The following is a 111,096-nucleotide window of genomic DNA, read 5'->3' on the forward strand; positions in this document are numbered from 1 at the left end:
TTATCGCTTTTCAATTTTTTGCTTTCAGGATTATAAGAAAAGGATAACGGTTATCACATTTGGCGACTTATCGCCAACACAAAGTTACAACCTGGCGCGAATGTGCGCCATTTATTTGATTCTCCTTTGTGATCAATAAAGGGCAGGGTCGTAAGAAGTTATCGCCCGAAAAAGCACAGCAAAGAAAGTGGGAATGAACGCGAAACAGCGAAGGCAGATATATATATATATATGCAATGATTTTTTAATATCTAATTTAATTCAAATTAATTTCCTAAATTTTTTGCCTAATTCGACCCATGTCGGGGTGATTCTAAAGTGTTCTCTTGTTCCCTGATACCATTTCACGTATGAAGCTGTGTAAAAATTACTGCGCAATCAGCTCTACGTATCGAGTGAAAGTTATACTTCCGTTGCCCTTCTCAAAGGTCAACACATGTATTATGTATTCAGTCCACACATGGCCGGAAATTTCATGTTATATAAAACTAGTGATCAATTGTTTCGTCCCTTCTTTACTTCTGCTTTTGAGCCGCACTGCGCCTTATATATATATATATATATATATATATATATATATGTGTGTGTGTGTGTGTGTGTGTGTGTGGGAAAAGGCAACGACCAGCATTAATATTTGAAATATATTTATTAAGATTAAAGTACAAAGGACAAAACATTACTACATAGAACATAAAAGATACATGAGCGTGAGCTACACGTCTTGCAGTCTCACTGCCCAACTCTCGTCTGCCAATAATGGCGGGAAAGCATCATGTGATTAATGACGTGACGCAACATGGCCAGCATGGCGCCATACAGGATACGGGATCTGTCAGCGCTTCCCACATCGGCCATCATGACAGGATAGGCGACCTCGCCTTATGGTATACAGTACAATGAAGTAAATATATAAAACAAACAGCAAATACAGGGAAATAATTTGTAAAATTGAAATATTCACAAGATAAAACAAATAAAATAGTCATACCATCCGTGACAGCATAAGTATATAGCAATACAATAGCGTGCACTGGAAATATCGAATAACTAACTAAAAATAAAAATAATATTAGTGTTCAGCATATAGAAATACAATAACACAAAATAAATAGAATAAAAATCAAAGTCTATATCGTCCAAATATACACACACAAAAAGAAGGAAGATAGTTCTCTTTTTCTTTAAGTAATGTTCAGTGTTTTCTTTTGAAACATAATTCAAGTGATATGTTCTATATTGCTGGACCATGGTTTCATATATTCTGCACAAGTTGAAGTTTTTGATGGTCCATCGAAGAAATCGCTCTTTTCAACATCGTATGTGTCGTTTGCTTTAATTTTGATCACTTTATATGGTCCGAGAAATTTTTGTTTCAATTTCAGACCAGGGCCAAATTGAGTGCGCTTGATTGCGACGAGATCATTCAATTGAAATTTTTGAGCATGTTTCCTACGCAGATTGTAGATACGGCGATTTTCTTCTTATATTTTGAGGATTTGTTGTTTTGCATCTTTATGGAGCTCATCAAGCTGTTGGAGAAATGCAGACTGGATCTCTTCGTTGACGATTTCGAGGATTTTTCTATCATGCTCAGATTTCATTTTAGTTCCAAACAGAATTTCGAATGGAGTAGAATTGATACTTCGTTGAAATGTAGAATTAATAATTTGCTGAACGGAAGCAACATGGCTATACCATTTCTCAGGGTTTTCTATGGATAGCTTGGAGAGTACAGATATGATAGTAGAATTAAGTCTTTCTACCTGACCGTTTGATCTAGGAAGTCCAACTGTAATAGCAATGTGGGTGATATGCTGATGTTCACAATATTCTTTGAATGACGTAGATGTGAAAGCGGTACCTCTGTCCGTAATAATCCTTGAAGGATTACCGAAAACTGATCTTTGGCATTCGAGCTTATTGAGAACTTCAGCGGTGTCGGTGGACTTGGTCGGGTAAAGCCACACAAACTTCGTAAAGGAATCGATGATTGCCAGAATATGCTTATATTTCTTAGAAGTGCTGGGAAGAGAACCCAAATGATCAATATGGTATGTATGAAAGGGAGTATCGTCTTTGTCAAGTGGATGCAAAGTGCCATCTAATTTGCCACGTTTTCTGTTATTTAGAATGCATGTTACACAGTTGCGTATGCATTGTTCAATTTTCTCTTTCAAGTTCGGAATAAAGAATTCTTTGTTTAACATTTCCTGCGTGCGTTTTACTGCAAAATGGCCTCGTTCATGACAGGATTTAATAATGTTGGCCTGCATATCATCTGGTACGACAAATAAATCGATTCCGTCTAAGTTCTTATATAAAATGTTGTTCTTGACTATGTAGTTCTCGTAAGGTGCATTTTGAAGTAATGCTTTTATAGCTGTAATATGCTCATCTGTCTGTTGAGCTTTGAAAATTTGAAGATTGACACAGTCTTGAATGATCATGCAGCATGGGCTTCGGCTAAGAGCGTCGACATGAGTCATCTTTGAACCGGTTCGATGCTCTATTTCGTAGTCAAAATCCTGAAGGTATAATGCCCATCGCGAAATGCGGGAATTCATTTCTTTTTTATTTAACGTTTTGACGAATGCATTACAGTCAGTGATAATTTTAAAGTGTGATCCGAGGATGTAAATTCGGAATTTTTTAAGAGCTTCTACAATGGCGAGTACCTCCAGTTCATAGCTGGTGTATTTTCTTTCGCTGTCAGACGTTTTCTTGGACATATAATACACTGGATGGAATTTGTTATCATCTTTGGATTTTTGTAGTAGGACTGCCCCCAAGCCATCAATTGACGCGTCTGTATGAATTTCAATGGGACTGCCTTGATTAAAAATAGTTAAAACGGGTTTATCAGAAAGTAACTGTTTTAAGAGTAAAAACGCAATTTTTTGCTGAGCTTGAAATAGAAAGGGGCTGTCCTTACGAAGAAGATCACTAAGTGGTTTTGCTATAGTAGAGTATGAGGGAATAAATTTTCTAAAGTATCCCGTAAGACCTAGAAAACGTTGTACGTCTTTTGCATTTTTTAACTCAGGATAATTAAGAACGGCTTTAGTTTTGGAGGGTGAAGGGAGCAATTTGCCGTGTTCTACTACGTGACCCAAAAATTCAATCTGACTATACAAAAATTGACATTTTTTAAAGTTTATATCTAGTCCATAATCGCGAGCTACTTTTACAACAGTGTTAAGGCGTTCGAGAGCCTCAGATTCATTATTTGCGGGAATGACGATGTCATCCATATACGGGAGGACAATGCCTTTTGCAATAAGATCACGAAAAACGGCATTTATGTATCGCATAAAGACAGGAGGACATGAACTTAAACCGAATGGCATATAACGGAATTGAAATTGACCTGTATTTGTGACGAAACTGGTGTAACAACGACTTTTTTCTTTTACCGGCACATGAAAAAATCCGTTATGCAAATCGAGAGAACTAAAAATTTTAGCATTTTGAAGACGATCTAAAATGTCATCAATTAATGGTAGTGGATAATGGTCTTTAAGTAATTTACGATTTAATTTTCTATAATCTATACAGACTCTATGTTTTCCATCTTTCTTACGAACTACGACAACTTGACTAGCATAGGGTGAAGAACATGGTTCTATAATTCCATTTTTTAACCACTCGTCTATCTGCGCATTTACTATATCACGTTCGGCAAAGGGTAAACGTCGAGGAGAGTGGAAAATTGGCTCATCGTCAGTAAGCGTTATATCAAGTGCGATGTTCGTGGTTTTGGTTTTGTTAGGTTTATAGGCTAACAAAATCTGTTCAACCTCATTGCGAGTTTGTTTAGAAATATTCGGACCTATATCAAACGTGGGAGTTTCGGCAGAAATAGCCATTATAAAACTGTCAGTTTCAACAGGATCATCAGATTTAGAAATTTTGGAAAATACAACACCGTCAGGTTTAATTGTCAAATTTGCCTGATTTATTACGTCGCAACCTATTATTAGGTCATAAGTAGTACAATTATTAGGTACCACAGAAATAAAAACAGGAAAACTTTGTTTGTCAATAATAATTTCAGATTCAAAGGAACCTATTATTTTAGTTTGGGAAAAACCGAATCCAGTTAGTGTCATCTTGTTATTCGTCAACGGCGGCGATCCTAGTTTAATCCATGCAGAATGTTTGAGAAGTGTCGAAAAACTACCAGTATCGACTAATCCGGAAAGTGTATTATTAAGAATAACAACCTCTTTATGCATATTCGACGGAGAATGCAATAAATGTAAAGTGTTGACATTATCCCGTGGGGTAGAACTGTCATTCCGAGTAGTACGATGACAATCGGAAGATTTATGTCCGAAAAAATTACAAGAAAGACATTTAGGACCACGATTACGATTAGGGCAAGACTTTGCGATATGTCCAAAATCGTTACAGTTAAAACAACGCGTCTTACTGTTAGTCGGATTACTAAGATTCAATTTTGATTCTCTTTGTTGGACAGGGATTTTATGTATTGTATCACGTCTTTGGCCGTCATTAGCATATCTAGAATACGACATCTTTGAATTATTTGCGTTCATTGCACTTACGATAGTTTCGAAAATTCGTAATTTTTCTTTAAACTCAGAATAACATTTTGCACCATAAAGAATAATTTTATCAGAAGGGGAACCCTGTATCCCATTTATTGTGTATTGAATAACAGAACATTCATCAATAAGGGTTTCAGACTGATTCGCAATTTCACGCATGGCAATAAAATATTGCATAAAAGTTTCATTCGAGTGCATTTTACGTCTTTCTAGTTGTTTATGTATTTCAATCGAAGTTACTTTATCGGAAAATTCATTAATGAATGCACTTTTAAAAGCATGATAGGAATTTAGATTTCTTTGAGAGAATAAAAAAGATTTAGCTGCGCCGGAAACTAATCTCTTTACAAAGATTAATTTTTGTTGTTCGCTTAAAGAAGGAAAAAGAGAAAAATTCTCTTCAACATCATAAAAAAAACTTTTAATCGAATAGGAATCATTTCCTGTGAAGTTTCTGCTACTACCACAGAGATCGCGTAATAAAAAACAAAACTGAAGGTTTATTTCATTCATCGTTTGTTTATTCGAGGGATCATTTTCGAGTGATTCCCTTTTGGCGCCAGTAATTAATGCCTGACTGTTATTTATTAATGTTTCATCTAAAGTTACGGGGATGGGGAAGGAAGAATTATTACCCGTATTACTCATAGAGCTGTTATTAATAGATGAAGTTTCGGTTTGAGAAACCTTTTGAGGAGACAAAGGTTTTTCTTCTGTTTCCGATAAAAAACTAATATCTAGCGAGTTCTGAAATTCATTTAAATTTGTTAGGGCTTTAAAAATATTTTCACACATAGCATCTTTGTCGGTCTCAGTTACTTCTAAGTGTAATAAATTAGAAACGGAGATAAAATCAGATAAAGAAAAAATCTTCAGCAATTCTTGTTTACGTTTTTCTACATCTAAATTTTCAAATCTTTCAAAATTTCTCATTCTTTTTCGAGAAGAATGGTCAAAATTACTGTAACCTAACACAGAGTTAAGCAATTTTACGGAATTAGTTTTTGCATATTTAAGGGAGTTAGCGATTAATTCAATATTGCCTAGTTTTAAAGACATTGTAATGAATTAAAACAGAACTAATGCACATTCACTCGGGATTAAAATTTAAAGGCAGAATGGAATAAAGTAACGTACTATACTATAAATTACAAACTTGGGAAAAAATTGCGCCTACCTGGTTGGGAGCAGTCGAATTATTCACTCTTAAAAGTTCCTTTTTTTTAAAGCAGCCAGTATATGTCAGCACAGTTGCACAAGAACACGAAGTAATTGAACCTTTAACGTTTCCACTTGAATCATATCCATCCAAAACGTGCACTAACGTCCATTAAAATATCCACGGCAAAAATCCACTCTTATCAAAATTCTTAGCATCAATTTAACGTCTTAAATTGTACTAACGTCCACAGCTTTTCAACAATTTGGCGGGATTTGCTAGGGGTATTCACGAGAAAGGCCGAGCCCCCAAAAATGTGGGAAAAGGCAACGACCAGCATTAATATTTGAAATATATTTATTAAGATTAAAGTACAAAGGACAAAACATTACTACATAGAACATAAAAGATACATGAGCGTGAGCTACACGTCTTGCAGTCTCACTGCCCAACTCTCGTCTGCCAATAATGGCGGGAAAGCATCATGTGATTAATGACGTGACGCAACATGGCCAGCATGGCGCCATACAGGATACGGGATCTGTCAGCGCTTCCCACACACACACACATATATATATATATATATATATATATATATATATATATAACAGTTTAAACCAAATTTTCACTTAAAAAAATCTGGTGTTGAGATAAAGTTTTGGAGGGGAACAAGGGGTTAATGTGTTATTTATAAATATTCTAAGAATAACTATTTTAATCATTTTTTTACAAAAACAGCTTTATTCAAAGTCTATCAAGAATTTAGGAGCATCTGAAATTATATACTTTTTGCCGATAATAGTAATTGAAAGAAAAGTATATATAAATGATACGTTCTCCGATTACATAGTCATAATATTGAATGCAGTCTTAAGCATTTAAGTAGTAATTTATTTTTTTTAAAAATTAGTGCATACTTGGATAAACTCTTTTAGTGTAGCTAAAAAGATACCATACCAAAAACATTTTTTTGTCGTCAACTGCAATCGGTAATATTTCTTTAGTGTAATAATTGTAGCCTGATAAATTAGATTGCAAAAGAAAACAGATATTTTACTGTTAAATAATTTAATTTACAATCATACAATTTACTTACTCCAATGATTTATAAGGAATTCACATAATTTGGTTACAGCAAAATAACTCTTCATAGCATGCATACTCACAAGAGTGTAAAAAAAAAGTGTTTTTTTTTTTTAATTCTAATTTAGTTTAACCATTAACTAGATTTTAGTCAGGCAATTCTCATAGTGAAATGAATAAAATAAATTTATCAATTCATAACCGAGGAAATAATTATATGTATAAGATGATGATTAATTTTAGAACTTAGATTTGAATTATGAATTATGGAAAACAACTCTATCGTCCTATTCATGAATAATATAAAAGCTTCAATTTTTCTAATAATTCCACTGGTAGGTAATCGAAGTGTCCGATGAAAACAATTTTTTTTTTTTTTCATAATCTATGATAAAATCTTAGCCGAAGGATAAAGATTAGTCGGAAAATATGTGACGTCGTATTCATTTGCCAGATTATTGAATATTCTGCTAAACATAGTATCAATTATATGCTGAATGAACATTATGACATCTAAATAAAATGACTGAGAATTTGGACTCCTCGACATCCCTTCGCATTGAATTCTTAGTCATGCGATCAAAATTTTTTTGACAAATGCCATGTTTTATACACATGTCGTCTTGTCGGTTATATTGCCAAAAGTAGTGCAAACTAAAAGCTTGATGAACGATATTTGAATCAAACGTCTGAAAATCTGTGGATATATTCTTCGACCTTCATCGTATTTAGTTCATAGTCGGCCGCCCAAAAGCTATCGGCAGAATGCGGTATCTTATTCACTTGTCGGATATATTGCCAAATCTAATGCATAATAAGCTAAATGAACGACATTTAAATCAAATGTCTGAAAATCTGCAGATTTAACATCTTCGGCACTCAATATCTTATTCACTTGTTACCTTGTCGGTTATATTGCCAAAAGTAGTACAAATTATAGCTTAATGAAAGACATTTGAATCAGATGTCTGAAAATCTGCGAACTTAAAATCTTCGACATCCATTACATTCAGTTCTTAGTTTGGTCTATCAAAAATTGTCCGCAAAATACGGCATATTATTGACCTACCACTCTATAGATTATTGACCTACTCCCAATCGATTTTACCAAATATAGCCAAAGCACTTTAACCATTACTTGGGTATTTCGATTGTTTACAATACATTAACTTTAAGGTGGATTTTAAATAATCATATTCGATAATGCTCAACTCTCTACAATAATTAGGAAATGGTGAACACTTTTGCCGACGAAACTCTGAATTTCTCGCCGACGGGGGGGGGGCAAGAGGCTGCCGACAGGGGGGCAATTGCCCCCCTTGCCCCCCTGCTACCGCCGCCTCTGCTTAAAAGTATTATCATCCATTAAGAATTTTCAACAAACTCACGATTTTAAACATATGCTATACGATCACGTATGCTATAAAATATGCTTCTGATCAACTTCGTTTATTGCATTTAATCCTGTATACCTTTTAGTTTCTTTTCTTAAACTGGTCGTATAAAAAATTTGATAAAGTAAAGTTTAGGTATCATAATTAATCTAATCAGCTTCTAATAGAGCTGGAATTTTGAAATTTGACTCAAATATGCAGTGTACTTATTCATTGTAAATATCATTTACACACACCACCAGAATACCCCGACATCAATGCCACTGAATATCTGTGGGCCACACTCGAAGTAATGGTTTAAAAACACAAAATTAGAAACAAAACCCATTTCAAACAAGTTTGCAAGAAGAATTTTGTAAAATATCTTCATATACCACCAAAAATGGGTCGAATCTGTACCAGGACGCTTAAAGGCCATTATAAAAGTCAAAAGACATGCAATTAAATATTGACCTTTTTTTCTTTGCGAGATATTACAAAAATTTCACTGGTGTATTCTCAACTTTTTGAGGCAAAAATCTGCGTATGTTTATTTAAAATGCTTCTGAAAATTTTCAGTTTAGAGGTTTTTTTGTTGATTTTTCTTTATTTTTACTTTAAATTAAAGCATTTGTGATGTGTAAAAATAAAAACATGGTTGAGTTTCTCGATAATGTGTAATTTATATTGAAAGTCAGGTTTATCAAGTAAAAGTAAGGTATTCTCTCAATTGTTTGAGCCACTGTACAAGTATGAGTAGTAAGCTTGCATTAAATTTCATCCATGTAGCAATTTTCTTTATTTATTACTAGCCGCCTTTGGCGACCAGCCGGTTCGCTAATCTTAATGCTCGTTAAAGTTTTAATAATTAAATATTTTATATAATTCCTACTTTAATAGCTTCTTCATTAAAATATTTTAAAACCTCAAATTTCAATTCATTCATAATATAATATATAGCCACTGTACAAGTCTGAGTAGTAAGCCTACACAAAATTTCATACATCTAGCATTTTTCTTTATTTATTACTACCCGCCTTCACGCCTAATTTCAATTCACTCATAATATTATACAGGCCTTCAGTCATGATGTAATCTGTATCTCTCTAATTTTCTGTTAGCTCCTGTAGAATTTATGCTTTAAATTAAAGTGGAAATGATTAATCTGCAATAAATATAATAATATTTTTTACTGAAACAAAACATTTTTTTTTTTTTGTAATATGATTACTGAAAACAGAGTCACTGAGCATTTAGACCTTATGGGCACTAAAGAATATCTTTCTTAATTTATGTAATATCTCAAGAATCTGCCAACAAAATTTTTTCAGATTCATCATGAGCAGGTCTATTAATTAACAATGTTTAATTTTAAATGCATCAAACACTAAGAAAATAAACAGAATCATTTAAAATAATCGGTTGAAAACAGGTAAGAAAAATCACTTAAAAAACGATGAACTAACATAAATTCAATTTAATTACAAAAGCATTCAACTAACCTAAAAATAATTTAAATCAAATCCGCTTCCGTTGAAAATAGATATAAACAATCAGAACACAATGCGCATGCGTGAATTTTCAACGCCAGTTATGGCAACGCAAATGCGTGAATTTTTCTACGCCAGTGTGGGTAACGCTATGCAGATTAGTAATTTTTATTCTCTTTTATTCTGCTTTATTTTAATTCAAAAGTACTTCAGAAGGAATCTGAAAGATCGATTAATTAACAACGCTTAATTTTAAATGCATCAAACATTAAGAAAATAAACAGAATCGCTTGAAATAATCGTCCGAAAAATGTTAAGCCTAAGCCTCATTAGCGTGGGGGGAAAAAATGCCGAAGCCTTATTCATTTGGCGGTGGGGAAACGAAAAGATTTTTTGGCGGGAAAGTTTGTTTTTAATTAATAATTAAAATTCTAATTAAAAATTAAAAAATGGACCCCAGGTGCACATTCCCGATCTCCAAGGTATATGCATGTGTCAAATTTGGTAGCTGTAGGTCAAATGATCTGGCCTGTAGAGCGCCAACTCACACACACACATTGAGCTTTATATAAGTATAGATAGATAAGAGTTCTTTTGGGGCGCAGTTTTCAGTAAAGAAAATTAAGTATATCTCAATAACTACCTCAAATTTCGAAACGAAATTTGAAACACATACATAAAAAGGTCTGCCCGGTCTAATTATTAAAAAATCCTGATTTCCGTAATGGAAAAATTTCGAGATAGTAGTAAATTAAGTATGTCAATTATATTAGTTGCTTAACCATGTTAATTAACTCGGTTAATAAGTTTTGTCATCTTAATAAACTGAGATTTATTTATTTATGCCATTTCCATCGACACCAATTTTGCGAAGATATAATAAATAAGAAAGTTACGTAGGTGGGTTTTTTTTATTGTTGTTGTTGTTATTGATGGCTGTATTATAGGACTGTTCTATGAGTTGAATATTTCAAACAGTTTAAAAGAATTGCTCAATGTCTTTTTTTCTTGGTTCCAGATGTATTAATATTTGTTTCCATCTATTCCAAATTTATTTAGTAATGCCGGAGAAATAAACATTCGTATCCTCTTCTTATTATTTTTTTCTTTTTTGCATTTAAAGTAGATGATAAAATAGAAAACAAAATAGCCCTTAGATTTTCTTGGTACTTGCTATTTTGATAAATTTTTTACTTAATTTGAAGCGAGATTTTCTTATAATATGCCACTACATTTTCAGCTGCAATCTTTTCAAAGGGCGATTTCGAATTTGTTGTATCAGCATTTAGTATCAACAAAATATAAATAAAACTTCTCTGATTACCAAAATGCTGGAAAATTCGATTCTTTTAATCTGTATGATTGATTATATAGACAAGTTTACTTGTGTGACAAAATAACACTCACAGTTGTAAGAAATTTTTTTTAATTAAATTAATATTTACAAACAAAAAAAAAGAGTTCTCAAAGAATTTGCTTAAATGATCGTTTGCATTTTTTTTTCCACAAGAAATTGTTAAGCTGAGAGGTTGAAATTAAATCATTTACGCGACTGACTTCGTGACATTCATTCGTGACATCTTCGTGACTGACATTTTTGTGGAGAATTTCCCTTTTCATTCCAAGAAATATTGAATATCCTGAATTCGAAACCAATATAATTCTTTTTGGTTCAGTTTTACTGTAATTCTGAATTTTTTTTCAGCGATTCTTTTTTAGTTTTTCTCAGTGGTTTGAAAAATAAACTTTTGAAAGCTTGAAAGACGGAGAAACTGCTTATCAACAATAGCATTTTTTTCCCTTCCTCTAGCTGAGAGGTCATCAATAGATCTCTTAAAATTCAGCAGTAAAAATGGAATGAATGGGATAAATTCGATAAGAGAAGGATTGTCATAATAAAATGTTTAACTATCATAATGAGGCGTTTTAATATAAGCTGATACTAAAAGAGAATTTTAGCAATTGCAAAATTTAGATTATTAGCTAGCAAATAATTTTCGCAGAGTAAAATACCAACGCGCATATAAATAAACACATATTTTAAAATATTTATTATTTATTTATTATTACATAGAAATATATTCAGTAAATTTAAGGTAAGAGAGTAAAAAAAAAAAAAAAAAATGTTAAGGTAATTGAGCGCATTAAAATTTTAAAATCATTAAAATAAGAAACAAATTTTAGATCGCACCTTTAAAATAACAGCAATAACTTTAAAAGCCAGCTTTTTAAAACTCATACCAAAAGCTGCACCTAACAAATTCAACACAAACTGAACTAAAAAAAAAAAAAAGCTTTGCAACTAAAGAAAAATGTAAATAACCGAAGAAAAGGATCATCTACATTGTCAAAAGCGCGCGAGTGATAAATGTAATTAAAAAGAAAATAAGTTTAATAATTCAACGGAAAAAAGACATTGTTATAAAATGGGATTAACGGAAAAGGATATTTTTGTAGTATGTAATTAAATTAATTTTAAAAAATTGATTAAAATAAGAGAAAAAGGTATTTAGAAATGAAATTTATGCCATTAAGAATCTCTCTCTCTCTCTCTCTTTTTTTAATTTTAAGATGGTGTAAAACTTTTTTATGCAATAGTTTATTTAACAGTTACGGAAGAAAAACGCAAAATCTTTTTATTCCTAATTCACCTCTTTTTAAAGGTGGTAGAAACTTTTTAAAGGCGCAGTAAATCCTTCTAGGTGCTAAGAAGGATTTACTACCCCCATTTGTTCACCCATTTTAGTCGGTTGTTTGTGTACCAAATTTCGTTTGAATACGTAAAGGAGTGTAGAATTGTATAAAGTTCAAAAATAAAAGCAAACAAACAGGTTTTCTATTACACATATTTTAAAATATAAACAATTTTTATAATAATTTTTTCTCTTATTTTAATAAATATTTAAGAACATTTTTCAATGCTTTAATTATTATATTTACTCTCACATTTTGCAACGATATTAAACATATTTTTCTCGTGCACGATATCGCTGCTGTAAATATTATTATATTTACTTTTAACAAGAGAAAATTTTAAAAATAAAATACAGATAGATTAATCACATCTAAAACATTATGATGTTACGATGTTTCAACTAAAGATTTCAATCTTTAATTTTTTTTTTTCAATATTCCATCAAAATTTCTCTTTATCAAAAAAAAAAAAATCATTAAAAAAAGCTGTGACACATTAGAACCGCTGACAATAAAAATTTAGACACAACTAAAGTTTATTTATATGGGATTTCATTATTTTATGGGATTCAAAATATATATTTTATGGATATCAAAATATATTATGGGATTTCATTTATTTTATTAGTTTTATTTTGATATTTTGGTATAATTTCAATTAATAATAAGGGAGAAAGTACGTGTATTTTGGCGTTCCACAGGCTAGATTATTTGACCTAAAGTTATCAAATTTAGTACATTTATACTTTGGAAGAAAAAAACGTGTACTTCGGAAAAAATTTTGAGTTTCCAATTAAAATTTTAATTAATTAAAAATTTGATATTTTTCAATAATAATTTCAGAAAATACTACAGCACATTAATGCATTTTACAGGATCGTAAAATTCAAAAAATTATTTTTTCAGCGATAACAATTTTTATCTTATAATTTGTTTCGATTAAAAAACAATATTCCAAGCATATTTTACAACAATCTATTTCGTTGATGTATTCTCAAATCGTTCAATAGTTCCAATTAATATTTCATCCTGGCTTTAGTCTATATTGATGATGATCAAGATATGAAAATCTGGCTTATTTTTTTACGTTGAGTAAGATTTTAATGTAAGACATGTTTTTAATAAATTTTTTAAAATTTAGATTTTCTTATAATTAGAATTTTATTTAGGAAACAAACAATTGTGATTAAAAAAAAGTGCTTCTATTAGTAAATATTGCTATTCTTTACAGTAATGTAATTCGATGTATAAAGATATAGACAGAAAATAGAGAAATATATAGCCCAATGACATAAAGTTTCTAATATAGAATAAGTTACATGCATATCAATGTCTGAAGTTTAAAAATATTTTGTTGAGAAAGGCAATATTTAATAGAAATTTTTAACAGTCATTCATTCCACGAATAATTGATGGCCAAAGGCGGCTTGTGAATAACATTAACTTACATTTCTATTATTCATAGGATTCATCTTATTCTTTTTCATTTTAATTTTCACTTTTCCACATACGAAACAAAAAGAAAGTATTGCAATCGAATTCGTACTCAAGATTTTGGCAAATCCCTATGTTTCAGATCATCCAGAGTCCGAAAAACATATTTTTGGCATAATGTCTATCTGTGAGCACGATAATGCAGAGATGCTTTATGCTGAATGAATGAAATTTGTTATATAGAGTTGCGACCAAATGAGCATATATCTATCAATTGTTGAACGAAATCCATTAACAGGAAGTCTGAGTACAAATGAATTCAATAAATACAAAACTCAAAGAGCTAGGTAAAGAAAATTTAGCACACAGGTTTAGTATCTATAGATACTTTTAATTTCGGTATGTGATCTTGCGAATACAATTGTTGTTCCTATATGATCTTGCGAATACAATTGTTGTTCCTATGCGATCTTGCGAATACAATTGTTATAATTTTCATTATAATCAATCGGAAAACAAGACCTTCAAAGTACATATTCGTACGATAGATTTAATAAAAATGTTGGATCTACACCATAGATCTATATTTCATGACTGTTTTTTCAAATGCCATGCAAGACTGGTGGCTTTCTTTATTCAAGATTCACAATTTTCTGCGCAGGGGGGGGGGGTTGAAGGGGAAGGAAAGAGACCTCGAATGGAGAGTATGTGTGAAAACTTCAGGGAGACCACTCTCGTTGGTATCTCATAAAATAACAAAAAAAAAAAAAAAAAAAAAAAAAAAAGAATGAAGGGGGGGGAATCCTAGCACAGCCCACCTCTTGGCGTCTTTTTGAATTCTCGCCAAACGAGTGGCGATAGCGTCGCCAATGTTACAACCTAGACGGATTTTTTATTTATTTTTATTTCTGGCCTTCAAGTAACGTTTTTTAATTGAAAAATAATAACAACAAATATTCAATTAATAGTCAACTTGGCGAGATTTCAAATAAGTCGCCAAGAGGTGGGCCCATCTAGGATTTTACCAAAATGAATATAGATTTATTATTCCTTGCATCAGCAAACCTCGTTTTCTCCCGTCTTCAGCATTTTGAACGAAAGGTACGTTTCTAAGTAGGCGAAAAGAATGAAAACCTTTCTCCCGTCTCTTTGTAGGTCACTTATATAAGTGAAAATGAAAACATCTCTCTTAGTAGATGTGTCCCATGTGGTCTAGTGGTTAGGATTCCTGGCTTTCACCCAGGCGGCCCGGGTTCGATTCCCGGCATGGGAAGGGAGGTTCCATGGTGTAATGGTTAGCACTCTGGACTTTGAATCCAGCGATCCGAGTTCAAATCTCGGTGGAACCTTTTCCTTTTACTTTTTATCTTGTGGAGAGATGGGGAGGGTAGGTTATGATTTCATACACATTTTCTTTATAGACAATACTTTATTAATGGTATCAAATCGAACAAACAAAGATAAAACTTAAGTTTATTTATTATGTTTATATAAAACAGGTAAATAATGCGACAAAAAAAAAAAATCAAATTTTATGTTATTCAAGTATGATGTGTATTATGTTGCTAGGTGCATATACCTTACTATAAAACAACTAATTTTGCACGAAATAATTATAAAGATTAGCAAGCTTTTATTATTGAAAAAAAAATGGCAATTCTGAATTTACGTTTAAATATAAATATTTTTCTTTCCATCTCCGTTCATAAAATTTCAATATCAAAATTTCCTGTGATAAAAACATATAATTTTCAATGCCAGTTAAATAAAGATTTTTCCAATTGCTTGCATATTAGCTAGTTAATATAGACTCCTTTAGTTGAACCTCCTAATGTATTACAACAAATTATTTAATTTCTGGCATATAAAGAGAAAGTATTGTAATAGTCAAAAAATCCACACTCGAGATTTTGACGAATTTTCATATTTTCGATCTCCCCAAAATCTGAAAAAAGAAATTTCTGGAATTGGGTCAGTGAACAAAATAATTCAAAATCGCCTTGAACTAGATGGATGGAATTTGGTGTATAGAATTCGCATATCTGCATCAAATTTTGAACGATATCGACTCAGAGAAAACCTGTCTTTCTAGTTGTCGGAACGCACATGAACATGATAACAACAAAAGATAAAGCGCTAGGTGAATGAAATTTAGTACAAAAATTTAATATCAAAAGTATAATATATATTAAATTTGCAACTAAATCCGTCAAAGGATTCTCTGTCGAGCGGTACTTTCGCATGCATGGAAAAAGCAATATCTTAATGACTAAGATAAATGAAATTTGGACTATGGTCTTGTGATTACAATTATAGTTCATGCAAATTTTTGCATCAATCGGTTCGAAATACTAATTCACTTTTCGAGTATTGGCAACCGCATACCAGGGATTCATCGCCGATCACACTGTAAATTAAGTAAAAAAAGATAAATATTTCATAAATATCGTTCGGCAATACCATGCAAGGCAATCGCGGCCTTACTTAAAAGTCCACAATTTTATGCGGGAGAATGGAAATAATTTTTTAATTAGAAAGTATGCGAGAAAGTTTTGGGGAGACCATTTACAATTGTTTGATTACATAAATTTTCCGTTTCGAAGTCATACATTTAATCTGGCATGAAGTTCTTGAGTTTTAGCAGCGCCCAGTTAACATCCATCTGTCGGATCTACCATATTGGACCAATGGGAGAACGCATCAACATAAATCACGTCGCAACATATATCGCCAGAACTTGGTCTTGTTATTTTCCTCAGTCTTAAAACCGCAGACCTATCAAATTTTGCGAAAATTATGACGTAATGATCTATGGAATAAATTTTTCGGTAATTTAAAATAAACAAGAATATTTGATGTTCCATTCTGGAAGGATAAATGAAAATTATTTTGAATAAGATGATATAAGCTATTTTCTTCAATTCAAGTCATATTAAATGATATAAGCTATTTTCTTCAATTCAAGTCATATTAATCCCTGCAGAATGTCCGTAATTTTCCAAACAATGTATTGTTTTTGTACTTTATTTTAATTTATATCCATATAAACATCTTAATAAATAAATTTTGCGATAAATTGAATAACAAATTTTTATTACCTTCTAGACAATATGTTTCGATTTTCGGCGAGTAAGCACTGTATTTAATGAAGTTAAGATATATATAAGATCCATATCGTAGCTATACTAGGTCTATTTTGAGAAAAGGGCGACTAGATGGACCAGAAATTTGAGCAGGCATTCCGTTGTCAAACTTCCATTCCACCCTACAACAGCGGGAGGTCATTTAGCCTACGGAATTAGCATGCATCAGTCGATTTCTCGGCGGAATTGGATTTCGAGTCTTGAACCCGCCGAAACCTTACTACCAGGCTACTTCGGCCCTTCATTTGACTAAGGAAATTTAAAAGTAGTTTTAAATAAACAGTTAAAAAAACCGAACTATATATTAAACTCGTTTTACGCTATCTCAATACAATGTTTGCTAGAATTGTTGAATTGAGAATCACAAAAATGGCTGCAGAAAAATCTGTACTAATTTGCATAAGGAAAAAAAAAAAAAAAAAAAAAAAAAAGAATACTACGAAATTTAAATAATATTTTATATAAACCTGAATAAAATCGAGTACACGACATTTTAAATCAAATGGAAGCGTATTACCATGAAAACAATGAAAAAGAGCAAAAACTTAATCTTCCAGACAGTTATAAGGAGGTTATTTTTTAATACATGAAAAATTTATTATTAGAATTATTTTTTTCCTTAATGACTTTGGAACACCAAAGTCATTCTTATAGATTTAAAATTAAAAAAAAAAAAAAAAAAAAAAAAAAAAATTAGCTTTTCAATTACACAAATTTTATTGCCATGCCATTTTTTTAAATTTAATATTTTTTTTTTTAATTATCAAGTAACAGTTGATGCAATAGATTTTTGCTGCTCGTTCGTTATAAAAAAGTTCAGTAAGTTTGTGAAATCAGATTTCGCAATGCAATCGTCAATTCAAAAAAATTAGTAAATTACTTTTCAAAAATAATTAATTTTCAAGATTCACTTGCATATTTTGTTTCAAATATAATGGTAAATGCTATGGTTTGTATTATTTTGATATACTTTATGAAAAAGTAAGCATGATTTAAAAACAGAGGTAAAATAGAATTCAATAAATACAGATAATATCAAGCAACAATGTTTTGGCCTACAGGTTCTGTTTTTGCAGGCAATTTTACTATATACAAATGCCAGGCACTCTATACTATTTATATTTTAAAAAATGATGACAATACCTTAAATGTTTTGCATGCTTCAAAAAATGGCTGTATTCTAATATGAAGATTAATTACTTGTTTAAAAATCTCTTTAAGCTTCAATATATATATACTGAAATTTGTACCATTTTTTTTTTTTTTTTTTTTTTTTGTATCATCATATGTCAATAACAAATCTAAAGAGCCATTTTTTCACATTCTGTATTTCTGCATTTCGAGAAATTTATTTGGGCATAATTGGTTGAAGACTTCCAAATTAATTCAAGGTTTTTTTTTTTCCTTTCACTTTCTATTAACTACACAATTTTTACTATTATTATTAATTCAATTACTTATTTTTAAATTAAAATACTAAACGAACCCAATAAGACAAGAAATTAAAAAATCAAATGAAACAAAACTCTTTCTTAGTATTCCTGACATGTACTCCAATGCATCAAATTTCTTATTTCTTGTACATTTTTGTAAATCCCAGCAATAATAAACCAAAATGTAATGGTACATATTAAAGGACTATTAGGAAGTACATATCTTTCATTGGATATTTTAATAAGGGCAATTAAATTAATTTTTGAAAGTAAGCAGAAAAGCAGTAAGGAAAAGGGTTATGACAATTTCAGAATCACAGTTATAATGCTATTTTCTACAAACTATTCAGAAAAGTGAAAGTAGATTAATATCTAATTTTGACTGTAATCAGAAAACTAAAACATTACTGTCAGCACTCAACTTTTTGGATTCTCATATTAGATGTAAAAATGTATGAATTAAATTGAAGCGTTGAGCTGAGTAATAGCTCATAAACCTTGTGCAAATTAATATTTTTAAATAATTCTTCAAGCTATTTGATAAGAAACCAATTTAATAACTTTTTGGGGATGGTGGAAGGAGGGCATTTTTGTTGAAAGGAGAAAAAACTCCATCAGTGCGCAGTTTTGTCTTTCTCCATACAAAGCACAAATCTTATATAAGAAATTATAACAATGTTAAATCCTCAATTAAATTTTTAAAAAAATGCCAAAAATTTTCAGTTTTGACCACTTGATATTCGACTTTAATAATCTGAAAATAAACACAAATTAATAATTTTAAATAATCAAATGAATCATTAAATTCTCTTTAAATAATGCTATAAAATAAAATTTTGGCAATTTCTGCAAACACATTTACATTTAAAAAGAAAAAAAAAAAGTTTATGACTTATTACTCAACCTATCATTTAGAATAAGAATCATTTAGCTCATGAAGAACATGCTTTGAATTACAAATAATCAGACCTAAATTTTGGTTTTTAACATAAAACAATCAAAATATGAATGAATCAAACATGTCTCCTAACTAGAAAAATGTATAACCTATTTAAAATATATATTTCATTTGATTTTACACTTTTGAATTCCAGGAAAACACACTTAATCAACTGAAAACCATACTTGAAATAAACACAGTTATAAACTTTTATTTCTATAAAATTCATTGGATAATAAAAAACAACATATTTACAGTTATTATATTTTCATAATATTTTACAAATTTCTATACATGAGGATCAAAATATTTTGTATGGCACTTAAAAGATAATTTCTGTACAATCATCACAGTAGAAAAGGGAAATTTATTGACTTCATTCTAAGCCCTTGTGCCATGTACTCTGAATCTGTACAAGCAGGTGTATTCCAGATTTCCATGGTTGCTGTGAATCTTCAGCTCAACAAGAGAAATTGGAACAGATGTTAAATTCTGCAAAAAAAAAGATAATTAATTTAATGAGGGAAAAAAAAAAAGATTCAAACCTCCAGTTCCAAATACCATAGTGTTATAATATTTTAGACTTGATTTGTCTTCATTTCATTTTTAAAATTTGTTCTTATTTGTATCAGTAGTTAACTGCACACAAGAAATGTATTTAATGTCACTGTGACGCAGAATATAAATCTAATATCTAAAACAATGAAAAGTATTCTAAATTTTGAATAAATAAATAAAATTAAAGGAAAATAGGAAATTACTAATACTGATTTTATTTTTCTATACTTTTTTGAATTTCGCAGTAAAATTCAAAAGACAATACTGGGGTACTTCGAAAGACAATACTGGGGAAAAAATTATTTTCAAAAGCCCTTATTAGAGGCACACACTAGTCTAGAAGTATTTATGGCTAAATTTAGTAAATCTAGGTTTGATGATCTGACTTGCAGATCATTTTTTTTTTTATCATGCAAGTCAAAATTTACACAAAATATGCCAATCACAAATATGTTGAAAATAACTCCCATTCAAACCACTTAACCTATAATTTACAAGTCCTTTTAAATATATGATTCTGTTTTAATATATTTCCAACAAAGAAATTGTTAAAACAATACTTTCTTTTTGTGAAAAACATTTCATTGTTGTTTAAGTATATTTACACAATACTTAAATTGCACTTAACATGACCACACAACTGAAAATATACAATTAAAAATTAAAATTCAATGGAGCAAGATTCTTTTTTTCAGTGCACTCAATTTCAGCATTCCTTAAATTCAATATCTTGCTCTTATGCCAAATGCTATTTGAAGACAGACCATTCAAGTCTGGATTGTAATCGATTAAAAAGTAAATATTGAAGTTAGGGTACTTGCACATAAACTTCCATACCACAGCAAGCAATATCATACTTTTATACTTGATTAACAAAATTGTTCTCTATGGTAATTGCCTCAATTTTTTTTTTCTATTTAAATACCTATCATAAAAACTTTTGAAGTGAAATATTGAATAAAAGTAAATTCAATAATATTAAAAAGTGCTATTAAATTTAGATCATGTCTTTTTTTTTTAATTGATATTATTTGTTTCTTCTGTATAGGCTAAATGACAGATTGATGCCCCACTAACACTCTTCAATAACTCAATATTTTTATACCTTAATTTAGTTTGAATTCTATGTGTCTTTATTAGATTTATTTAAGTCGATACTGTTTTTATATATTTTAAAGAAAAATCACATTTGGAGTTTGATTTTTTTTTTGCCTCCCTCATTTAAAGTATATATATATATATATATATATATATATATTTTTTTGCAATTAAATCATTTGCACTATCCAAGCACCCTATAGATACACATGATTAATATATCAATTATATGAAGTAATTTGAATCACTTGATTTTTAACATATGCCAGGCTAAGAAACATAAAGAGATCTTGGATAAAATTATGAATAAAGCAAGTTTTTGAGATCAGGTCAAATGATGAAATAACAAAGACACATAATTTAGGAAGAAACATTTAGATTGCTTAATGAAGATGAAATAAACAAATATTTTCAGATAAGGCTTTCTATCAAAAAATGTATAAGAATTGAATACAGGTAATTTTTAGATTACTGATTTCATCAAATTCTCAGACGAGGAGAGGAGAGGAGCACTGATGTTAAGCTAATTAATAGCAATAATGTAAATACACTATTTAATTAACAAGTAAAAATGAAACAAAATAAAAAAAAATCAGCAATAAATCAATATAACCTTCAATATGCTTCATCAATCTTTATTTTGCTTTACATATACTTACAAATATCTATAAACTAAAAAAAAAAAAAAAAACTAATGAACTAATCAGCTAGTCCCAAATATTGGTACAATTTCAAAATTTTTTTATTTCACCTGACCTGCAAGTAAGTTATCAATGATCACCTGCCCTTCTCCACCCACCATTTTTGAGAGAAATTGAAAAAATGATGCTTCATTGTACACTATCATGAGGAAATCTACTAACACAGTTCATAGCCTCAAATACAGATCTGAGTTTGAAAATTTTTGTTTCATAAAGATGTTTATGAATTCCCAATACATTATTATTAACGATTGCTTATTTCCTTCCTCAGCATTTCAATCGATGCCGCAAAATAAAATTTTGGCATGGTCTACAGTCTCAACACTTGGACTGATTTGGCCAATTTAACGATTTTGCCACTTTAAAGCACAACTAATAAATCAAATATTCCATCATTATTTAGCTTTTTAAGATGATTCGGTTAATTTCACTAACACTGTCCTTTCATGATCATTATTATACAACTCCTTCAAGGACCATATGTTAATTGCACTAATATAATCATGTTGACTAATTTTGATCAAATAAGTTTTATCAAAATAAATGCAACTGTATTTAAAATTATAAATGCATAATAATGGTAGAACATTTTGAGTGTTTAGCTAAGCTTTCAAAGTGGTAAAATCAAGTGACAATGAAAACTAGCGAAAGTTGTCCAATTGTTGAGATTATCCAAATTTTATTTTCACTAACTCTTGAACATGGAAACAAAGAGGGCAGATAATACTTCACGATGTATCTATGAGTTTAAATGAAAAAAAAAAGGGCAAAATCTGTTTCAGTGATGGGTAACTGGTTCCCCAATTTTGCTATATACTTTAAATATATAAATAGATGCAGGATGAATATCTGTTTACCAAAGGCAGTTAATTATTTTAAAGAATGCACAATATTTCATATTCATATATTTAAATTTCAGCTATTCCCAAAATGATATTTGGATCTGTATTGAAGGATTTCATTTTTCAAGTCATTTCAAAGGAAATTATTTAAATATGTAAATGAGAATCAAATGTAAAATAAGAGAAGTATGCAAATAATTTATTTACCTGTATTTCAAAATATTGCAATGGGTCACCATCTATTTCAAATGTGTATGTTCCCAACAGAGTTCCTTCAAAATCATTTTCTGATGCCAAGCCCTAATGAAATTATGAAGATTTTTAGTTTGCACAGAGCAGACAATCTTGAGGAATAGATCAAAGTATAAAACAGACTACATATTTTTTAAATTTCCAAAAAATTCTAAAATTTTCAATCGCATCAAATCAGTCACAAGATATATTGATTCATAGATTAAAAAAAAAATGAAAGTAAGAAAATTACTAGGCACCAATATAAAATGGCATGAAAACTTTTTAAGACCGATATTATTCATATTTAAAAAAAAACAAAAAACAATAACATTTGAAATCAGATAAAAACTGTTTTAATATAATTTCCCTTAAATTAACTATTCTGGAATTAGTTATTCTCTATTAGGTTTTATTTCTGCATCCGATACTTTGAGATTTAATTAACTTATTGATGTAGTAAGGTTTTACAGCTATTAATAAGACATATGCAGTGGGTAAAACACTATACCATAGAAGAAAGCCTTCTAACTCTTTAAGTTGAAATTGCAAACATTTCTGCTCACATATTATAAACACACACATTAAATCAAGAGTACGGAACAATAACATTTTTTAACCATATGTATAAACAGAAAATATTATTAATATGGTGATTATATATAATAACTAGCAATTATGGTGATTATAAATGATTGCCAGTTATTATATATACCAACAATACTGATGAATTCTTGAATATTTATGAAATTAACTGGTGAGTTTATATCATTCGCAACTCATTACAGTGAATGTGATAAAAGACTGTTACTGTTTACCACTGGCAGTTTTTTGGTGATGTTGGATGCACTCCCCCCCTCTAATGCAGTTCCTTTTGTGAGTAAAATGTGCAATTCTAAAAGTTATAATAGTCTAAATACGAAAACTTAAAAAATTTGTAGCAGTAATAGTATGTAGTGTAGTAGTAAAATTCGTCTCTTATGCCAGTTTAGATAGGTTGAACTTTCTAATATATATCTGAAGAATACCTTTACTTTTTTCATCTATTTTTTATATAAAAAAAAGGTCAACAGCCAGAAGAATTGATACTTGTCTTTTCATGGAGTTTTTATTTTTGGTAGCATTGAAAGTATTAATTCTGAATCTGACATTTTGTATAACATGTAAAAATTTATGTTTGAAAATGAAGGCATGCTTATACATCCAGTAAAAAAAAAAAAAAAAAAAAAAAAATAAGGATAAAGTTAAATTGATAAACTAAATAAATATTAAAAAACAAACATTTGAAGGTCTGATATGCAATGTAAAAGACCAAAGCCATACAATCAATACTTACCCACACCGAAAAATCTTTTGGTGCACTATCAATAGAACCAGATGGCGAGAGAGAAACAGGTATATGTTCCAAAGTAAATCCAGTAGGGTAAATAGTATAAGACAATTGAATCACCAAATAGCCCTGACTTCCTTTAAATGCCCAGCATTTTCCAGGCTGAACATCAGGCTACAGGTTAGAAAGAACGAGGTAAATTGATTGCCAACAATATTATTATTACAATAATATTAGTATTGCTGGTAGAAATGAATGCATGTAAAAAAAAAAAAAAAAAAAAAAAAAAAGATAGTTTCATAATTCATACTGTGACTGATATATTTCTTCTCTGTCTATACATTTTAAACTAAATAGATTGCCAAAACTAATTAACCAAATTTTGAAAAAATTAAAAAAGTAGAGTTTATTTAATCCAATCTGAGCTTTCCTGGGAGGGGAAGACTTTTTTTAAAAAAAAGTTCCTGCTCAATATCAATTGCTTTAACTGAATTATTTTTTTTTTTAAGTAATGCTCAACTCTTGATAATTAAAGTTTATTTCAAAAGAAAATAACTTATTTCAATCTGAAACATATTTTTTGTTAGTCAGAAATTAAATATCAATTGTTTAATAACTTTCTCAACTTTTTTTTTCTTTATTAAAAGTTCTGCATTTTATTTCTTTATGGAAGATAAAATTTTAAAAATTAACTATATTCTTCATACCATTAAATCATTTATGTAATGTAATTATACATTAAAAAAACAATTTTATTTAAAAAATTTATAAAAGAAACATCAAATGGCTAGTATAATGTATCTACCCCCCAATAGAAATTAATAATTTAAAATAATGAACAAACAAAAAATTAAATAAGCTATGAAATAAAGCTATAATAATTATCATTCATTTTGAAGCACAGCAATTTTCACTATACACTGGGCATATGATAAAATACAAAACAAAAACGGAAAATATGTATCTACCTGAATAGCTGTACGAGGTGAATTTTCTTCAGACCATAAGGGTACTCCCAAAAGCATGAACTTTCCATTTTTTTCAACATAACTTTCGGAACACCTTGTGCTTAAAACACTACCTCCTATAAAGCAATAAAATAAAAGTAAATTTAATTTCAAGCTACTTAAGAAAAATTTCTAAAATTAACATGATACAGTACTTACCACCAGATTCTAAAGCATAATCTACTTTTCCAGTTTTATCAGCATCGTACAACATTAAAGCTTCTTTAACAATTCTTTTCATATCTTGATGGGTCAGAGAATTATCATAGGTAATTTTAGCACTGCTAACTGGTGTCAGGTTTGCTTTCAAAGTTTCTACATAATGCTGCACAACACTTTTTACAACATTCATACTGTTTTGAACAAGTTTTATATCAGACGACTGCTGCATTTTCATTTTTTCAAAAGCAGCATGTATTTCAGCAGATAATTTATTTGGATCAATGAACTTAGAATTCAGCCATTGGTGGAAAAAGTAATAAGGTGAATCCGTGTTCTTTTCTCCAGCCATTACCTATAAGATATAAAATATACTAAATAAACCTTTTTATCATTAATGTATTGTACATAAAACATCTTATTAAAATAATTATTTAAAGACAATTTAAAAAATAATGATTCTCCAGCAACTAATTTGAGAAGTTGTCTACACTACCTCCCATCTCCATCAACACCTTTAATAATAAGACTTCAATAACAGGACAATTTACTTTTAGACTTACGATAGATTCTATGCTTCCAAATACATCATAAGTTTCATTTTAATGCATTTAAAACTGATATTTTTGATTAATATCTTTACTGAATTAAAGAAAACATTTTCCATCAAATTATGTAATGCAAATTCCTAAGATTAACATCCTATGTTGAAGCTATAATAATATTACAAAAGCCATTTTAACAAGGACTTTTGAATCATCTCCATAATCCAAAGTTACAAGACTTAAAATTATATTCAAAATTTCCAAACCACACTGATGTTAATTTTATCCGCCCCAACCTAAATTAATCAGCAAAAAAAAAAACAATATCAACAGATTATTTTTGATTAGGTTTCAAAATTGCCTTTATTTGAAAATCAAGATTGCAAGAAGTTTAATTAGGAAACAAAAAGATGCAATGTTTACATGTTTAAATTACATTTATGATAAAAAAAAATTCTGAAAGTCAAGGTTAATTTTCTAAATTTTAAAACATTTAAAATATATAAATTATTTTCATTACTCTATAACTATTTTACTCTAACACTGTTCATAAATTTACCAAAAAAAAAAAAAAAAACATGAACCCAAATATAATTATATGAAGTAAAATTGTTTGATAATTAATAACAAAATCATATAATCTTAATAAATTATAAAAAAATACATTTCAATTTTGCATTGCAGAAATTTAATGCAATCAATAGGCAATGAAAAAGACAAATTTTCTAAAGTGACTATTTCAAATTATTAAAATAAAAAATCTTTTTAATTTCACTTTAGAGCAGAAACAAAAATAAATATTCATAAAGAAATAATTTTGATTAAATGCTAGAAAAAAAATATTAACTTACATTTCTGAATGCAGTTACAAGATGCTTTTCAATAGATGTTGTAAAATCAGCTACAGTCCATTTTTCATCACAACACTTTTTTAAACCACTGAGAGCTGAAAGTTTTTCTTCAAAATCTTTCATTTTAGTATTTAAAGAGTCAAAAACCACAACTCGTCCCCTGAAAGATTTACAATTACATAGCTTGAGAAAGACATACAATATGATTAATTTAAATGTATAAATAAATGGTTTACATCTATTTAATGTGTCCATTTATATTGCCAATGTCAAAAAGGCCAGCAATACTAAGGCAAACAAAGTAATGAAGCAATCAGTGAAGGATTGGAGGCATAATTTTATTTGAATGCTTGAATTATCATATTAATTATAAGCTGAACTGTATATTAAAATAAATTTCAGCCATACAAGTTCATATTGATTAAGCATTAAATCCTTATCAGTGCACAAATTTGTTTCATAGTATTCATAATAAGCATTTTGGAAAATGTTCATTAATTTAAGAATTGGTTAATATCTTAAAATAATTATAATAAATCACTAGGTTATTTGACATACAAATACTATTTATAAAATACATTAAACAAACAGTTTCTTTTTTTCTTTCTTGCACAATTAAAAAATTAAAATAGTTTTAATCAATATATACAATTTAAAAGCTATTATTATGAAGTAATATTTAAGCTTAAATAAATGCATTATTTTCAAATGTGACAATATTATAGATAATCTTACTTGTCTGTATTTTGAATATTTTTTTCTAACAGCTGGATTGAACTGGATAGAGACTATAAAAATATATAAAATAACAATTATGATTTTTTTATTTAAAAAAATAAAACAAAGAAAATTTTTAAGCATACTTACTTTAAACTGCAAATGAAGATCTGCGATTTCCTTTTGTAAAGCATTCATAGCTTCAGTCTATATAAAAAAATATATCAATAAAATAAATTACACAATAAAAGTCGCACAGATTCAAATTATAATTTTATTTAAAAGGAAACTGTACACAGTATCATTACATTTATATCCAACTTTAAAATTTACATAACAAACTCTCATCCTAAACAATGCCATCAAGTTTCTAATGAATATATTTATTTCAAATTTTATATAAGCCACTTAAAATGATAGATTATTTAATGACCAGATTTAAAAGCCTGAGAAATATACAAGCTACAAATATTCTGTTTTTTTTTTTTTTTTTTTTACAGCCATTTAAAATTTAAAGCATCTAAATACATTAATTCAATTTTTTTGCACATTGCCATTAAAATTTTTTAATTATATATACTCTTCAATCTTTTTAATTATATCTATCTGTAGTCATTAACAAAGCAATAAAATTTCACTTAATATGCATAATTCATTCTTGAATCTTATTCATAATGAGAAACACTCGCTAAGTAAAAATGTTTTCCACAGGAATACATGTCCTTCCCTAATAATGTAATTTATTACTTATAATGCATACAAGAAAATTGACAAAAACATTTGCTTTAGCTTCAAAATTTAGTGAAAATGAGGCAAAGTATTATCATTAATAGAATTTGTAGCGTACATAGCTATTATCTCATTAAGGTTGATGCTTCTCAATGTAGAAGCAATAAAATATCATGCTTTCAGCCTTTCCCTTATTTCACTTGGAATTTGTAGCTCTGTTGTGTCTTATTTCTGCCTAATCAAATCTCTTCTACAGTTTTGCATGCGATACAGAATGCAGATCTATAAGTTCTTCAGTACTTTTGGCTATGTTTTTCCACTAGTTCATCAATGTTGTTACTATCAACCTCCAGCCCATAACTGGTCAGACACAATCTTGCCAATTAAAGATTCACAGAAACTTATTGAAACTCCTTGGAGTTATATTTGCTATCTAGCCAAAACTTCTACCATGTAGAAATAAACTTACAAACACAAACCTATTGGCTAATCCAACATGTGGCATTCCAATGTTTCTAAGCCATTCATTCTCCGAAACATTGCTTGTTAAGCATGTCACTTTCTTAACATTTTGTTTTGCTCATTATGCAAGGGCTGATTGTATTAAAAAATGCAGTTTTACATAATGTCTTAAATTTATGTTAATGCATTACATTCAAAAAATGTTACACAGTAATAGAAATCAAGAAGTTTTATTATTTGCATTTATAGGGTAGTTGGCATAAAATAATGAATGGCGAAATTATGCACTTGCTACAACATGGCTGATATTGCAAGATTTAGTCCTATTCCATTCATATGATTTCAGCACACACATGGCTTCAGTTTTTAATTTTAATTAAACCTAAGATGATTCAATGATTTTCTTTTCTAATTAAAAAAAAACTACCATGTATACTTATATAACCTATTATATTTATGTTTAACAAAGAAAGATTTATGCAAGTGAATATATGCAATAAGTATATAAGCAATATGAATCTTACCTTCAAATCTTGTGGTGTTTGTATTTTTTTAGCCAGCTCACTAAATCTTGCATCCAGAGTTTTAATGGTTAATAATTCAATATCTTGCTTTGTAAGTGAGGTATCAGATTTAATTTTTGAATCAACAGAATGAGAAGTTGTTTGACTCGTAAAAGATGTAGTTTTCTCAGGTATAAAAATATTTGAAAAGAAGCTTGGTATTCCCCATAATGATGACAAAACAGAATCATCATTTGGACAAAATGACGATTCTGCACCTTTGGCCGTTTCCTCCTGAAAAGTCTATAAAAAGAGCTGATTAGATTTAAAATTCGAAAGCAAGCATTTGCAATTGTATAGATATACAATATAAAGTTTGATGATTAAAAATTTGAAACACTTTACAATTAATCATTTTTAAATAAAAGAATAATTTTGCTCAGAAAATATAAACAAGTTGTTGTTTTAATATGAAATACTACATGTATCTTTAACTAATAGGTGGAAAATATATGTAGTATGCAATACTTAAATTTTAAATTGATAAAAATCTACTGTTTTTATTCTAAGCACTTCAATTACAAGCTCAAATTTACAAAACAATGAAATTTTTTCTTCTAATCCATAGTAAACACCTTGATGAATGTAAGAATAGACAAAGGCATAAAACAACTTTTTCTTTATTATAGAATTTTTTTATTATATATAACCCCCCCCCCCCAATAAATATAGATTTCATATTTATGAGGTGACAAAAGCAAAAAACTCAGTAGTCAAAAAGCAGTAGTTACACAAATTGTTGCTGTAGGCAGACAGAACCTTAAGATAAATTCTGTATTGCCTTTTTATAATTTTTTTTAACATGGTATCTAAAATTTCTATAACAAATTGAGCACACTTTGACTGCTAATATTTGAAATGCTGTATTTAATTGGACAATTTTTAATATTTAGTTATAATAAACAAATGAAAAATAAATAAAAGCTATATAAAAATCATAATTCATTTTCAGATGTACATTTACAATAACTTAGAGAGTTTACATTCTCTTACTTACAAATTGTTTAAATGGGAAAATAAGTAGTGAATAAAGAGATGATGCAAAAGCTGAAGCAGATGAACTTATAACATCTAAAGACCTAGACGACAGTTCACTGCTACTTCCTAATAAACCTAATGGGGAAAAAAAGAAAAGAAAAAGAGAAAACTTAAAAACACATTTTTATCCAAAATTTAGAGATTAAATAAAAAGCAACTATTGCATACAATAGGATATTTTTTTCCCCAATGTAATATTCATTTTTATTTTCATATATATATATATATCATTACACACACACACACACTTTTCTAAAATGTTTACTTACTTCCTGAACCAAATTTCAGGTTTAATTTAAGTATTTCTAACATGAATTCTTTTCTAATTAAAAAATTGCCGACTGTGTTGTTTACCATATTGCGAGTGGAGAGATAATAATCATTAACACCAACGTATCCTTCTCCAAGATTCCTGGCTTAAACCTAAAGAAATCCTTATCAATCTCGTAAAAAACCCAATAAAGGATAAAATTCTGCTTGTCATCCAGTGTGAATGAACAGATCATGCCTTTGTTTTCGCAGAAAATTTTTTTGCTTCCTGTGTTAAAAAAACTGAAGTTCATTCAACAAGTCTGTTCCTTTCAGCAAAGTAACTGCCAAAATTATGCTGCAACACACACACACACACACACACACGATGTTGAGAGCATGGTTATGTTCAAAGTCGCATAATTGATTCGATTTTTTTGCTGATTCTTTAAAAGTGACATTAAATAGGAAGTCATGGGTGGATTAATTAATGACAGTTTATCCTACATATAGAAATGAAAAAGGCAAAACAAACTTGCTAATTTCTCCTTCTTAACACTTTAACAATTAAATGATTAATTTAAAAACTAAAATCAACTCTGATAATGTTTTGTAACATATTTTTCAATCTCACTTATGAAAAATATTCAAATACTTGCAAGACAAATAATTTTAAAAAAACAACAATCAAACTAGAGTCTTCTAATTTGATTGATCTTCTAGCATGATCAGGGAAAACTCGAGCACTAAACTGATGACATTAAAAATCAAGATAAATTCATGTTAAACTGGTGAAATTAAACTTAATTTCTTAAATTATGAAAATGCTTTATGTTGAAGTGATTACTATAGAGCCTCTAATATTTGGATTTCAATTAATATATATTAATATTATATTTGCAATTATACTTACTATACAAAAGATACAGCAACAATGGTAATAATAAGACTATGATAACCCTCCGTCTTCTACACAGCCTACAAAAGAAATTTTAAAAAGATATGAAATGATACATTAAAAAAATTAAATTGAAAAAGAAATCAATGTCAGTAAATTTTTAAACTATAGAAAATATTAAACATGATAGTTAAACAGAAACAATAGTTTCACAATAAGACAATTATTTAAAAAAAAGTCTGAGTAATTTCCTTAATCAGAAATTGCAATGCAATAAAAAGTAAATCAAATTTAATGCAATAAATGCTACATATAATTTTTTACAAAGTCATAATAAGTTATCATAATAAAGGAATTAAATAGATGAACAAAAAAAAGTTGAAATATTCACATTGAATTTAATGTAATTATGGTTTTAACTACATACTAGGGTTTTCCTTAAAAAATAATACTTTTTTAAGGACCAGACTACAGTCTACTCAGTTAACAAGTACAGCAAAACATTTTAAAAAAATTACTTGTCTAATGAGTAATGTCTCACAAAAGAAGTAATAAGAAGATAGGATTGACCTGTATCTCAGATACCAGCAATATTGAGTTGAACACTTGTTTTAAGAAAACTCATATCTACATGGAAGAAACATTGGGCAGATATTGATGCCAATGGAGCACTAATTGACTAGATTGTGTTTCTAGTCATAATTATAGAATTAAAAGTGTATAAAAATAACATCCATAAGCTAGTAGAACAGCCAGATCTACTGGAGAATTGCTGCCACATTGTATGTCACAGTTAAAAGTTGCAGAGGAGAAATTAAATAAGGAAAGGAGGAAATAATAGTTTATATAGAAAAACAATCTTCCAGTGAAATAAGATGACAAAAGCATGGAAAATTGACATACATACATTGGGAAGAATCACTTTAATCAGGCAGTAGCTATGCATGTTACAAATTTATCTAGATACTGTGTCTCATTTTCACCAAATGTTTTTAAAAACAAAACCAAATATAGACAACGTTTTTGTAAAATAAGGCAAGCATTATAAATAATAAATTATATCATAAATCTTGTAGTATGCATTACAAAATGGAATGAATTGTCCTATTGTACAGGGAATCTAAAAAATGTTTTGCTTAACAAGAAAGATTTGAGAATGAATTATGCTTGTTAAATATAACTGTTCCACTGTATATAATTATACATACACTGTAAAATGGAACATTCACTGCAATGAATGGTACATATAGTTTAAGAAAGAAAGTTTCCAAAAAAATCGTTATTTAAGCAATTACAGTCAGATGCACAATTAAAATTTTTTTTTTTAAAACAAATGTAATACCTTGACAACAGCCACACATCGAAATTCACAATTGTTATTATCTTCAGATAAATATACCTCCATAACAACCATCTGAGAGTGGATAATATAGAAGAATCTAGTAAAAAAAAAAAAAAAAAAAAAAAAACGATTTAAAAACCTTTAAGTAATACATAATCATAGCACAATTTTAATGCATTAAAAACTACAAATAAAAAGGGATATCAAATTTGGAAACTATTCAGTCTATAAATTAGTATTTATTGATTATCCAGCTTAGATATTTTGTTATTATAAAAAACAATACATCATATTTTCATTCTGAAATGTATATAAAAGTGTATGTCTGAATTATATCAAATTAAAAAAAAGTCTAAGGCTTACAATTTTGCAAAGTAAAGGAATAAAACAAAAGTTCCACTTACATATTTTAGCAAAATTTCTCTTTCTATAAATCAAGTCCAAAGTTTCAATACTTTTTTAAATTGCTTTCATAAAATATTCTCTCACTTCACTGATATTCAAAGTGTTACATTAAATAATGTTTTTAAACTAACATTTAAATATAGAATTATTAAAGTCCATTCTAATATTTGAATGCAATCTTTGGAAATTATTATAAACATCCACAAACGTTTTGTATCACTAATAAGCAATACAGTACTTTGATAGGCAGCAAAATTAAAATTCTGATACATATTCAATTAATTTACCACGATATTTTCTAACACTAAAATATTTTGGGAATTAAAAGATGATTTTCTTCAAATAATTTTACAATTGGATTATTTTTTCATACAAATAAAACGAACAATTTTTTAAAATGTATCAAAAATATAAAAAATAATAAATACCAATTACTTTGAACAGCAGATATATTCGCTTGTGATGAACTCGCAGAATTTCTTTGGTATAGGTCACAGAAACCTAAATATTTTTTGAAACTCTGATTAGACAATGATAAATAAAATATCATTAAAATAAAACTGATGCAGAATTCTTCCCATATAAATAATTAACAAAAATTATTCCCAATTTTTATTTAGCGAGGAAATGAAACAAATAATTTGCTATTACAATTTCAAGTTCAAATTAAAATATGCATCATAGAGAATATTTAGTCACAGAAAGCATAAAATATGGAATACTGTCTAATGTTTGGATTTTCAGATTTCTGAAAGAGATTGCTTGCAAATGCTTTATATTATTTGCAAAAGAATTTATATTTTTAAAAAATAGCATATTTTGATTTAAAAAAAATTTAATATATTTTAAGATAAATAAAATTTGTCTTTTGTATTTGAGAAGCTTATTAAAACCATCACATATACTTGTGAGAATTCATCTGTACATGAAGAATGTGCAATGCCTCAAAGCACTGCCTACTGTTCATATTTATACAAAAAGAGCTGATGTACCAACATCAAATATTTCTAATAATGCAACATTAAAAATTTTAAATAAATTTGCCAACACTCTTGAATTATACATAATCCAATAAGGTAAAAATTGTATTTGTTGATTTCCCTAATTGAAAAATTTGATTTTGAAATTGGAACATTATCCTTCATATATGAAAAAGTATATATATATCTTAATATATATAAATTACGTGTCACGTTGTTTGTCCGCGATGGACTCCTAAACCGATTTTAATCAAATTTGCACACCTTGCTTGATCTAACTTAAAAGATAGGATAGCCCTTTTTTTGAATTTTTAATTAGAATTTTAATTATTAATTAAAAATTAACTTTCCCGCCAAAAAAATCTTCATTTCCCCCACCGCCAAATGAGTACGGCTTAAGTTTTTTCCCCCCCCCAACAGTCATGAGGCTAGGCTTAAGATTTTTCGGCTGATTATTTGAAACGATTCTATTTATTTTCTTAATGTTTGATGTATTTAAAATTAAACATTGTTAATTAATCGATCTTTCAGATTCATTCTTAAGTACTTTTGAATTAAAATAACACCGAATAAAGGAAATTAAAAATTTCTAATCTGCATAGCGTTACCCCAACTGGCGTAGAAAAACTCATGCATTTGCGTTACCGTAACTGGCGTTGAAAATTCACGCATGTGCATTGTGTTCTGATTGTTGACATGACAACCATTATCAACGGATGATTTAAATTATTTTTAGGTTAGTTGCACATTTTTGTAATTAAATTGTATTTATGTTAGTTATATATTTCTTGTATACGCTTATAGTTTTAAGTACATCGTTTTTTAAGTAGTTTTTTTAACCTGTTTTCAACCGATTATTTTAAACGATTCGTTTTATTTTCTTAGTGTTTGATGCATTTAAAATTAAACATTGTTAATTAATCGTTCTGGTCATGATGAATCTGAGAATATTTTGTTCACAAATTCTTGAAATATTACATAAATTAGGAAAGATATTCTTTAGTGCCCATAAAGTTTAAATGCTCAGTGACTGTTTTCAGTAATCATATTACAAAAAAATACTTTGTTTTAGTGAAAAATATTATTATATTAACTGCAGATTAATCCTTTCCACTTTAATTTATAGTATAAATTCTACGGGAACTAACAGAAAATTAGAGAGATACATATTACGTTATGACTGAAGACGTTTATAATATTATGAGTGAATTATATGACTATCAAAATTTGAAGTTTTAAAATATTTTGATGAAGAATCTATTAAAGTAGGAATTGCATAAAATATTTAATTATTAAAATTTTAACGAACATTAAGACGAAAGAACCGTCGGGTCGCTAAAGGCGGCTAGTATACATATATAAACTTAATGAAAACTGAATTAATAACATAAATTTGGGGTTGAGAAAGACTTTCTTGAAAACCTAATTGATAAAACTCATTTTAGAGTATTAAAACACACATATATTTACATGTGTAAAGAAAAGAGCATACCAGTTGGTGTGCTGGTGTGCAAGTAGTTAGCACCAGTAACTTTGGAACTGGATGAACTGGAAGCTAAGACACTCCTTGCTACATTATTGTGATTAGATGAAATGTAAACATCTGAATGTGACTCAGATGAAATTTTTTCTCCTGAGGAGTTTAAATGGGTGAGAACATCTGATGCTTTATTTCTTTTTAATTTGACTCTATCTATAATAAAAAAATAAACAATATTAATTATGCTCAACTAACAATGAAAGATGGCACATCTAAAATAAAATTTAACAACCATAATGTTATCTACAAGTAATTTTTCACTAGTAAAAAAAAATGAATTATATATATATATATATATATATATATATATATATATATATATATATATATATATATATATATATATATACATACATACATACATACATACATACATACATAATTCATTAGCAGTATACCTATTTTACAAAATAAATGGTCACAGAAATGGCAATTTAAAAATAAAATAATAATAATAATACATATCTTTAGAAACAAAAGCTACAGTCTTAATAATTTAGCATCTGGTATTAAAAAAAATCATAATGTTTTGTTTAATCATAAGTTATAAGAAATTTAGTACAAAAAAAAATCAATTTGTAATCATACACATAAGCAATTAAAAATGAGCAATTGTCTTTAGTAGCCCCATTCATTATGTTAAAAATAAATATCAATATATAAAAACCAACAGGTTTATGAAATCTGGAATATAATTTAATTTTTTTTACAGTTACGAACATTGTTACTTACAATATGTGCCCATATGTATTCACGAAAAAGAAAAATCAAAGAAAAAGGCAAATGCCATTGATGTATTAATTTCCAAATTAAGCACAATTATATACTGAAAATGAAGGCAATAAATAAAAATAAAAAATAAAATATAGCAAAAAGAAATCAAAATAATCATATTATAAAATAAATATTTTTGTGTACTGAATTACTACTTTGCTATGAATTTTGAAATAACATTTTATTTATTAATATTTGGAAAATAACATTTTAATTAATATATTTTATCTACAAATCACAGTATTCTTAGGAAATTAAAAAAACCCTTAAATTTTCAAAATTTCTTTAGAAATAAATTTAAGCATATAATTTTTTGAATTATGCAATACCATGGATTGTAATAAGCAATTTCACTTGAGTAAAACTTACTTGAAGAAAACGAAGCATCATCTTCAGTATCTGATCCTGAAAGAGCTCTTAAGGAATTTCTATTTAATCTCCGTGTTCTGGACATGTTTGTTGTATTATAGCTGGAAACATACAAAGTGGAATAGCCTTATTAGCATATACAGTATTAAAGGAAACAAAAGTAGTAAAATAGCAAATATGAAGAATAAAGGCAATAAATAAGAGAAACTACATTCTTAAAAAAAGACTATCATTTTATACATTGGTGAAAGAAAAAATAAATTATTAGTTGTATATTCTCTTGGTTACATAAATGATACCGAAGTAAAGTTACCCCAACCAACATAAAAAAAAAAAAAATTAAAAAATACATTTTCACTATTTTTATCTATGTCCATTTACATTAATGCATTTTAACTTAATGAGAAATATTAGAAACCTATTTCAATACTTTTACTGACATATGTTTAAAAAGCCTTCTCATGTTCCTGAAACTTATTTAAAATATCAGAACAGCTATTGAAAATATCAGAATTTTCAATATATATCTACTTCATTATTATTTGTTTGCAAGATATTTTATAAATGAAAAGTGCAATAAAATATGAAAACAAAAAATACTTAACAAAAAAGAGAAATGACTAAAAATTTAAAAGAAAAAATTATCAGAAAGAAATTTATTAACATAATTACACACACATACATACAAAAAAAAAATCAATTATTTTAAAGAATGTCAAACTTACTTCAAGTCTCTTTCTATACTCTGTATTTCATCAGAAAGTTTTGTGCTTTCATACTGAGTATTTAAGTACAATGGAGTACTGGGTGAAGAAGTTTCAGAGAAATTAAGCTTCTTGAAGCATCCAAAATCTCCCTGGTCAAGACGAGTAAACTCACATTTTTGGTTTTCTGAAAACTAAATTCCAAAAGTTTGAATATTAATTTATTATATCCAAGACAAATATAACTAATCTTTATATTACAAATCCTAATTGTATTAAACTATAAAACTTTTTAACTGAGAGGAAAAAAATAAAATATGATTAAAAACAAATCTTTCCATTATATTAATAAAACATATAATTAAGGTCATCTTCATCTGAAGGCTTGGGAAAAAAAAAGCTGAACTGTAAAGAACAATTGTGTTAAATATAAGTATTGTTAAGTAAAATAAGTATGACCAAGTGAACAGGAAAATTAATAGATTTATACAAAATGCTTGAGATATTAACAATAATGTAGAATTGTAACAAAGAAAAGAAAAATTATCCCAAGAAAAAAATTTTATTTTTAAAATTTATATTTTTACAAAATGCATTACATCTGGATTAAACAATAATACATAACAATTGGCCAACAGAAAAATAACTGATAATTAATTTTTCATTCTCATATTTATTTTCCTTTAAATAATTGATTTTTTAAAAAGAAAAAGCTAACAAAAATGGGTAATATTGTATAAAATTACTAATTTTTCCTATAGAAAGAGATAAACCTTATGTTTATGTGAATTTTCTATAGAAATGTAAACATATAATTAAAAAAATGTAAATAGATTATCATCTTAATAAATTAATATGTGGAGATATTTAAAATCTGTTTTTATTCAATATTTTTTATTTTAAATTATAAACTAGATACTGAAAAAAATATAAGATTCATACATAAAAGTAAAAACTAAAATCAAAAAATATAACAGACTTTAAAGCTGAGCCTAAGAAAAGTTTCTAAAAAATATACACATACTTTTATTCAAATTCAATAAATTATTTTGCAAATAGAGCATTATCATTACAATAACGTAAGACATGAATGCACATGGCTAATATGTCATTTAAATTCAGGGTGATTCTGTCAGATAAAAAAAAACATTTGAACAAAAAAATCCGAAAACTGAGCCTTTTCTTTTTAGAAGACAGGGTACATTTAGAAACGTAAAATACTTTATGTGAATATGAAAACTTTGCCTGTATGATACACTAGGTAGTGTTAATGTTTGCTTTCCTTCAGCATATAAAGAAAGATAGAAAAATAACAGCTCGAAGTTTAAAAGATGATCATCTGGACAGTTTCATCCTTGCCTACCATGGCCAGGAAATTGGGTAGAAACTTAAAATTAATTAGTATTAATTGTTAAATATATATGTATTGGAAACCAAGTTTATTTACAATATAATATTTGTTATATATTTGATCCTCAGCAAGAATATCTGCCATTACAGCAATTAAAAATATTTTAATGCAACAACTTTTGATATACAGTCATTTTCGCCAAAAAATAGTTTATTGCCAAATTTTAGCGAATGTAGCGCGAATGTCAGCAGAAGCGTCACCAAAAAATTGCCAACCTCACAAGGTGCCAAATGACAGTATATCAAAGCTTAGCCATTTCAGATAAGTATTCCAAAAGATGTTCTAGTTACAGGATTAAAGTGAATTCTGCATTATCTATCTGGTTAAATTAGGATTAGTACTCTAATTAAGCAAGCAGGCAGTAAATTGATAAAATAAGTTTAAGCTCTGAGAAGTAAATTTTTAAAGTGAATTAATCCATTCTTTTCATATGCAATTGAGTTTTTAAATTTTTAAGATTTTACTCATAAAGTCTAAATACAATACATAAGATTTTTTTTTTTTCCCAATATGAAAAACAAAAGAAGGTGTCTTGGCTGCCCAATGAGTTAAATAAAGTGCAGTTCAAAAATTTTTTTAGATTTAAAAACAATAGTTTTGTAAAAAACTGATTTTCTTAAAAGGCATAAAAAATTTAAATAATTATTGAAACTAAAATAAAAAGAGGTAATCACTAAATACAGAAAATTATTGCTATCTTTGAAAATATATAAAAACACAGGGCATCTTTAAATTCATTGGAATGAAAGGACAAATATGCACTTTAATATATTATGTGCAGTCAGATAAAAGTATATCTTTTTTTGGGATTGGGGGGAGGGGGAGTAAATGGAAGGCATGAAAAAAAAATTTGTACATAGGAAGTCGGATCCTAAATACTAAATGGATAAAAACCACAACATTAATAACAATGAGAAATATTAAAACTGACAACATACATGCAGTTGATTATAAAGATGTTCTTTCAAAATTGAAAATGTCTTGGTAGATTTAAGAGAAAGTTGTTCCAAGGATGATTCCAATGACGACACAAGCTTTGATGACTGCTTACAAGAAATTGTATTCAAATTATCACTGCCTGAAACTTTCACAGATTTTAAACTTTTGCTATTTGAGACTTTCACAGATTCTGTATCTTCACAGCTTGAAACTTGCAAAGATTTTCTAAAACATAATAAGTAAATAGAAAAATGGAGATATATATACTTTTAAATATAACATTCACTAATATCTTCAATTTAATTTTTACTTACTTAAATTCATTCACTTTGAAAGCAAGAAGGAAGAAAAATATCATTTAAATCATAAGTTATATTAAAACAGATCAATCTATATACATTGATAAAAATATAATTGATTTTTAAATAATTTATATAGCATCCTTAAAAATATGCAATTTAGTTACATTAGAATTATATCATTTACATAAGAACTATTTCAGGGTAGATAATTAATTTTGGGCAGTGATCAGATAATATATACCATGAGGGAGAACTTAAACCAAATATATTTAATGTGCAGTAGGTTGGCATATATAATTAAAAGCCTTAGTCCTAAAAATAAGACTATCACCAAGTTCATCAAAGGCCCAAATTATATAAATTAATGAACTATTTAAAAACCTTTTATATCTTAAGAACTACACAAATATTACAAACCTAATATAATAAAATATTTAAAATAAGGATTAACATAATAGGACCTAATAATTTTTTCAATGAAGGTACTTGAAAAATGAAAATTTTATGAACAGAAGAAATATTCTATTTTGTCTTATACAATAGAAAAAGTTGATGGTAATATTGTCAGAAATGAATTATTTTCAGATACAATCCAAATCTGATGTGATCAATTGATTATTGAATTCTGTAATTATATAAATTTGTAAAATTAAAAAACTAATTTCCAAGAAAATTTTCTTTAATCAGTATTGTAATAATTTTTATACATATATAAAATACTATTCACATATATGTGACCTATAAAAATTATTTATATATATAACTAAATACTTTTAATTTTTTAAATATCAAATATAGATATTAATTAGATTAATATCTTGTTTTAAAATACATGAAGGCTATTTTCGGAGGTGGCTTGCCATTTGGAACCATGATAAAATATATAAGAAAAATTGGACTAACAACCACCTCTCGAAATTTCCATACTATCAGGAAGATATTCTCTAACAGATTTAAAGTGTACGAGATCTTAACCTGTTATCTTTGGGTAAATTCTCAAACTTCTAGTCCAAAAGATGGTATTCATTATCAGACCATCATGGCCTTTCAAAAACAGAGAGATATAAAGAAAGATAGATAGCATAAGTAATACTAGAAACTTTATAGTAATTAATGTTATGCATTATCAATAATAAATAGAAGTTTTTTTTTAAAAAAAAAGATTGCATATACAATTCATAACATTACATACATAAAAAAAATACATCATTACATAAAAAATTGTTTAACAGAACAAAATAATTAGCTACATAAGCATATAGACAAAATTTTGAAAAGCAGGCTGTCAAAAATGCATTTCAATTAAATTTTAAGAATGAAAGTATATTTAAGTTTAACTGTAAAGTGCATTTACAAGCAATAAAAGCATGCAATAAAAAATTGAAAATATTCAAAATGAAAACTATCTAAATGTGCTATATATATATTTTGAAGACACAATAAATTGCAAGGCAAGTAAAATGTTCACCAATTTTTCATGAATTATTCTCATATCACTCTTTTTTATATACATGTGGCATTCAACATGAAAAAGAAAAATGCTACTCAAATAGCTCATGCTAATGTAAGATATTTTGAATGAAATATTACGTTTTTGTATAATAGAAGAAATGAACTTTTAACATATGATAATATTTGCTGTTATAATATTAATCTCCTATGATAATTGAATAAAAAATTAATATTTCATACATTTAGAAAATGTAATAAGCTTTTTACAATGAATTAATCCACAAAATTTAATTAAAAGTCTGAATTTCTTAAGTGAAATCAATTTAATCTATAAAATCATTAAATTTAACAAGCATTAAAATTTCAAAATTTGTTTTTTCATTAAAATGCACAACAATTTTTGCGATGCTTTTCTCATTCTTCGATATTGCCAGTTAAAAGCGTGTAAAAATAAAATTTTACAAGACACATGCTCAAAACAGTGCACATATTTTGAAAATGCGATTTTTTTTTATATATAAATATGCATCATAACCATAATTTAAAAAAACATGCAAAGAATTTTAAGAAATAAAGTATATGTTTACAAATGTATAATATTATTAATTCAAGTATTCAAGGCAAATAAAAGCAAGAAGGCATACCACCACCTGGAGAAATAGGTATTTAATATTATAAAATACAAAATGCCAATATTTTGAGCTGATTCTGTTAGTTGGTATATTAAAATTCACATTTTTATTCTGCCAACCATAAGCAGCAAACATTTCCGACAGCAGATGCACATGCCATCAAATACCTTTTTCGTTGTGTACTTTCTTGTTTTTGCACATCAGTGGTAATTAACGATTTATGGGAGCGTCCATGAGAACAAGCGCTCCTTAAAACCATAGAGCATGACGAACCGCCCGGAGAGTTACTTATACTGTCGATACAACACGGTTTTTTCATTTTCATACAAACATTTAATAAAAATTTGAATATGAGAAAACATACGCACTTTCAACAGCACTTGTACATGCGTTAAAAGAATAACACCCACACGCGGAGAAATCTATAAATACCTGTGAGTAAACACTGATCTTTTGAAATGAGATGGATGAGAAAAGAAAACCAGATCAACGGATCGCCCAATAAATGCGGTTACAGTTACAGCGTGAAATAACTAGGGCAAATATTATGAATCTTTATTCTTTTTTCATACTTTTCGAATGCAGTTATAAATTTTCGATTTCAATTCGACATTTAAAATTTTCAGAGTCCTTGTTATTAATACATATAATCGTATAATTCAAACAAATCTTTTTAAGGCAGAAGAAAAAATATAAATTTTTTGCACAGAATTTTCGCCTACTAAATATCTAAAGAATAGCTTAAAACAAAACTTAAAATTGCTAACTTCTGATCTTCTAAGGAACTAATCTTATGTTATTACATATTCTATAATGGTCCTATTTTATGGGCATCTAAATTCCACAAAACATTATCGAACTGAATTTTCAAACGTCTTTCAACCCGAAAGAGAAATTTTTTAAAAAGACAGTGGGTTCAACCACAGATCGAAGGGTCTATTTTATACATAATGCGACAAAAAAAATTTATTTCGCAAAGCCATTTTTCAGAAACTTGTCATGAAAATTCCAATACTTCAGTTCATCGTAATGCAAACAATTATTATTTTAAAACAGTAGAACAAAATATCAATGATGACAGAATACAAAAAGGATTTCAGTTCATAATTTGCTTCACAAATGAACATGTATGTAAAAATTATCATAATTCTTAACACTAAAAGTTCTGTCAACAAATTTCTATGTAACTTGCATAATTTGAAAATGGAATTCATTTTTTTTAAATATTATGTAAAAATTTTAATAATTAAAAGATAAAAAATTAATGTTTTTTCCTAATTCATCTAAGAGATTGTTGCTATTGGCGATAGGCGAGGATCGAACTCGGAACCTTTGGGTTCGTAGCCGAGTAACAAGACCACTAGACAAAAAAAATTTCTAATGTCACGTAGCTGTTATCTGGCTTATAAAGCGTCACCACAAGATATTGTAACTTCAAAAATCAATGATTCATCTAAAAAAAAAATAGATAATTTTCTCTGGGTTTAAAAATATATTACATGATACAAAAACAAATAGATTCCATTAAAAATTATTTAAAAAAATGAAATAAATATTAGGAATATTTTATATCTTGGATTTGTCATTATATTGTCGCAGCATAGCTTTTTGCAATAACTATCTTATATGTGGTATTTTGAAGAAATTAATTCTCCAATAAATGAAAATAAATAATAAAATAAAATCACAAAAATTTAATTACACAAACATTTTCCCTCTAAAATAATTTAACTAAAAAAGCGGGCAATCATTTTTTTTTTTTAAAAATTGTAAAGCATTCAGAAAATATCCTTCTTTTAGATAATTCTAAAACTCTAATATCTAACTTGCTGCAACTAATGAAAATATTTTTCTCAAAACTTTTCTTCATAATCCAATTAAAGTAAAATTTTAAGCTGAAAAAAAAGTTGAATTTATAAAAATATTAAAATCATTTTCAAAAAAATTTTGAAATAACAAAAACTTACGAAACTATTTATGGATATAAAGTATGAATACAGGAAAATGTGTGTGAATGTGTGCGGGTGTGCGCGCGCGAGCATCGGTCTTTGCAGGACACCGTTTGAGCGAGATCTATCAAAATGCACAAATATATTTTGGAGGAGAGAAGGTGCATCTAGGAGCGATTTCATCAAGTCTAATCTAAAAATTTAATTGAAAATTAAGCGAAATTGACTTTTTTCGCATTAACTTTAAACATGCTACAACTCAAATTATTTCTTCTACCATTTAAAACTTTAAAAATTGCATTTTAATAATACTAATTAAATTAATAATTTAATTGCTGCGCTTTTTTTAATTTTTAAATTTTTTGCATGATTTTCAATAACATACCATCGTCGCAATGAAATTCAAACCATTTACAATTTCATTAAATATTTAATTGCGTGATTTTCTTTCATTTTTAAAAGATAAAGAAGAAAAAAAAATTGCTCTTTTATCTGAGAAGTTTGTAAGGGGAATTAGAAAACTAAATTCATTACACAAAAGACAAATGTTTTAAGAAACCTGTCTTAAATTGCAACTTTACGTTTTTAATGGCATTATGATGTAATGGAATTTGATATCATACTCCTCTGTTGTTGAGAGAGTAATGGAATTTACTTATGCGACATATATTTTGTACTAATGGTATTTGCCAATCAGCTGGTTCGCCGTGAATATTGGTTATATTAAATTTCAGATAAATCATTCAAATATAATTTCATGTCCATGATTTTACCAAATTGTCAGATATTAAAATTATATTATGGGTTGTTTTTTTTTGTACATGAACTTTCCTAATAAAGACTAGTACCCTAAAAAAAAACTGAGTTTGTCCATCTTGTAACTTTCGCGGTATTAAGACTTCCTCTTTTTCTATTTATCATGTAAACTAAACAGACAATCAACAGAATAAATCTCCTTCAGCTTTCAATAAGGAAAGAAAATCTAGCATTGAAATATTTGATGAAACACAGAAAACATTTTGAAGTTCAACTCAAGAATTTAATCTATTGTAGGAAATCGGACAATATATATAATCAGCGGGAATGATCTCCCCAAAAACTTTCTCGCATACTTTCTAATAAACTTGTCATGCCAGAGAACGCCTTGAGTGACATTGGCGTACAATAGTTTGGTGTGAATTTAGCATTTTAATGAATTCATCATTGGCAAATTTTTTATCGATTATCTCTAGCATGTGGTTCATAATATCCAAAAATCGAAATTGTGATTTAGAGGCGTTTTTCTCGGCCGAATGGAACAAAACTGACACAGAACCACAATTGTAGTCAAATTCCCATACCAAATTTGATATATTTAAATCACAGTGTCTGAGTTTTTACGTCGTTTATTTATTTCCGAAAGTACAAACCGACAAATGGACAATTCCTTGTTGAATTTATATCAAGATTTAAAAGGGTCTAGACTTTAGATGTTAATTCTACGTATCGAATTTTATCAATCTAGCTTCCTTCAATTCGTAATTATTGCGTTAAATTATATTCAAACTGGGAAGTCAGACTTCCTCTAAATGGACTATGCTCAAACTTTGATAGAAATCTACAATTTGGCATACATATTTCACCCCTCTAGATCAAAGCGTTTTTGAGTTATCTTTATCACAGAAAAACATTATCTAAAAGTGTGTTTTTCGACTACCGGGAGGTCTAAAACGTGGAGATTCGTCAAAATCTCTACGAATTCGAATTTTTTGACGGTTACTACACTTTCTCTAAACTGCGTATGCAAAAAAGTAAAAATGACTAAAACTAAGAAAATAAACTAAACGATTATTGAATTTGTATCAATAAAAAAAAGCCATTTTTATTTTTTTTTATTTTGAAAAGGTGAAAAAATATTTTTTTTGAACAAGAATATTACCGGAAGTTATCGTAGAAAAAAGTAAAAATTCAGCTTGTTTTTTTTATTAATTAAAAAGAAATGGCTTCGATATGTACACATAAATGCTAAGTATATTTGTGCCAAATTTGGTATTTACAGTTTAAATGATCTGATCTGTAATCTGTTAAACTATGGTCTGGTCATTGTAGAACACACACACACACACACACACACACACACACACACACACACACACACACACACACACACACACACACACACACACACACACACACACACACACACACACACACACACACACACACTATTATTAGAGATGAGAAATAAACTAAAAGATCACAAAAAGGTGCGCAAGGTGCACACAAAGATATAATCAAGCGTTCCTATTACAAATTAATCAAGATTATCTTTCAATAGCAATATTGCTTGAGCGAATTTAAGTTTATAATACCCTGATAATTATACTATATTATATATATATTGGCTACTACTATACATGAATAAACTTTTAACTTTTATTTAATATACGTTTTTATTATTTTAGAGACAAAATAAATTTTTTATTGAAAAAAAAAATACATTCAATAATCAGTTATTGAAAACGGAAAAAAAAAAAAGGAAATTTCAAAAGCGTGAAAAAAGTTTATATTGGTGTGCTTACAGTTTCCTGTTAAGTATAATGACCAGTATGTTCCCTTCACGTAGAAAAAAGAATTAAAAAAAATGCTTATAATTAAAAATCATAAATTACTTTAAAAATGAGAGCAAATTTTTTAAAACGATTATATATTTACGCTTTAAATATCACGATGATTCTATACGGAAAACAATAAACTGTCTATAATGTTCAGGTCCATATTTATTTCGCATAAATTTTTTTCGACTTGAAATTTCAATAAAAAGTCCGTAAATACCAATGATACTGGAATAAGCTGTCAGAGACAAAGGAAACGTAAAAGCTTAGCATCATTTTTCTTTTTCTTGCCTGACAACTAGACCTAAAAAAAAATGCCTTCTTTTTCCTTTTTTGACACCTGCATTAAATCTTTTTGTCGGTAGTTACGGAGAAGATAAATTACTTTTCGAGAATAAGGCATGTGTATGCTTGGAAAAAGAAAATTGAGCCTGCCTTTTTATATTTAATGTTTAAAGAAAACTGTCCCTGACCTGGCATTTATTTCAGCAGCAGCATTTTCAAAAATGTTGACACCGCCCAGAAACATTTTTCGTCGCGGTCTAGAGGAATTCCGAAGGAAGTGATGTTAAACACATGTAAAAAATACACTTATTTAAAAAAAATGCTTTCTTTACTAAACTTATTGAATTTTTATTTTATTTTTATTTTCTTGTATATGAGGTATAGAAAGAATTGTGATATATAGTAAAAAAAAAGTAAACTCAAAATTTTGATGAATTCTCGGTTTAAACCTCTAAAAGTCCAAAAATTTCATTTCTGAAATTAAATTTGTCTGATAAACCCAATAGCGCAAAGAGACAATAAGCTAGATAGATTTTAGCTAATGATTTCTATCAAATTTTGGAAAAAAAAATCTCGTGTCTGATAATCTTTTTTTTCTGCCAGCTCGACTCGAAAACACGATGAATTATCTTTCATTAATAAATAACTATACTAATACGAAAAGCTAGATTTTAGATGAAAGACAAGACCGACAATTTTTAGTTTTTAAAAAAGTCCAGCCACTTTGGTAAAGTAAATTGTTCTTCATTATATTAGAGAACTAGTTTTTAACCAATCCTACATAGTCACCAGTTGCATTATCCATTAAAAATGATGCTAAGCATAGAAAGCGGGACTGTGGGGCAAAGGAGAAGTGGTTGTCCAGATTTTCAATTAGGCTGAAAAAAGGCTGCAAGTAAGTCGATTTAAAAAAATGTTATTTTCCTAATTGCCAAATAAATGTTTGTACAAGGTGCGTCAAAAAAACTCGAACAAATTTATTATGTCATAGAATAGAAGTTAATAAATTTCTTTTAAATTTGTGTTCATTTCTTTTTGTCTACCACTTCAATTATAACATATTTTATAATGCAACTTTTAGTTTACGTATTGTTTTTTGTTTGTTTTTTTGGCTTTTTTACAATGCTAAGCTAAAGAATATTTATAAAATCGAACATTTGCTTAATAATATTGTGAAAAAAATGGACATCGGGAAATATGGAGTTTATACTAGATGAATAAATAGCGTATTCACAAATAAAAATATCTTAAAATTATAATTATCAATCATTAGCATCTTAAAAATGTGCAATTAAATCATCTTATTAAAAGAATTGCCTCATAATATTCACACATAGGGCTGCAAAATATCTAAATTCACTATCTGCCATTTAACTTGGGAATATTCGATATAATCAGAAACAAATAAGAAATTTACTAAAAAATTGAAAAAAGACGACGCATTATTATAAGTGGTTGTAATATATCAAGAATAAATTATTAAACTGGTGATAACTTCAATTCATGCAATATACAGTGCTTACCATTTTGAAGTTTTATTTCTTTAATTTGCACCATTCATTTCCCCTTACATTATAAAATAAGAAAATTTACTTGGTGCATTTAGAATGAATTACTCAGATTCATTTTGCAACAGTGCCAGCAATTAGCAAGAAATAATTTTATAAAGATGGAAAATAAAATTCTTCATCAATACTCAAGTGCAGGGGGAAAACTATTAACAGTATTCATTGCTTCAAACAAAATGAAAGAGGTCAATTACATTCAAACGCACACAAACATGATCATAAAAAGCTTTAAAAACATTAATTTTTAAAAAAGGAGACCAGAAATTTTTTTTTTATTTTTCAAAGCCGACCCAGCTTACTTAAAAGGTATAAAGCTTGACACAAATCGATGGTGGTACATACAGATTGAATTTTTTTAAAACTCCTACGCATATTGAATAAAATGAAATTAATTCGTGACCTCATGATACATGCTAAATGAATCGTGACAATTAATTGAATCCACAGTAATTGATGGAATTTTTTGCGCTATGCACAGGAAGAAAAAGAATATGAAGTTGAAGCTGACAACAGGAAACTAGCTGAAAATTAAAGGTACATTTATTTTTGGTAGCTGACAGTGAATTCTTGTGAATTGATTCCATTACAACAAAGAGAAATGCTCACGATAGTGGAATTTTTAAAAATTATTGTTCAAAAAACAAATTGGTACATCACTCAATTTATGGCATCGCCTTCAAAAACGGACTTGTAAATATTAGATACTAGCCGCCTTTGGCGCCCAGCCGGTGCGTCAATATTAATTCTCGCTAAAACGTTTAGTTAATCCTTTCTAGGGACGTGGGAAGTATGCTTCCCACCAAATTTATCAATCTTTGTGTGAAATTATGTAGGTTGGCATAAGTTCTGACAAATTTTTTTAGAAAGACAGAAACTTAAATGCTTCAGTTCGTTATCTCACACAAAATGATGCGTCTTGATTTTTTATTTAATTATTAATTAACCAAATTAATTAATCAAATTAAATTTATCTAATAAGGTAAATGAATTATTCTTTTCTTATTCTAATTTCAAGCGTAAAAATATTTTAACATAATGATAGAAAAAAATGGCCCTTTAAAGGGTTAATAACATTTTATGTCACTTCTTAAAGTAGGTTCTTCAGCAAAATATTTTTAAGCTTGAAATTTTGATAGTTATACTATTACGTAGACCTTAAGCCGTTCTGTTCATTGCATTACGCGTCTCTCTAATTTTCTATAAAGCCAGTAAAATTCAATTTTAAATTAATATGGAAATAATGAAACTACAATTAATATAAAGACGTATTTTAGTGAATCCCAGCATGTCTTTAAAAATAATATGAGAACTGAAACCAGAGTTGTTTGGCATTAAAGTCTTATGTGCACCACAGAATAATTTTCATAATTTATATCTCAAAGAATTATTCAACAAAAATTTCACGATTTCAAAGAAAAATTCAATTTTTATTTTTATTTTCAAAAGGATATAAACGTTGTAAACAATATTTTTTGCGGTTTATAAATGTATTTAAAAATTATGAAGTTTAAATTTTAAACAGCCCTTTGGTCCGAAGGAATCGTATTCTACAAACTATTCTTGACTCTCCAACTTTTAAATAAATATATAAACGTTTCTATTTTCTGCGTTAAAATCTGACCGATTTGTTCAGTTTTGAATATTACAATATTAGAACAATCAACATTTTCATAATCTAGGCCAATCACTTTTGAGAAACTCTAGGAGATGATTGGTTTCTTTGAGACGGTCGATGAAGTTATTTATAATCACCGATTTTTATACAATAGTGATGTTGAAATTTTCTTAAATTGGTCACCTTTAGTGATGGATTTAGTTGATTGGAGTGCAACTCTTAATTTAAAAGATTAGCGTCTTAAGAATATTTTGTTAAATATGACTCGCAGGGCAAAGAATAAAGGTAAAAATTTTAAATTCGTAATTCATCAGCATTTATTGACTTAAATTATATAAAAAAAATTTATTTCATTGAGACCATTTATCAACAGATGTCTATTACTAAAGATTTACAAATTAGCTGTTACACTCCATTTAGAGTAGATATCTTATACATATTAAGCCATATTTGTCTTAAAAAAAACTATTTAATTGAATTAATACAGATATTGTGAAAAAACATAGAAAACATTTTCTTGCATTCACTTTTAAAAAAAAACCAAGTTTTATATTTATTTAATATCATACAGATTATGTGCTAAAAATTACATTTTTACATATTTAATTTGGAATTATAGTTAACCTATTTTTTTAATTTCAGTTTTTGTCAATATGATGGCAACGCGTTGATAAATGCTAATTTTTCCCCATTAAAGTGGAACGTGCTCATGCAGTTGCAATTTTATTCTTATTTTGTGCGAAATAAATTGTTGAAAAATATGATTAAATTATTTTTTAAATGTATTGTGAAAGATCGCAGAAAACGTTTTTTCCTTGCGTTTACTTTTCTAAAAATATATTATTTTTTCATATTTATTTAATTTTATACAGACACGTGCTAAAAACTACATTTTTATATATTTAATTTGGAATGATAAACATTTTTTAATTTAAGTTTTTGTCAATATGATGGCAATGCTTAGATAAATGTTAATTTTTTTCATATTAACGTGCAACAGGCAGCTTAAATTTTATTTTTATTTTGCGCGAAATAAATTGTTGATAAATATAATTAAATCCTTTTTTTAAAAAATTCATTAAAATAGAAATTTAATGTGTTGGTTAAAACATTAGTATCATTGAAAAGATTATTTTTCGATCTTCAACATGATGCAAACATGAATTTTGTTGTGTAACAGTTATAGCGGAAAAACGCCCAAATTTCGTTTAATTTTTAATTAAAATTCTAATTTAAAAAAACTCGCTTCGAGGTGTACATTCCCGGCCTGCGAAGTAAACATGTGCCAAATTTGGTAGCTGTAGGTCGAACGCTCTGGCCTATAGAGCGCCAACACACACACACACACACACACACACACACACACACACACACACACACACACACACACACACACACACACACACACACACACACACACACACACACACACACACACACACACACACACACACACACACACACACACACACACACACACACACACACACACACACACACACACACACACACACACACACACACACACACACACAGACAGACAGACAGACAGAGCTTTATTATAAGTATAGATATAGATTATCTCTGCTTCAAGATATTCCTAATACTTACACTCAACTTAGAGCGCATAAATAATTATATTGAGAAGATAAACATGAATAATTATATAAGTAAGTCAGTTTAAAATATAGCTTCTTTAAAGGGGAGATAGAAAAGTAGATGAAATTATTAAATAAATGAAAATGAATACATTACTGACATATTTTTGGTAATCTCTTACCTTTACAAATGATGTTGCTAAACACATCTTCCGATTACTTATTGCGAAACTGAAACAAAACTCATTGTCTGGTTATCCTGTTCATCTCTGGTACCTGTTATAACCCCACGATTTTGAGTGGCCTCCCCCCATTTCCTTTCCAATCCATAACTTTTCGTGATCAAGCGTGACAAGCGATCACATAACACCAATCAGCAATCTCACGAAACTGTAAGCATGTGACAAAAACACCTGCTGCATTTTGGTCCTACATTTTTTTTTTTTTTTTTGTGCGAGAAATTAAATACATCTCTCCAAGGGCCACGGTTTCGTGAGTGTAACTAATTGGAAATGACTACCGGTAAGATTCTTCTAAAGCAGCTGATTAAAATGTGAACTGGGCGGAGAAGATTAAATTATAAAGCATCTTCCTTGCATGTTCCTGTCGCATAATTTACACCAGGAAATTGGTTTATTACCAATAATAAATAATTTTGATTTCAAAATTGATATTTTGGTTTTTTAATTTATTTTAAAGTTAATCTTTGTCTTCAATAAGTTATTAATTTTTTAAATTCATTATTTGATTTTGTTATTAATTTTTTTTTTGTTTTAAAGTTAAAATGAGTTTTTCAAACTAGGATGATATAGCTTCTTAAGATATTTAAAAAACCGCAATAAATTATAATTTTTCTAATCAGAAGGTTTTAAATTGTTTATAATTCTGGCGATTTTCTTCTGAGATTTGAGTTCCTAATTCATATAAAGCTAAACTATTGTATACAATATGAATTTAATTTTGGTTAATACAAGGTCAAACCTAAGAATGTTTTCATTTATGAATTTTATTTAATTATTTTTTTATGTCAAGATTATGTTACGGTTATGCATGCATGCATGTATGTATGTATGTATGCATGTATGTATGTATGCATGTATGTATGTATGCATGTATGTATGCATGTATGTATGTATGCATGTATGTATGTATGCATGTATGTATGTATGCATGTATGTATGTATGCATGTATGTATGTATGCATGTATGTATGTATGCATGTATGTATGCATGTATGTATGTATGCATGTATGTATGCATGCATGTATGTATGCATGTATGTATGCATGTATGTATGCATGTATGTATGTATGTATGTATGCATGCATGTATGCATGTATGTATGCATGTATGTATGTATGTATGTATGTATGTATGCATGCATGTATGTATGTATGCATGTATGTATGTATGCATGTATGTATGTATGCATGTATGTATGTATGTATGTATGTATGTATGTATGTATGTATGTATGTATGCATGCATGCATGTATGTATGTATGCTACACATCTGCTTCTAAACGATTGAGCCGACTCCAACCATACTTTGCAAGCTTGTTTTTCAAAACAAGATAAAGAAACTTGCAAATCTTCAATCATTTAGAAAATCTTCAATTAATTAGAAATTACCCGAAATTTCACCATTTTTCTGCAGTAATTTCGGAACAAATAATCTCACAAAAACTATTTTAATGCCATCTTAAAACTCAAAATTTTAACATTTGAAAGATATCAGTTTCATCTTTGCACAATATTTCTTTCAACTATTACTAATATTTAAAAAAAATATTAAAATTAATATTAACATTGAGCTATTTTGCCTCTATTTTTACAATGACTGTTTTTTTATATCTTATGATTCACGCTAACTACTTAAATAGATGGTTCCTTCTCTATAAAAATTAACAGTGCAAAAGATAGATGAAAGGTTAGACATATGAACCGATCACAGGCACAAATCATGGCAACCAGCATATTTAGAATATAGCCCTTGTAATTTAATCAATGAAGAAATCAATGAATCTATTTGGAAAAAAAAATAAACAAAATATATTATTTACGACCATTTATTTTATGTCCTTGATTTTTTAAAATGTTTACAAATATTCGATTTAATTATTTTATAATTTTCATTTTATTTCTTTATTTTAATCACTTATTTTCACCATTCTTTGTCACCAAGTCTTTGGATTTCAACAATTATCGTGTAATTCCCTAGTTAACATTCCAGATTACACGCCTGAGTTCCGGATAGAAATAAAGAAAATCTAATTACTTAAAACAAATCAAATACAAGAATGTAAAAAGAATACGAAATAATCTTTGGAGTATTGTATTAGTTATGAGAAACAATGCACGCGAAACTATGCCCAGATTTCAAACGAAGCGTTCCTAAAAAGATTGTTAACAACAGAACAAGAACAAAATCTGTTTTCGTTCACATTAACGCGAAAGAGGTGAGCGACGGTTAAGGGTGATTACACTTGAGAAGAATGAAGCATATCTTAAGCATCAGACTCAAGTAAGAGTTATGCTATTCGACATTACCATAAAATGACGTATCTAATTGGAAGCACTTAATGGAGAGGGAAGTCAGCGACCGTTACACAAAACGAATGGTAAGTTCCGGCTGTTTTGTAGAAACGGCGGGAAATTTTTCCCCGCCGTGAGATGAGAACATTATGATAAGCTTGGAATTCTTAATTTAAGAATGAAAGGAGCAGGAATGTCTGCATTATTATTATTATTATTATTATTTGTAAGGCTCTTTTTAAAACTCTGAAATTGTAAACATCTGAAATTTATATGCGTCTGAAGATTCAGGAAAAGGATAAATTATAAGAGGTAAAAATAAAAAAGTTTAAAAAATGTGTTTATTTGTATTTTAAAAGGTGATATTTAAAAATCTGGTCCCTAAAAATCGTATAATCTCCTTTATAATGCTCTCTGCGATAGGAAAAGCTATTTTTTTGCCTTCATTTCCCAATTAATTAATTATTAATAACTTTTTTCTATTTTTAGATATACTAATAAAGTCAAATTATATATAAAAAAAATTATTTCCTTTAACTTTTTAGAGATCAATATATTTTATTATTATAATAATGGTACCATGTAATCATGTTTTCTTAGATTCATCAATATGAAATTAAAATCATTTCTTTTATATGAAATTAAAACCATGCGCTTAAATAAAAATTAAATTCTGAAAATATTAAAATATTGTATTGTCATCGGAAATAGAATTGTAAAAGAGAAAACCCGATAGAAAATTTCATTTTTAAAAACATGAAATTTATAAATATGGAAGAAATCAAAATGTTTCTGTTATCGTGAAATATTCTCAAAAAAAGAAAGAAAAAATAATTAAATTTTGCAAAAAAAAAAAAAAAAAGCCATAGTACCCACTATTTATAATGTTTCTAAATATGAAAGATCAAGCAGAGAAGAGCTCAAGCTTAATATGAGCAGCAGATAAGAAACAAAATATTTAATAATGCTTCCTAATAAATAAAAATATCAGCGCTCAACGTGCATGCCTTGCAATTTCTCACTATTGTCTTTTATGTTAATGATGAATACCATCATTAATGACAGTCAAAAAGATAATCATAAATATCAAATAGTATATCAAAAACTAGTTTGTCAGTACATTGTAAATGGATACTAAAATGCTCAATAGAAGCAAAGTATCTCAATAAACAAGCAAAATGTGTATGTGTGTATTGGCACTCTATAGATTAGACCATCTGACCAAAAACAATTTAATTTGGCAAAACTTACTTTATATGTTGAATTTTTCTTAGTTTTTTTAAAATTATGTGAAGTTTTGATATTTTTTTTAATTTCTGAAATTATTATTGTTTAAAAATGATAACACCATTTTAAAATTAAAAACTTTTCTTTTTAATGATACCAATTTAGTTATAATATAAATTTATCTAGAATTCTGATAATTTGCACGAAAAATTCTTTGCATAATTTTTAATAATACATTTATTTCATTGCTGTCATGAGATTTAATTCTGAATTGTTTTAAGCTATTAATCGCAAACATTTCTTTCACTGTTGAAAGTCCAGGAATGTGCGATTTGTAATTACGGCGCCCTTTGTCATGGCCTTTCTGTCATAAAAACATGCAAACTCAAAACTAAGAAAAAAAATCCGTATATTTATTATTTGCACAGTTTATTTGAGGCATAAAAAAGTGAAATTATTGCGAACAACAGTGCGCAATTAGAACTTAGATCACATTAAATAATCATTAAGTTCTTAATGACGTTATGATGACATGGATTCCATTAAAGAATTCATGTACAAAATAAACAGAATAAATGCAGGGCTCTTAAAATAAGACATGTTTAATGCCTGTTTAACGTTAGTTGTCAATTTGATGGTTTAAAATATTTTGTTGAGGGTATTATGAACGTCGTCATGCAAAAGAGATTAACGAAATATTAGAAAGAGTCATGTTTAAGAGAAAAAGAGGCTGAAAGTAAGCATAATTAATATTCAAGACGAATCAACTGATCACCAAAGGCGGCTAGTCTTATCTGAATAAAAAGTAATTATTACTATGAATTGAAAATAATACGTTCCAGATCTCTTTCAAAACAACTGGATCAAACCTAATCAAACTTAGCATTTAAGAAAAAGAATATTATCAAGTTTTCAAAGTACAAAAGTTAATTAAATATTCAATCAATAAGAAATTGACTTTTCCGATGTTCCATACTAACTTCAGAGCAGATTGTATAAAAATATTTCTTGCAATATAATCTTAAAATTCAACATTTTACCTTTTCGATTATATTAATTTTATAAAATGTTTCTATAATTTTTATTAGTTTTCAAACTTTAATAAATGATTGAACAGACGCAGACGATTTTGAAATAAAGAAATTTTTAGATATTTCGTTGCTATTAAATGGTGAGATTTTGAACTACTCAACCTTTATTTTTTAATATTTTCCGTTTTGTTTTTAAATATTTTTTGCAGTATTTTTAATTGGTTTTGAAAGAATACAAAAGGTGTATTGATTAAAAATAAAATTGACAGAAACATTTAATACATTATAATTTTTTATAAAAAAATTTTTGCAATAAATATAAGTTATTTGTAATGCGTTTTTTATAGAGGCCTTGTGATTCCATCGAATGCTAGAATTAAATGCAATCTTCTTCGAATATGACACAGAACTAAGAATTTGCTCACAAATATTGAAGTACAGCAAGATTTTGATAAAGTTGTTTTAATTATTAAAATTAAGTTTTTCATTAACATGAAATTTTTTTCAATAACATGAAAATTGCATCCCAGGCAACATTAGGTATTTCAGCAAGTATTGAATAAATATAGCCATTATTCAGTACATTACATTAAATTGCTTTGCTTTCGGCGGCTTTCGTCATTGGCGATTTGGCGTTTGTTGGCGATATTAAGGAAGCGTTATTTTCGATACACAACCTTTTGCACTTAGAGTGATGATATGTCCCTGATGACGGAAAGCTGGCGTTCTTGATCAAGCTATGCTGGCAGGGAATCATCTTTCAGCGGGTTCATTTAAATGACTAGATTTTCTAAATTTAAGTTCTGTACGCTCCTAGAACTTCAGTTTAGAATCAGAATTATAGTTCGGCAAAGGGATTTGAATAGAATCTGTTTTATGGAATCGAACTTAGAAATGAGAATTCTTTAAAGACTAATTTTTCAAAAAATTAAATCTTATTTTTCTTTTACTTTAATACGAATTATTTACTTATAACAATAAAACAAGACAATAAGGGACGATTTTCAACCCATAGTCATTTTCTACAAGAAACAAGAAATATATATATATGCATATGATTCCGTTATTTAATTTGGGATATTTGATCACACTGCATGCTTTACAAATTTGATAAAACGCTTTTTGATTATAGTCTAATATGTATTTATGCCTTCTGTCAATGTTTTTGAATGGTCAATACCAGATTATAAATTTTATTTATCTTGTTTGATACGTTCTTCATTTGTTGTGTTCATTTATACACATAGGAATATATGCAGACACATTAAATCCGTTGATCAATTTATTACAAAGTCAGAGAAGTCTATAACTTTGCAGTAAAGATTATATATATGTAGTTATGCATCTACTCAATACAAGCATACTTTAATGCAACTCCAACTCATTACATGACCAGAGAACTAGAAATAAATCCAGATATGAGCCGACAGATAGCGCGAGCGTTAGAATCGAACAATTATATATTATTTATGTCGTACGAGCTGTGTAATTAGGTGTTCAAAGAACTCAAGCAATATATTTGATATTGTTAATTTTAAACCAGCGAGAGTGGTCTCTCTAATAAAGGCTCTCTATACTCGCTAATAAAGGCGTTATCCCAGATAACGCCTTGAATGGTATCGGCGTACAATAGTTAGAAATATAAACCCTTTACGATAATTTAACATTTTTATTGAATCTATCGCATTAGTCTTGGTGATTTATTTGGCGATTAATCTCTAGCACGAGGTTAATAGAATGCAAAAATCGAATTTGTGTTTAAGAAGCGTTTTTTTTAATCAATTGAAACAAATTAAACACAGAACTAAAATTGTAGTCACAAAATCCCAAATTTGATCTATTTAAATCATTGTGTATTTGAGTTGCGACGTTTATTTATTTCTAAAATTACAGATCGACAGACGGCCAATCCCTGATTGGACTTAACTCAGATGCCTAGGCTATAAATATTAATTCTGAGCATCGAATTTTCTATCTATTTATCTATCTAGCTCTCTTCATTTCATAGTTAAATTATATTCATACAGACTTCAGCCGAGCGGAGTTTTCTAAAAATTTGATAAAAATCAAATGTTGATCAACTAACTAGATCAAAGCGTTTTTTAAATTATCTTTGTCACAGACAGTTTTCCAAAAATATATTTTTCGACTTCATTGACGTCAAAAGCGTGGAGATTTGTCGAGTTTTAATTTTTTGAAGATTACTATACTTTTTCTATACTACGCATACGAGAAAGTAAAAAAGCAAAAACTTATAAAAACAATGAAATTGTTTTTATTTAGCTCCATATTAAAATTCTTTTTAGCTTGTTGCATAATATGTGTAAAAACTAAAGATAAATGTCATTTCTTTGACAGATTTGTTCCAATAATTAATTGAGATCTATAATTTTAGTAATAAAACCCTATGAAGCTTTTATGCATAATATTATTTAAGGCTGAACTGTCGTGCTCACACGACGTCAAGTGAGAAACATCTCATTCATAGAATTCATTGAAAATTTAAGACAAATTTACAATTTGGACGTAAAGACCACATAGCAAAATTCATTCAAGTAATTAGTTTGAGCTGTTGTTTTCATAGACAAATAACATATAATTTCGAATATATTTTTTCCAGCTTCTGAGAGATTCCAAATATGGAAATTCATAAAAATACGAGTACCGAATCAGATAACAATACCATGTCATTGCATACTCCGTGTAGGAGAAAATAAGAAAATCACCAAATAACAGATTTTGGATTTTAAATATAGACATGCATTATTTTGAAATAAAAAAATAAACAAGAAAGCAAACAAATTTTGATAACTTACAATTGTAAGAAAACTTTACATCTCCTTATTTTCAAAATAATTTTTGACCTTGCGTTTTCAAAGTGAAGCGATTCATTTATCTAATCAAAAATTAAAGTAGATATCTATGTAACTATCCAGAATCATTTATCTTATCACAAAGTACTTGGACGCATTGTTACCAAAAGAAAATATAAAGCAAAAAATACTCAAGGAAAAAGTTCTAACAGTGACTCGGGTTTTCTTAGTAGACTCATCAGTAACACAAATGCGAGGTCGCATGACTTTACAAAGAATATTACGAAACAAGTTAACATCCTAAAAGGAAAATAAACGATAGTTAAAAAAATTCCCGTCGGTAAACCGGAAGAACGAAGGTAGATTCCAATTGTCTCGAGGTACAGGGAAGAGAAAATTCAAGCCAATCCGTCATTTTCTTTTCCAATTTCATAAGAGTTAAGAGTTATTGAGATGAAAGATGTTAGAGAATGCAGTATACTAGAATTTTCCGACGTTAAGATAATGGTTTAAAGAATTTAAATTCGGTTGTCGTCAGTAAGCAAGTTAGTCTAGTATTCTAGTGACCATTAATGGACGATGCATGTTTTTAAAAACTTTATGTGTACGGCGATCACTTTTAGAAGTACAGAGATTCACCAGTAATTTAAAATTTTTGTATACTTTTAGAGCGACCTTTTTTTCTCCTCTTTCTTTTCTTGGGGAGTGGGGTGTTGTAGACGTGTAATTTTACAAACAATTAAAGAGTTAAAAGATAATCGAATATCTATCTCGAAACATCATAGAATGATAATGTTTTTTTATGTTTGTATTATTTTTAAAATTTTACTATTAATTATAGCAACGATAATGTGCAGAAAGAAAATATATTTAATATCGTAGAAACGAGCGTTAGTATAAATGCATTAAAGAAAACAATAAAAAGTATTACTATAATTTTTTTAAACATTAAGACTAGAATATCAATAGTACACTAAGAAATTAATGCAATTGAAAAACAATTTTTTTTTAAAGTGGCATAAATTTGATACAGGTGTAATAATATGCTTTGAATTTATTGACGTGAAACATTAACATTTCATTTTATTTTAATTTTAATTAGAATTTTGAAAAATCCTTTAATGATTACCTATTACCCAAGACTAATTACATGCCAAATTAGGTAGCTGTAGGTCCAATGGTCAGTCTTGTAGAGCACTTTTGAATGATTGAAAGAATATATTGAATGAGAGTATTCCAACGAGTTATTTGATGTGAAACAGAAATTTGGAGAAGGTGCCAGATCAAAGTGTCATCCTCGTCATTTGATTAAGGTCCAAAACTACGAGAAAATAATAAATACTTGAGGAAGCCCTCATATTGCTTACAAACGGGACATTAATAGAATTAAATTTCCAATGAACTACACTTGTATGGGCAGAAAATTTAAAAGAGATTCTAATCTTCTACTAAGAAACACTGATAAAAAATTATCATGGTAAGATCCTTATATTATTTTTTAAAACTTACGATTAATTATAAAAATGCTAACGTGCACACAAAAACTGTATTTAATGCCATCGTAACTTGAAACGACAAAAAAAAAAAAAAAAAAATTTACTGTGTGTATAAATTCAGTAAATAATACAATGAAAAGAATTGCTGCAAAATATTTTTAAAAAATATTTAAATTGGGAAACAAAACAATACGGAAATAATATCATTAAAAAGCTAACCGTTTAAATTTTAAAATGGTGTAAAGATGAAATAATATGCATCGTTGTTATAGTAGAAAAACTTTAACCTTTTGATTAAATATGAATTAAAAATCTTGAAAAAAAATTTCTTATTGATCACCAATTACGCAAACAATAATAACGTGTCAATTTTTTGTGTTTTAAAACCATAAACGATGAAAATCTGGAAAATTTTCCCAAGGCATGCCCTGAGAACCATTAGAACAGATAATGTTACTCTAAGGAATCTACCTAAAATCGCAAACCTTTTAAGTCAGTTATTACCTCAAAAATATAGTAAAATTTTGGGATTATTGTAAATTAAAGGGTGTGCTTTTTCTCTTCGATCTCATACGTTACATATTGCGATATGCTTTGTATTTAGCTTCATGGTAAAATGATGAAAATTGAGTATAGATTTCAGAGTTCTTTCTGTTGCCAATTGGATCTAAAATTTGCTTACGTGTGTAAGTATGCTTGCTCATCGACAGACATAATTACAAAAATAACTTTCTCGCACTTGGGGAATTGTGAATGTAAAAATTCATCAAAATCTTGTGCTCGTATTTTTTAATGATTACAATACTGACAAACAAAAATGAACCTGAATCACGATATAACATCCAAAGCGGTATGATTTCATCGTTCATCTAGTCTGGGGAAAAAAATATGTTAAGTATCCATGACGATTTGTAGTTCGTTGTTAAATGACATGCGTAATTACGTTTGTTATGTAATAACATCGAGTAAATTTGACTGCAAACAAGGCCATTTGAAAAGTATGAGAAAAACTTTACAACAAATTTAAGTGGCGAGAGAAATAATACATTGCTTTCAAAATATCAGATTGATGAAATACTTTATAGTCTTTCATCAATCTTAATAGATATTTCAACTAATAATAAGATTAATGTGGTGTGTGTTGGGTTCTACAGGGCAGACTTTTTGATCCACATCTGTCAAATTTAGCATATATCTTGGAAAGAGGAAATGTGCAACTCGGAGCGATTTCTTTGAGATTTTAATTAGAATTTCAATTAAAAATTAAGCCGAATCTTGGTTTTTTTTTCCCGAGATAACTTCTGAAAATATAAATGCGTAATTTTTTAAATCAGTAATTTTTTTTAAAAAAATTTTAATCTATTTTTACCAATATATTATATTGCTGCTCTGCGATTCAAATTGTCTTCGTTGCTTCATCAAATATTTAATCGCGTGTCTTTCTGTATATATATATATATATATATACACTTATCTATACAGTTTACAAAAAAACGGAAAAGTGAAATTTCAATGTCGAAATTTAGAAGACAAATGAGTCAGTGATTTATGGTTTTAATTAGTGCTACGATGTTATAAGGACTGTCTTCATTAGATGTTTTCATGTTTATACTGAAGAGAACATATGGAGGACAAATAAAACAACACGGCATTAATACCTTACAATTTGGCAGAATCAAGGACATGAAACTATATTTACACGATTTAACTGAAATGAAATATAATCAAAATTCTCGACGAACCAGCTGGTCACCAAAGGCAATTAGTGATGAATAAAAGAAATAAAGTTACAGTATCGTGAAAATTAGAAAATAGATAAACCAAATAGTCATGTTTTTAAAACAACCATGATATCATGAAACTTCTTTCCATTAGAAAAATTCATGTACATAGCGAACAAAGCATATGTAAAATTAATTTTTGTTTCAATTTTGAATAAACTCTAAGAATATTTTAAGCAGTTTTTTCAACAAATCAGTGTGGCCATCATTATTGCTGTGTGATTTTTCTCAGATATTTCTAGGTCCTCTAAAATTCCTGGCTTGTTTTTTAATATTTTTGGAAAATAAAAGAAAACCAATTGATCCCCTATGAGACCCCCAACAATTAAAAAAAAAATGCGAGTGAGAAAGGGGAAAAAAGCGAACATTGATGCTCATTATTGATTTGATGACTAATATAAAAGCAAGTATAAAAGGGCAGATGCCTGAATCATCGCAGGTTTATGGACAGCTGATAGACCATGACTGGAAACGCCCATAAAATCAATTTTGACTACAGATGTTTGATTTCATATATGAACGGCCAGTTGCCGAATTAGGGATTTTGCAGCCTTAGGTTTTGTACATCATTAGGTTCTTTCTTAAGCAAATTTTTATTTAGTTTCGCATATCAACATATTTTTAGCTTGTTAGTGATTTATTTAAGTTTATATTTTTATTTTAAAAGCTTTGTGAAAGAATATATTTTTTAAGATGCTTTTTTAAGACCCAGAAAAAAGAAAATAAAGTAATAAGACTTTTGCGAAATTACCGATGATGATAGTTAATGATTTTCTTGTTTGCAAATTTAAGCATTTAATTATCATGAAAGATTGTAAAGAATTATTAAATTTCAAACAGATACAAACCTAAAAATCTTGATTTTGCAGGATCTGCCAAATGAAATATAACATAACGAATTAATACATAATTAAAATTCCAATATATTTTAAATAGGTAATTACTAGTACTTCAGTTAATGTTTTTAATAACTCAATATGTACGTACTACAGTTTTCTGATATTTTAGAATTCAAAAACTTTATTTTGTACATATTTATTTATTAGACAATTAGGTTAATAGTATTTTTTTTACCTTCATCCATTTTCAGTCCAGCGATTCTAGCTCATCTGTCCATATCACTTTTACGTTTTGTTAGTTTTTAATTTATAATATAAACCTTTACATCATGATAAAATAAAAGTTAGCAATGCCATAAATTAGTAGAATTAACACATGAAAGGAATATTCGTTGTATGATTCATATGATGAAGGACTTCTGGTTTCTCGAATCATTAATAAATCTTTGATTCTTTATGCTATAAATTATTAAAATTATACGGACAAGTAAGAACTCAAGAAATAAAGAACCTTTTTAGTAGATCTTTTCGAGTTTTCTAAATAAAAGAAAATATTATAAACGACAAAAAAAAAAAAAAAAAAAAAAAAAACTTCGAATTTTGATGAATCTCTTTGTTTTAAATCTCCGGAATGGAAAAAAATATACTTTTGTCAATAAGCACGATCACACAAAATTGGAATAAACGACACGAATTAATTCTAACCGAAATTCAAAAGTATTAATGTGCATAATTGTATACATATGAGCATAGTGATTCCTTTTACTGCTTGCTTAAGAATAGTTTCAAGTTTGTTACAATTCTGAAAAATTACTGTGAGAGTTTTTACTATTATAAGGCTTTTTATGATGATCTTTATTTTACAAGAATGTGGATACGATGCATCTTCCGGAACTCGCATATAAGTGCAAAGAGATAATGATGATATATTTTGTTTCTTAGAGTCCAATAGAATGAATAATTTAGGCATATTGCGACATACGATATTTCAACTAAACTTTCCATGTTAAACTGGAGGAAATCGACAGAAGTACTTGTACCACAATTGTGGTTAGAATTTACGATGTTCAGAGATTTCAAATAAGATAATTTTACTATATAAGCAAGTATACAAATAAATTCAAAAGAAAATCTCTGTATTATCACATATTTAAACATAATAATTTCAAATGCGGACGAATATATAGCAAATTGGGGAAAATTATTAATAAATTCAAAACTGTTTTAAAACTAATAAAGCAAAAATTTATTTTAAATTTTAAAACGATATATTTTATTCCCCAACTCAAAATGCCTTCAAATTTGTTAAATATCTTAGTTTCTTTAGTATACAAAGAAAACGATTTAAAAAAAAAAGTAAAGTTTCCTTATTAGGTTACGCTGTATGAAGCGGTAATACGGTTAACAGAATTGTTTTCGCATTCCAGTTCGTTACCTAATCTATATACAGTGGCTCAAAAAATTGAGAATACACCTTACTTTTACTTCATAAATCCGACTTTCAATATAAATAACACATTACCAGGAAGTGCAAACATGATTTTATTTTTACACATAACAAATGGTTTAATTTAGAGTAAAAATAAAGAAAAATCAACGAAAAATTTCTAAATTGAAAATTTTCAGAAGCATTTTAAATAAACATACGCAGAATTTTGCCTCAAAAAATTGAGAATACACCAATGAAATTTTTGCAATATCACGCATAGGAAGAAAGTGTCACTATTAAATTGCATGTCTTTTGGCTCTTATAATTTTCCTCTAAACATCATGGTACCGATTCGACCCATTTTTGGTGGTATTTGAAGATATTTTACCCCATTCTTCTTGCACCACTTGTTTTAAATGGGTTTTGTTTCTAATTTTGTGTTTTTGAACCCCTTTTCCGGGTATGGCCCACGAATATTCAATGGCATTGATGTCGGGGTACTGTGGTGGTGTGTGTAACTGCTATTTACAATGAAAAAGACACCATATTTTGAAGTTACGTGTATTCTGTTTGGGGTCGTTTTCTTACTGGAAAATGAAATTTCCATCTAAACCCAAATTTTTAGCACTTTCCTTTAGATTGCTGCGAAGTATATCCAAGTAAACCGTATCATTTATAATGCCATCTATAAAAATTAAATTTCCTACCCCGGATGAAGCCATGTAACCTCAAATCATCATGAAGTCACCATCATGTTTAACTGTAGGACGTAATTTTTTTGGATACAAAGCAGTATTAGGCTTTCTCCATACAGTAAGATGGTTGTCACTGCCAAAAATGTTGAGGTTTCTTTCATTACTAAATATGGATTTCTTCCAAAGGTTATTGGTCTTCAATTGATGAGTTTTTGCAAACTTCAAATGCTTTTTCTGAATTGCAAGCTGGTGAACGGTTTCTCTCCAACAATGCTACTTTTATATCCTGCTTGTTTAATGGCATTTAGCACAGTTTCAGCACTTACATTTCTGCCTATGATTTGAAAAGTTTCTGCAACAAGTTGGATGAACCATATGGTCTCAGCAATCTTAAAGCAAGTCTTAAAAATTTGGGTTTAGATGGAAATTCCATTTTCCAGCAGGACAACGACCCCAAACAGAATGCACATAACGTCAAAATATGATGTCTTTTTCATTGTAAACAACAGTTACACACACCACTACAGTACCCTGACATCAATGCCATTGAATATTCGTGGGGAATACTTGAAAAAGTGGTTCAAAAATACAAAATTAGAAACAAAACCCATTTAAAACAAGCGGTGCAAGAAGAATGGGGTAGAATATCTTCAGATACCACCAAAAATGGTTCTAATCGGTATCATGACGTTTAGAGACCATTATAAAAGCCAAAAGACATGCAATTTAATAGTGACACTTTGTTTCTATGTGTGATATTGCAAAATTTTCATTGGTGTATTCTCAATTTTTTGAGGCGAAATTCTGCGTATGTTTCTTTAAAATGCTTCTGAAAATTTTCAATTTAGAAATTTTTCGTTGATTTTTCTTTATTTTTATTCTAAATTAAACCTTTTGTTATGTGTAAAAATAAAAACAAGTTTGCACTTCCCGTTAATGTGCTATTTATATTGAAAGTCGCATTTATCAAGTAAACGTAAGGTGTACTCTCAATTTTTTGAGCCACTGTAAATAAAATGAAAACATCTAGAATTTTTTATAAATAGAAATCCAAATAACTGAATAGATCATCTATAAAATACGATCACAATGATTCATAAAGAAAGTTTATGAACTATAAACCTATTTTAACATTTTCTGACAGTTAATTAATCGGTTATTTTATTTATTAATTAAAAATTGTTTCCATTACACATGAGTATTATTGCAAAAATAAACAATATGGCTGAACTCGAGTTGTTTGGTTCAAATAAATTTAAAATACCCAAAATATGAGAATTATAGTAATTAATTATATTTATCATAATTATTAATTAAAATTTATTTCTCCTTTCTGATTAATATTTATTTTACTTTATTAAAAATATTTCTTTTGATTCGAAAATTGTCTTTTAAGTTTTCTGTTACTTAAAAATTAATTCAAAACTTGATTATTTGTTTTTAACTGTCAACAGAGATTGAGATTCATTGTTAAAAATGATGCCTTCATATTCCAAGCTGTAAAAACATATTTAAGATACCATTCAAAATGTTTAGCTAAATTTTATGTCATTATTTAAAAATTAATAATTTATGAAAAAATTAAATTTTTGATTTTAAAAATCTTTTTTTAATTATGTTGTGCAGCATATGTTCTAATTTTGATTAAAAATAATGCTGCAGACGATAAAGATTTTACGTATATATACGTTGATTTGATGCGTGATAACTTTAACTTCTGCTATAAATACGGTTTACATTTTAAGTATTTCAAATTTTGTTCATAAATATTGAAGTATAACAATAATTGAATGAAATTTTTTGATAAAGTTATCTAAACATTCAACTTTTTCATAAATAAATAAAAATAATTTTCTTATCAGCAACGTTGGACAATCAATTAGTTCTTAATAATATTGTTTTCAAATTGAAAATTACTGAAATTTCATGGCGCAGAAATTCAATTCATACATCCTGGATTGCAACATGAGGAAACCAGTGGAAAACTGATCAAATATGTCAATGAACGTATTAATTTCCTGTAATTTGAAGCTCGATGTGATAAAGCGCAAAAGTTACGTGCATATCCGTGAAAAATATTTGAACAGGTTAGGTCGTTAAAAAAATATTTGTACTTGTTTCATTATCTAATAAAATGTGACAATTTTAAATGCACATCGAAAAGATCGATTTTTTTTTTTTTTTTTGTATATGGAGTGTAGAAATTTTTTTTTGTAAGCGGATAAATGCAGACTTGCAATTTATCGTATACGAAGTATAGAGAAAGTATTATAATTTGAAAAAAATTCGACTTCGAAATTTTAACGAGTTTCCACGTTTAAAACTTTCCTATTTTTAGCATTATGTCTGTCTGTGAACACGATAATTCAAAAACGATTTGAACTAGATGGCTGAAAATTGGTATATGGAATTACGAAGAAATTTGTAGATTTCTATCAAATTTTGAATCAAATCCATTTACAGGAAGTCTGTCTGGATTTCTGTTCGCGTATATGTGAACTCGATAACTACAAAACGCATGAGTTAGATAAATAAATTTTGGTAAACAAAAATTTTGTTTGGTCAAATTTTGAGCCAAAATTAAAGAGATACATATAACGTTATGACCGAAGGCCTTTATAATATTATGAGTGAATTATATGACTATCAAAATTTGCTGTTTTAAAATATTTTGATGAAGAATCTATTCAGGTAGGAATTGCGTAAAATATTTAATTATTAAAATTTAAATGAACATTAAGATTGGCGAACCGGCTGGTCGCCAAAGGCGGCTAGTATAAACATAAATCATTGTGTGTGGGAAGAAATATCCCATATCTCCTACTAACACAACTAGCTCCTCTCACTAATTATTTAAGAAATAAAAAGTGTTGTCATTTTTTTAAAGTGCCGTTCAATTAATTAGAAATTAATCGAAATTGCTTTTTTCCACAATAACTTTTGTGCAAATAATAGCATAAATTTTTTTTACCAACTTAAAATTCTAAATTTTATTTTTTTCTTGATACAACTTTCATTCCTAGCAATTTTCTTTTAATTATTTATTAAATGTTGAAAAATTAATAAAAATTAAATAGATGCAGATGGTTTTGAAATAAAGAAATTAATAGATATCACATCACTAGGCAACAATGGAACTTAGAATTACTGTAGCTTAATTTTTTGATACTTTATTTCTTCCAATATTTCATGCAAGAGAAAATAAAAATGGTTCTTTTTACTTTTTCGTAAACGAAGTATACAGACTGTATTGTAATTGGCAAGAAATTTTAACTGGAGATTTTGACGAATCTCCATGTTTCCGACCTTCTTTAGGCCTCAATAAGTACCCCCTACTCCTTGACATTACGTCTGCCTATATGTAAACACAGTTGCTCAAAAATGCTTTAAGCTAAATGGATGAAACTAGGTACCTGGAATTGACCAAATTTATGGATTTGTATGAGATTTTGAAAGAATTCCATTTAGAGGAAGTCTGCCTGGCTGTTCCGAGTACACATGCACTTGATAACTCCAAAACTCAAAGTGTTAGAGAGATAAAATTTCGTACACAAGTTTAGCATCAAAAACAAATATCAAATTTTGAATCAAATGAGCCAAAAGGTTGACCGTCTGTCAGTCTGTACTTTCACATACATATAAAGGGCGAAAGCCCATAAACACAACAACTTAAGTCAATGAAATTCGGTATGTAATCTTGTTACAAAAACTGTAGTTAAATGTCTAATTTTGTGTTGATTTACCCGAAAAAAGGTTTCCAAAATGCATATTCTCGTGGCAGATTCAAGCCAAAGATCTATAGTTCGTAATTATCATTCGCTAATGCCATACAAAATATTCGTGACCTTATCTAAGGTCCACAATTTTACGTGGAAGAAAGAGGATAAGACCAATATTTGAGAATATACGAGAAAAGTTTCGAGAAAACCATTCCTATTGGCTTGTTTTCGGTTTTCACTAATGTAAGGACCACTTGGGGTTTTTTATTTTGTGTATGAAGTATTTAAAGATAAAGTATTATAATCGTTTCAAAATTTTGATGAATAGCCATGTTTGTCCGTAAAATACAATTTTGGAATCACGCTTGTTTGTGTCTGTCACACTACTAATCCGTGAACAGAATAACTCAAAAAATCTTTCAGTTGGATAATTAAATTTAGTATAGTAGTCTTTGTATATTTCTAACAAGATTTGGAAGAAAATTTGCATGTTCGAGTAAGTTGCAAAGCTGTTTGAGTACAATTGAAAACGATAACTAGGGCTATAAACTTAAAGCTATAATGGTAAAATTGAATCAATAGTTTTAATATATAACGATAAACTCACATTAAATTCTCAACTACATCCGTTAAAGGGTAGACAACCTGTCATTCTGTACATCCGATACATGCCAACGCTATAACTAAATAAAGGAGTAACTAAATAACTAAACGTGATAAATAAAAAAATGGTTAAAATCAATAGGAAAACGGAAAAAAAAGACATCTAAAACCGTATATTCGATCTTCCTTACTATAATGTACAAAATTCTCCTAAGGGAAGATTGGAAATAAAAATTTGAGCACTCTTGATGTTCACGACCTTGCCAATGCCCTATGCACGGGAAGGAGGAGAGGATAGCATCATTAATAGGGAAAATGCGGGAAAACTTCTGGTGGACAACTCCCTACGATATATTTTTCCATAAAAAATGTAGTAAAGTTCTTAACGATGTTTTTTTTAAAGAACTCATAGAATTTTTTTTTTAAAATTTAAAAGATCGTTTTGTGAAAATTTTCCATTTATCTGAAAGATTATATATTTAAATATTTTATTCAATTTTTAGACATAAAAATTTAAGTAATAAATATTTGATCCATTAAAATTTTTATCATATTTAGGAACAATGTAAACGCTGAACAGTTTCTTAAAAATACCGAATCCTTAAAATCAAATAATTTCATAAACATAATTTTACTTTCATACAACGCACTCACACACAAAAAAAGATTCGATTAACTACGTATTTCATTCAACCACATGATTTATGTTTCACAGAGTTTCAACCTGCATCTATTTCAAACGACAGAATTAACCTTAGCTCGCTTGTATTCGGGCACTGGAGATCTTAATTAAGAAATAGTAAATTCAAAAATGAATTTAAAAAAAATTAAAAGTAATTAAATAGTTATTAATTTTTATAAGTGGAAGATATTAGAAGCATTGTATCAAACGGCGGCATCTGTCGAATTGACAAGAAAAGTTCGACTTCATTTTTTATTCGCGTGTGCGTGCGTGTATGCGTGTGCGTATAAGAGCGAGAGAGAACGACGGACGGATCCAAAAATTACTTATATAATTTGTGTTAACTGATTTACTCAATATTTTTAAATTAGTGTTTAATGATATGTGCGATAGAAAAAAAATAATTCCCACTAAAATTATTTAAACTGTAGACTTGTATTTTTTATACATTACAGTACCAATAAAATATTTTCTACTGATTATTTCAATTCTTCCTTCATGCTTATTCATCCCCATGGGTAAAATTAGAGCGATCCTACGTACAGTAATGTTGAGAAATAGAATTATTTAAAAGCTAATTATTCAATTCTTTGAGGGGTCAAATTAGGAACTGTTAATAAAAAAACCCACATAAAGTTACTTCAAGTAAAAACAAATATTCATTATAGATTGATTAGTTTAATAAAAATTATACAATCATTTAGGCTCCAAACCTTCTCTAACCCAAATTAAAAACATAAATGCATAAAAAAGCACGATACTCTAGCGATGTCAAATAGGTCAGTTCCAAAAAGGGTTCAAAACTAAAATCGCTATAAATTTTTTTTCTTCAATTTTAGTTATACATAGTTAAGAAAAAAAAATTGGAAAATGCGAAAACAGAAATTAGAAACAGTTTGGCTAATCCGGAATTTCCGATTACTTTGTCCAAAGGCTTCTAGGATCGAAAATTGTTACAGATAGTGAAGTGAGATCAGACGAAGAGAAGTACATCAGAATAAATATCGGGCTCTCCAAAATGTCCACATAATACACATCTGTGGAAGTTGAACATTTGGAAATGGGAAAATATAGGCACAAGGTTCATATTTATTAAAAGATGCCCAGGAGAATAGGTTTGAAACATGCAATTCCCTGACAACGGCATCAAAATGCACTTCCAAGACCTCCGCGATCAGGATTAAACATTTAAATTTTAACTCTTAATGCGTGGAGATAATATATTTAAGTAATATTTTATATCTTGTAATCGATTATTCATTTATCTGTTACTCATTTACATGGCAGAAGCAAATTCGGCTAAATTAGCTAAAAATTCATAAAATGGAAACCAGAGTTCTTTCTTCGTTTTTCTCGTATAAAATAATATTCACTTTTGGGTTTAGCTTTGCAGTGTTATGAAGAAAATTGAATGCACATTTTGGATTTCCTGTTCCCTTAATGGCCCAAATTTTCGAAGAGATCTATAATGGACAATCGAGGTTGCACGTCTAATTTCATTCATCTGCCTAACTGTGGTTTTTAGTTATCGGGTTCACCATACAAAGAGGTACTCATTGTACTCATTGAAGGGTTTAATCCAAAAAATAGCAACATCTACGATACTAGAAATAAAATCATCTGCCATATTTCATATATTTAGTTCATTGTGATTTTAGCCGGCGTCCTAGCCTAGGGGTAGCACGCTTTCTCCGTGATCTGGGAGTCCCGGGTTCGAGCATGGTTGTTCTTTACCCTATGTTCTATGCGTGAGGTGTGTGAAAAAGTCCCCCTGTAAAAAGAGATTGTGCAAGCGAGTGTACGAGTGTCATCTTCATATGAGCTAGAAGTCAAACTTCTGCTCTCGGGTGCTCAGGGGTCTTTACCCTCAGAAGCTACTACTCCCATCTTCCTGTTGTAACGCGGAGACGACATTATCATCATTGTGATTTCGAGTTGCGTTCATATGAACATGGAGAGGTAGATAGAAAAAATTATTCCCAGATAAATTTAGGTCTAAACCTTTGTTGCAATTTATTTAAGTATTTAATCTACAAGACAAATTTCATCATTCTCGCTTATTTAGTTTTTTTTTTTTTGTGCCAGAAAAAAAACGCATTTCTACTCAAAGAACAATAGAGATAATTACAAAAAAAGGAAGGCAGACGGAAGAGCTTAGGGAAGTATAAAATGGAGAAATTAGTGCAGATTTAGTTATGTTTTCTGTCCGTTTAGAAGTATTGAGTTGTATTCAGATAATTTTTGAGCTTTGGTCAAATAACAGAGACGGCATCTGAGCTGGTGCTCTCTTCCCAAGCATCTATGCCATGTGCCAGCATAAGTACACCAGCGAATTTTCATTCATCAAACAATTTATAAGACGGTGGAATGGGATTTCGAGTTTGAAGCCTCCCATTCCCAAAATCGAAACCTTATCAACGCCCTAGTAGCTCAGAAATACTATACAATATTTTATGATATCGATCAATATTCGCAATATTGTATAATATCGTGGAATATTGATTAATATGATATATCTCACAATATCGTGCAACAGGCTGTGACTACCTGGGCACAGTCCATCTTTGAACGTAAGAAGATAAATGACGCATTTTAAGGTAATCCATTTAAGATCACATATTATTACCTTTAAAAGTAAAGTTTTTAAATGGATGCATACATATAAAAAATCGAATACACACACAAATATTAATTTAAAACCCTATAATGTAATAAATATTTATCATGTCTCTCAAACCATTCAAAATGTTAGAGATACATAGTATAAAAATTGTAATTCTAGTTTAGGATCACCCTCAACTCTTAAAAATACTACTACTACATTAATAAAGACACATTTATAAGTAACAGAAATCCTGAGATAAAAAGATTATCCTAATACGTTTCGTAGCTTATTTTTAAATCAATTCCACCATCTTCCATTAAAGGAAACAACTGAAGTAACAAATGTACGATTTATCTGGCACATAATACAAACCAAAAAAAAAAAAAACTTACCGGAGAAACGCCAAATTTCCGCATCCAAATTAAAAGTTCCTATTTGCTACAAACAGCAAGACGGAAAACGCTCCGTTAAACAAAACCCGACCGAGGTAACAAGAGCGGAATCGATAACGTCCGTGTTTCCGCTCTAACTGCCACAAAAACTCGCCAACCGGCATGAAGTGTTATCATTTCAATACGAGCCAACATCACGTGTTTCCGTTCCCCAAAGAAGCAGAAGAGACAGACGGTTATGTTGATATACAACGGAAGGATTCATGCTTTATAATTTATGGCTTCTGAAACAAGAAGCAGATTGTGGAATGTTTCATGTAAGCGAATTACTGCCATTATATTTTGTTTTCCACGTGAGGGAGAAAAGTTCGTCTGATTATAAACTGACAGACGAATTGTCATTATTATTTGTCTAAGATAAGAATTTTAAATTACGAGTATTTACACTTAATTATATTTTTTAAATAAGATTTTATTCTGCTCCTTATTGTAGATAGTTTTATGAGTTTAATAAAGTTATGATAATGTGCAAATGGCTCAATTTATTTATTATAATTATCTCTATCCAAAATTTAGAAATGATACACTCAATATCACAGTTGTGCAACCATGGTTTCGCATTCATTAAACGAAAAACAGTGCCATGTGCGGTTTATGCAGTTTGTATTAAGAGATTCTTCATTTAACGAACCAGTCTGTTTATTTCACATTTTATAATAGTTTTGTCTTATGAAGCATATTAATGATTTGTTTTAGATTAGTAAAGTTATTAGAAATTTTGTTAAAACTCATGGTTATTATTCAAATAGTTATTCCATGTTTAATAAGATTTGTAATGATTGAATGTAATGACATAAGCTGAACAATTATACTTGAAACAATATTAAAGATAATTCAAATATTTTTTAATTCACAGAACAAATAGATTTATAATATTTTTAATCAATGATTACACCTCTGCCCTGAGCCCAGCGGTGGATGCATTTTGGCCATATTAGTACTTCAAATGAGATGTTACGCAATTAATATTAATGACAAAATGGGGCTTTTTATGTTTCCTTTATTTCAATTCTCTTGAGATTAAAATTTTATTTCATAAGTATTTCATAAAATTAGCTCTCTTTAACGTCCTGACTCTTCGCAAGAAATATTGATAGTGTTTAATTGCTATTAATTCTCTTGCACTTAACTTCTTGCTCATAATTACGTATACAAAATATTTTTAAGTATCAAATTGTAGTATACATTAAAACCATATTATTTTAATAGCATTATACATGTTTTCTATTTATTCTGTACATGAACCTTCCTAAAGGTGTCGAAACTCAACGACATCATAATGCCATTAAAAGTTTGAGTGCCTGGGTATTTTATTTCAATTTCCATTTTTTGCAGGAATGCAATTTCATTTTCTGATTCCTCAAGTAAACTGTACAGATAATTAATTAACAGAATCTTTCTCCTTTAGTTTTTCAACACTGAGAAAAGAAAAAAAAAAGTCACTGGATTAAATATTTTATGAAAGTAAGAAAACGGTTAGAATTTTCTTTCTATAATAAAGTCTGTTGTTGAAAATTATCCAAGTAAAATTATTTTACGTCGTATTTTTAAGTTGTCGAAATTTAGGATAAAATTGATATCATTAAACAATTTTTTAATTTTAAAATTATATAAACAATTTGTGTAATAATATTTAATAAATGTAATTTCCGAAGCTATCGCAGGAAAACTATAAATTAACATTAAACTTTTAATTAATTAAAATTATTAAAAAATTAGTAAGATAAGTAAGTCTGTTCAATAGATCGGGCCAATTCTTCTTTATTATCTTCTTTATTTACATTCTTCTTTATTAGTATTAAATATAAAGACGTTTTAATAATACTTTTCCGTTCAACACAGCCACTTGATTCGTCTACCTATGGAGATTTGCCATTCACTCCGACCTCTTATGTATCAGCTGCTCACTGGGGGTCGGAGAAAGTTTGTCTATCTCATCGGCTGTTAGAAGACATCATACAGCTCTAGACAGCTAAACAGACAAAATTAAGCTACTGATGTTAATTGCTTGGCTTGACCATATTCTGCTTTGTTGCATTAACTTCCTATTTGCAAGCAACATGAATATGATTTTGGAATGGATATAGAAATTTCAAAATTGGTCAGCTGATGAGGATGACAACTGAGTCGGTGCATTCTTCTCCAAATTTCCATGCTTCTTAGTAAGAGGACTTTTGATTCTCCACCTGAGATTTAACATATGTACGAAGTTCACACATTTAGTTCATCTTTGGAATCGGATTTCGATCTTTCAATTCCGACTCAAGCGTCGTCCTTATCATCTGACTATGATTCGAAATTACCTTAAATAGCCTTCGTGTTGTTTCGAAACTTCAGGTAAGTAGATAAACTTACCTGAAGTAATCGAGTAATCATAATAGAATTGATTTACTTGACATCTTTATTCATTACAAACATTATTGACTGGTTTAAATAAAATAATAATAAAAAAACAAAAACAGACGAGATTGCTAATTGCCTAAGTGACCCAGTAATTTGTTGCATTATTTTTAGAATAATTCAAATTTGATACTTTATTATTTTATTTACAAGGATCGTGTACTCAAACTTAATATTAAACATCAATATACTCAATTTAGAATAAGATATTGTTTAAATTTCAGGATATTCTTATAAATACTTTTTTCTTTCAAATTTGTTTGAAAATTTGTATGATTCATTCTTCCTCCTTGCAATTAGCTGACTGATTCCCAAGTTACAATACTTCTGAATTAAATTATTTTAGAACATTTAAATTGTATTAAAATTACAAAAGATTTCCGAAACTAGCATTGTCTGTCTACAGGACTTCATTCTTGATGACTGGAGCAGTATAGTCAAATATGGCACTTGCGTCACTAAATCCCACAGTCCAATCCAATCAATCTCGATCATTGACTGACATTAACCGCCCACTGCCATACTAGAATATTAAGATAGATATAAATTCTGAAAGAATATTAAGCCTGCGTCCTGGCATAGGGGTAGCGCGTCTTCCCCGTGATCTGGGCGTCCTGGGTTCGAGTCCCGCTTTGGGCATGGTTGTTCTATCTGTGAGATGTGTGAATGTGCCCACCCCCCCTGTAAAAAGGGGTTGTGCAAGCGAATGAGTGATGCGTGAGTAGCAAAGTCGTGCTCTTGGCCCTAGTTGGCGCTACTAAAAAAACAAGAGACGCTCCCCCACCGGCTTAAAATCGTTGACTTCGTAACAGCGGGCTTGTCCATGGCGAGAGCCTTAAAAAAACGAATATTAAAGCATAGTAACACTAACAATAATACAAAAACATAATTCTGGGAAAATATCAGAGAGAGTCACTATTAAGAGTTGCAAATATTTCGTTTTTGTTTTACAATCCGAATTACTATTGATATCAATATAAAAAAATGATTAAACGTGCAAAATAGTGAAATTAAATTTCTATTCTTAACACAAACCATTATTACTAATTAGATTTCATGCAAGCAATATATTTACTTAATTCTAAGAATCAGTAAAAGATTTCGAGTTTATAATGTCCACTGCCTAGAGCTACAAAATGCGTAAATCTGTCACTGAATTTTTCTCTTGCTAGATGCACATTAGAATCCAGAATGAGGTTTCGGAAACATTATCCTTCAATTCTTGAAATTTTGATTATGAATTTCGAAACGCATAATGAATCAGTGCTACAGGTCATAAAATATTGCCCGAAATGCATAATGAATCAGTGCTACAGGTCATAAAATATTGCCCTCTACATCCTTTCATTTCTACTTCTCGTGGTAGAAATTTATTATCATTTTCCAATATGTTCTATTTTGAAGGCATTTTTTTCCTGCTGATAGAGGTGACCCCCCCCCTCTTCCTTTTAGTCAAATACTATTATAATACTCTGGCTAATATATGACATCCTGGATTACATTTGGCACTAAATAAAATATTGCATCCTTTTAAAACAGGTTTTGGTTTCTAGAGTTCAGAGGAACTTCTGGATACCTTTTAATTTATCTACTCTTTCTCATAAAAAAATAAACAACTACTGACTTTGGTGACCAGCTATTAGTCTATTATTTACATAGTTAAAATAATTGGCAAAACAAACAACCATTCTTACCATCATAAACATTGAAACGGTTTCTCCAATTTTTTTTTAATGTAAAATGAAAGCTACCAATAGCCACATGAATTGCATATTAAATTAATAGTGGCTTTTGAAATATCTCTATTTTCGAGAAATATTTCATGATATGAAAAAAATATCTGTTGTGATTAAAAAAAAATCTTAATTTTTAGTTAAAATTATAATCAAAGCTTCTTAAAAATACCTCCAAGGTGTATATTCCAAAATATAAAATATTGATAACAATATTATCAAATTATAAAATATGCTCCGATTTTGGGAGATCTTGATCTGCTTGTGTATTTTGTTGAGCGCCAACATACATTTTCATTTTTTTATAAGTAGAAATAGATTATACATACTTTCCCTATGCATAGAATGTAATATCTCAGATTTACATAGAATGTCTAATGCTACTTACGAAAGACATTGAAATAGAGTCACGAAATGGCTTTTATTAAAAAAATATGCATTCTATAAAAATTCAGACTCTATTTTTTTATCATAGAAATTTGAGGCGAGCGCATCCTCAATCTGTGACAAGCGTCACAGATTGCGTGTTGTCACGTATGCGAATTAATTCATCGGATTTTATTTAACATTGGTTTGACCGCGGTGGCCTGGTGGTAAGGTCTCGGCTTGTGAGTCGTAGGGTTTCAGGTTCGATACCCGATTCCACCAAAGAACCGTCGTGTAAGGGGGTCTGTTGCACGTTAAATCCGTCATGCTAAAGTCCTCCCGCTGGTGTGGAGAGGGGGAAGGTGCCAACTCAGGTGTCGTCCTCGTCATCTGACCGCGGTTCAAAATTACGAGGTCCGTCCCAAAATAGCCCTAGTGTTGCTTTACAACGGGACGTTAATATAACTAAACTTAATATTGGTTTATTTTGGCACTGAATTCAGTGTTTAGAATTATAAATGCAAAAATTAATCGCTTCTTCTTTATCCCCAAAATCATTTTCTTTATTGCTTAATCATTCTATAAAATGCCCGATTTCATAGATTATATGGGCGACGAGATTAGAAAGAAAAGTAGATATCTACATAAAACCACCACAAAATTGGGGGGGACCTCAAATTTCGAGGCATTTTTTACTTTCATCAATACAAAGTATAGAAAAAGTATTAAAATTGTCAAAAAAAAAAAAAAAATCGAACTCTAGATTTTGACGATTCTACACATTTCAGACCTACCTGAATTGGAAAAACACATTTGTGACATTATGCCTATCTGTCTGTGAATCAAAAACGTCTTGTACTAGATGAATGAAATTTAGTATATGGATTGACGACCAAATTTATAGATTTCTATCAAATTTTAAATGAAACCCATTTACATGGTCTGCCTGGTTATTCGATTACAAGTGAACATAACAACTCCAAAGCGCAAAGAGTTAGGTAAATAAAATTTGGTCTACAAGTTTAGCATCTAAAATATATCCTTATCAAATTCTGAACCATATCTATTAAGTTTAGTTATATTAACATCCCGTTTGAAGCAACACTAGGGCTATTTTGGGACGGACCTCATAATTTTGAACCGCGGTCAGATGACGAGAACGACACCTGAGCTGGCATCCCACTCTCCACACCAGCGGGAGGACGTTTGGTCAGGACGGATTTAACGTGCAACAGACCCCCTTACACGACGGTTCTTTGATGGAATTGGGTCTGGAACCTAAAATCCTCCGGTTCCGAAGCCGAGACCTTACCACCAGGTCACCGCGGCCCCACCATATCTGTTAAAGATATCACCATCTGTCGGTCTGTACTTTCATACGCATAACTAATAAACGAAATGATTTAAATCATTGATATTCTATATGTTATTTTGTGACTAGAATTATAATTTCGTGTCAAATTTTGATTTTATTCTATCGGCAAAAAGGTGTTCAATATACATATTCGCATGATAGTTGCAGTAAAAAATGTTAGATTTATGCATTCATGAGTAACTATTGTTTGTAACCATGCAACCATTTAGTAACCATATTTGCTAATGCCATGCAAGGCAATTACGGCTTTACGGAGAGTCCATAATTCCATGCAGGGGGATAAGACATTAATTGGAGAGTACACAAGAAAGTTTCGTGGAGACCACTAACGCTGGTTTTAAGTTATATGTGAATAATATTCATTTTATGCTTTCACTTAATTTGAAATATCTATGCGTTCGAACCGATTCAAATTAAAATTATGGCTCTGTTTGCGTAATTTTTTAAATCACTATTTAAATGTGATGTTTGCAAATAGGTTCAAATATTTTTCAAACAAAGTGAACTGATACTATATGTTACACGATAATAATATGATATAATAAAAATCTGTAATCGTTTAAGTAAATGCTCTAAACTGCGAAAAATTCGGGATGCAATAGAAAATGGATTGATCGCCAACCCGCGGAAATTGTGGGATAAGCAACTGGATGATTAAATGTTAGGACCTTGTTTTAATATCCCTAAATAATTATCTTTTATAGGTTTTATATTAAGTTATTTAAAAACTGTAAAACAATATGTTGCTTAGTAATTTAAAGAAATGTCTGGCTCTAGAATTAAATAGTATTGTATTTAAAACTTTTTTTTTACTGCTTTGGTTTTAATCTTAATTTTTTAAAAGAAATTTGGATTTAAATTTGAATCTTGTATTTTTTTACATGAAAAATACTCAAACCAACTTTCTCGGAAGGGATTGATTATGAGATCTTTTGTAAGTCTATCAAAATTTGCCATATAAATTTGCTTACATAGAGAATTAAAATCAATAAAAAATATCTGGCATAGGAACTCAGAGAGAAGGAAAGGGGACTTTTATTTCCGAAGGACCGATAAAAAAATATAATCTGGTCCTGATTTTCGGTAACATTTATAGCAAAAGCTGACTATAAAGAAACTCTCAATTTAGAAGCAGCTTCAGCTAAAACTAATAAAAGGAATGAAACCAAATGGTTGCCTGTTGATGGCATGTGGAGATTACATACCAATAAATAGACTGATAGACGATTATCCATTTAATGGATTTTGCCAAAATTTAAAACAAGTCTATTACCTAATGATAAAATTGTGTACCGAATTTCATTCATCTAGCTCTTTGTATTGATGAGATGTCGTGTTTATATATGTTCAAACACAAATTCCATCAAAGGATTTCACCGGGAATTTTATAGAAATCTACAAGTTTAAGGTAAAAACCGCATACGAAATTTCACCCATCTAGATCAAAACGTTTATAAACTATCGTGTTCACAAATAAACAGATAAACATAATTCCAAAAATATGTTTTCACTAGATATAGAGATTCAAATCAAACTGATTCATAAAAACTCGGAGGTCATATTTGTTTCATGATTACAATATTTTCTGTTTATATATTTCGTATAAGAACAAAATAAAAAGTAATTTATTTTATTATTGAGATAGATTTAAAATCGTGATATTTATCAAAAACTCGAGATCGATTTTTTTTATAATAGCAATATTTTCTTTGCCATTCATATACTAGAAAATAAGTAAGTCAACATGTTCCACGAGTTATTTCCGTTATCAAGAGTGGAAACAACCGCTGTACTAAGAGCCTCTATTTAAATAACTTGAAGTGTCTCGGGTGCCTTAAAGCTACTTCGAAACCTAAATATCTCTGAGAAGACAAAGGGTTGAAGATTTGGCAATCGTCACCTCATTTTCTTTTTCTTCCGTCTAAATTAATTTTAGAAGTTCATTGAAGATCGTGCGTTTAATTTCTGTGAAGTTCCTCCAGTCAATTAAAATTTAATTTAAACATAATTTTAATTTTTAAAAAATAAGCTAAGAGCGATTTTTTTTTTTATTTGAGAACGAAAAGTAATGAATATGAAAATACATAGAAATCTAATATGTTCCAGTTTTATTGTAAGAAATGTTAAGGAAAAAAATTAGACTAAAAATATATTACATTTCAATTAAATAATTGCATGATTTTTTAATGTATTCTTTATAAGCGATCTTGTAAAACTGTTCTGACAAAGATCTGGTTCAATATAATTTACATAAATTAGAAAAGTAATTAATTGTAACTTTATATATTGATAATTTCTTTCGCAAAAGAAATTAGAGACGGAATAAGGGATGGTCATAAGATAATGAATTTCAGAAAGATATTAAAGTTGATTGATTATTGTCATTTGAAAAAACAATTAACTATTCCCTTCACTTTATTTACAAGAATTTTGTTAGCATATTAAAATATTTTATATATGAAGAAATCCCAAGATGCATTTTGCTACAAATTTAGGATTATATATTTAATAACCTCTTAACTGCTTTGTTCTGTCTGCTATCTAATTAGATGAAACCTTCATTTTCGGAAAGGCTTTTTCTTACTGACTCAGTTGAGAATCCTTAAAAATGCTTCAATTATTTGTGGTTCATGTGTAATTTTTATATCGAATTATAGCATTTTTTTATTATTTAATTTCCGTTTATAAATTTTAGAAACGATAATTCGATGCCCGTAATACGCTCTAGCACGATGATTAAGAAGTTAACAGATACTTGAGCTGGCATCCTATTATTCAAATTTTTCATTCCACTTACTTGAAACGTGTTTGGTGCAATTGAATCTAATGCACATCAGCTGTCAAAAATTAAAATAATCATCACATTTTGCCAGCTGTACATACCGAAAATGCCAGCGATTTAACTCCCCATTCTTCCTTCGTCTACAGGCATATCTGCGGAAGTTTGGAAGAAATGTGACGGTTTAAATGTTCTTTTCATGTTACCATAGCTTAAAATTACGAAATTCATCCAATATTGCCCACTTGTCGCTTTAAAACCAGGTGTGCATATAACTGATTTAACTTAGATGGATCTTGAAATTATGAGAATTCGCTTTATCCAATGCAACTTAATATTATATATATGTTAACATTTTTAGTGAAAACTTTGACCTTATAGTAATAATATTTCATACTTGTAATTTATGCAGAAATAACGTATAATTAAAATTTTATTAAACGGAACTTTTTTGCCATCATCTGTCTAGTAAACAAATGCGAAATGCAATACTCGATACTGATTTTTATAACCTCAAAACAAATTTCAAGATTATTTGTATGCATTTCATAGGGTGTTTTTGACCGTCCCCTCCCCTTTGTTTTCATCTTAAAATTGGAAATAAAGAGTAATATAATAATAAATTAGTTTTCTTCAGCCTCAAACGGTTCTTCCACAATACTAATAATATTAACCTTTTGCACTCAAATGGTGCCTCTCGCTCACCATTCAAGAAGATGCATCATTTTGATCTTTTATTTATTTATTTATTTTTCAATTCTGATTGTTAAAAACGAGTACAGAATGGTAAAAGGTGTAAATTTATTTTTCAAAGAAATTCCACTTTAAACAATTATGTATATTTGTTTTTCAGAGCAATAAACAAATCTTTGTATTAGGTGAATAATTACGTATCGAATTACTTTTACGGGTGCAAAAGGTTAGTGGTTAATCATATCAATAAGTTTTAATACACTAAATCTCATATCCTAATAAATATAAGCATTATTTAAGATTATTCTTGCACAATAAACATAGAATCTTCTACTGTTCGTTTCAGTATCCTGATATTACCACTTTTTGACGATTCTATCTCGCTAAGAGGTGAGACGCGGAAGGTTGAGCGCATTTCCGGAATTCTTCGTCATTCTTTAACTTTGATGTCTCCCAGTTAGAATACTTTTTCATTCATTTTTTTTACGTGTATGTGAGTTTCTTGTCGTTTCTGATCGTATTATTTTACTTTAATTCAAAATTGCGCCCCTTACAGTTAACAAAAATTGCTCTGAAATATTTTATTGCTAATTAGTATCTTTTTCCGACAATATTAAGAGTTATCAGCAATATTTACACTTCATAAATCCGTGAGTAATCTCAGTCATTTTATTTTTCAATGTAAACATCTCCTCCTTTCATCTTTCGTCTTACCCCTATTTTGATAAATTAAATCCATCCTAACGCACACGCAAATCCGCGAAAAAATATAGAATCCATTGGCAAACAATAATTAGTGCTTACAAAGAGGCGTTATCGGTCCATTAGCTGAGGCTAGGGATCTTTGTCAAAGTTTTATTTTTCGATAGACCTTGAAAACGAAGGATAGAGGAGACCATTGACGCTATATTTAGACGTCTTGAGCATATAGTAAATGAAATAGAAGTTGATGAAATCGGTGCAGTATTTGTCGCTAGGTGATTCGGTTGAGATTTTTTTTCCCCTCTTAAAAAAATTGTTAGGAAGTTATGTTTTTAGGATATCTCTCAAAAAACTTTGGTGGGGAAACTTACAGGAACCAATAAGAGATATTTGGACTCCATGGTTTGTGGTTAGAAAGATTCTGCGATCCATTTAGCCCATTAACACCAAAGATTCTGAGATCCATTTAGCCCATTAACACCAAAGATTCTGCGATCCATTTAGCCCATTAACACCAAAGATTCTGCGATCCATTTAGCCCATTAACACCAAAGATTCTGCGATCCATTTAGCCCATTAACACCAAAGATTCTGCGATCCATTTAGCCCATTAACACCAAAGATTCTGCGATCCATTTAGCCCATTAACACCAAAGATTCTGCGATCCATTTAGCCCATTAACACCAAAGATTCTGCGATCCATTTAGCCCATTAACACCTAGCATCCTTATTTGGAGACAGTGAACACTTTAACCTCCTTAGCTAAACAGGACCCCATTTCATCGTTTTGCTTTTTCTAAGAAGTCGATATATATATATATATATATATATATATATATATATATATATATATATATATATATATATATATATATTCCTAAACCCCTTAGCAAATTTCACTTGGCATATACCATCCATTAATCCGATATTGAAATATATATATCATTTTGAAATGTAAATTTTTTCCCTTTATATTAAATACAAGGAAATCCAAATAGTCTTAAATTTCTCATATTTTGCTATGCTTTAAAACTTTTTTAATTAATATTTGAGCATACAAATAAAAATAATATGAATTTCTATTGATTTTCCTTGTTACTTTTTGTCCTTGTTTACTTACAATAGACAAAATATTGTAATCGTCAAAAAGTTCGAACTCGAGATTTGATGAATCTTCATTTTTAGACCTCCTCTATTTCGAAAAGCGCATTTTTGGAAAATGTACGACAACTCAACAGTGTGAAGAATATGGCAACTCATAAATACGTTGAGCTAGATGGGTGAAATTTAGTATATGGTTCACCAAATTCATAGATTTCTGCCACGTTTTGAATAAAATTCCTGTCAGGGGAAAATCTGTCTGTTCGGCTGTTGGAATATAAATTCAAACGATAACTACAAAATGAAGAGAGTTAGATAGATAAAATTCGGGGCACAGATTTAAAATCTATAGTGTAGATATTTATAAAATTTGGAACTAAATCCAACAATGGATTGACTGTCTGTCGGTCTGTACTTTCAGAAACATATAAACGCGATAACTTAAAAACGCATTCACTTAAATACATTTAGTATTTGATTCTGTGACTATAAGTGTAGATTTGTGTCAAATTTTTGTTTCAAACGGTTGGGAAAATGCGTCTAAATCAAAATTTGATTTTCGTATACTATTAACTACATGCCAGGGATGAATCGACAAAAAACTCGCCAAAGATGACATGATAGATTCAGTAAAAATGCCAAATTCACGTCGGAGAGTACTGTTTCGTAACTATTGCACGCCAATGCCATGCAAAGCGTTATCTAGGAGAACACCTTTATTGTAGAGTATATGCGAGAAAGTTTTGAGGAGACTACTCCTGTTGATTTTAAAAAGAATTCTATAAGTTTGTAACTTTACTTCAGAGTCATATTAATTTCTATATTCTTAACATAAATTAAAAGAATTTTACTAAATTTATATTTTTAGTTAATTAGAATGTTAATGGATTTTCTCAAAAAATCTATATTGTGCAAAAGTTGTAACAAGACCCGTATCAATGTATAGATTTTGTTTATCAGTTTGATGTTGATTGCGTGTGGTTTTGGAAATTTTTTTGATTAGAATGAGGTGTAGTTTACTCTAGATGAAGCAGTGAATACTCGAAACTATCGCAAATTAGACCAGTGAAAATCTCAATATCGGTTTGCTATTTTTCTTTTCTTTTTTTGTGATTTATGGTGTCAGTCTTATTCTTTTTTCTTGTGCATTTATTGATAATGATATATATATATATATATTCCATTTCTTTTTATAAGTAAAATTTAATTCTTTTCATCAGATTGTGGCGGAGGCATTATAATATAATCTTTTTTTTAACAATAAATGTAGCTCCGTTGGCTTATATATACTTTACATTTTTGAGCAAACCAGCAGATGTATTAAGTACTGAAATTGGATGTCTCAATGCTGGGTACGAATAACCTCTGCTGACACAAATGAAATAGGAAGGGAACGATGTTGCATGATTATAATCACTGTTATTTTAATTTCAACATTTATTCGCATTTTCTAGTAATATTTTAGAATGAATGTTTTGTCCACCACCCATTGTTACAAAAAATTCCTAAACTCGTAATTTCTGTTTACATGACAGTTTGGCTGTTTTCATTCTTGATACTTTCTGCTTTGATTAATGCCATTCTTTAATACATTGATTACCATGTTACTCACATTCGCGTGACAGCAAAAGTTCCAGTCAGTTTGGAATTTGATGCGAGTAGAACAAGTTTACATTTAGTTTATCCCCCTTGTTTCAAAACATTACACAGCACGTGAATCGCCGGTGATTCATATATATACTATCTAATTAGATATTTTATTTTCTACTACAATTAAAAGAGTAAATAAGTAAGCATCTTATTAGATAGTGGTCCGAATCACAGGCATCAATCATGCCAGCGAAAGTGTTAAGACCTTCTATTTTCTGCCCCCTCACTAGTGATCGTTGCTCCGAGCTTCATACAATGTCTTCATACACGATAATACAGTATTTCATACTAGCTGACAAGTAAGAAATTATTTCTGTTCAATTTGTGAAAAATCAGGCCATTAAATTTTCTGGTCTTCTTATTCTCTGAATTTGACTCCTTGGAACTTCAAGTTATGCGGATTCCTGAAAAATCTTATCTACGGAGGAAAAAAATTATTTTCTTGAAATAAAAGGAAGCGAAAGTATAATTCATTAATAATCCTTTTAAGCTTCTGTTGAATATGTAATAATTAACTTCCACAATAAAATCCACACTGAACATAGAATTGAAACAAACTGAATTTTGATTGAAATATATATATATATTCATCTCTTAATTTAATTTTAATCTTAATTTATTTCCTACTTAAAAAAAATTAATTCATATTAACTTCTTTCTAAAATGGTCTTTTATTTCCTGATCCAATTCCACACTTTTTATTTAATTAATCTTACACGATCTCTGTAAAACTGCTGTAATCAGCAAGTTCTCATTTTCCGAATGAATGGATAAAAATACTTAATGCTTAGCATATTCTTTTAAAGACATCTAAAATTCCCTTACCTAATCGACACGTGTCAAAGAAAACCTACCAGAATCTCATAGTATAAAATCACTGATGGAAAAATTTCGATCTCTTTTGCTTTTGTGTCGCGATGTAGACTGATATATCTCATCGCGTCTTGTACATAAATTATGCTTCCCGGAATGGAATAAAGCGAAGTTTCCAAAAATTTAAAAGTGTCATCTCTTCGGTCAGACAACTACCAAAAAATATTTACATATTTATATACAGTGGCTCAAAAAATTGAGAATACACCTTACTTTTGCTTGATAAATCCGACTTTCAATATAAATAACACATTACCGGGAAGTGCAAACATGTTTTTGTTTTTAAACAAAAAAAAAATGGTTTCATTTAGAGTAAAAATAAAGAAAAATGGACGAAAAACTTCTAAATTGAAAAGTTTCAGAAGCATTTTAAATAAACATACGCAGAATTTTACCTCAAAAAATTGAGAATATACCAATGAAATTTTTGTAATATCACGCATAGAAACAAAGTGTGATTATTAAGTTGCATGTCTTTTGGCTCTTATAATGGCCTCAAAACGTCTTGGTACCGATTCGAAAAATTTTTAATGGTATCTGAAGATATTTTACCCCATTCTTCATGCAACACTTGTTTTTAATGGGTTTTGTTTCTAATTTTGTGTTTTTGGACCACTGCTTCGAGTATAGGTTCACAGATATTCAATGGTATTGATGTCGGGGTACTGTTGTGGTATTGTAACTACTATTTACAATGAAAAACACACCATATTTTGACGTTACGTACATTCTGTTTGGGATCGTTGTCCTGCTGGAAAATGGAATTTCCATCTAAACCCAAATTTTAACACTTTCCTTTAGATTGCTGTGACCTTATGGTTCATCCAACTTGTTTCAGAAACTTTTCAAATCATAGGTAGAATTGTAAGTGCTGAAACTGTGCGAAATGCCATTAGACTAGCTGGATATAAAAGTCGCATTGTTAGAGAGAAACCGTTCATCCGCTTGCAAATTCAGAAAAAGCATTTGAAGTTTTCAAAAACTCATCAATTGAAGACCAATAACCTTTGGAAGAAAGCTGTATTTAGCAATGAAAGAAAACTCAACATTTTTGGCAGTGACAGCCATCGCACTGTTTGGAGAAAGCCCAATACTGCTTTGGATCCAAAAAATTTACGTCCTACAGTTAAACATGATAGTGACTCCGTCATGATTTGAGGTTGCATGGCTTCATCCAGGGTAGGAAATTTAATTTTTATAGATGGCATAATAAACGATATGCTTTACTTGAATATACTTCGCAGCAATCTAAAGGAAAGTGCTAAAAATTTGGGTTTAAATGGAAATTCCATTTTCCAGCAGGATAACGATCCCAAACAGAATGTACGTAACGTCAAAATATGGTGTCTTTCTTATTGTAAACAGCAGTTACACATACAACAACAGTACCCCGACATCAATACCATTGAACATCTGTGAGCCTATACTCGAAGCAGTGGTCCAAAAGCACAAAATTAGAAACAAAACCAATTTAAAACAAGTGTTGCATGAAGAATGGGGTAAAATATTTTCAGATACATTAAAAATTGGTCGAATCGGTACCACGACGTTTAGAGGCCATTGTAAGAGCCAAAAAACATGCAACTTAATAATCACACTTTGTTTCTATGCGTGATATTACAAAAATTTCATTGGTGTATTCTCAATTTTTTGATGCAAAATTCTGCGTTTGTTTATTTAAAATGCTTCTGAAACTTTTCATTCTAGAAGTTTTTCGTTGATTTTTCTTTATTTCAATTCTAAATTAAACCATTTGTTGTATGTAAAAATAAAAACATGTTTGCACTTCCCAGTAATGTGTAATTTATATTGAAAGTCGGATATATCAAGTAAAAGTAAGGTGTACTCTCAATTTTTTGAGCTACTGTATATAATAAAATTTGTGTTGTGCAGATTCCTTTTTCTGTAGAAATATATATTGAAAGAAATATATATATATATATATATATATATATATATATATATATATATATATATATATATATATTGTTCTTTTCGGCGCATAAAACTCTATATATAATAGTGCTTTATATTTTAGACCTGCATTTTCAGCTAGTTGAAATTTGAATTAATATATTTCTTTTTCCCATCGGAATTTTAATGTACTTAACAAATTTCAAAATATGCCAACCAAAATACAATACAAGACTAAATTTGGATAGCTTCTTTTTGACAAGATTTAGTGAAAGAATAACACAATTATTCGACGATATTAATTTTTTAGTTTTTGGTTTAGACATATTTCAGTATTCTTTCGAAATATCAATAATATTTTCATACATTCTTGTATAAGTAACAAAATCTCCACATTAACTAATGCACGATTTATTTCCCTTTTAATACTTAAATTTATTGCTTATTATAAAATTTTCCAAACGATTTTTTAACATTTTATATGTTAATCCAGGAATGTATAAAACTCATTATGTATACATAAAATGTGCATTTTTGTTTAAGAAAAAGTTTAAAAATTGTGATGATCACGTTTTCTGTATTAAATATCTTTCTTTATATTTGATATTAATTTACTTTTTTTATTATTATTTTCTAACTTTAATATTAGCGAAAGCTAATTTCGACAAACGATAATAGAAAAATTTTCAAAATAAAATCGTAAGGGAAAAAAATTATTTTGGTTTCCTATTAAATGAATAAAGTTAAGCAATTGATTTGGTTATTATTTATTCAAAAAGTAAAACCGTTTGCAAGAATAATCATTGTTCAGTTGCATAAAGCTTCATTTAATTATATCACTGGTAAGATATTGCTTTTTTATTTCCTTCATACTGCTTATAAGATGTTTATATCTTTAACAAAATCTTATATATACTCATTGTGTCTTCTTTGATATATAAATATTTATTGATGCATAGGAAATTTGATAAGAGAAACAAAATGGAATAAGCTTGTTCCGATTGACGAATTTTCCCATTTCTAATTTAATCTTTATTAGAGTTCCGTGTATTTTTATTTACATGTACTTTATTTAGTTTGCACATACATAGTTTATCTTTCATCGCGCAAAAAATTATGCGTAACTTTTATTTAAAAAATGTAAATCCCTCTTAATACACTATATTAATGATGTTTTTAAGTTTTTATAGAAAAAAAAATAGATAAGATGCTTTTCTTTCATTTTATTATCAGTCATTTGAAAATTAAAAATTATTTTTTCAAGAATATTGTTGAAATATTTGAAAGGGCGTGATATAGTGGGTGAATTTCAGCTTCGTCGTCTATTGTGTTTCCAACCTCATACGGCACAAAATATGCAGAATATTCTTAGATTCAGTGTGATTTAAATACTTCTTAAGTTTGGGCCACGAATTCTACGATATTATGTAGAATTTGATGTCGAAATAGTAAAGAAGTTTAAATATTCATTTTTGACACGAGAAAATTTAAATAGAAATAAATGTTTTTGATTGTTTAGAGATAACAAAGATTGAATTTTTATTCATTTATTAGCTTTTTGAAGAATGAACTCAGAATTACTTTAACGCAAATTGTCCAAAGCAATATTTACTTGAGTTTTTATAAGAAAAAAAGGGAAAAATCATTTCCTTTTCTTTTTTATTTGAAAGATGAGCAGAATGTGTTAAACATTAAAAAAATAATTTAGCATTGAATGCTACTGAAAAATTTCCATATTAATTGGTTTCTTTTATTATTTTTATGGTTCTTCATAAGAAGTAAAAAATCCAACTAAATGAAAGTGGAATACATTTAAATTCTTTTCTTAAAATATTTCTATCTTTTTCGCATTTTATGCACTAAAATATATTTTCAAATTTTCTTCTCCTTTGCATGTACTGCAAAACAGAAAAAGGGCTGGCTGATATTTAAAAAGTTTGCGTTGGGTGGGTTTCGGGCTCAAAAACGGAGCAGGATGACTTTCATTTTTTTAAAGTAGGGAATTAAACAATGTAAATTTTGATATTGATATACATAAAACCTGAACTACTTCCATATATTTTTTTTTCGTTTTGCATGTTATTTCATATTTGAAATAATGGATAAGGTCACTAGATAATATTCATTTAGAAATGCAGGTTTTTGGTGCTGTCCGCTCTAGGTTACATGCTAGCTTTTCTTTGGCGATGCCATAATGTCCTGGAATCTAAATGAATTTCATGAAATGATCTTGTGAATGAATTTTAAGATTATTTGGTAAAAAAAAAGACAATAATAATCCGCTAATTATCAGAAGTGATGTAAATAGATAGTTTGGATTTTTTGTCATTTTCTGACATTTTAGTCTTTGTAATTATGTCATTGTTATATTCAAGTTAATACTAGAAGATTAGCCTTTGCTGCTAAAAATAACATAGTACAGAATTTCAATCAACCAATCTATAATTCTTTATTTATTTTTTTGCCGCCACATTTAATTCCTTACAACTAAATATTAGTAATTATTATTACTAATTTAATTTTTTATAATAGGAGTTTCGGCAGCTCGTTAATAATAACTATTAACCCTTCGACAGCTAAGCAGCGTTTTTTATCCTATTCTTCCCATGATTACAATCAATTTTTTGTGATACTGTTTTGTTTAGTGTTCATTCAAGACATTCCGTTTCATATCTATTTCATTATATTTTTGTATTTCTTACCAGATAGATTTTCTATCCAAAAAACAGTAATCCAAATAATTAGCGGACTTGTATTTTTTTATTCTAATTATTTCTATTAAATTATTATCTCAGAATAAATATTTGAGATTGTCCTAAAGTTGGATGGAATTGATCAGTCATGTCGTTGAAAGAAGATATTTTTAATGTTCTTGATAATAAACCGAATATTTCAAATCTTCAAAAATTTATTAGAAATGTTAATGTAAAATGTTTGCAAACTCTGGAAGACTTGAAAAAAACATGTGATAAGTTGGGTATAAAATTTGTTGGTTATTCCAAAGACATGTTTAAAGTTGATCTTATTTTAGATGATGAGGTTATACAAAATCAAAAGTTTTATTTTGTTAAATGGCGAGGGCATAGTAATAAATATAATTCTTGGGAGCCTGCCAGCCGATTAACTGACTCTGAAGACTTACTTTCTTATTATTCTTATTTAAATAGTCCACCTGCAGTATTATCTGAAGAAATTATTTTATATTTCATTAAGGATTTAATGATTCGTGAACCATATGATATTTTAACTATTACCAAACTTTATGCATTGATTTATGGATTTGATGAAGAATACATTGATAGTTTAGGTTTAACTTTTGCTGATCTTAAAAGAAAAATTTTGAAAGATTTTACTAATTCTGTGAACAAATTGTGTGAAATCAAAGATGAATTATTATATGTGATGAAATTTTCTGAAAAAAGAAAAGCTGTTCTATCAAGACTGAAAGAATGGGAAATTGAAATAAACTCTAATTCTTCAGTGCATGTGAAGGTTGAAAATAATGTTGATCTCACTGGACCTCCTGGCAATTTCCAATTCATCAATAATTATATTAGTACTTGTGTTGACCTGACTGAGAATCCTGTTGTATTTTGCTCTTGTGTTGATTGCTATGAAAATCAAATGGAATGTTGCTCTTATAATTTAGATGGCAATTTTGCTTATAATAAGAAACAGTGCCTTCAACTTCCTACAGGTCATCCAATTTATGAATGTAACAAACTATGTAAGTGTGATAAAAATTGTATAAATAGAGTTGTTCAACATGGTCCAAAAGTCAAAGTAGCAATTTTTAGAACTAAAAATGGATGTGGTTGGGGTCTAAAAACCTTAGAATTCATACAGAAAGGTCAATTTGTATTGGAATATCTTGGCGAAATTATTACATCTGAGCAAGCTGAACAAAGAGGAGAAGTGTATTTTCATCTTGGTAGAACTTATTTGTTTGATATGGGCTTTGAGGGAGATTGTTATTATACTATTGATGCCATGCTTTTTGGAAATGCTTCACATTTTATAAATCATTCCTGTAATCCAAATTTGGCTACATACTCTGTATGGATTAATCAACAAGATCCCAAGTTACCTAGAATAGCATTGTTTGCAAAGAAAAAGATTCAGCCTGGAGAAGAATTGACATTTGATTATAAAATAATGGTTACTCCTTGTGAATATGATGTGTATGTTCCTAAAGAGGACCTAATACTTTGCAAATGTAATTCTAAGAATTGCAGAAAGTATTTATCATAACATTACATATGTAAATGCAATGATAATTGTATTAACAAAGTCATTCAACATAGTGGAAACTTAAAATCTGTAATGGATTTGTTACTCTTTTTATAGTCAATTTTTTTAATATTCATGTAAAAGTTATTCTTTTATATTCATTTAAATTATTGACAGATGATATTTATCTGTAAATTTGAGAAAGCTGACTGAGTAATAAATTACTTCTAAATAATTTTGATCATTGCCTCCATTTTTTTTTTTTTACTTATACATTAAAAATCTGTCATAGAATGTTTATAACAAGATGAAACTATGTTCATGACTTTATTACACATAACTCTGAAAATTACTAATTCAATTTTCTTTTTGAATTTTTCAAAATTTTATTTTTTTTATTGTACAATTAAATTTGCCAAATAGTTGCTTTAGCTTGTGATTTTAGTACCTTAATGATTATATGTTATATTTTTATTTCTTTTCAAAATGACTGAGATGAAACTAATAATAAGTGATTGGCATGGTTTCTTGAATGATTGACATAAAGCATAAATGTGTTTTGGTAAAATTTTCAGAACAAATATGCAACCTCATTCATAATAAATAACTAATTAAATTAATTGATTTCCAATGCCTTTTGTACACATTAGTTCTTGGTACTAGCCTTTCAACAGCTGTTGCAAGATGAAATCTAAGGTAGGTTGATATAGCAATTTCTGCACTGCCTTGCAATTAATTATATATATATATATATATAGTATGATCAACTAATCAGCTTATAGGTCTTCCTTGTCTGTGGTTTGTAAATGTTTTTTAAAATACAGTTTATAGTTGAATTACAGGATTCAATATTCTTACTATATAAGATTAAATTCTACCCACTTCTATTTGTCCTTTTCAGATAAGTGATGTCAATATTCATATCTTAAAAAGAATTTTGATATTTCATACCATAGTTTTTAATATAAATTCAAAGTTTCATTCACAATAATAAATTCAAAGTTGGCTTTCTGCTGTATGTCCTGTAGCATTTATCATTGACATTTCCATTAATTTACATATCACTCTAATATTGTATAATTACTGTATAGTTAGTATAGAAATTTATTTTTGATGCTATAATCACATTTCCATCTTTTCCTTACTGTTTGGAAATCAGAATAGTGTTGAATTCCTCAGTTAAATAGTAGTGTGGTAAAGTTGTTTTTTCAGCTCAAAGAGGTAAATCTGATCGTTTTCTGTGATATTAATTACATTTTAATATTAATTACATTTCTGTAATATTAATTACTTTTATGTTTTAGTTCTTTAATTTTAATTAAGGATTGTTTTTTAAATCTGATTAGGTTTTTTAGGGTATACAGGGCATATTTAATAGTAAATCGATAGCATTTCAATACAAAAAAAAAGTGATGTTTTCTTTCCTTTTTAGCAATATTTATTTCATGATCATTACCTTTCCATTTATTATTATTATTTCTATTTTTTAAATATATTACATTTTTATAAAATTTTCTTCAAATTAATTTGTTTTTATTTAATGCTAGAAGGAAAAAAGGGGTAGGAGGAGAACAATCTTTTTTGAGTGTGTTAAATCAATCATATTATAAAACAATACTGCTGCACATAATAATTTTTTTATTAAATGAAAATTATATCTTGAGGTATAAATGTTATAATCCTATATTGAAACATATATATATCATTGCATTTATATCAGAAGCATAACATGGCATATCAGGAACAAGCTTTAGAAGAGGATGAATTGTATGAAGAAGAGGTAATAAACATTTTTTATTATAAAGGATTAAATGAAAGATTTCTTGACTGCTTATTATTAAAATATTTCTTAAATTACATTTCATTGAGGATTTTTTCTTTTTTTATCCTTTATTTAATTTTAGATTTTATTCTTTTGTTTTATTTGCCATGAATTATTTCAAATATCATATCTGTTTGAATGAATATAATTTATTCTGTTTAATCATATAAGCATCCATTTAAGATTAAAATTGCTTCCATAATATTTATATGATTAGAACTTTTACTGCAAATTAAGATTTATTATTATTCTAATTAGAAACTCTTAAAAATTTCAGGAATCCTTTTTTCAAGATATAGATCTACTGCAAGAACATGGCATTGTAAGTATGTTGCAATAATTACAATTACATCATATGCATTTTAGCTTAACTTCTTTATAATTTTACACAAAATGTTATATTTTGTTTAGCAATTTTTGTGCAAAAAAAAAAGCATAAATCCATTAAATTGTTGAATTTTTTATAATTTTTTATTTAATTAAAAATTATTTGTATAAAATACTGCACAATTTTTTAATTTTTTTAATAGAATGTTGCAGATATTAAGAAATTGAAAACTACAGGGATATGTACTATTAAAGTGAGTATTAATTTTATTTCTTATTCAGTGTTTTATAATAAAATATAATAGTATGTGTCAAATTTCCAATATATAAAATAACATAATCAGTTGTTATTTCTTCAATACAAGGGTCTTCAAATGACAACTAAAAAGAAGTTAGGTTCTATAAAAGGTCTTTCTGAAGCTAAAGTAGATAAAATTAAAGAGGCAGCATCAAAGTTAAGTGTATGTAAAAGTTCGTTTTTAACTGTCTTTCAAGTAATTGCTTTTTTTGTTTGATTGATGAATTATAAAAATTAAATTTTCTTTTTCTTTATGTTACTATAATGAGATGACATATATAATATATACTAATTTTTCCAATCTGTTATTCATTATAATTTTATGCACCCTTCATCTTGATTTATATGAAGTAGAAATCTCTGTAATAATTTGCAGACAATTATTTTATTTTTAGATTTCACATTCTAACCTGGTCTTTTTATCTTTTCTCAGAGCAATATATTTTTGACTGCCCTTGAAGCTTCTCAGAAACGAAAATTGGTTTTTAAAATTAGTACTGGTAGTGAAGAACTTAAGTAAGATTATATTTTGTGGTATCATGAATAATTATTTTAAATAATGATTTCAACTAAACCACTAGTTTTGCCATGACAACCTGTAGAAATACCTCATATATCAATAGAGAAACACTTGAAAAAAAATTTTTTTGAAGTATTCTGTAGCACAATACTATATGGTTAACAAGGTACATTTGCCATAGCTTGCCATTCATTAAAATTTCATATAAATGTTTAATATTTCAATATTTGGGTTTTTTTAAAATTTAAAAATAAAAGTTTTAAACCAATTTTTATTATTAGAAATTGATGTTCCGCAATTTTTCAAAATGTATGTTTATACATGTGTTTAAATGACAACTGAGTGTTGTCAGTATTTCAGATCTTAACTGAGTGCATGTCTTCTTTTTTTATTTGTTTTAGAATTTGTAATTCTTGATGTTATTTTTTTTTAAAATTCCATTCTTGTGAGTTTCTGATATTGATTTAAAACACATTTTTATTATATAAAATAAGTAATAATTTTGTTTTGTTTTGTGTCTTATAATACTTTAAAAAATATTATCTAAAAGTGATTATTATGAATCTCATTCTTAGCATATATCATAATTTTAATTTAATTTAAAGTATGTTTTAATCGCATCATAAAAGTTTTGTTAAATGAGCAAGAAAGGAATTCTCTTGAAACTATAAGTTTTTTACCCCCCATGATTAAGCAGAATATTCAATTTGTACTAGTTTTTAAAAGTTTTTTTTGTTAAATCTATGACCAAAAATTCAACTATATGCTAATCGCAACATGGCAGAAATCGGAAATAAAAGTGTGCATAAATGCTTTCAGAGGCTATAAAATTTTAAAAGAGGATTTAACCAAAATCGAATGAAGCAAGAAATGACGGAAAGGAAGCTAAAAAAATTCAAAAGTTATTCAGAAATTCAAATTTAAGTTAGAAAATAATTTTAAGATTGCAGATTATATATATAATAAATTTATATCAATTTTTGGTTTATATTTACATTGGCAGAAGTCTATTTTTGGTTTTCATTTCTATTAATCATTTTTAATTATTTGCTTATATAAAGGTTTTTGTTTATTATTTGAGAATAAGATGTCCATTTTTTTAAAATATATATGAAGCAGTTTAGGAATTTTGGATTAGGACTATAATTATACATTGTGTACATTTAGAAATATTTTCTGAATTTAGATTGAGAATAAAGTTAATAATTGTTTTGGCTAATAATAAGTAATAATTTTTATTATTCTCCCTCCCCTATTTATACAAAAGCTTATAAACATAGAGAATGTTAAATGGAAGAGAAAAAAGTATATTTCTCTAAACATTCCTTTATTAATTTTTCTCTAATCACAAAATTTTCATTTGTGGTAATACATCAAACTTTTAAGCAATAGAAAATAAATGAATTCATACATTTAATATTTCATATATTTCGTATATTTTATGGTAATTCAAGTTTGACACATTGAATTTCAAGTTATATTTGTTTATTTTATTGTTATTTTAAAAAAATTTATATTTTTTTTCCTAATTTATAACTACATTATTATATTCAAAGATAATTAACTTTTTTTTTATAAATGGAATTACTAAAAGTTTTTTTTTAAACTCACTGTAGCAAACTTTTAGGTGGTGGAATTGAAAGCATGGCTATTACTGAGGCTTTTGGAGAATTTAGAACAGGGAAAACACAACTTGCTCACACACTTTGTGGTAACTATTTTTTGAGCAATATTATAGATCTTATTGATTATGGCGAACAACTTGTTAACTAATCCATTTATTAAATACTTCTTTTTTTTTTATTAATCTAGTTACATGCCAATTGCCAGGAGCTAATGGATATTCAGGAGGAAAGGCCATGTTCATTGATACAGAAAATACATTGTATCTTTCAATACATGTTCTTACCTAAATTTAAAATTTCATTAATTTTTTTTTTATATTTAAAATTTTTATTTTTTTTATAACATACATTAATATCTTTTGAGATTAGAATAATTTAGAAATAACAAAACAAAATACTTAAAGAAATTATCCCCACATTTTGAAACAATTTTGTACTTTTGTATAAAATTAAATGAAAATATTATAAGGATTCTGTTTTTAATAAATCTAATCACAAAGATTTATTAATAATCTTAATAAATCTTTGTGAAACATGAATATATTGGCAAAAAGACATATTAATCTTTTTAATTAAATTTTGAATTGAGAGATTCTCTTGGTATTTAACTTGCAGATTTTTACCTTTGAAATATAGTTATAAATTTTTAATTTACCATTACACTTTATTATGGTATGCTCCATCTTGATATCATCTATTTGCTCTTATATATTTACTGCTTCAATAATTGGCTTGTTATTTTTAATATCAATCAGAATATCAAAAATAATAATTTTTTCCATTAACATCATTGCTTAATTTTAATATATTTTAAAACAGATGTATAAACTGTAATGCCAAAATTAATGACGAATCTGTTAAGCCTCATATTACAAATAAGGAACATTGCAGTACTTTTTTTTTTACATTCTTTTTGTTTTATTTCAGTTTTTCAGTAATATCAAAATAAAAGTAAGCCTTGTTTTCTTTTGATTTTTAAATGTTTTATTGATATTCATTTTATTTAGATATTTGAAGCTTGAATTTTTTATTGAAATTTTCTAACAGTTTTGTTTTAACATCCAAATTCTACTCTTTTGTTTATAGCAAAATTTATGATATAATAAAGAAGATTTTGCCTGCATTTATTTATAAAGTTAATTTTTTTTTATTTAATGGTTGTTTTTCTCTGATATCTATAGAGGAAAAAAAAAAAAAAACCCCTATTAACATTTTAGTAAAATACTATTTAACTATATATTATCAAGTTCCAAATCTATGACGACACCAATTTATCTTACATTGATTGATGTAGTATTATTCTAAAAAATTTATGATCAAATCTTTACTTTTTAAAACTATGGCAAATCTTTCATTTAATAATTGTTGAAATTGGTAATTGAAGCAACTGAAAAATGAGAGAAACAAGAAACATGAGTATTGAATTGAACTTTTTTCTAAATTCAGCATTTTTTATTGTCTTTACGTGATTAGTGTAAATTTCTTATACTTTAATGACATGGTTTATGATAATGTTTGCAATGATTGTTGATAAATTATTTTTAGAAAAAATTATTATTTTTTATAATGTATATAGTTAAATGCTATTAAATAGTTGCATTAAAAAGATACATGATTAATATATATATTTAAAATGAGAAACTGATGAACAATTATTTAATATGTTTTTCTTCTGGTTTGTGTATTCATGAGGATTTTTATTTAATGTTATACACAGATAATATGTTTTTATCTGCAGTTTTTTGTCTTTCTCTTTATTAATGCTACAGAACGTTGATGTTTTCTTAACATAGTAAAGCCGCCCTGATCGTTTAAAAAGCATTGCTGACCGTTTTAATTTGGATCATGAAGCAGTATTAACTAATGTTCTTTATGTTCGAGCATTTACCAGTAAGCCTTTTTTTTTCTTTCTTTTTTTTTTTTCTTTACTCTGCACATGTGGTTCAAATCATAAATATCAAAATTTCAAGTGAAAGTTTTTTTCTTCTAACTTTAAACGACATTGTTCATTTTTTTTTTTTATTCCACAGATTACTCTGAAGTTATGAAATTCATAATGAACAAATGACTAAACCATGTCTGGCCATTGTGCCATAAAACCAAACTGATATTTGTTTTAACCTTTCAAAATAATAGCCATTTTTGTTAAATAATTTTGTAATTTAAAGAGCAAGCATAACTTTCAATTAGGGATTGCAATACCGGGATACCGAATACCGGTATTTTAAGCCATTTGTACAATTTTGTAATACCGGTATTCACAAGTTTAAATACCGGTTTTTCGGTATTTACTAGAAATTTTTAAAATTGTATCCGCTATATGTCCAGGTATCGCGAACATAGCAAAATAGTATACGTTTTTGTTTTTATGTATCCCAAACGGGCGAAATTAATTAGCTAATTAATGGCTTAATTAATTGCTTAAATCTAAATGAGCGAAACATGGATTATCCCTGAAAGAAAATATTGTATCCATAACGACTGATGGAGCAAGAATTATGAAAAAAGTTGGAAAGTTGATTGGTGCAAATCAGCAGTTGTGCTATGCACATGGAATTCAATTAGGAGTAATTGATGTATTATACCAAAAAAATAAAGAACAGAAGTATCCAAATACTGTGGATATAGAAACTTCGGATTCCAACTTTGAAGAGAGTAAGAGTGAGAGTGATATTGACAATGAAGATAATGACAATGTAATTGTTGAAGAAGATATTGCTAATGAGGAGGAAATATTAAAATATCAAGAATTGCTTCCTATAATTTATAAAGTTCGAAAAATTGTTAAGATATTTAAACGTTCCCCAATAAAAAGGATATTTTACTAAGATATATACTAACTGAAAATAAAACAGAATATTTGTTAATATTAGATTCTAAAACACGTTGGAACAGTTTACTCCTAATGATGGAACGATTTTTGAAACTGAGAAATCCAATCCAAAAAGCAATTATCGACTTAAACTGGTAAATTAATTTTTCAGATAGTGAATTCGACTTAATATCCAGAACTATATCAGCTCTACTTCCAATAAAACTGACTATTGAGGCATTATGTCGGAGAGATTCTAATTTATTAACAGCTAATGCAACAATAAATTTCATGTTGCAGTCACTGAAAGAACAGCACACATCACTCTCTGAAGAATTATATATTACATTAAAAAAATTGCACAGAAGAAAGGCATACCGAAATAGAAAATGTCTTATGGTATTTACAAAATTCTAATGATTTTAAAAATAAAAAATGAAAAGAAAAGAAAATAACCAATTCAAATCTGATTAAGTTAGAGTAAAGTTTCTTAAAAATTTTTTCCCATAAACCTACCCACATTCAGAATTTGGTTCAATGATCGAAGATTATGTTGTCACTACTGTCGATAGTGAAAAGGAATTATCTCTTGAACAAAAATTAGAATTAGCGATAAATAAAAAAATTTCAACGAACCAAAATACTATATAGAAATCAGCTATATCCAAAACCATCCGACGAGAAATCGATTTATTTGAAGATGAGGGATTTAGAGGTAAATACTTGGAAAAAGTATATTGTGCATTGCTAACAGTACCACCAACTAGCGTAGATGCCGAAAGAGCGTTTTCGACAGCTGGTCATTTTTACACAAAATTACTTTTCAGGTTTAATGACAGTACAATTGATGCATTATGTTTTTTTAGATCACATTTCAAAAATTTGTAATAGTACCACAAACTGAATAGTGATATTTACACTTTTTTTGTGATTTAAATAAATAAGATGTTTCTTTACTTTTTTGTGATAATATACTGTTATAATTTATAAGTTACAAATTATTTTTTATGATATTTACATTCTCTAACAAAAATAAAAAAAAGAAACACCTGTGTTTTCTTTCTTTTTCCAAAATTTCTAATACCGGTATTAAAACCGGTATCACGGTATTAAGATTTAAAAAATACCGAATACCAGTATTGAAATTTTGGTCCGGTATTGCAATCCCTACTTTCAATTTATGTTGATTCTGCATGTTGCTTTATACAGCTCTTAAGAATTGATAATCTTTTTGAATATGATCTTATTTATTCTTAAATTTTTAATGAATCTTTACAGCTGGCTCATTTAATTTGAAATTCTACTACATGTGTAAAATTTTGCAAAAGTGCAATAATGAAGGATCTTAATCTTATTTGTTTAAACATTTTCTTCATGTTACAAATTAATATTTCAACTTGTATAACTTTTCAGTTTTTATTTTTTGCAGCATTAAAATTTTTGTCAACTATATGAGTGTTATGTCTTTTTTCATATTAAGCTGTTTAGCTTGCTTGCTTTTGTTATATGTAAGAATATTATCGTAGATACAGAAGCATTTGCAAGTCTTTTAAAAATTGCTGTATTTCAGCAAATTACACTCAATAGTGCATTTTAAATAAAGAAGGTCCACCTCTTTTGCCTCTTTTATTTAGTTTTATACTCTTGCCTTTATCCAGATATTTGCAAGATTGGATCAATAAGTAGGACCTGAAAATGGTATAGTGAAACAATATATATATATAATCCCCTGTATTATAAAAAATATTGGATAATTTAACAAATAATGAAATTGGAACATTTGATAAATTTGTTTGCTTAAAACATTTTTTTTTTTAGGTTATCTGCTTTTAACCCTTTATTTTTATACTTTTTCATTGAGTGATAGAAACATTTACATTTTAAGAATTCATATATGTTTTATTATATTATTTGTATTAAATGTTATTTTTTGTTCATTATTTTTGTGTTACTTGTTATAAGTAATTATTATTTCAGGATGTTTTTTGCAGGTGAACATCAAATGGAAATTTTAGATTTAGTTGCACTAAAGTTTCATGATGAAGGAGGTGTATATAAACTTTTGGTATGCTTATTAATATGTTTGGAAGATAAATTTGGCTTCTATCTTGAAGTTTAATCCATATAGTTCTTATACTATACATTTTTATTTTTTTGAAATTAATGATTCATTTCTTACAATACAATTTGGTACTTTTTAGTTTAATCATTTTTTTTTCAACATTACACCAGAAAATTTATCTCACTTAAAAATATTTTGTGTCGTAGATTTTCAATTTCATGTTCTTTATCCATATTAATTAATAAATAAGGAGAAAAAAAAAACAATATTTTTTTGGAAAATTATTTAAGCTTTTTATTACATAAAAACTACCTTTAATTTCAGATTTATCAAATATTAAAAAATTAACATAATAATCACAATATATTATGTTATTGTTTATAATTGTTTCAAAAAACTGTTAAAAAAGTAAATATCTTGACATTTGTAATTTTTTAAAATGTGTTTCAAAATTAATAATATCAATGATAATAGTAGTAATGTTTATAAAAAAAAAATCTGAAAAGTAATTTTTTTCCTTGTAAATTTGATTGGTATAATTAATAAAATTCCTAAAAAAATTTTACATTTTTCTTTTTTTTTTTGTGAGAATTTTAATTTTATTTTATATTGTTCATTTTTCTCTCTCCTTAATTTGAGAAAAATTTTGATTTATCAATAAATAAAATCATAACAATTCATTTTTAAGGGTCTTTGTTTTTCATTGTCTACATAATTGTTTTATTTTTTTAAATCTGTTTATATATTGTAATTCAAATTAAATGCTTATTATATTCAGTAGTATAAATCTGTTGAATATATCATATTGTAAATAATATGGCTTTCTTCAGAGTCATTGTATCCGCATGAATGACAAATCAATTAATGAAGAAAAATTTTATTATCTGAAGTTATTAATGAAGACTTGTAATATATTTTTTAAAAGGAAATGTAAATAATATTTTTAAACATTTTTATTTAATGTTTTATAAGTTCATTAGCAATATGATATGGGTAAGTATATTAATTTTTTGTTGCGAAACTTTTGAAATTACAACTTACAGGATTCTTCTTTCCTTCAATATCTTGTATAGTATTAAACTTTATGAAAATATATTTGATTTTAAAATAATATCTTATTATAGTGGTTGAATATTTCTCTTAATTATTTCAATTATTTTTGGTTTTATGTATTGTTTATCTAGTGCTTAAGTACATATTGTATATCTAGTAATAAGTTTTGAATAATCAGTATTATTTTATAGGTTATTGATTCAATAATGGCTTTGTTTCGTGTTGATTTTTGTGGCAGAGGAGAATTAGCAGATCGACAACAAAAACTTGCTCAGATGCTATCAAAATTGCAAAAGACATCTGAAGGTAACTATTCATATAATTAAAACAAAGGCTTTTGTCTTATATATAAAATATTCTAATTTTCATCTCTAACTATTTTAGAATATAATGTAGCAGTATTTGTAACAAATCAGATGACTGCAGATCCAGGAGCATCTATGAGGTAAATGTATCCCAGATATTTTTTATAAAGTACTTTGTATGGTCAAGTCATTGCGAGATTGTGTTTGAAAAAGAAAAGAGTGTTTTTTCTTCCCTTTAATTTCCATCCATGGGTGGTCCATTACTCCAGTGGAGAGACCTGATTTTTTTCACTGACTGACTGCATCTTCCCTCCTTTCAGCATTTCTTTCACGTAAGCAAATTATATTTCCTAGCTAACCATCTGATCTTTTGTGTTTTGAGAATCTACTACATCTCTAAGAAGGGGGAGGGGAAATGCAGATAAAATATTTTTCATTAATGATTTTAGTTTTTCAAATTAATTTTAATTCACTCTTCCTTGGATTAATTGATTAGTATGCATTTTTCTTTATTCCAATATTTTTTTAATGATAAGACCAAATATTGCTAATTTATTTTTCACTTGATAATTTTTTCTTCACCTATATAATAATAAAAACTAGATTGCCATTGCACCGGGAAAATCAAAATAATACAGGGAATTTGATGATTCTATATAAAATAAGGAAAATACAGAGAATTTTTAAATTTTCCTTAAAAATAACTTGAAAATTATAGGGAATTTTAAAATAGTTTGACATTTTTTAGATGAAAAAAATTTGTCGCCATTGTTTTTAAATGCAAAATCCCATTTATGACTGTTTAATCATAGAAGTTCATTCTTTTTTTACTTATCCTCCTTTTCTTTTGCATAGATCTGTCCAATTTACAAAAAAGAAAAAAAAGCAAATGAATGATGTTTTTCAAACATACGATAATTTTTAATATCTGTGCCGCATGCATATAATTTTTTTTCTCCTAAAAGTCTATTTTGCATTGATGAATTTTCTGTAATTTGTCAATGAAAACTGTTGACATTTTTTTTTTTTCTTTTGTGATTTTAAGAGGTGGATATACTTATATTGACAAGTTTAATAAAAGCATATGCATGAATTTGAAATACAAAGTTGATATGAATACATATGATATTTGAAATATCTCTTGACACCTTACAATTAATAATGTGAAATTTTTGAATTTTGAGTTCGAGATTATACAGGAACTCTTCCAAATTTCCTGAAAATTCAGAATTGATAGAATATATATTTATGAGATGTAAAGTGATATTAATTTTATTCCAGGCCTAGCTCTTTCTTCTGTTTACTTTACATTTAAGCTCCTAAGCCATCTGAATTTTGTCATGAAATAAATGAAGCAAAAACTTTTACGGGAATTATATTGCTTTCTTACAATTTTGATTTCAACATTTAACATTTTGGCTTGATATCTTTCTAATTATTTCGAATAATTTTTTTTATAAGAAAATGCTTTTTCAAAGCTTCTGCATAATTTGTCACTATACAGCTTTAGTGTAATTGTAAAAATCTGATTAAATAGAAAAATGCATTCTATTAATATGGATGGCAAGAGTTAAGATATATGAATTAATGTTCTAAATTTGGGAATTTTAGATTTGTGATTATCATATTTCTCAGTGAAATCAAGATAAAATAAAATGCAAATCAAAATTAATGCTACTGGGAATGAAAATATGTATGTATATTTGTATCAAGTAAGCAACTTTTAAAACTGATTTTAATAATTGGTGATAAAAAGTTCTGCACTGATTATTCATACTAATTTTTATTCATTCTACAGTTGATATTAATTCTACGTCATTCTACGGCACGGTTGATATTAAAAGAATGCATCGAAACCTCAGTCAATTAAAAAAAATAAATAAAATTAATACAATTCTACTTTTTCATAGTTAGATGGCATGTTTTTTAATAAAGATTTGGAAATTGCAATTAAATGATAAATAAACTTTTCTTTAATACTGCACAAATGAAAAAAAATTAGTAATATTCATGAATTTGTATGACTGAAATGAAGCATTTAAATCCTGTACATATATTAAGATCTTAAATTTATGATCACTATGGACCATTACATTAATTGTATAGTGGCTCATTATAATTATTTAAAAATATTTTACAGTAAAATCGTGTTTAAAAAATATATTAGTTTCTCTATGGTAAATTTCAGTGTTATTCCTTTGATGGTTGTCAGTTTATTTTAAGATTGTTATAATGTTTGATATCATTAGTTTAGTTTATGAAGAGAAAGGCTTAGTTTTCAATTGTATATAATGTATTTTTAATGTGTGTGTATATATATATATATATAACCTTATTTGTTTGTGCAAATGAGTTATTTTCTATCACCTGTAAGTCTATTTATTGTAGAACTTGTAACAAACTAGTTTGTCACTGTTATACGAACCATTAAAGGAGAGAGACAGCAAAGTTGTAAAAAGACTTATTTATGATTTTCAACAGCTAAATTCAAAGCATGAAAAACCAGTTGCACCATTCTTGAAAGTGACCTAAGAAGACAAAATAAAATGCTTCTGCCCATCTGGACCACTTGGAGGGTTTAAGCACATAATAATGTGTGGGATAGGATTTTATTGTATTTATTTAAGATGCTAATTTTGTTTAGTCAGTCAATTCATGAATTACTATTTAGTTATTTAAAATGTATTCATAAATATCAGTATATTTTTAAAATATATGCCTAAAAAGAGTTCATTGATTGTTCTACTACATATGTTTTAAATGATTTATTTTTCTGTTTCATTAAGTACAAAAAATATATACTCTAATTGTTATTTTTTTATAGTTTTCAAGCTGATCCTAAGAAACCAATTGGTGGGCATATACTGGCTCATGCATCCACAACTCGAATTTCTCTTCGAAAAGGCAAAGGGGAAATGAGAATAGCTAAGATTTATGATAGGTAAATTTATTTCATGAGTAATTTAAATTTTGTAAATCACTTTTGAATTAAATTTTTTTAGTCTATTTTTTTATTTTTTTTACACTGCTCTTGTGTAATTTACAAAGCAACATTAAAGCAATCAGAATTTGAACTTATCGAAGTAGAACATATGCTTTGAGCATATAAAGTTAATTAAGATCTCTTTACTAATAAAATAGAAATGAAATGGCTTATTAGAATTAGGATATTATAAATAAGTGGAAATAGGTAAACATCAATCTACTGGTTATTCCGATTTTCTTTTTATCTCTAAAATGGTAATGAAATAATTACGAAAAATTGATTAGTACTTATGACACCACTTTTCATAAAATAATCCTTATGTTTTGAAAAGTGGTGTCATTTATAGTAATAAAGCCAAAGTAATAAATATTAAATTATTCACTAATTATTTTAGAAAAAAAATCTTGTTAATAATATAGGAGGCTTAATGTATCAAATGTTTTTGTTGAGAAAGAATATATTGCTTCTTTTTACCAAATTAGAAGAATTATTAGAAATAAATATTAAGTTTATAGCCAAAGAATCGAAAAGAAAGATATAATGAATCCGGCCTAAAGACTTTCTTAAGGGTCACCCACAGGCAAGGATTCAAACCAGGGATTTTTTTCTGTGAGGGATCTGACTTTTGTCCAACAAATTGACCCATCGTGACCCGAAAATCCTAGGAAATTGAGGTTTTGGAGATAAAATTAGTATCACAAAATGAGAGATAATTGTGCAATTGCAAGTTATTAAATATTAAATTAACAATATTTAAATAGAGATATTATTACAAAAAGTAATTGGCTAGAGTTATGTAAATTTAATATTAAAGAAAACTTCGTTTTTAACGGAATTAATTTTTATAAACAAGTAAAGGGTATTCCAATGGGAACAGCTTTTTCAAGTGCTTTATAGCCAATATTTTCCAATATTTAGCCAATATTTTCCTACATTATTATGAGAAAGAAATAATTAAACACAACTTAATAAAAGGCTGGAGATATATTGATGACTTAATTTTGTTAAATTTGGATAATCCTTATGTTGTTATTAATTGTTACCCAAAAGAGTTAGTTTTAACTCAAACAAATGAAAATCAACTTAAAGCAAACTATTTAGATTTAAATATAGACATTTCTAATGGAAAAACTTTAATAGTTATTTATGATAGAAGGGATGAGTTTAACTTTAAAATAATTAGATTTAGTAATTACCATTCTAATTTAAAATCTAAAATTTTCAAAAATTTGGTATTCTCACAATTTAACAGGATAAAAAAAAATTGTAATAATAAAATTTCTTATATTTTAGCAACGAACAATCTAATTAAAAACTTAACTACTAATGAATTTCCCAAAAACTTTTGCAATATAGAAGTTTTAATAAGAGAAAGTTTATCTAATTTCTGACTTCCTCCAGTTTAATCACTTTGAATTTTAACACAATAGATGGCGCTTCAATTCTGATGACGATGCATTACGACGAAACGTGGTAGGCATATATAGCTTTAAACGCGAAAAAATTAAATTTAGTTTAATTTAATGAAGTGCAATTGCACTAACATGTTTTTTTGCATCATGCTGTCTTTTGGAATTGTACTTTCAATTGGTAAGTGTTTTGCTTTCTTATTTAAATGAATTTGGTTGTATTTTCATGGTCTTTTGTTGTTTGATTTGCTGTGTTCTTACTTGGATTAAAAAATTTGGAAATGATTTTACTTGTTATTGTATAATTATCTTTAATTTTGTGATACTAATTTTATCTCTAAAACCTCAATTTTCTGGATATAATTCTAATTCGATTTACAAATTAAATAGTATTGGGAAAAAGGAATTGGATGAAATGATGCTAGCTTTCGCCAAAAATACTAAAATTACGACTTGCTCTTTAAACTATCCTTACTTGTTCCCAACAGTAAAATTTCATTAAAAAAACCCAATAAAATTTAGATTTGTTACTTTCTCAAAACTTTTGCAATATAGAAGTTTTAATAAGAGAACGTTTATCTAATTTCTTACTTCCTCCAGTTTAATCACTTTGAATTTTAACACAATAGATGGCGCTTCAATTCTGATGACGATGCATTACGACGAAATGTGGTAGACATATATAGCTTTAAACGCGAAAAAATTAAATTTAGTTTAATTTAATCAAGTGCAATTGCACTGACATGTTTTTTTGCATTACACTGTCTTTTGGAATTGTACTTTCAATTGGTAAGTGTTTTGCTTTCTTATTTAAATGAATTTGGTTCTATTTTCATGGTCTTTTGTTGTTTGATTTGCTGTGTTCTTACTTGGATGAAAAAATTTGGAAATGATTTTACTTGTTATTGTTTAATTATCTTTAATTTTGTGATACTAATTTTATCTCCAAAACCTCAATTTTCTGGAATTTTCGGGTCACGAGGGGTCAATTAGTTGGACAAAAGTCAGACTCATCACAGAAAAAAATCCCTGGTTTGAATCCTTGCCTGAGGGTGACCCATGAGAAAGTCTTCAGGCCGGATTCATTATATCTTTTTGATTCTTTGGCTGTTAACTTAATATTTATTTCTAATAATTCTTCTAATTTGGTGAAGTTCATTTGTGTTTTAGTTGTAGCAGCATTAGCACTCTCTAAATACAATGTATATTTTATTATGAAGATTCAGGAAATATTATATAGGTGAATTTTCATATTGATTATTTTTGGATTGATTGCTCCTTTTTACTTTACATATCTGTATTTTGTACTTGCATATGGTCACTAAAACATCGAGCATCTATTTATGAAACTGAGTCATAATCATTTAGGTTTAAGCTTTAGTGAAACTTTTGAAGCAAATAACATCTAAATAATTACTTGGATACTATAAAACTTAAAATGAATAAAGAAATTTTGTAATGGCCATATTTGACATGCTTGGTTTCATTAAAGATTAATTTTCAATGAATAACTGAAGTACTTTTCTTTTAGTCCTGATTTGCCTGAAGAAGAAGCAACATTTGCCATAACTACAGGTGGTATAGCAGATGCAAAAGAATAATGAACAAATAAAATAACTTAATGATTAAAAGATGATGTAATTATTGATAGATCCTTGGATTTGCTCAAATGTTTGGGATACACTGGACATTATTAAAGAATTACTAATTTATTAATTCTTGGCCTATGAAAGAGATTTCTTTATTATGTATCAAATGCCTGTATCTTCCATTTTAATAAAGATGGAAGATTTTTTATTATTGAAAAGGTTAGCTTTGTTTGACTTATTCATTGGTTTAAAGATTATAATATTTAAAAAAAAAAAAAAAAAAAAAAAAAAAAAACTTTTTCTGACTTATTATAAATTTTTTAATCAATGAGTCTTTTCATGAGCTTATTTGATAAATATGCAGGTAACAAATTCCATAGGAAAGTATTTCACTGTTTCATTAAAAAACATTTATTAATTTTTTCCTAGTTTTAAAACTTTTTACTTAAAGTGCTTGCACAATTTCCTTCTGTCTTTATTCCTAATTTCTTTTTATCTTTTTGTATTTAAATAGCATTTTCTTTTTCAATTAATTTAGCATTAATGTAGCAGGTAATATTTTTATATACAGATTGAAAGATATTAATGATATTATTTTTGTATAATATTATCATTCATATCTTTTAAATTTGTTGTTTAAATTTGAATACAATAATTTTTGGTTACAAGAATGCACATCATAAATTTTCTCTCAAAAATATATTTTTTTTCTGTAAAATATACAAAAATATTATATCAGCTTTTTGTTAAAATCAGTGATGCTTGTAGTGATTGTATGTTCTCTCATGTAAGTAAAGATTTTTGACA

The 111,096-nt window shown here is 28.1% G+C and overlaps 3 protein-coding genes and 2 non-coding genes across 6 annotated transcripts; 4 read left to right on the plus strand and 1 right to left on the minus strand.

The window, feature by feature from the left end:
- Positions 1–15,005: 15,005 nt before the first annotated feature.
- Trnae-uuc (transfer RNA glutamic acid (anticodon UUC)) lies at positions 15,006–15,077 on the plus strand. The gene has a single exon. It is a non-coding gene; the product is annotated as a tRNA-Glu (tRNA).
- A 4-nt stretch (positions 15,078–15,081) lies between these two features.
- Trnaq-uug (transfer RNA glutamine (anticodon UUG)) lies at positions 15,082–15,153 on the plus strand. Its single transcript has one exon. It is a non-coding gene; the product is annotated as a tRNA-Gln (tRNA).
- A 4,352-nt stretch (positions 15,154–19,505) lies between these two features.
- On the minus strand, positions 19,506–42,567 carry LOC129971435 (SUN domain-containing protein 1-like). Of its 2 annotated transcripts, none has more exons than XM_056085192.1 (18): positions 42,316–42,567; positions 39,762–39,987; positions 37,434–37,606; positions 36,709–36,809; positions 35,518–35,718; positions 33,481–33,546; positions 32,641–32,737; positions 31,314–31,378; positions 30,111–30,226; positions 29,075–29,356; positions 27,510–27,566; positions 27,378–27,430; positions 26,643–26,802; positions 25,247–25,601; positions 25,049–25,164; positions 24,087–24,254; positions 22,727–22,819; positions 19,506–19,812 (listed from the first exon to the last, which is right to left on the minus strand). In XM_056085192.1, the coding sequence occupies exons 1-18, from the start codon at positions 42,471–42,473 to the stop codon at positions 19,702–19,704; spliced, it is 2,598 nt and encodes an 865-aa protein (XP_055941167.1). In that variant the 5' UTR covers positions 42,474–42,567; the 3' UTR covers positions 19,506–19,701. The 2 variants fall into 2 exon arrangements, with proteins under 2 accessions (XP_055941167.1, XP_055941169.1); XM_056085194.1 differs by lacking the exon at positions 42,316–42,567 and adding an exon at positions 40,077–40,143.
- Positions 42,568–54,255: 11,688 nt separating this feature from the next.
- LOC129971437 (meiotic recombination protein DMC1/LIM15 homolog) lies at positions 54,256–110,435 on the plus strand. The gene is made up of 14 exons (XM_056085196.1): positions 54,256–54,378; positions 95,202–95,261; positions 95,581–95,625; positions 95,834–95,884; positions 95,996–96,091; positions 96,362–96,444; positions 98,065–98,159; positions 98,261–98,333; positions 99,872–99,963; positions 102,877–102,950; positions 104,192–104,306; positions 104,385–104,445; positions 107,130–107,246; positions 110,232–110,435. The coding sequence occupies exons 1-14, from the start codon at positions 54,340–54,342 to the stop codon at positions 110,299–110,301; spliced, it is 1,071 nt and encodes a 356-aa protein (XP_055941171.1). The 5' UTR covers positions 54,256–54,339; the 3' UTR covers positions 110,302–110,435.
- On the plus strand, positions 91,740–93,554 carry LOC129971436 (histone-lysine N-methyltransferase SUV39H2-like). The gene has a single exon (XM_056085195.1). The coding sequence runs from the start codon at positions 92,093–92,095 to the stop codon at positions 93,500–93,502; it is 1,410 nt and encodes a 469-aa protein (XP_055941170.1). The 5' UTR covers positions 91,740–92,092; the 3' UTR covers positions 93,503–93,554.
- Positions 110,436–111,096: the final 661 nt, after the last annotated feature.

The sequence above is a fragment of the Argiope bruennichi genome, chromosome 6 (genome assembly GCF_947563725.1).
Source record: "Argiope bruennichi chromosome 6, qqArgBrue1.1, whole genome shotgun sequence".
Classification (NCBI taxonomy): domain Eukaryota; kingdom Metazoa; phylum Arthropoda; class Arachnida; order Araneae; family Araneidae; genus Argiope; species Argiope bruennichi.

What these genes read in the sequence shown, in the direction of transcription:
- LOC129971435 (XM_056085192.1), bottom strand. Translation starts at nt 42,473, where the DNA reads ATGAAAATGAAAAAACCGTGTTGTATCGACAGTATAAGTAACTCTCCG. An exon ending in ATCTTCATTTGCAGTTTAAA is followed by an intron (nt 27,431 to 27,509) that starts GTAAGTATGCTT and finishes ATATTTTTATAG; the next exon opens with TCTCTATCCAGTTCAATCCA. An exon ending in CAAAAGATTTTTCGGTGTGG is followed by an intron (nt 22,820 to 24,086) that starts GTAAGTATTGAT and finishes TAATTTCATTAG; the next exon opens with GGCTTGGCATCAGAAAATGA.
- LOC129971437 (XM_056085196.1), top strand. Translation starts at nt 54,340, where the DNA reads ATGGAGAGGGAAGTCAGCGACCGTTACACAAAACGAATG. An exon ending in ATGAATTGTATGAAGAAGAG is followed by an intron (nt 95,262 to 95,580) that starts GTAATAAACATT and finishes TAAAAATTTCAG; the next exon opens with GAATCCTTTTTTCAAGATAT. An exon ending in TTATGTTCGAGCATTTACCA is followed by an intron (nt 99,964 to 102,876) that starts GTAAGCCTTTTT and finishes TGTTTTTTGCAG; the next exon opens with GTGAACATCAAATGGAAATT.
- LOC129971436 (XM_056085195.1), top strand. Translation starts at nt 92,093, where the DNA reads ATGTCGTTGAAAGAAGATATTTTTAATGTTCTTGATAATAAACCGAAT.